Source organism: Myxine glutinosa, chromosome 12 (genome assembly GCF_964187855.1).
Source record: "Myxine glutinosa chromosome 12, kmMyxGlut1.1, whole genome shotgun sequence".
Classification (NCBI taxonomy): domain Eukaryota; kingdom Metazoa; phylum Chordata; class Myxini; order Myxiniformes; family Myxinidae; genus Myxine; species Myxine glutinosa.
The window spans coordinates 20,186,387-20,325,591 of record NC_136272.1 but is presented as its reverse complement, the minus strand read 5'-3'; the positions used below and the strand labels follow the sequence as shown (position 1 = coordinate 20,325,591).

The following is a 139,205-nucleotide window of genomic DNA, read 5'->3' as shown; positions in this document are numbered from 1 at the left end:
GACCCCTCAGCCAATGATGCTACACCTCAGCCAATGATGCTACACCTCAGCCAATGATGCTACACCTCAGCCAATGATGCTACACCTCAGCCAATGATGTCGCCCCTCAGCCAATGATGTCGCCCCTCAGCCAATGATGCTACCCCTCAGCCAATGATGCTACCCCTCAGCCAATGATGCTACGCCTCAGCCAATGATGCTACCCCTCAGCCAATGATGATGATGATGCTACCCCTAGACGACCCATGACCCGTTGGGTCAATGCCAGTTTGAATAGATATGAGAATAGAACTAAAGCGAAAGCTGGACATCATCAGGGAGATTATTTGGGCCAGCAAGCCATAAGGCTCACCTCTCCAGCGTTCTAAATCACTTACCTGTGACACGTGATTTCGGCCCTTATCTCCGATCACGTTGACGGAAATCACCACAGCATATCGTCAAGATCCCTCCAAAAGGCTCGTCTTTGTCACATACATCACGCAACGTGCGATCCACAGCCTCGAAACTCTCTCTCCTGATCATAGGACACTCATCCCACACGATGAGTTTTGTACTTCGAAAGAGGTCTGCGATAGTGGAATTTTTATCGATGTTGCATACGCCATCTTCCCTCGGTGTCAGAGGGATATGGAACCTTGAGTGCGCTGTTCTTCCACCAGGCATGAGGGTAGCAGCTATGCCAGATGAGGCCACCGCAGGGGGCAACTTCTCCACTCGCTCTCACTTTAGAGAGAATCAGGTTAATAAGAAACGTCTTCCCTGTGCCTCCAGGCGCGTCAATGAAAATCATTGATGACTGATTCGTGTGGATGTTGCTATTCTCGTCCATAGACGTGAGGTGTGATTCGTTGTCCGTGTCCGTAGCGCCGTCGGAGGGTTGATACGACATTCTTCCTGCAAATAGTATTGTGTTTGTGCTATCGTTTTGCCGATAATCAAATGACAAATAAATTACATTGTGAAAATTAAAGATTTCAAATAAACCTATTTAAAGTGTATGCACATATAAATAATAAAAAAAATCGAAGAAATATCTCTCGGTAATTTCCTGAACATATTTTACTTCCGGGTAATAATGTTGAATGAAGTGACGAAGATATATACTGTATGCCTGTTATTTTAGGCGGTGTATTTTCGTATATGAACGTGGCGCGATTTTTAAAATAAATCTGCAATTTCCCGTGTGTGCGTGAATGTTCTCAATTATTTCTTTTGCCGAGTCTAAAACCATCGATAAAAATGAAATCAGATGGCGACTTACATTGAAGATAAAGGCGTGAAACAGACTCGATGGCCTTGAAGATACAAGCCTTTCAGAATTCATTTCGTTCTATAAACGGAAACTTTCATCGGATTTTCTTCCCGTTTTTTTTCAACCGAGTCTAAAACGATGTTAGCGACTGTGAAAAATGAAATGATATATCGAATTTGTTTTGAAATAAAACTGAGAGAGAGAGCAAGACACCACGGGCCTACAAAACAGGCCTCAAAGCTATGCGAGTTAATAAAATGGTGGATATTACGACTCTCTCAAAGGGGTAAGCCACGCCCCCGGACCGATCGAATGTTACATACAAACACGCAAGATTTCAATTTTATAATTATACTAGACGACCCATGACCCGTTGGGTCAATGTTATTATATATAATTAAGGGGCTACCATGGTTACAGTGGGGGTCAAAGGTCAACCTATGGTGAAGATATATAATTTTCTCACACTTTCTAATAGAGAGGCAAAATGCCATATAAAACTAAATTTACTGGTTCTAATTGCTTTTATTTATCAATCCTCACATAGAAGAGCAGTTTTTAGTAATGAGCAGTGAGGAGAAGACCCCTCAGCCAATGATGCCACCCCTCAGCCAATGATGTGACCCCTCAGCCAATGATGCTACACCTCAGCCAATGATGCTACACCTCAGCCAATGATGCTACACCTCAGCCAATGATGCTACACCTCAGCCAATGATGTCGCCCCTCAGCCAATGATGCTACCCCTCAGCCAATGATGCTACCCCTCAGCCAATGATGCTACGCCTCAGCCAATGATGCTACCCCTCAGCCAATGATGATGATGATGCTACCCCTAGACGACCCATGACCCGTTGGGTCAATGCCAGTTTGAATAGATATGAGAATAGAACTAAAGCGAAAGCTGGACATCATCAGGGAGATTATTTGGGCCAGCAAGCCATAAGGCTCACCTCTCCAGCGTTCTAAATCACTTACCTGTGACACGTGATTTCGGCCCTTATCTCCGATCACGTTGACGGAAATCACCACAGCATATCGTCAAGATCCCTCCAAAAGGCTCGTCTTTGTCACATACATCACGCAACGTGCGATCCACAGCCTCGAAACTCTCTCTCCTGATCATAGGACACTCATCCCACACGATGAGTTTTGTACTTCGAAAGAGGTCTGCGATAGTGGAATTTTTATCGATGTTGCATACGCCATCTTCCCTCGGTGTCAGAGGGATATGGAACCTTGAGTGCGCTGTTCTTCCACCAGGCATGAGGGTAGCAGCTATGCCAGATGAGGCCACCGCAGGGGGCAACTTCTCCACTCGCTCTCACTTTAGAGAGAATCAGGTTAATAAGAAACGTCTTCCCTGTGCCTCCAGGCGCGTCAATGAAAATCATTGATGACTGATTCGTGTGGATGTTGCTATTCTCGTCCATAGACGTGAGGTGTGATTCGTTGTCCGTGTCCGTAGCGCCGTCGGAGGGTTGATACGACATTCTTCCTGCAAATAGTATTGTGTTTGTGCTATCGTTTTGCCGATAATCAAATGACAAATAAATTACATTGTGAAAATTAAAGATTTCAAATAAACCTATTTAAAGTGTATGCACATATAAATAATAAAAAAAATCGAAGAAATATCTCTCGGTAATTTCCTGAACATATTTTACTTCCGGGTAATAATGTTGAATGAAGTGACGAAGATATATACTGTATGCCTGTTATTTTAGGCGGTGTATTTTCGTATATGAACGTGGCGCGATTTTTAAAATAAATCTGCAATTTCCCGTGTGTGCGTGAATGTTCTCAATTATTTCTTTTGCCGAGTCTAAAACCATCGATAAAAATGAAATCAGATGGCGACTTACATTGAAGATAAAGGCGTGAAACAGACTCAATGGCCTTGAAGATACAAGCCTTTCAGAATTCATTTCGTTCTATAAACGGAAACTTTCATCGGATTTTCTTCCCGTTTTTTTTCAACCGAGTCTAAAACGATGTTAGCGACTGTGAAAAATGAAATGATATATCGAATTTGTTTTGAAATAAAACTGAGAGAGAGAGCAAGACACCACGGGCCTACAAAACAGGCCTCAAAGCTATGCGAGTTAATAAAATGGTGGATATTACGACTCTCTCAAAGGGGTAAGCCACGCCCCCGGACCGATCGAATGTTACATACAAACACGCAAGATTTCAATTTTATAATTATATAGATGTATATATATATATATATATATATATATATATATATATATATATACAATATATATATATATATATATATATATATATATATATATATATATATATATATATATATATATATTGTTGAGGTTTTGAGATTGTACATATAACATCATTAAAGGTTAAAGGTTTGCCCCCCATAGTTAGTCCACAAGCAACATGTAGGCCCATTAGAATTAGTTATGTCATAGTATGTGTAAGAGGAGGCCATTTCCCTTGTGACATCTGCGTTGTGTAAAGAATTGAGCTTAGGTCCTTTCACTTTGCGGCCACCCTTCATTTTCATCATGGGCAAACTCGATCCCGCGCCCCATTTGGCATCCGTCAAGTTTGTTACGCTTTGGCCGCCAGCAGCGTTCGCTGCCCTTGGTTTCGCTCGAAACTAGTCGTGTAACCACGAGGTAGGCCTAAGAAGAGGGAGGAGCGCGAGAGTCGAGGTGTGGCCGCGTCAAGCAGCACGTCAGAGGCGGTGACGGTAAGAGCAACAGCCAACCAGGGCTGAGAGGGCATCGCTTGATAGGGCGTGGTACAGAGCGTCTAGTAAGTTCCAGAGGGTTCGCTGGGCAAGGCTATATAAGCCAGCGCACAAAGCCCTTGAGAGGACTGGTACGAGGACTGAGCGAACTGGCTGATACGAGGACTTGATGAGGACTCGCATGCATACGGAGTTGAGAAGGGAGAGGCGCCTGTGAGAACTGTATTGAGAGGGCTGAAGCCAAGCACTCGTTGGAGCACTCACGAGGACGGCGTGCACACGACAGTTCCGAGAGCCCTTGATTGAGAAGTGCATATTGAACTATTCAAATATATATTGTTACAGACGCGGTTTTGGATGTTAGTTTACCGAGCGGTTTGGTATGACCGCGTCTGCACAGTTTACCCGATTCCACTCGAACGTTGGCCGAATCGCGCTATGCTAGATCAATGAAGGAAAGGACACAACGGCTGGGTTAAATGACACGACACCAGGGGTACAGTTCTCAAGACCTCCGGAGGAGGTTATAATATTTGTATGCAGAACGTTTAGATTACACGGACAAGAGGTACAGCATAGAAAGGTGGGCACTTAAATACGGTCTTATCTTAGCCCCGACAGACCACAGATAAACGGGACAAGACTGACTCACACAGGGATTGATGGCAGGGGAGGGCAGGCAGTCGATGGCTCAAGGTGCACCTTGGCTCAGGGACAGGATCCACACGGTCCGGTCCAGATATGCGGGGAGGTATCGTCGCGCTGGAGGTGGCGTCTGTTTCTCCTCAAGCTGGGGGCGCATCTCACGTCACCTCCGGTAAGTGGCTGCGTATATCCAGCGGGGAGTGACACGCCCTCGGCTCGTTAGCTCCGCCCCAGATGGAATCGGCCCGCCGCTTCTTATTGGGTGCGGGGGGTTACCGGGCTCCGCCCTTGACGAGGGGCTGACAGTCAGCCCCTGAGTGGTAACCCCGTCGGAGCACATGGGCAATGGCGGCTAACCAAGCCGGAGTGAGGACGCACACTCCCCGCGCCGCGCCGCGCCGCCCCCCTCTGTTGTTGTAGTTGTTGTTGTCGTTCCATGAGATGATGGGAGGATGCGGAGATGAGGTTGTGGGGAGGTATTGGGAGGTCCTAAACTCACTACTGGTGCCATACAATCACATTCTGGTGCAACGAAGAGTCAGAATTAATGGAAACGAGTCCTTAACTGACATAGACTAAGAATAACTAGCAAGATGTCCTATAGTTGTCTACGTGAGATGCGGTGAACCTGGGCACGACATTTAATGGGGGAAAAAGGGGAAGGTCGGTTCTACAGAGTGTTGTTTACAGACAATGGGACTAGGGAATGGGGGATTGGGGATAGTTGGGGAGTATTGGGGGAATAGGGGAATATTTACAAGCGGATATGGATGGAGGCCAAATCCCATATCCGCAACAATATATATATATATGTATATATATATATATATATATATATACACAAAGAATTAAGTTAAGCACCCCCCCCGTTTTTTTACAACCTCGCACATTACAAGTTTGTTGTCGTCAAAACAGTGTAATATACCCATGATATTGCTATATTTTCTGGAGAAGTGATATTATGGTCACATAAAAACATAACAATCATGCCGTTTTCAATATTTTATTCTGAATAATTTAAGGTGAAATTTTTTGGGAATTTTAGGCATATTTTCACCTAAATTTAAGTATGGAGCTATAGGTCCATCACGGACAGTGTGGATGACGTTTATGTTTTCTAACGTACAGTCATTGTTCTGAGAAGACCTCTAGCGATCTTTGCGTCAATAACGTGTGTAGGACCCACGTGATCGGATCACTGACTCAACCAATCACTTTTTTTCACTTTGATCACTCAATTTCATCAATGGATAATTGCTAATGTCATACCAATCATTATTTGATCTCACATACCTTAGAATATATGCCAATGTATACATATACACAAAGAATATATATTAGGGGGTGCTTACCTTAATTCGTTGTGTAGGGGTGCTTAACTTAATTCTTTGTGTATATATATATATATATATATGTATATATATATATATATATATATATATATATATATATATATATAGATAGATAGATAGATAGATAGATATATAGATGGATATATATATATAGATATATAGATGGATATATATATATAGATATATAGATGGATATATATATATAGATATATAGATGGATATATAGATATATAGATGGATATATATATATATATATATATATATATATATATATATATATATACATACATACATACATACATACATACATACACACACACACACACACACACACACACACACACACACACACACACACACACACACACACACACACACACACACACACACACACACACACACACACACACACACACATTTTACCGGAGCTTCAATTACATTGGTAGCTGTGAAACTTTCAATCCCAGCTTCAACAGTGTGCTTTCGCATCTGGCCACTGGCCACTGATAGTGTAATAACTTAATGATTCAATCTGTATATAATGGAGGGAATGTATGTATGTTGTATGTTGTGTTATCTACACCTCCGAGAGGATTTGACCAAGGAAACTGAAACTTTCAGGGATTAATGAGGGAACTCTGAAGTTGTTCAATTGAGGTTGAAGAGAATGAGTTGGCAAGTGTCGTTTGTTTCAATCAAGTTTTTGAAAAAAGAAAAATTTGGTCGTCTTGGCATTTTATTCCTTTGGGGGAGGGGAGAGGTCGCAAATTTTCGAAAAGTCTGATGAGGCCTAATTTGAAAAAATGTCATAAGAATAAAGTTGTAGGAAATGGTTGATTAAATGGGGGTAGAGATGTTCAGATGTTGAAAATATTTAATCGTTTGGCCGGAGTTCATGGGGGAAAATGGAGAAAATTTATTTTGGGGAAAATATTGGAGCAAAATATCAATTGCAGTTCAAACAGGTGCATTACAATGCCGATATAAAAATCCGAAAGCGGTAAAACAAGAAAAAGATTGGACTCCATTAGTCTGAATGCAAGACCAAGGCGTCGGCAAGTATCGGCCCAGAAGTGGTATCAAGATATTAACTCCAGAAAAAATATATGGGAATTAGAACTGCACTCCCACTGATATGCCAGATCCCACTGATATGCCAGATCCCACTGATATGCCAGATCCCACTGATAGGCCAGATCCCACTGATATGCCAGATCCCACTGATAGGCCAGATCCCACTGGTAGGCCAAGTCCCACTGATAGGCCATGTCCCACTGATAGGCCATGTCCCACTGATAGGCCATGTCCCACTGATAGGCCATGTCCCACTGATAGGCCATGTCCCACTGATAGGCCATGTCCCACTGATAGGCCAGATCCCACTGGTAGGCCAGATCCCACTGATAGGCAATGTCCCACTGATAGGCCAGATCCCACTGATAGGCCATGTCCCACTGATAGGCCAGATCTGGATCAAGACCTGAACCAAAGTATAATTGACTTGTTCTTGTCACTTAACCGACTCGTCCATCTAGTTTTGTCATAACTCGTCCACAACCTTTTCATATATTGTGTTAAAAATCGTTTTTGTTCCCATATTTCAATTGTGAGGAATCGCTTAAAAATTTCTCGGATCCAGATCTTCACCAAAATCGAAGCGATTCTTCCTTGTCACACACCTAACCTGTCCACCAAGTTTCGTACAAATTCATCCAAAGCTTTTTGAAATATCGGGCTCACAGACAAACAGAGACACGTGGGAAAACACAACCTCTGTCCACCTTCGTTGGTGGAGGTATCGATACTGAATATTATTGTGTTAATGTAATCTATCCAGAAATTCTGTAATTTAAGCATCGATCGAAATAAAATTTCATGTGCTTGGTGTGAAAACTCCATTTTGGATTTATGTGGAGTTAGGATCATTTGGTGGGTGAGTAACTTGGCTGAAGGCCCAGACGAAGCCTTCTGCAGGAACTCGGAAATATTCAAAGTCCACCAAAGACCAGTGCTGGCAGACAGGTCTTCTGGCTCAATATGCCTCCGATTGACGGCACACACATTGATGCGTCGCCTTGTATGTGAAGCACCAGGTTGGTGGTTTATAGCTGGGTCTAGTTTAGAACCAGGGCTAGATGGGTCAGAGGTGAGTGCGTGTGCCTCTAAGCATATTGTTCTAGCCTAGAAATATTTATTAATACGAAAGAGGATGAAATTGCTTTGGATGAATCCACTATAAACCACTGATGTTCAGTCCACAGTTTACTAAAAGCTGTATATTGTTTCTGCCGCAGGACTGGGAGATTTATTACGAGAAGGAAACATCCGTAGCTCCAAGAGCTGATGTTAATGCACCTGATCTCTACATTCCCTGTGAGTTCCGTGCTGTGAATACAGTGGCATGTTTCCTGCAATTCCAGTACTTTCTGCACTTTGTCTTGATTCGAGTTTGGCATTTTCTTTCTTTGAACCTCCAATTTCTCCGTTTGGGTAGGAGCTGTTAAACATTGGGTTACCTTCTCGGGTTGTTTATTTGAACCTTACATGGCAGATGGAGTGATACTAAAGGGAAATCGAATTCAACCAGAGGGAAATCGATGGAGCGCCATCGCAAATCCCCACGTTTCCCACCTGAAGCAAAGTTTAAAGATGGCAAAAGGTTCCACCAGGAATTACCCAGCATCAAATTTTGAGTTAAAAAAAGTTCTGTTTTGACCAAACAAGCTGAGCTTTCAAATTCTCACCTTGTTTAAAACAACCTGTGTGTGCTGCTTGGTGCTTTGTGGGTGCTCTGTATGCACCAGGATTCCTGGACCGACCCAAGCTAGCCTCCGTCCGTGTTTGCAGGCATGGCATTCATAACTTACATCCTGCTGAGTGGAGTCGCCCTTGGCATGCAAAACAGGTAACCACAACTTTTTATTATCAAATCAGTTTTGAAATACCTGCCCAGGATATTGTTTTCTGAATGTGTTCCATGGGGTTTTATTGATCTTAAAAGTCCCAATTGTGGCAAGAACTCCATCAAAACATGACGTGATGGTGGACACATAACATAATCTGCGTTGTCCCTTCCTTGGTCACATGTCAGGTTTTCTCCAGAGGTCTTGGGCATCCAGGCAACCTCTGCACTTATCTGGCTTTTCATTGAGACGCTGGCCGTTCTCTTCAGCCTTTACGTCGTCACCGTCCGTACGGACCTCACAACCATCGACCTGGTAGCCTATGCAGGATACAAGTATGTCGGGTGAGTTGTCACCGCATATTTGGGCACATTGTCGTTGTCATATTCCGTGCATTCCAGCTTGACGTGACTGTCCATGTTGTGCCGCAGCATGATATTGAGTATCACGACCGGGTTGCTGTTTGGCTCGAAGGCCTACTACGGTATGCTGGCTTGGTGTTCCTTCGCACTCATCTGGTTTCTGGTATGCTTGCCTAAATGTATTTCATATAATTCTTGAATTAAAGCAATGTAAAGATATTTTAAAATTTTCATCGTACCCTGAAATGTTGATGTGACCCAAAAATATTTGGACCAACATGTGACCGGAGTGGGAGGTGGGCGTTCTTGTGAGGGTTTCACATTTGCCGCACACTTGCAGCACAGGTGAGTAACAGCAACGAGAACTCCCTAACAATTCTGCATCACGTGACTGCATTTATTCCAAGAGTTCTGCATCACATGGAAACGATGGAATGTCTTCTTCTTTAAAGGCCACGATTATTCCCTCCTCCTTGTGGGTTTGGCCGGGAAAGGTTATTGGCACGGCTTTCACGAACTGGCTGGTCTGGCCTGATGTTCATCTAAGTAGGTTAGAAATATAGAATTGAATGATCGTTTTAAGGCCATTTTCCCCGCTGGAGCGGGGGTTAGCCTTGCGGGCCCCATGACAATCATGGTTCCCTGTTTGAGGCAATGTTTTTATGGCCGGATGCCCTTCCTGACGCCAACCCTTGGTCACGCTCTTACCACAGGGATACGGTGTACACACCGTGATCATTCATCCCAGCAAGCTGGTACTCAATTTGCCGACCTCAGAAGGATGACGGGCTGAGTCAACCCCCCTGGCGTTAATTCAGCGATCGACCGGGATTCGAACCCAGGATCCTAGGATCCCAAGCCGGCATGCTAACCGCTAAGCCAACACCAGGGCTAAGCCAACACCAGGTTAGAGCAGGAATTAATTTTGTTCAGGGTGCCGGTGATAGCTCGCCGAATCTTTAACGTCCTCTAAACTAATGCCAGCAGATGGGATGCTCAGTTTAACGTCTATCCGAGGGACAGTGCACGTATTGATGTCTCGCCATGCTTGTAAAACACCAGGATGGCATTTTAAAGCTGGGTCAAGATTCAAACCCGGGCTGGGCGGCTTCGAGGCGATTGATAACTTTCATGAGTGAGAATTAATCAGCGTTATCATCATCATGACCATCTTTTTCTTATGTATGCAGCAAATGGCTGAGGTTAGCATCATTTCCTGGGGGTGCAGCCCAGTCTAGACACGTCAGAGGCAAGTGTGCATACATCTCTGCTAACTGACCAACCCAAATATAGGAATGTAAATGGGGGAAAACAATGTCTCAAAGGAAAGTGCTGTGTTTTTCTGTAGATTATTTTTATTTTCATTAACTAGTACACCCACTCCCTACACCCTACAGCAAGGGTACACTACACCCTACACACTACACCCTACACCCTACACACTACACCCTACACACTACACACTACACACTACACACTACACCCTACACACTACATAGTACATAGTCCCTACACATTACACCCTACAGCAGGAAGGGTCATGTTATTATCCTCTCTGGTGTATATAGATTACAGTAGATCTATGCTTGCATCTGCTAGCCTGTGGTGGATGCGATAAGTATAGAATGCCTCAAGGATGCCGGGATCCCTCTAGATTTCTTTCAGTTCAGTGTTAAACAGCAGTAGCGACAGTTTGAAAAGGTAATCATACGTGTTTGTGGTTTATAATATTTTTTACTTCTGGTTAGGCTTGCCCCACGATACGCCATTTTTATACACATTGACACAGGATTTGTCCAAGGAGGAAAAATCCCTAGGGGAGAGGAGATATTATTAGTGTTCATATTGTTTTGAAATAACATTAGTATGATGCTATTTTTATTAGTGTTATTATTATTATTATTATTATTCTTCTTCTTAGCAGCCTTGGAAAAATGCCATGAAATGCTATTTTGCTATTTTGACACGGATATAGTCCTTAACATGGATTTCGTCCAAGATGGCAACCCACTGGGGAGGAGGGCAAATTAAATGGCTACAATCTCCATCGTGTGACCCTTGGTACTCCTGTCAAGTCTGATTGAGATTGGATTTGTAACGACCAACTAACCTGCTTTAATTAACAGCTATTGTTTACTCTTGTGGTTATTTTGCGAAATGGCCTTGCATATTGTGCGGTGACCTGTACATTACCATCTCACACAATATGTAAGACCTACTGTTCCTACTATTACCACAACTACTGCTATTACGTTTACAGGCCCAAATTGCTGTATTTCCTCCAATAAACACTGGACATTTATACTTTCAACCCCCAAATAGAAGGTGTGCTTATCGCAGAGAACATCCTGTATGTGGTCATTTATAATTTTTGCATCCTGAGCAAACTTCCATTTCTCTTCACACAATTAAGTTATTTATCGCATTCAATGAACTGAATGGAGTCATCACTATCATACGTTGACTCATCGGTCACATTGATTATTTCAATGGACTTTGCCTTCAGTGTAAGTACTCGCGGCACTTTCAACGGACGGAGAACACAACTCGGCTCAGCTCGCGGGGAGAGCATCTTGCCAGTGACTGCCTTGCTTTGGTTTTGTATGATAAGCCGTGCATATCTGTGGCTTCGCTGACTGGTTTGATCAAATGACATGTTGCACTTCACAAACATCTTCCATGTCTGTCTGTGGGTCTCAATGAGGATGTGCCAATGAAAAAAATTGATCTTTTATAACATATAGTTGTTGTTGTTTATTGTGCTCCTTCTTTGTCCATCATGCTTTACTCTAAAGGGTTCCTGCTGTTGTAGAGTAATAATGTTACCATTGGAATCATTACATAAAGTTCCAGATTCTTCTTCTTCTTCAAACCCATAAAAACAGGCATTTTATGATTAAATGTACACAAATTTTTGTTCCAAATAAATATATTATTAGCTCTCAAATGGTATCAATTTTTTTATTATTCAACAGCAGCAGTATCCCTGGAGAATAATTGTTTATGGACAAACACGTGGACAGATGGACACCGCTCCCTTTAGTAATGGATGCACATTTTACGAAGTATAACCTGTTTGGCAGTGATTTTTTGATTGATCCCAATTACTGCACCGGGCATCTATTGGGGGAGGGGTGGGGGGGTGAAAGGGGTGCGTTTATTTATGTTTTTTCGACACACTCGTTGTGGGGGGGGGGGGGGGGGGGGCTCATTGGAGGAAATATGGTGATTGAACGTTGTTAGGCCAGCTGCAGGATGTAGATGAGTCTAATTCTTCATGAAAGACACCATGGGATCCTTAACATGCACCCTATAATACTAGTAGACGGGACACCCAGAATAACGTCTACCCGAGGAACGGCATGCTTTCGGAACGGCATGCTTTAGGAACGGCATGCTTTAGGAACGGCATGCTTTAGGAACGGCATGCTTTAGGAACGGCATGCTTTAGGAACGGCATGCTTTAGGAACGGCATGCTTTAGGAACGGCATGCTTTAGGAACGGCATGCTTTAGGAACGGCATGCTTTAGGAACGGCATGCTTTAGGAACGGCATGCTTTAGGAACGGCATGCTTTAGGAACGGCATGCTTTCGGAACGGCATGCTTTAGGAACGGCATGCTTTCGGAACGGCATGCTTTCGGAACGGCATGCTTTAGGAACGGCATGCTTTAGGAACGGCATGCTTTAGGAACGGCATGCTTTAGGAACGGCATGCTTTAGGAACGGCATGCTTTAGGAACGGCATGCTTTCGGAACGGCATGCTTTCGGAACGGCATGCTTTCGGAACGGCATGCTTAAGGAACGGCATGCTTTAGGAACGGCATGCTTTAGGAACGGCATGCTTTAGGAACGGCATGCTTTAGGAACGGCATGCTTTAGGAACGGCATGCTTTAGGAACGGCATGCTTTAGGAACGGCATGCTTTAGGAACGGCATGCTTTAGGAACGGCATGCTTTAGGAACGGCATGCTTTAGGAACGGCATGCTTTAGGAACGGCATGCTTTAGGAACGGCATGCTTTAGGAACGGCATGCTTTAGGAACGGCATGCTTTAGGAACGGCATGCTTTAGGAACGGCATGCTTTCGGAACGGCATGCTTTCGGAACGGCATGCTTTCGGAACGGCATGCTTAAGGAACGGCATGCTTTAGGAACGGCATGCTTTAGGAACGGCATGCTTTAGGAACGGCATGCTTTAGGAACGGCATGCTTTAGGAACGGCATGCTTTAGGAACGGCATGCTTTAGGAACGGCATGCTTTAGGAACGGCATGCTTTAGGAACGGCATGCTTTAGGAACGGCATGCTTTAGGAACGGCATGCTTTCGGAACGGCATGCTTTCGGAACGGCATGCTTTCGGAACGGCATGCTTAAGGAACGGCATGCTTTAGGAACGGCATGCTTTAGGAACGGCATGCTTTAGGAACGGCATGCTTTAGGAACGGCATGCTTTAGGAACGGCATGCTTTAGGAACGGCATGCTTTAGGAACGGCATGCTTTATGATTCAACGCCCTGCTAGCGAAGCACCAATCTAACAGTTTCGAGTCGGGTTAAGAATGGAAACCAGACCCGACAGCTCGGTAGCCTTTGTAGCAACGTTATTTCATGACGTGTGTGTATTCCCCTAGATTCGCACGCTGCGTTTGAAGATCCTGGCAGATGTGGCTGCTGAAGGCTGCATGGTGCACAGCGGTAAAAACCAGCTGCGCATGTATTTGACGGCAGCCGTAGCCTGCATCCAACCGTTCTTCATGTATTGGCTTTCGTACCAACTCGTCCGATAGGCCTCTCACAATACTGGAACTCAAGCATAATCTCGTGCAATCACCTTCTCCTGAAAACCTGTTCCCTTCAAAACAAAAAAAACACACACACACGGTAGTGCTTTGTTAGGTCTTATTTACAAAGCAGAGATTGGTTGGCTGTTAAAAAAATTAATAAAATCGTTTGTCAGGCCTGGCCAGCTGTTTCGTTTGTCTAAGTGTTAAGCAATATATATATATAGATATTTTTTGCCAGGTATCTATTTCCACCACTCTTGCTTGGCCGGTCCAGCTGTTTGAGTAGAATATTATCTTTGAAAGACGAGCCAGACTGCCTGGCTTGCCATGAATAGTCTGACTTTGCATCGGAGGAATATCTACAGGGCCCACTGAGCTTTTGGGTGTGGAATTGAACGGCAGATGTCTTTGCTTATTCTTGCAATATTTTTGTTCGGCCTTGCTATGACTGCGAGTGCCGTTTTGTAATACACTATAATTTTTACAAGTATTTGTGATGAGATTTACTGAGAGTACATTCTGTGATAAGGAACGCCCCTTCCCCCACGAAAACCCGTCATTCCGAGACTGTTGTGGCAGATTTTGACGTTTTGTGGAATTATCCACAGGACAATGATTGGGAAACACATCCAATCGCAGTATTCTATATTCGGACTTTCACCGTGCCTGCACATGATCTCCGTTACGTCCGACTGAACTCTCATTGGTTTAAGTTGCCTGGATCATTCTCCATCTCACATCTGTGTATCAAACTCTCCCCGTTGCGTTCTAAAATGTTCATTTCCTTCAAGGGTGAAATTGAAGCGTCACCGTCGACCGTCTTGCCACGACGGTCTTGCCCCATTGCCGAGATTATCGTTTACTCGGCATCCCTTTAAGCGACCGCTTGCAGCTTACGGCAACTACCCTGCTGTTTGCTCCAGGTTTCTATTCACAGGTGAATGCGGTACTTTTTTTTCTTCTTCTTCTTTGATTAATAACCATGCTTCCTGTGTTAGCTTTGTACACATGCTGTGAACAATAATGAAACGATGCTTCGACTATTTAACTAGGAATGTTTTAAAGTACTGGAAGCACATTCGTACTTTATTTCCAAGTCGCGTTTTCCGCACGAATGGGAGTCGATCGAAGGGTGATTGTTTGACCTGTGCGGACATTGCCATTTCATTGCATCTCAAATGACACTGCGTTTTACATGCACGCTCTCACATGCTCGACAATGTTTTTTTCCCCCATGACTCGTACGCTTTTGTACAACTTACGCTGCTTGAAATAAACAACATGTATCTACAATCGCTGAGGTTGCAATAACACGATGAACGAGCTATTAATATGAGGATGTTTGGAAATTTGTTGTCATTTTCTGTGCGGGACGTGGCTGCTGGTTTGCGCCATTGCGAGGGGGACGTAGGTGGGCTGTCGTTGCAGTGCCCCATGTAAGTTTGAGCAGCAATTTGGAACTTGTTTACGGTGCTGGCGATAGCTCACATCCTCTTCGCGAAAGAGACCGAGGGATCTGTAAAATCCGTCAACCAATGTCAACAGATGGGACACCGAGCTTAACGTGCTTCCCATGGGTGGCATTGATGGCTCGCCCTGAATGTCTTTTGTAAGCAGCACATGGCTGTGAGTAGCATCATTTGCTGCGGTGAGGCAGTTGTGCTACTGATGCAGTGCCCTCAGTAGGTTTGAGCAGGAATTTGTAATTTGTTCAGGGTGCCGTCGAGAACTCGCTTTACTTTCGCAAAGGACACCGTGAGATCTCTAACGTCCGCCAGCTAAAGCTGGCAGGTGGGACACTCAGTTTCACGTCTATCCGAGGGCGAGCGTACACATCGATGGGTCACCCTGCCTGTAGTGCACCAGGATGACGGTTCATATCTTGGTCGACATTAAAACCGAGGTTAGACAGCTTAGAAGCGAGTGCACATACCTCTCGGCTCTTCCTCCACCATTTTGAGAATATTTTTTTTGTCGTGATTTCACCAATCACCATGCCAATTGGTGGGTGTTGGTACCTCTCTGTATCTCAAGAGTTTCCGTGACTCCATGGGCCTGATTTGATCTGTGAACTTTCTGCTAATGGCAAATCTTCCCTTCTGGACCTGCCAAAGACCAACTTTCCGGTTAATGTCTCCTGTCCTTCCTCTGCTGCAATCGGTTCGTCTGATCACATGCATGTCTTGAGTGAACATATCCTTTGCCACATACCCTGCCCATGGTAGACTGAATGTTGCAGAGGTAGTTGCCTTGAAACAACTTGCCTTCTCTTCCTGTCCACAACATTGTGTGTGTGTGTGTGTGTGTGTGTGTGTGTGTGTGTGTGTGTGTGTGTGTGTGTGTGTGAATAAAAGAGAGAGATAGAATTGTGAGGAACAGAAATGAAAAAACGAGATGTGTGTGTGTGTGTGTGTCCGTCCCCAGAAAACATCGGGTCAACCTTAAGATTGAACTTTCAAACTTGTATCTTTCCTCAACGACCTGATGGCACCTTGCCAAGTCTGTCTCTGTTATGTGCTCCCCCTAAACCCCTACCCAATGGCACCATAGCCAATTCCGCTCGTGAGAAGGCCTAATGCCTCAAATCTTGTTTCCAACCACTCGCGCCCGGTAGCCACCCGACCCTGTCACAACCAACTGTACCTGCACATGCACACTCTGTCTTTTCACCTGAGAAGGTGGAGAAGTTTCTGGCAAGCCTCCACTCCGATTTTGAAACTGGCACAGATGGCATCAGCACACGTATCCTAAAATCCTGCTCTGCTGGTCTTACACATCCTCTCTGCTCTGTTCACCCTGTCATTTGCCCAAGTCATCTTCCATCTGCTTGCAAGTCAGCAAACATCACCACAATTATATTAACGTGGTACAAGAAACAGATCCTCTTAAATACAGACCTATCAGCTTACTTCCAATAAATCAGCAATGTCATGGAATCCACATCGCAGTTGACATGAAATCCTTCTTTTTCTCCAACGGCCTGATCTCAGACGGTGAGTTTGGGTTCAGACCAGGTTGCTCTACCCTGGACAAGCTGTTTATGCTCTCCCAAGAATTATGGAAGCCTTGATGTCAGACATGAGATCAGTGCCATCTCTCTAGACATATCTCGAGCTTCTGATACAGTTTGGCATCCTGCCTTGCTCTCCAAGCTCTCTGCCTATGGCATCCAAAGCCAACACCACACTTGGCTCACTGACTTCCTCTACTCTTGTAGCCACCTTGTGGCTCTCATTTGGATGCTGTCTTCTCTTTGTCAGAGCTGTAGTGTCCCAATGCAATGTTTTGGACCCCTTCCTATTCCTAGTCTTCATGAATTGATCTTGGACTCTCTGGAAAATCATCATTATCTCTCTGCTTTATCCCCGTTGGCTGAAGACTCTACCCTCTGCCGTAACAACACTCAGCCTACAGGAAGGCAGCAGCCTCTTCCTTTTGTGCGGGCCTTGGTATAATCACAAACTGGTCCACCAATTTTAACATGTCCAATTCCGACAAATCTCACGCTCACCTTGTCTCTCGGGAAACGCTGGCGAACACTCCCATCTTCTTCCTTAATAATCCTCCTTAAGAAGTTCAGCCACTTAAACCCTTTGGCCTCACCATCTGCCATGATCTTTCTTGGTGAAACCACATATCTAAATCTTTCGTCGGAAAACCACATTTCCAAGCTGGCCTCCAAATCCAGTCACCAACTGGGCATCCTCCATGACGCAAAATCTTTCCTTGGCAAGGAGTCTCAAGTAATCTCAAGTTTTATTTACCTAACAGGTCTTCACCCACAGCTTGATGGAGTACTGCTCTCTCCTCTGGTCTGGTGTCCCTGCCTCACACCTAACTCAGCTTGACACCATGGAAACAAAGGCCTTCAGAAATTATTGGAATCTCCCGTGATGAAGCCGAGTCTCTGCTATCTGGCCCTATCCCTTTGAGATCGCAGACAGGTCGGTCTGTCTCTCTCGCTCTCGTCTTTTACGGCCTCCTTTCTAGTTTTGCACCATCTGCTCTCTCCCTCTCTCCTCCCAGGTTTCTGCAAGGCCACACATGATCTGCCAGTAACCCCCTTCTGGTGAAATTCCCCGCAGGACTTCAAAACAGATGCTCACCACCATGTCAGGTCATCCCCCATTTGCAACCATGATCTTTTCTATCCCCATGAACCCTCTTTCCTTCCGGGTTTGCATTTTCTCCTTTCATTTCTATGATCGAGAGTTTGTGGCTGTATCCATCTTGCTCACCCAGTTTCCTCCCCACATCCCATATCTCTATCTCTCCAAGTCTCCATCTATTTTGTCCCTCAATGTTGCTGTTGGTGTCCCCTATCTCCTCCTATCGCCCAACTCTCTTTCTACTGTTCTTTTCATTCTGTTATGTCCTTGTCCATTCTGTGTTCTATCTCCTCCACAAACCTCTGTATGCAAAAACTACTCAATTTAAATAGAATTCCCCTTCCCCCAATTAACACTGACAATTCCAAAGTTTTGAAAAGCATTACAGGTATATTTATTTATGTGTATATTTTCGACACTCTAGCAATACAGATACGCTACTTGCTGAAGTTTACTACAAGCAATCGTCATGAACGAGTTCTATTAAATGTTTGGAAATATGAAATTCGCTTAATCTTTTATAACGGTGAACAGTCAAGTTTCCAAACCAGAATTGCCATGTCGGCGCATCATCAACATTCTCATTGTACACCCTATTTTTGGGGAGAAAAAAGTTTAAAAAACAAAACAAGAAGGAATGCATCGTTTGGCAGTAAATGCAACCAAAATAAGTCTGCAATTTATATGGAGGCAGAGTAAGGCTTGTCCACGATTTACTGAAACGCACGTGACATCACGTGTTTTTTCAGCCAATCACAAAGCCACAAAAGCAAGATGAGGCTGCCTTCACAGAAATCGATGGATAAATTCACCGATGTTGCATTTGCTGCTCAATTTTTTATTATTATTTTTTTCTCATACAAAGCGCCCTTTGTAAACTTTGCGGCATCCAGATGTCATGGTTTTGATTTCGAAGTTGTATATGCTTGGCTTGGTGTTTCGATGGTGGTGGCCTTGGTCTTCGTTAGTACTCAGTACAGGTAAAGTCATAGTCCTGGTACCAAAATATAAAAGCAACAATTAAAGGAGAGTCGTAAATGCTTGGATCTTTCTACACAGAACAAGATCAGTAATCATTACCTAGTAATGTTAACAGTAAAGGTAGTTAAAATTTTAATGCCCTCTTGTAGATAATATGTCGTTCTGTGATTTTGTATTGATACTCGTACATCCGAAATTCAGTATTAACGAGAACAACACTCTTTGACGTCACGATGTCGACCGATATGCCTCCGCCCACATTATTACATCATTATACTTGTACCAAGTTTGCTTTAAATCCATTCAGCTTTTCACAAGTTCACATTTTTACCTGACATGACCTCTGACGTTTGACCTCTTCATCCCAAAATTTAATCAGTTCATGTTTACATCATTATACATACCTGTACCAAGTTTTAATTTACATCCCTTCAGCTGTTCACAAGTTATCACATTTTTACCTGACATGACCTCTGACCTTTGACCTCAGGACCCAAAAATCTAATCGGTTAATCTTTGCATCATCATACATATCTGTACCAAGTTTGAATTAGATCACTTTAGCCGTTCTCAAGTTATAGACCTATTACAGACTTTCACCTTTGACCCCAAAATGTAATCAGCTAATCTTTACATCATTATACATACTGATACCAAGTTTGAATTAGATCACTTCAGCCATTCTGAAGTTATTGACCTTTGACCTCAAATTTTAATCAGTTAATCTTTACATCATTATATATACCTGTACCAAGTGTGAATTGGATCACTTCCGCTTTGAAGTTCGACATATTACAGACTTTGACCTCTTGACCCCAAAATCTAATCTGTTCATCTTTACATCATTCTACATAACACTACCACACTTGGTCAGAATCCGATCACTGGTTCACAAGTTATTGCGGTAACAGGATTTTTACCTAACCTGACCTTTGACCTCGTGACCCCAAATTTTAATCAGTTAATCTTTACATCATTATACATACCTGCACCAAGTGTGAATTGGATCACTTCAGCTGTTGGGCAATTCCACGACGTTACGAGTGACACTTTGAGTCATTTTTGTGAACTTTGATTGCTCAAGCATCTATCTATAATTCCAGTAATCTCTGTGTGTGTGTGTGTATCTGTGTGTGTGTCTGTGTGTGTGTCTGTGTGTTTGTTTGTCTGTGACCGCTGTTTCTCGACAACCACGGGTCCGATATACTTGAAACTTGCCAGGTATATTGCTGGGGACCTGAGGATGTGCCTTTTCAAGGTTTCATATTAATCGGAGAAGTAGTTACCGAGCTATTAGTAAAAGTAACGCAAGCCGTTCGCTTTGGCTTTGCGAATGGACCAAACCATTTCATGTAAATAGAGGGGGGGGGGGGGGGGGGGGTTCTACCGTACTCGCAAGCCGTTCGCTTTGGCTTTGCGAATGGACCAAACCATTTCATGTAAATAGAGGGGGGGGGGTTCTGTGGTCGTTACTGCCACGTGGTTTCAAAGTTTTTTTTTTGTTGTTGTTTGCACGCATGTTTTTTTGCACCCACGTACGGGCACACCCTAGTAGTGATAAAGCCACTAGTACCTACTCTCTATATATCATATTGTAAAGGAAGAGTTGCACTTTACAGAGATATTAATGGAGTTCCTGTAAGTTGGACCATTGTCAAGTAATTAACATTCAAAAACGGTGTTACGGAGTGACACTGTCTTTTGTCATCTATCTATAATTCCAGTAATCTCTGTGTGTGTGTCTGTGTGTGTGTCTGTGTGTATGCGACCGCTGTTTCTCAACAACTACCGGTCCGATATACTTGAAACTTGCCAGGTATATTGCTGGGGACCCGAGGATGTGCCTTTTCAAGGTTTTAAATTAATCGGACAAGTAGTTACCGAGCTATGGCGATTTCTTTACCAAACTCCGCAAGCCGTTCGCTTTGGACCAAACCATTTCATGTAAATAGAGGGGGGGGATATAATTTTAGATATATATATAGTACGGGCATGCCCTAGTTTATTAAACAATAACAACATTTATTGAAAACTCTGCTCTCACAATAGTTATAAAATTGTAATGAAATAATGGGAAGATACACTAATAGTTGTGCCTTCAGTACAGGGGTTTCAAAATTCCAGACATGACCTAATTACTCTGAAATAATTACAATAGTCCCGTTACGGAGTGACGAAAAATCCCATTACGGAGTGACGAGTCAATTTTGAGATTTCTCCCAAAGCAACAAATCATTTCTATATAACGCCAGGCTTTCATTCTGAACCCAGCTGACTTGTGCTGGTGTTTCAACATCTAACACTTCAGATAAATAATAAAAATAAAAATCTGAACTGAGAAAATATACAATAAACATATAAAAAAGTCAAGAAATAGACTAAAGAAATTGAGAACAATTTATTTTACGAGTGGATGACCAGAAACAAAACAAAGTTTGGAATTAATCAGTTGGCCACATCACAAAACTTCACATGACTGCCCTGCAAAAGGTTCCCTTTCCCAAAGGACATTCAGCAAATACATAATGATTGCGATGGTCGAGGGATGGCTGAAGAAGGAATCTGACGACTTGGTTGGAATCAATCCAGGATTTATCTTCCACCTCTGGGAATGTATATGCCAAGTCAGATAGGCCCGCTTTTCGCAAAAATGATACTTCCAAACAACCATCATCTACTATCTGAGTCACCTGGCCAACAAACAACTTCTTAGATTTTTTTGTGACATACTGCACAGTCACAAAGTCACCAGGGTGCACTTGGGGTTGACTGTCTGACCTGGGGTGCTCAGCAGGTGCTGGACTAGCAGTATTTTGACATTCCAAGGATGATACATGGCACTCGGGGTGAAGACTCACCAATTCAAATTGTTCCGCTGTTGAGTACATAGAGGCGCTCACAACATATTTCCTCACAGGTTTCACAGTGTGTTTGGTGTGTTTTCGGAAGCGACGTCACTAACTGCCAGCGCTCGTCCAATTGCGACTGGAACTTCTCAATGTCTCCTGCTGCGATGAATAAAACTTCGATCTTTTTGCACTGTGCCGCTGCTACGCGGAAGAAGGATTCTGCATCAGATACAGGATCCCCAGCCAGATTTGCCAACCAAACTCTCCTCTTTACCTCACCTCCTATCCAATCAACAGCACCCTTACCGTGAGATGTGGCAAAGAAATTCCAGGATAATTGAATCGAACAATTCCTGAAGGAACTCACCTTTTTCAGGCTGAGTTATCAATTGTTTGACAGAATGAGTCACTCTGTAACGTTACGGAGTGACAAGTTTTCTTTTTAATTTATTTTCTGTAGATTAAAAAAAAAAAAAAATTATACTGTACAATGATTGGGTGGTATAAGTTCTTAATGACCCTGGATTTATTTGGTTTTTTATCCACCAGTTAAAGAGAAAAGTAACCAAATGTCAAATTTTCGTTATGGAGTGACACGTCACGGAGTGACATCTGACTCCTAATTTGAGTTTTAATTTTAAAGCATAGAAGGACAACTCATATTTTTTCAATTGGTTTTGAAATAATCTTCATACAGGTAGCTTCTGGTGGTAGCATTTGTTGACTTCATACCAATGAATTGAGAAAATGAATGAATTAATAGTTCTTTGCATTATCGAGGGCCAATTTTACTGCGCTTTTCAGTAGAATGACTTCATTAATTGCAATGAGTGATGTAAGCCAACAGAGCAAGCTAACTCAGTGATCTTGACATTATCTGAAAGTACATGTTTTCAGCTTTCATTTGGTACATAACATGAACTTTTTCAGTCAAATTAAAAATTTGACCTCTGCGGACCATTTCTCGTGGAATTGCCCTGTTCTCGTTAGACATATTAGACTGACCTTTGACCTCTTGACCCAAAAATCTAATCTGTTCATCTTTACATCATTCTGCATAACACCACCACATTTGGTCAGACTCACTGGTTCACAAGTTATCGCGGTAACAGGATTTTTACCTAACATGACCTCTGACCTCGTGACCCCAAAATCGTTTCAGTTCATCGTTACCTCATTATACATACCCACACCAAGTTTGACTAAGATCCCTTCAGCCGTTCTCAAGTTATCGCGATAACGAAAACCTATCACGGGCGGACGGACAGACGGACGTTAGTCATTTTGTGTTAGTCATTTAGAAGAAAAAAATGGCCGCCATGTTGAATTTCGAGTTCACAGATTGACTGGATTTAAAGAGTATCTATCAAAGAACATCACTGCTTAGTTTCATGCTTGTATCACAGTCGTTTTTTGTGTTGGTCACCTAGCGAGACAGACACACAGAAGTGATTGCAAAACTCGGTCTCGCTGTAAGCAGGACGAGATAATGATAACGGCACAATAATCTATCTATAATTCCAGTAATCTCTGTGTGTATGTATGTATGTATGTATGTATGTCTGTATGTCTGTGACCGCTGTTTCTCGACAACCACGGGTCCGATATACTTTAAACTTGCCAGGTATATTGCTGGGGACCCGAGGATGTGCCTTTTCAAGGTTTCATATTAATCGGAGAAGTAGTTACCGAGCTATGTCCAAAAAACGATTCAACCAATCAGAACAGCGAGCTATCACGTGTGCCGAACGTGCCGAACAGACTCTGCCTCGGACGGCACATTTGAGAGCGTATTCATTTATTTCACGTTGGCAAACTATGTTGGCGTTAAACTATGTTTTAAAACTAATTAAAACTAATTTGCGATTCTTTCGCTTTCCTGCGCGTTTGTGCACGCTATGGCGATTTCTTTACCAAACTCCGCAAGCCGTTCGCTTTGGACCAAACCATTTCATGTAAATAGAGGGGGGGGATTGTCACCGTACTCGCAAGCCGTTCGCTTTGGACCAAACCATTTCATGTAAATAGAGGGGGGGGATTGTCACCGTACTCGCAAGCCGTTCGCTTTGGACCAAACCATTTCATGTAAATAGAGGGGGGGGATATAATTTTAGATATATATATAGTACGGGCATGCCCTAGTATTAACAATGATAATAACGAACCCTCCGACCCCTCGGCTATTTGTAGTACAATAAATGCATTGAATGCTTGAAGATGACGTCACAGTAGAGCTTTAAACACCAACCAATCAAATGTTTCTCACCTCGGTGGGGTACTCGTACGTTGCGTTGTGGAAGTGATGAGTCACGTTCACAATCTTTTTCGGGAAGTAGCCGAGGTTGGGTGCATAGTCTGTCAGGTCAGGGTTGTACACCTGTGGGATGCCCACAAGAGGGTACGTGGGTGGGGAAACTGTCCATTTACACAGCAGGACAATGCAAAATGTCTGTGTGAGTTTGTATATGTGATCGATTCAACAGATTATGTCCATGCACGCACTCACGCTTCCGCTCCAGTATTCTTCCTTCCCGGGCTTGCCCTTGAGCATCAGGTAAATGTACACCACCTGTCCACGCTTGATGTTGAGGAAACGACAATCTTCAGCCACGTGTCCGTCAATAGTTTGTCCCATGAGGATCGGGTCTGGAACGAGATTTCCGGACCAGTGACCGCTCGTTGGTCTATCCCCGCAAGAACTGCACCAGTTTATTTGCCCAAATAATGCACTAGTTGTAGTTGGCCAACAACTGTGGAGAACCCATGCCTCACAAAACTCGTGCAAACCCTCGCTAGTCTGAGTCTCCATCTCGTCATGTTCGGTATTTGGATTGCAGCCGTCTGACCAACGGTGGCGCTTGCCTTTGGAACCACCGTTATGTCGCCATGGTAATTTGTCGCACCTATAGTATGGCTACCTGTGATTTGGATCCCAGCAGCTATATGTTCCTTGGCCGAGCTGACACATGCAGGGCCTCAGTGATGACTCTTCAACTCCCCTACGATGGTCCTATCCTCATTCCCAGACATAGACAAGTTTTTCACTGTCGATATCGACGGCAAGCCCGATAATGTCAGTAATGATCGTCTGAAAGTGGGCCATCTTGAAAAAGACTATGCTACGACTGCAAACAAGACGCCAAGTAGTCGTCCTACTATTCACACATCTCAAGCCTCTTATCCGACCAACTCACCTCCACAAAGAGCTAGATATGTGCAAGGAGAGATGTACATTGTTCAGGGAGACATGTACATTGGCCAGCTAGATATGTGCAAGTTGTATTAATGGGATGGAGGACTGGGATGTGTTCAGTTACCAAGCAGCTTGCTAGTGCAGCACTTGGAGATGGAATTGGGAAGGAGTGGTGTACAATAATTGTTTGATTAATTGCATAATTAAAATAATTAATCAATTAATTTCTTAATCAATTGGCTAATAGCATACTTAAGCAAAAACCACCACTGCTTCATCCAAATCTAACTTTTTGAAAACCAATTAATTAATTGGAAAAAATGAATAGTCCATTGATTAATCAATAAATCAAAAATACCCTTTGTAACCAAATCACTTGGTCACTGTCATATCTAAATATCAGCTTCTTAGCTCAAGAGGTGCCTGAGATATTGCCGAGATGAGAAAGAAAATAAATAAATGATTAATAATGAAAATAAATAAATAATAATCATAAATAAATTAAATAATTAATCAATTGCCTAATCCCTAATAGAACTCATAAACCACCACCATTTCATCCGAATCTGTAACTTAAAAAAAAAGAAAAATTTTAGTCATTAATTGAATAATTAATCGATTTATTGATTAATCAATAAATCAAAAATAGCCTTTACAGCCAAATCACTTGGTCATTGGCATGTCCAAATATCAGCTTTGTAACTCAAAAGGTGCCTGAGAAAATGCCCAGAAGAGAAAGGAAATGTATAAGTACTTAATTAATCGCTAATAATTACATAACTCATGAATTAATTGATTAATCAAAAAGCTAAAAATAGTTTTTGACAAAGGACTTGCTCACTATTGTGCCGAAATTTCAGCTTCCGAGCTCAAAGGATGGCTGAGATATCGCCCGGACAAACAAACAAACGATCGATTAATGACTTCTATTTTTTTTAAGTTACAGATTCGGATGAAATGGTGGTGGTTTATGTGTTCTATTAGGCAATTGATCGATTATTTAATTTTTTTAACGATTATTTATTTATTTATTTTCATTATTAATCATTTTATTATTTTCTTTCTCATCTGGGCAATATCTCAGGCACCTTTTGAGCTCGGAAGCTAATATTTGGACATGACAGTGACCAGGTGATGTGGCTATAAAGGATATTTTAGATTTATTGATTAATCATTTAATCGATTAATTATTTATTGATTAATAAATTTGGCCACAGGACTTTCATTTTTCCATTAATCACTTAATTTTCTAAAAGTTAGAGATTCAGATGAAGCAGTGGTAGTTTCGGTATGTTATTAGCCAATTGATTAGGAAATTAATTATTTAAGATTATTATTCCTTTAATTTTAATTGCACAATTAATCAATCAATTATTATTGATTCTCTCAATTTTCGTCATACCTGTTCTCCAACACCTGATGTCCTTTCTTGTTTTTGTCTGCCTGTGAACAGGCTATCTCAAAAAGTTGTGGATGGATTCGGACAAAATTTGGTTGGGTTGAGGTTAGGTTTGTGACAAGAACAAAATGATCATATTTCGGTAAAGATCCGGATCTGGGTCAAATTTTTTAAAAAGTGATTCTTCACCATTGATGGGGCAAAAAACGATATATAGCACAATATCTCAAAAAGTTAGGGACGGATTCGGACGAAACTTATTGGACAGGTTGGTTCAACTGTGTGTGACGAGGAATAATTGATCCAATTTGGTGAAGATTCGAATCTGGATCAGAGGATTTTAAAAAGTGATTATTCACCAGTGATCGATTGGGCAAAAACTGCTATATAGCACGATATCTCAAATTCTAGACGGATTTGGACAAAACTTTGTGCACAGGTTGTGTGTGTGACAAGGACGAAACTATTCGATTTTTGTGAAGATCTGAATACGGATCCCGATGCAAGAATTTTTCATTTTTTAAAGTGTTTCTGCACCATTCGGCAATAGGGACAAAAGCGATTATATCGGATGATATTTCAAAAACGTTGAAGACGGATTACGACAAAACTTGGTGGACGAGTCGGTTAGGCAAGAACAAGCCAATTTGATTTTGGTTCATGTTCGGATCCAGATCAGGCCTATCAGTGGATACAAAACGTAAACTATTCAGCCTCACGGAGGTATGCGCTCTACCCAGTGCCGCTCTAGTTTAACACGTTACATTAGTTTTTCGTGCCTGTTGTTTGTGTCCTTTATAACGTTCTTGAAAACAGTACGTTTCCTCTTTGGAATGATTTTCAATTTTGTTTTTACTGCCAGACAGAGAGTAAACATTTCTCACTCCCTTTCTGCGCATGTGCAATCGTGACAAATTCAGAGCTAAAGCGCTGCTAAATTACATGTTTGATTTCTGATTCATGTTCAAAATACAACATTCAATTGAAAAATGTATTTGTTCCTCGATCATAAACTGACATTTGTAGACAGACAGGCAGTGAACCAATTATTGCTTAACCCAGCTTTTCTCTTCACACGCGAAGGGTAAAAACCTGTTTCCACACCTGGTGTGTCCATTTGTCTCGTCTCCATAAGTACCTACCTATAACATACAGCGATCATTCCAAGCTGTACCACACTTCATCTTTTCCACTTTTTTCCGAATAGGATTTCTGTCTTTGCAAATTCCGGTTTTGATTAAACTCTCGGTGTCGTGGATAGAAGTCAGTGTCTCGGCGGTGTGGACAGAACATTTGGTATCAACTCACAGGAACATTCGGGATCTCCGCACAGCTTCTTGCTGGATATTCTCTCCAGCACCGGCCAGCCGCTGGACACGGACAACACGAGGAGGGATGCGGCGAGGGAGATCGATCCCAAGCGAGCCATAGCGGACGCTGGCTTTCCTATCGGAGTGAAAAGACCCCTCCGGATCCACCTACCACCCTCACTCCGTCCATCCGTGAACGTGTTGTCTTCAAGGCTGAGATGTTTTGATAAGACCTTCAGATCAACTTGCAGGCAAGCTCAAGATTCGGCGTCTGCTTTGGCTGGACTCCGAACCAGGGCAAGTTGTTGATTTAGTGGAGCTTCATATTTACCCGTGAATATGTGCCATATTACTCAGTTGGGGTGAAGGAATGCAAGGCGAGCGTAAAGATGTGTTCAGTCGTGATGGGGGCCACAGGTCGGGCTTGTCTTGCAAAGTACTAGACTTTGTCCCAATTGGAACAAATCTCACCGCAGCGCATGGCCAATGAAATCACCAATTTACATGGTCGACATTCCGAGAAGATCGAGAGCAGATTGCAAGGGAACAAACTGGAAACGGGGAAATACCAGCAGGGTCGAGGTGCGAGTGATATCAAGGGGAGGGGAAGTGGACACATGGGGGTGAACAAGCTGAAAGAAACAGCAAGAAGAGGAAGTGGGAAAGCAGGAATGGAACAGAAAAGGAAAAGAGGTGAGGGAGAGAGGGGAAAAAACTGACACGAACCTGAAAAAAGGGAGTGCTTGGGAATGGGGCCATTTGGGGTTGAAGACATGGGGGATAAACTTATCAGGTAGTGGTAAATAGCTGTCTTGAAGCCATGGAAGGAAGAATGGACCTAAACAAACTGGGGAACTCGGTTCCACAGGTGAGAAAAATCGAGGAACAAATGAGAGGAGGGGAGCAGTGTGCCTGGATTTTGGGAGTTTAACAAGAAGAGGATTGATTACTGGGTGACCATATTGTTACGTTTGTAGGGGGAAGACAATGATTACCTTAGTCCAGGTAGAATTGCATAGGGAGTGTGCTCTAACTGTGATAAGGTGATATAATATAACAAATATCATGAAACATTTACATTTTGTGGTTGGCTAACCCCCGCTCTAGCGGGGAAAATGGCCTTAAAACGATCATTCATTTTCATTCATTTACATTTTGTAGTCCATTGTATAATTTAAATAAGCATAACTGCAAATTTCGCATGTGGAAAAAGTAAGTACACCCTTGGCTCTAATAGGTGGCATTGCCCCCTTTGGCAGAAACAACCTCAAGTAGGCGTTTCTTCTAACTGTCTACCAGTCTCTGACATCAACTGGGAGAAATTTTTGCCCACTCCTCCATGCAGAATTCTTTCAGCTGTGTGATGTTTGAGGGGTTTCTTGCATGCACAGCTCGTTTCAAATCCCTCCACAACATCTCGATGGGATTTGGATCCGGGCTTTGACTTGGCCATTCCAGAACCCTCCGTTTCTTTCTTTTCAGCCATTCCTTGGTGGATTTACTGGTACTAGGGCGTGCCCGTACGTGGGTGCAAAAAAACATGCGTGCAAACAACAAAAAAAAACTTTGAAACCACGTGGCAGTAACGACCACAGAACCCCCCCCCTCTATTTACATGAAATGGTTTGGTCCATTCGCAAAACCAAAGCGAACGGCTTGCGAGTACGGTAGAACCCCCCCCTCTATTTACATGAAATGGTTTGGTCCATTCGCAAAGCCAAAGCGAACGGTTGGTAAATAAATCGCCATAGCTCGGTAACTACTTCTCCGATTAATATGAAACCTTGAAAAGGCACATCCTCAGGTCCCCAGCAATATACCTGGCAAGTTTCAAGTATATCGGACCCGTGGTTGTCGAGAAACAGCGGTCACAGACAAACAAACACACAGACACACACACACACACACACACACAGAGATTACTGGAATTATAGATAGATGTTTAGGGTCATTGTCATGTTGCAAGGTCCACCTTCGGTTGAGCTTCAACTTTCTGACAGATGGCCTCACATTATCCTCAAGCACCCTCTGGTACAATGAAGAATTCATAGTGGGTTCTATGATGGTGAGCTGCCCAGGCCCTGATGCAGCAAAGCTGCCCCAAACCATAATATTTCCACCACCATGCTTTACAGTTCGTATCAGGTTCTTGTGGTCAAATGCTGTCTTTGGTTTTCGTCAAACATGTCTTCTGGTACTGTGGCCAAATAGCTCTAACTTTGACTCATCTTTCCAGAGCACATTGTTCCAGAAGTGCTGGTCTTTGCCGAGGTGTTCATTGGCAAACTTTAGTCTTGCCCTGATGTTCTTTCTGGACAGCAAAGGTTTCCGCCTGGCACACCTCCCATGCAGATCAAATTTGGCAGCCTCTTTCTAATGGTAGACTCGTGCACTTTTACATCAACAGTGGCAAGAGCTACCTGTAGGTCCCGTGATGACATTCTGGGGTTCTTCGAGACTTCTTTCAGCATCTTGCGGTCTGCTCTCGGGCTGAACTTGCTGGGGCGGCCTGGCCTGAACAAGTTGGCAGTTGTTTGGAATCTTCTCCACTTGTAGATGATCCTCCGGACAGTCGAATGATCGATTTCAAATTGTTTGGAGATCTTTTTAAATCCCTTCCGACTATATCCTTCTTTCTGAAGGCCTGTTTTTCTTTTGATCTAGGCATGGTGACGCCGCACACTTCAACAACAAAGAGCAAACCAAACAATGTCTGAGGTTTACAAGACAGGTTCCTCCAAGATCGTCTCTAACGATGTTCTAATCATTTGCACCTGAGCTGGTGCACCTGATTCTAATTTTAGGTATTTGAAGTCGTGATAAATGTAGGGGTGTACTTACTTTTTCCACATGCGACATTTACATTCATGTTGATTTAAATTATACAATGGACTACAAAATGTAAATGTTTCATGACATTTGTTATATTATATCACCTTTATCTATATATATAAAACACAGTTTGTGTGTGTGTGTGTAATGTTACCGATAGACTCCTAAACGGAGAGGCTTTCGTGCTTGATATTTGGCATAGACATGGCCATTGAGCCTGGGACGAACATGGCCGAACAACAAAATATTTGACGATCCATATTTTTTATTCATATTTACCTCAGCGCATTTCAGCGCACGGAATCAGAGCAGGTGGGCGCTGATTCGCTCAGAGCGATCACGTGATGACGCTATGAACGCGATGACGCTATGAAAAAAAAAATCCCTATGATGCTATGAAATGCAATGACGCTATGAAAAAAAAAAAATCGCTCGCTTTCCCAAGGGGCTCGCTCTTCCCCCCGTTCCCCTCCCCTTCCCCCTCCCCCGCCCGGCAATGCCGGGTACTTCTGCTAGTCTATCAATATTGTTGAAATGAAGATCAAATAGTTATATGTTGAAAAAGTCAAAACTTTACATGGGGTGTACTTACTTTTTCACGTGACTAAGTAGGAAATTTGTTTAAACAGGATGTCGTGTGTATCTTCGTTCCCATCACGAGGGGTGAGGTTATGTTAATTAGTTAGGGATTATGGGTAATTAATGCCCTTTATGTAATGGCCTCTTATTTTTCCTCTTCCTTATGACACCAGCAGCACACACACAAAGCCAGGAAATCGCACATTTATAACACTAAATAAAACCAACCAGAACAAGGTGTTGAACAATACCGCTGGCACTGCCAGCCACGACATCACCACATCAAGCAGGCAGGGCCATAAGGCCACGCAGGAGAGCAGTGATTGGTCCGGGACCATGGAGTGATGGGATGGCGGCTGCTGATTGGGGAGTGCGAGAACGTCATGGAAGGAGGTGGAAGATCGGGGAATAAAAGACTTGAGTCCCGACATTTTGTCCTCTTGTGCGATTGGATTTCATGGAAAGCGACCACCGTTCGTGTTGTCTCTTCTTGGCTTTTCTCTCGGTTTCCGGATCTGGAGGTGGACGGTCGCCGATAAGCTTCTTGCGTGGGTACAGTTAGTACGAGCAGTCCCGACATTTGCTCTTCCTCTTCTCCCTGCTCATCTCTTGGCTGTGGACATTGATAGCAAAGTCACGATTGTCAACAGGGGTGTGCCGAGTTCCTGCAGACGGTCGCGGCTCGTGCATTCTTATTGGTCCAGGTGTCGTCTGGGTGCACTGAGACATGAGTGCTGGTGCAGCAGACGACGAAGACAAGCGTGGGCGAGGGGGCGCCGAGGCCTGTGCTGCGCCTGGATTGCGTGCTCGGGCCGAGACGATTCCCGACGGGGTTCAAGAGCCGCTCAGAGCTAAGTACGCACAAAATAACACATTTATTCAATTCTAACCCAAACAACTCGGCACAAAGTAATTAAATATTACTCGTATTGATCTAGTTATCTATAATAATAAAAGAGAAGGTGTCAGTACGTGTGCGCGCGTGTCTCCTCCATAACTCCAAAACCATGAAACCAAGCGGCCCCAAACTTTGCATGCGCAGGAAGGGAATTCCAAAGGAGTACATGAATATAAACCCCTCTTTTGAAGAGAAACAACGGCTTACCTTCATGAAAAGCTTTATTGCCGGTCAGCCCTACATCATGTAGCATGAATCTTAGCCGCCATTTTATTTCAGCCTATCCAAACGTGCCTTGCCTTTTTTTATGTAAACAGAATCGAGGCTCGTGTAAAAGCTAACATTAATCACAAAAAGACAAACTGGCACATAAAACATACGATAAAGGGAGCGGGAGACAAGATGGGGAGAGAGAGGGAAGCACACAGGCACAACAGTAGAAAACAGGGACATCGGGGGAGATCTGTGGGAGGGAGAGGGCTTGGGGCGGGGGGGGGGGGGGGGAGGAGGCACGGGAAGGTTGAGGTATAAAACACGGACATTGCTAGGACTTCCAAAAAAGTGGATCTGGGGTGAATTAACAGGGGCAGAAAAGATCAAGGTTTTGTATGGGGGAAGACAACAGATGGTGGTGAACAGCTGTTTTAAAGACCTGGAGGGAGGAGTGGGATTGAATAGAGTGAGGGAGTTTGTTCCAGAGGCGGGAGAAAAGAGGAATAAAAGAATGAAGGTGAGCAGAGAGTCTTGATTTTGGCAGTTTAACCACAAGATGATTGCAGGCAGCTCTTGTGCGACCTGCAGGAATATTTGGGGGACAGAGCACAGACAGAGCTGGGGGAGGAAGGCCAGAGAGGAGTCGGTAGAAGACAGCCTTGGAAACATGATCTACTCTAATGGACTAATTAAAGTATATAACTAAATTCTGTGTTCGGCTTTGAGGATCGAATCTCGAAGACTAATCTGAAAAAAAATCAGTGATTCTTATAACTGAGCGTATTTAATTATTTATGAAAGGATGTCATCCCTCCTTCTGCACTGTTGTCTTAATTCATACTTCCATGGAATAGGGTGTCACTCTACTGGGACCTGCGATACTTAATGGAAACCCAAAGATTTGAACCATCTGCTTTTTTAAAAATTCCCTCTATAAGATGGACCAAGATTAAGTATATTTCAAAGTACTAAAGAAGTGGAGTGTTGGAATAGCGTGTCGGATGTACTGAACGTTTTCGCCCATTTGAAACAGAAGCATTCCGACTCAGCAATGCGGTTCTGATATTTTTAAAAGAGAGCGGGCAATCCATATAGTATTATGCATTACGTAAAGGCTCCTTCGTTCACCTATGTCTGGGCACGTGGCATATATAGGCATAGGCCTCATCTTTACTGTCCTGCTTTCCCTCCCCCGTCTGTTAATATTCCCATCAGCGAAGCGACCCTGCGTTGCCTAGCAACGCCGGGTACCTTTGCTAGTTCTGAATAAACCCCCATTGGATGAAAGGTTGCAACATCACCAAATGGTATTTTGCACCTTGTGAAATAAATGCAAAGAGACGTAGGAGGAAGATTGGCAATGTTGGAGTTAGAAAATCCTGCATGTTTCCAGAGTGAAGACCTTAAAGAGCATGCTCGATAAAATACAAACCCTGAAGACCTTCAACAATCAATTTTTATTTAAACCAGTTGGTTTCACATTTGAAACACTCAAGCAAGTGCTCCAACGGAACACAGACAAATCTGACAAATCTCACACTCTTACGATGTCTCTCCGAAAAGACCGACTGGACAACCCTCCCATCTACTTTCTGAATAATCCTCTCCAAGAAGTTCTGTCACTCAAGCTTTTGGGTCTCACTATCTGCCATGATCTTTCCTGGGAAAACCACATTTCCAAGCTGGCCTCCAAACCCAGTCGCCGACTGGGCATCCTCCGTCGTGCGAAGTCCTTCCTTGGCACACCTGAGCTCCTCACCACATACAAGGCTTTCATCTGCAGCTCAATGGAGTACTGCTCTCCCCTCTGGGCTGGTGCTCCTGCCTCACACCGAGCTTGTCTTCATGCTGTTGAAACCAAAGCGTTCAGAATCATTGGAATCTCCCGCGATGACGCTATCTCCGAGGGCCTTTCACTTAATCACCGCAGGCAGGTTGGTGGTCTTTCCGTCTTCTACCGACTCCTCTCCGGCCTTGCTCCCCCAGCTCTCTCTGGGCTCTGCCCCCAAATATTCCTACAGGTCGCACAAGATCTGCCTGCAACCCTCTTATGGTTAAACTGCCAAAATCAAGACTCTCTGCTCACCTTCACTCCTTAATTCCTCTTTTCTCCCACCTCTGGAACAAACTCCCTCACTCTCTTCAATCCCACTCCTCCCTCCAGGTCTTTAAAACGGCTGTTCACCACCATCTCTTATCTTCCCCAATCCAAAACCTTGATCTTTTCTACCCTCGCTAATTTCACCCCAAATCTACTTTTTTGAGGTGCCGACTTCTTTCCTGGAAGTCCTTGGTGTCCTTACGTTTTATACCTATCCTGCCTCCCCCCAGGCCCTCTCCCTCCCACACATCTCCCGATGTCCCTGCTCTCAAATGTTGTGTTTGTGTGCTTCCTCCCCTTCTCTCCCCATCTTGTCGACCGCTCCCCTTTTTATACACTTTGTTTGCTTGTTTGTTTGTTTGATAAATGTTAGCTCTTTCACAAGCCTCGACTCTGCATACCAAAAAAAAAAAAAAAGCACGGTGCCGCTTAACAACATGGCGGTCTCCTTGGAAACAATGCCATTGTGGTACTCGAGCAAATAATGCCTGGGCCGTGATTTTCAGGTTTATTCGATCTTCGTCTTGTGACAACTTCTACAAACGAATTTATTGTTTACGATGAGGATGGAATGATAAATGGGGAGACAGGAGGAGGAGCCCCTTGTCAAGTGTGGACCCTACCATTGTGGATTTTGGGGGGGAGGGGGGTGGTAATGTATGTTTGTAGATCTTCAAGAATTATGATTAAAAGTAAAAATAACAATAAAAGTATGAAATGCACGTTTCAAAAACATTACATTACTACACATAACGGCCAGCCATTCCTTATAAACCGTTTCGATCGATTTGGGCGCTCTTCAAGCTGCTTGCCAATGGAACACATCCTTCTGACCATTTCATTGGTTGTAGTATCGTTTTGAATCTGAGATGTGGATTAAATATCAATTCCAAGTGTGATCACCAGTTTGGAGTTTGGATTAATCAAATGTGAAACCAATTTGTGCTCAACTTAGTTTTTCTGTCCCAGAGATGTTAATTATCCCCTCTCCAAAGATATGTCAATCTGCAAATGATCACTTTGTCTGTTGCTCTTCAATATCCCACCCCTGAAGCCCATTGTAGCGTACTTTGGCCAGTTGCGAACGTTTGAAAAGGCTAAGAATATCTGGTGGCAAGGGGAAGGGAGACCAACGCATTCTCCTGACCCCCAAGTCCCCACCCCTGAATCATGATCCAGAGGACAATTCCATTAAAAAATCGTTACATATTCCCAGCGTCCCCCAATATCGATTGCATACACACGGGTCTCATTTTAAAACGTTAAATATGCCCATAATTGCAATTTTCAACATATGACCTTTTGACCGCAACTTCCTGCAATGTGGTGATCATAACTACCAAGTTTGGTGGAATTCTGCACAAACTTGTAGGATGAGATAGCATGACGGACAGGTGCAGCAGATTACAATATCGTCCTGTTTCCCCTCCACACCCCTTGCACCTTCAAAAAAAGCATTGGGAATAAATAGACGTGATGCAGTATTGGTGTCCATTGTAGTAATTGGACATTTTGTCCATAAAAGCTGGAAAAAAGGGCATACCGACGACAGGTATATTTTCAGGTTAAAAGGTATTTTAACCAGCATGTCTTTCCAATAAGTTTACTCGGCAGCACAAACCACAGAGTATGCTGCATCTCATCGAATGAGGAACGTTCTTCTTTTTAACTTATCCATTTCTTACAAAGATTTTAACTTTAACATCTTAGCTCTTACACGAGCCTCGATTTGGTATGCAAAAAAAATAAAAATAAAATAAAACATCTTAAGGCATTAGCAAATGCAGAGAAAGCTTTCAAATTCTTTAACTCACCTGCAAACTTCACGCGAAGTCACACGAAGGTGCGACAAGATTCAGTTTGCAATAGCACATACAAAGCGGAATAACATGTCCCAACTCCTTCGCACTTGTGCTTCGGGCAGACAAAGGGCCCGTTGTGACGAACCGAGCTCACCGAGGCGTCGAGCCTGGGGTGAGGGTGGGATTAGGGGGGCCACAGTCACCGCCGTGTGGGGTGTGCATGGCTCTTTTGTGCTGAGCATCAAGCAAGGAAGCACCACGTACCATTTTCAGTATTCGGAATGACTTGGCCTGGGTTTTGAACCGCCGACCTCAGACTCTAACCATCACACCGCAGAGTGTGGTGCCACTCAGCTATTAAAGGACATCAATATATGAGGACAGAACAAGGGGGAAAAATTAAAATCGAGAATAATAAAATAGGGAAGCATGTGGAGAGAGAAAGGGGGAAAATAGGGCAGGGAGGTGATGAATGAAGGCAAGAAGAGGTATGGAGTGCGTGGAATCAAACTGTATAAACGTGATCTATATATTAAAGGAGCTGGATTTCTCCATCTATTATGCCCTTTCCCCTGGGAGTTCATTACATTTAGCACTCGGATCGGCCTCTACGGACGTGCCCGTCGTCCAGCAATGCATCCCGGCAGTTGACCACCATAACCCAGAGCCCTTTATACACAGAGTTTGGCCAACTCGGTTTCAGTTTTTAGCGATCACGTGACAACAGGCACCATGCTAAAGCCGTAAAGTGACTAAACAATGAATGAAACTCGGGAACATAAAAATAAACCCGTCTCTAATAGCAGAAAGTTGCATGCACGCATAGACTTAATATGTAAGTCGATGCATGCATGCTTGAACGCACGCGCGCGTGCACTTGACGTAGAGCTCCAACATGGCGCCTATTACCGAGTTGGCCAAACTCTGTGTATAAAGGGCTCTACCATAACCTGTATATATGACTGCCATGACAATTTGATTTCTGTCGGCAATGGGCTGAATGCCAGACGCTAGATGTCAGGATGACATATGTAGTAAGATGGCATTGTCTGGGCCATAATTATGGCGCTAGGTCAGGCCTTTACGGTGGTGTATTACTCACAACTCAACAAGAATGACACTTTGCAACTTGGAAAAATAAATAAACAAGTACAGACACATTCAAAGTACACCGCCCCCATGCCAAATAATTAAATATCCTACAGCGCGGCATTGCCGGGACGCCTCCGGCGCACGGCAATGCCGCAGTGCAGCTCATAGAGCTGGGGTGGGGAACCTCCGGCCTCCGGGCCGTATACGGCCCGCGAGACCGTTTGATCCGGCCCGCGAGGCAATTCATCTATCTATAATTCCAGTAATCTCTCCTTTTCAAGGTTTTAAATTAATCGGACAAAGGGTAACCAAGTTATGGCCAAACACGATTCAACCAATCAGAGAGGAGCGAGCTTTCACGTGTTGTAACAGTCAACGAATGCCGAACGTGGCGAGCAGACGCTGCCTCGGACGGCACATTTGAGAACTTATTCATTTATTTGACGTTGGCAAAATATGTTGGCGCAAACAGAATAATTGCCATCAAATTAAAACTAATTTGCGATTAATCGTAACTGCGATATGCGACCTTCCGGACAGTCAAGTGAGTTCCGGACAGTCGTAACTGCGATATGAGACCTTCCGGACAGTCAAGTGATCGCGTGATCTCATGTCATCATTTCATTCAGTATATGCAAACATGGCGACTAACAAGAAAAGAAAGGTAGATGCGGAATGTCACGCTTTCCAAGAGAAATGGGCAAACGATTATTTCTTTGTGGAAGTAAAAGGCAAGCCAGTATGCCTAGTTTGTCGGGAAGCACTCTCGGTGATGAAAAAGGCTAAACTAAACTAAACTAAACTAAAAAACATGCTAAACTGGACGAGTTGAAAGGACAAATGCGCTTGGGTAAAGTTAACGTTCTTCGGCGGAGTTTTGGTGCTCAACAAGCAGTCTTCATAAGACCACAATCTGACCGAGACAACACTACGCATGCTAGTTTTGTGGTGAGTGAGCTAATCGCTAAGAAGCTGATGCCGCATTCAGAAGGAGAATTTGTGAAGGAGTGCCTTGTTGCCGCTGCGGAGCTGCTCGCACCGGACAAAGTAAAATTGTTCCAAAGTGTCAGTTTGTCTCGAAGAACTGTCTCAGATCGGATTACTGACATGGCACAAGATATTGAGAAAACACTGAAGGACACCGCAAGAGATTTCCAGTTTTTCTCTCTGGCCTGCGATGAGACAACGGACATAACAAACACCGCCCAACTAGCCATTTTTGTGCAGGGGATTACAGCTGAGTTTGATACGAGGGAGGAGTTGCTGTCTTTGCAAGCCATGCATGGCACCACCAAAGGTGAGGATTTGTTTGAGCAAGTTGTTTTGGCTATGAACAAATTCGAAATGCAGTTTGACAAGTTAAGTGGCCTGGCCACGGATGGAGCCCCAGCCATGGTTGGCGCGCAAAAGTGATTGACTGCATTGTTCAAAAAAGAAACGAGTCGTCTCAGTCTCGATCCAAGTGAGTTAGTTGTATGCCACTGTATCATACACCAAGAGAATCTGTGTGCACAGTCCCTGAAGCTCAACAATGTGATGACAACTGTCGTTTCCACCATAAACGTCATCAAAAGCAGAGGGCTGAACAGCTGCCAGTTCAAGGAGCTACTGAGTGAACTAGAGTCAGAGTACGGAGATCTGGTTTACCACTGTGAGGTGCGGTGGCTGAGTCGCGGAAATATGCTCACACGGTTTTACTCACCGAGAGAAGAAGTGAAACAGTTCATGGAGATGAAGGGGAAACCTGTCATGGAACTCAGTGATAGCAAGTGGCTGTGTGATTTGGGCTTCATGGTGGACATTACCAAGTACCTGTCAGAGCTGAACGTCAAGCTCCAAGGTCCCAACCAGCTTCTCAGCTCTCTGCAATCACATGTGAAATCATTTGAAGCTAAACTAAAGCTGTGGCAAGTGCAACTGGAAAGGGGAAACACTATCCACTTTCCCACTCTGCAAGAACAAAAGCCTGCTGTGACATCTGAATATGCTGCTGAGTGTGTAAAACTCCTCCAGGCATTTGGAGAGAGGTTCCAGGACATGAAAAGTAAGCAAAGGGAACTGAACATATTTGCCACGCCGTTTAATGTGGAACCAGCTGATGTGCCTGACAACCTACAACACGAAATCATTGAGCTGCAAAGCAATGACGAGCTCAAAGCTAGGTACAACAACCTCCCTTTGCTCGAGTTCTACAAACTGTATGTACGTGCTGAGGATTTTCCCATTCTGAGGAGACATGCACTGAAGTTTGCATCACTGTTTGGGACGACCTACAGCTGTGAGCAGTTCTTTTCAAAACTGACTCTTGCAAAGACTCGGTTCCGCTCAAGACTGACTGACCCAAACCTGCAAAACCAGCTGTGAGTAGCATCATCATCACTACCACCTGACACCAAACGCCTCGCCAAAGAGAAACAGTTCCAACAGCATTAGGTGAGTCCGATATATGTATTCAATAATTTAGCATGGCCCTCGAAGGATGTTCTAAAAATCGAAATGGCCCTTGACAGGAAAAAGGTTCCCCACCCCTGTCATAGAGACTGCATTGGGAGGGAGATGTGTACAATAATTGATTGATTAATTGTATAATTAAAATCAATAAAAGATTATCACAAAATATTTTCTTAATCAATTGGCTAATAGCATAACTAAACCACGAGTGCTTCATCCGAAGATGTATCTTTTAAAAATGTAATTAAAGAAGTCATTAATAAAGAATTAAATAATTAATTGATTAAATGATTAGTCAATAAATCAAAAATATCCTTGATAGCCAGCCACATCACTTGGTCACTGTCATGGCCAAATATTAGCTTCCTAGCTCAAAAGGTGCCTGAGATATTGGCCAAATGAGAAAGAAAATAAATAAATGATTAATAATGAAAATAAATAAATAATAATCATTAAAAAATTAAATTATTAATCAATTCTGTCACAGAACACATAAACCACCACAATTTCATCAGACTCTGTAACTTAAGGAAAAAAATTTTTTTTGTCATTAATCGAATAATTAAATAATTCATCGATTAATTAATAAATCAAAAATAGCCCTTGCAGCCAAATCACCTGGTCATTGGCATGCCTCAGCTTCCGAACTCAAAAGGTGCCTGAGATAATGGCCAGAAGAGAAAGTAAATTTAATGAATTAAATAAGTACTTAATTAATCGCTAATAGTTAAATAACTCAATTAATTGATTAATCAGAAAACAAAGAAATACCGTTTTTGACAAAGGACTTGCTCACTATTGTGCCGAAATTGCAGCTTCCTAGCTCAAAGGATGGCTGAGATATCGCCCAGACAAACAAGGAAGAAAAGAAACAAGAAAGAAAGAAAACAAGTAAAGATATTCAAATTACACCACCCCAAGTCCCCCATGCCAAATAATTAAATATCCTACAGCGCGGCATTGCCGGGGCGTCCAAGGCGCCCGGCAATACCGCAGTGCGGCTCATAGAGGCTGCATTGGGAGGGAGAGGTGCACAATTGATTGATTAATTGCATAATTAAAATCAATAAAACATTATCATAAAATATTTTCTTAAGCAATTGGCTATACCTAAACCACTATAGTGGGGCGGCTTAGCCCAAATATTCAAAAGAATTGTGCATTTAGTGAAACAAGCACCAAATTTGGCACAAATGTACATTAATATGTTGCGAACATTTTCAGATATTGGGCCACTTGAAATTCCGTAATTTTTTTTTCAAATTTTTTCAAATTTCGTAATTTCAAATTTTTCGGGTGACACCGTCACAATTTCGGTCTTCGAGGCCGGCCGATAGGCAAAGTGTGACCGGAAGGGACGAGGTTCTCCTGACCACGTGGCCCTCGATCTGGGAAGCGAGAGGCGTTCCATTAGTGGACGCGCCCCTCACGCCCGACTTTTGGGCGGCCCCGGCAGGCCGTTTGTTTTGACGTTCCGTGACAGGCCCCGCACCCCCACCTCCGGGCCGACCGGAAGCTTGTGCTGAGTACATCATACCTGAACAACTCAGTGAGGCAGAACACAGCAGTGCACACCAGGGTGACCCCTTCAGTGCATAAACCAATTAACCTGTCCACTGCAGGGCATATAGAAATGAAGTTATTTTCTGCATATAATAATAATATAAGTTCAGTTCTATATAACAATTTCTGTTATCACCACTACCACTACTACAAGCTTTGTCTGGAATTTTGTGGACTAACAGACAAACAGACAAGCTGGGATCAAAACATTACCTCCTTCCACCATTGAGTGTAGAGGTAAACATCATGGAAATTATATCATGCCCTAGATTTAATTCATGCTTACCCGTGTATTTGCTTCACTGGTTCACAAGGTCTTTTGCATACATGTAATTCAGACTCTCGTCTTCATTGCTGACCACACAATGTTCGCAACATATTAATGTACATTTGTGCCAAATTTGGTGCTTGCATCACAAAATGCACAATTCTTTTGAATATTTGGGCTAAGCCGCCCCACTATATCGGCCGGCCTCGAAGACCGAAATTGTGACGGTGTCACCCGAAAAATTTGAAATTACGAAATTTGAAAAAAATTGAAAAAAAAAATTACGGAATTTCAAGTGGCCCAATATCTGAAAATGTTCGCAACATATTAATGTACATTTGTGCCAAATTTGGTGCTTGTATCACAAAATGCACAACAGGTTTGCTATGCTGCTACACTACTAGTGCTTCATCCGAAGATGTATCTTTTAAAAATTTAATTAAATAAGTCATTAATAAAAAATCAAATAATTAATTGTTTAATCAATAAATAATTAATCGATTAAATGATTAATCAATAAATCAAAAATATCCTTGATAGCCACATCACTTGGTCACTGTCATATCCAAATGTCAGCTTCCTAACTCAAAAGGTGCCTGAGTTAATGGTCAGAAGAGAAAGGAAATTTGATTAATTAAATAAGTACTTAATTAATCACTAATAATAAAATAACTCCTCAATTAATTGATTCATCAAAAAACAAAAAATACCGTTTTTGACAAAGGACCTGCTCACTATTGTGCCGAAATTTCAGCTTCCTAGCTCAAAGGATGGCTGAGATATCGCCCGGAAAAAAAAAAAACCAAGAAAACAAACAACCAGAGTGAAAACTGAGTACTCCCTTTCAGCGTGCGTCATTGCCGAGCCCCCTTCGGTGCCCGGCAACGACGTTATGCAGCGCCTGGAGATGGCATAGGAAAGGAGCGGTGTACAATAAGACGTCTGAATAAGTGTGCAGATTACGAAAAGTAACGCTGCATTGTCAGCAGTAAACAAACAATGTATGGAAAAAATAAATAATTGGAAATATCAACCGTCAATAAACGGTTCTCCTTCCTCCTGGAAGACCCTCTCGTATTCAGGCCGTTGGTGATCCTGTAGTTGGCAGCGAGTGCCCTGGAAGCATTGACGGAGAGACAACAACAACAACATGCATTTTAAGGCCATTTTCACTGCTAGAGCGGGGGTTAGCCTTGCGGTCCCCATGACAATCTTCTCCATCTTGCCCTATTTTCTGCATCTCTCCTTGTTAACCCCCTTGCCCGCATTTCTTCTTCCACCATCTTTAGCCAAGTCTTTCTCGGTCTTCCCCGTCCTCCACTTCCTTCTACATTAATTTCCATCACTCTTCTCAACCAGTCACTTTCATCCTTCCTCAACACATGACCAAACCATCTCAACCTGTTCCTCTTCACAGCATCAATCACAGGCTCTATTCCCATCATTTTTCGCAATTCATCATTTGTCTTCCTCTCTCTCAACGATACTCCGCACATCCATCGAACCATTCGCATTTCCACCCTTCGTTGCTGCTCTACGTTCATTACCCATGTCTCGCTCCCATAAATCACAACACTTCTCACACATGCAGCATACACCTTTCCCTTCAGCTTCAACGACACTCCCGTCCTCATCAGCACGACACTCAGTTCGCGAAACTTCTTCCATGCACATCTCACTCTAGCAACCGTTGCCGAGTCTGATCCACCTTCTCCATTCAGCATGTCTCCGAGGCAGCAAAATGTTTTCACACCTTCCAGCTTCACGCAGTCTCCAAGATCCAACTCAACATTTCCTCCATCTGCAGCTCCCTCTGTGCATACCTTACATTTGAAGGTAGTAGCTGCCACACTGGTTAATAATGACCCTCTTAGACCACTACATTTTTGATGAACCCACTCAGCGCACATTGTACATTGAATGGAGTTCACTCCGACACCCTTCCTGCACACAGCATAGGGACAAAAACCACCTTTAGAGGCCATGTTGGCCTTTTTCGGGAACCATGGTTGTTGTTGTTTTTTGGTCCCCTTTTTGAAGCAATGTTTTACGGCCGGATGCCCTTCCTGACGCCAACCCTTTTTGCCGCCTTTAACGACAAACAGGGAATTACCAGTGAACTGGTACTCAATTAGCCGACCTCGGAAGGATGACAGGCTGAGTCAACCCCCCTGGCGTTAATTCAGCGATCGACCGGGATTCGAACCCAGGATCCTAGGATCCTAAGCCGGCACCCTAGCCGCTAACCCAACACCAACACAGCATAGGGACACTTCCCAGTTATTTCCACCTCACCACATGCTTTACCATTTGCCATCACCTTCGTCTTTCCGATATTCACCTTCAGACCTTTTGTCTCCATACATTCCTTCCACTTGTTCATCTTTTCCTTCAGTCCATCCATACTTCCGCAATCAACACCAGATCATCTGCATACAACAACTCCCACGGTAAACCCTCCTTTACGTTCTGAACCAGCACCTTCATCACAGCTACAAATAGTAGTGGACTTAGTACCGACCCCTGATGCACTCCCACCTTCACCTCAAACTCACCACTGTTCCCGTCCTTCGTCCTTACAGCTGTGCGCGCTTTTGTACATTGCCATCACTACCCTGATCAACCATTCCTCCACTCCTAACTTCCTCATTGCCCATGTCAATACTTTGCGTGGAACCCTATCGAATGCTTTCTCCAGATCAACAAACCCAAGAAACAACTTCTTCCTCTTCTCCATGTACTTCTGCAACTGCCTAACAATAAAAAGCACGTCTGTCGTTCCTCTTCCTGGCATAAATCCAAACTGCATTTCGTCGATCTTCACTTTCTTCCTTATCCTCCTCTCCAACACCCTTTCCAATACCTTCATTCCATGCTCCAATAACTTTATCGCTCGGTACGAGCCACACTCTGGAGGGTCACCTTTCCCCTTGTATAGAGGGACGAGGGTACTCAGTTCCCAATCCACTGGAATGCGGCCTTCTTTCACCGCCAGATTACAGATGTCTGTCATTCTCTTCACACCCCAACTTCCTGCTGCCTTCAACATATCTCCCACAACTCCCGTCGACCCTCCCGCTTTTCTACTCTTCATTGCTTTTATCGCTTCCTCAACTTCCTTCTCAGTTATCTTCTCTGCCCATCCTAAAACTGGGTTACTCTCTATGTTGCCATCCCATTCATTCTGTGTATTCAACAGCATTTCCATATATCTTTTCCATCTTCCTTTAATTCCATCTGGATCCACAACGATTTGTCCCACTTCATCCTTCAAGCAACTCACCCCCATCACACCTCTCTCACTATCTGCTTTGCAATCCTGAATACTGCTCTCTGACCCTCTTCCGAATCCAAGCGTTCTCCGAACATTTTCCTACATGCCTCCTGCGCCTTTGCTACCTCTTTCTTTGCAGCCTTCTTGGCTGCCTTATAACTTTCATGCTCTGCTGTTTCTGCTCCCGTACCCTTCGCCTTCTGCCACTCCTTGAACTTCCTCTTCTCGTCAATCCTCTTTCCAACTTCATCATCCCACCACCATGTTTCCGAGTGCCTCGGTGGTCCTTTTGTCCATCCACATGCCTCACCAACGGCTCCCAACAGACTAGCTTTCATTGACATCCAGCCACTTTCAAGCTCAACCACATCATCTTCTACCCTACTCAGCCTCTCTTTTCATGCCTTCCTTATTGTCACCTCTTTCAACCTCCACACCTTCATTCTCGGTTGGTACTTCACCCGCCGAGCTCTCCTCGCAACTTTCACCCTTATGTCGCAGACAACCAAGTGGTGCTGTGAAACAGCCTCCTCCCCCGGGATCACCTTTGTGTCCCGGAGGTGCCCCCTATCTCGCCTACGCACCATCAGGTAGTCAACGGTTGTCGTCGACCCACCTGATGTGTATGTAACAAGCTTATTATCCTCTTTCTGGAACTGAGTATTACAAATCAACAAATCAGCTCCATCAGCAAACTGCAAAATCCTTTCACCTTCTCCATTTCTCACACCATATCCGTAACCCCCATGAACTCCCTCAAAACCATCCATACTCCTTCCCACATGTCCATTCAGGTCTCCTCCCACCACAACAACTTCCTCATCTTTCACGTTTTCCATCAGCTTCTCTATCGCACACCAGAACTTGTCCTTCTCTTCATTGCTTCGACCAACCTGCGGAGCATATCCCGAGATGACGTTCACCAAGAGCTTTCCAATCATTTTGACCATCATCAACCCATCACTCACTCTAGTCACACTCACCACACTGTCTACAAACTCCTCAGAAAACAGGACACCAACACCATTCCCACCCTCCAGGCACCCTTGCCACACAAACTTGTATTTCTGTCCCTGCCTACCCTTCACCATTCTCACACCACTTCCCTTCGATCTCGTCTCTTGCACACAACATATGTCCACTCTTCTTCTGACCAATACTTCCACCACTTCTCCTGATCTCCCTGTCATTGTCCCTGCATTCCATGTCCCAAACCTCAGAAACCGATCTCCACTTCGGGCTGTACCCTACCCATATGTAGTTGTAATCGTCATGGCTCTCTTTTTGAGGCAATGTTTTTATGGCCGGATGCCCTTCCTGACGCCAACCCTCTTAGTCGTCTCTTACGACACGCAGGGATACGGTGTACCTATTCTAATCCAGGGTACACACTGGGAAACGTTTAAAACATGGAAATTCTGGGGGGGCAGGGGGGGAGGTGCGGGGGCATCACGGCTGCGGGGGCCCCTCAGCACCACGCCACGTTTGCCCTGTCAGCACCACGGCGGCCCGGTCAGCACCACACCCTTGGAAAGGACTTCGATGCACGTCGGCCCGGTCGGCCCAGAGCCTGGCGCGAAGTCCAAGGACATCAGCACGTCATCCGAAAACAGCTCCGGTTGGTGCGAACCACTCGGTCAATGGCGCGAACCAGGTCCCGACAGGCCCTTGCTCGCTTGGCCCCGATGAAGGCCTCGCTGGGTGTTGTCCAAACAGGGACAAAATCGCCCAAGCCGCGCTGGATTTCGGCAGTGGAAGCCTTGCTCGCTCGGCCCCGATGAAGGCCTCGCTGGGTGTTCTCCAAACAGGGGCAGAATCGCCCAAGCCACGCTGGATGTCGGCGGCGGAAAGCAGCCACGAAGCGATGATATTCGGTCGGGCTGTAATGCGAACACCACGGCGGCCCGGTCAGCAGCACACCCTTGGAAAGGACTTCGATGCTGTGGAGAGATCGAAGCAAGCCTCCTTGCTCGAGCGGACCGGAAGCGGAAGTCCATATATATAAGCACATATATATATAATGTGCACATATATACAAGGATATAATATATTGTGGGCTTTCACTAAAAAAAAAAATACTAGCAAATAATAACGGCAGGGTAGCAGAAAAGGAAAGAGAGTGGCAATCATATGTGTGGAAAAATTACATGCTTGGTCAGGATCGCCCAGATAGCTCAGATGGCAGAGCACTGGTACGGTTCGCCAGAGGACCTGGGTTCGATTCCTGGTCTGGGCATGTACTTTTCCCATATGTCAATTAATTACGAAATTAATTTCTACAAATCAAGTATTCAAGCTGGAGTCACATTCTGAGATGCTACATACATTCAAATCAAGTAAACCTTTCTGCAGAGGTATAGAATGCATAATATAATTGGAGGGGTAGGGGGCAGGGGTGTAAAAAAAAAGAAGAAAAATAAATAAATAATAATATATTGTTACTGATCGCGGATTAAGATGTTATTTACCGAGCGGTGGTATTGCCGCGACCGTTACAGGATCCCTTACTCACCCGATTCACCCAGAACTTTGGCCGGATCGCACCGCAGCTGCTCAATGAGGGGAAAAGACTAAAACGACGCATGCAAAGAGGAAAAGGAATAAAACGAATAGACGGACAGAAGAGTAATTGGATTTATTATTTACACAAGCAAAAAGGAGCAATCAAGGTTTATTTACAACACATAAGACGCAGGTGACACAGTGCAAATACTAGCTTATCTACAGACTTAACTTATTCCCAGGACAGAACAAACAGAACAAACTCACGTCCACAAGAAGGGTGGAAAGGCAGGAGGTGGATGGCTGGAGGGAGAGGAAGGTCCAAGGGGGTCATGCAGCACGATCGGCACGTTTAGCAGCCGCCGTTCCTTTTCGGCCCTGCTCCAAACCGCCGCCCAGGCCCCAAGCGGCTGCCGGGTGTCGCCGCTGCTGCGGCCTCCGCTTGCCTTGCCAGGCCTTGTCCGACTCGTCTGGTCCAACCCTCAACTCTTTCTTGGTCCCTCACTCCCCACCACCGACTCCTCACCGCAACCAACGCAACCACTGACCGCCACCACCGACTCCTCTGACTGACTCCTCACGACTCTCCCCTGGCAACCGACTCAGACCAACTCAGACCTCTCTCACCAAGACCAACTCTTTGTGACCAACTCTTCACGGACCCTCTACTGGCAACCGACTCACTCCTCACTTCCTGCGTGCGCGCCTTTATAACGCCTCCGGCGATTAAGCCGCCGGCCTTCAGGACACGCCCATCGGGGTGCTCACCTCGGCCCTGGTTGGTCATGCGACCCTTTGGCTCCGCCCTTGATGACGACGGGCGGGTACGCCCCTCCTCCCCTCTATGACGAGGTGGAGACACGCCTTTCTTCTCCGACCCTGCCTCGGGGTCAATGGCGGTTATTGGAGGGGAGGTGATTGGGAATCGAGGGCTCAGCAATGACGAAAGGGGATGTGCTAGGAAATGGAGGTTTTGGGGATGGGAATGAAAGGGGATCTATTCTCTTTCACTGGTGCGATGGAGTACTTCAATTAATGGGAGACACAGCCTTACCCTAGAACACAGAATAAGAGATAACTATCAACAGGGGTATTCTATTACTTGGCTGACGTGTATGCTTGTGGACTAATTATGGGATGCCCTTTCACCTTTACACAGCTCCGGAGGTAGGGGGGCGCAGAATAAACAATAATAATAATAATACAGCACACAATCAAAAAATATACAGTCCTCATCTCCGCAACACTGCACCCTCCTCCTCTTAGGCACGTCCCGGGCCTACAACTTTTACTTTTAGTGTGACACGTCGGTGTAGTTCCCTCTACTTTTAACCTGACCCTGAGTGCGAGTTTTAAAACATAAATAAATGTGTCCCGCTGCTCCATTGCACCCTGCCTAACAGACTTACGCCCACAGTTAACCGAATTGCGGAATGGTCTTCAAACTACACACTGACGGTGGGAAGCATTATTTACACTTGACGCTACTTTTATTTACAAGACTAACCCAGGACCTGTAATTGTTCTTTCTGGGGGGGAGACAGTCTGCTCTGCATCGACGCACCATGAACGCACCCAAAAACGCACCAATACAAGCACCCAAGCACCAATCGGTGCAGTCACCACTGTTCATCAATAAAATAAAACCAACAAACCCAAACCCTGCAGGTGTCTCTTGCTCTTCGGCTCCCTCTGCTGGTGATTATTATTTGTTCTTCCAGATGTTGTCATTCTTTTGCTTTGTTTACTGGCGGCCTATTTGTATTAAAACTTGCACCCAATGTGTCCTTTTTATTTATTTTATTTATGGCCCACAGGGCCGACTAGTGTGGTTCACCTGTGGGGCATCGGTGCCCTGTGGCCAAGGTCCGCCAGCAAGATTTCGGGCCCTCATGGCCGGTTCCAGCAGAGGGGCCATGCCCCAACCCATGGGGTCCATAAGTGGTGCTCGGCCACAGGCATGTGGTCCATAATGTGGTGCATCGATGCAGACAGCTGGTTCTGGGAATTTCGGGCGCACAATGGCCGACCCACGCACGCTCCCCTCGGCACCCAATGGCGCACAGGTCATGTGGGAGACAAAAGGGGAAAGACAATTGAGCGAGGGGTAAGGTCACAAGGGTACACATCAATAAGGCAATGCAAGGCGAAATGCGTACGGAGGGCGAAGTGAGAAAGCTCGTCCCTACCGTACGTCACCCCCCTGTCACCTACCCTACCCTTGCCCTTACCCCATATGTACAAAAATCTACACATTTACAAATTCGTCACTACTGTCACGTCTTCCCCATACTTCCCCTATACCAAATTCGTCTCCACAATCCCTCTACTTCAAAATTTGCCATCACCAAATTCATCATCAATCCTCATAAGGAGGCAGAGATTGAACATCAAAGCACAATGTCACACCCACGTCATGATGCGTCTCACATCCAAACATTTGCACAGTAAAAAATAATCAAAACATGGCATGGTGTGGAGTACCTGTCACCTCAGGTGAGTGGATGCAGATGGTGCGAGGAGACTTCATCCTAACTACTTTCTAAATGACATTAACACACTTTACACTACCCGGGGTCTCTCCCTGCCAATCAATTGGCCAACTTACACTATGGGTTCTAAAAACCAATTCCCATTGACCAAACTGTGGTGCTTCTCAATTTGGGGTCTCACTCCCCCGATTCATCTCCCGGTGCCTCACACAATTTCTGGGCTGCGACGTGTAGCTCTCCCAGCAGGTCTACCCACCTGCACACCTCCACCACTGCAGTTGCCACCCGAGCTTACCTAGCTCCTCACCCTAACCTAACTAACTGGGGAAGGCCCTCTCCTGGCTCTGTCACCCCTTGGTGCCCTCTGGCACTGGGCTACCCGGGTCCGTCCTCCGGATCCTCGGGCCCCATCCACAACTACCGGCTCCCAGAGCCCACCTGCGGCCTCACCTGGCCGACATCCTCACAGTGGTGGAGTGCCCAAACCAACTACACACACTAACAGGCTACACGCCCAGCCATTTCCACAACACTAATGCACCCATCTCAAGACCATTCTTTCACCCGCACCACAGATGCCAATATCCAACCACAATTTACCTGTACCCTCTACCTAACACTTACCCTACCCGCCCCGGGTATCCGTGATGGGGGTCCACTCTTCCCCCATTCACACCTTCGCACCATCCACTCCACTCCACAATTTCCACCATACTCACTCCACGACCATCCATTCCAATACTCCATACCATTTATTCCATACACCTGTCCTCCATTCACCTGTCGTTGCACACCTGTGCAATCATACCTGGTGCCACCTGCACCCTCTTCCTCTTCCTGGACCATTTGGTCAACACAACACGCAATCACCACTACTCCCTCATACACTGCTCCATACACCTGTTCAGTTGCACACCTGCGCAATCACACCTGTTCAATCCTCACACACACGGCATCATCTCAGCTAACTACTCCCCTCTGAAACTTGCGCTTCCCAGTCGTCCCTTTAAACTATTGCGCTCCCACGTCATCATCCACACTAAACTACCTGCGTCCCCACTACAGGTATCAGTCACTAACTAACCTTAACGTTACCTACTGTCATCTTCGCTAGATCCCTATCAATATAACCAAGCCCTCCCTGGCTCGGTTGTCATAGCCACCCCATAAACTATTGCGCATTTGCCCCACTTTCGTGAGGGATGGTGGATTTGCCATCCCACCACATCGGGGGTCTCTCCCTATCATTTTCGCTCGTCCAAAATCCAACCAATCAAAAATTCTGCCAATCACCGTACCAATCATCAAATTTCGCCTTTTTCTAATTTTGGGGCCAAAACACTATCCTCATCACCCGTCTACTTATTACATCCTCTCGGTGCGCCAATTCACGTCTACAGCCCGGCTTCGTACAGCCGAGCAATGAACGCGGGTTTTTTGGTGCCGGCGGCTGGATGCGTCCGGCACTCGGTGCAGGGACGGGGGCTTACCCGTGCCGAGATCCCACGCACCACCTCGGCGTGGAGCCATCCAATGTCCTGATCTCGACCTGCCGGCACGTCTCAATAGAAAGTGGTCGCCATGACGACCCTTCCTATCGGGCTGCCCGCTCCGCCTAGTGGAGCCCGGACGCGGCCGTTCAAAGCGAGGCCCAGCGTGGATCGCGTACGGCGGTTCTTTCGAAACCGCTGTGGTTCGGATCCCCGCTGGTCCTCGCGGCACGCGAAGCTGCCCGACGCGCACCGAGGGCCCGACTCGGCTATAAGTCGTTCTAACCTCTAACCCGGTTACCGTCGATGCCTTACCTGGATGCTGACACGCATACGCTACCCCTTTCTTGCTCATACATGCAGCCGTTTCCATGCTCCTCGTCGTACCTTTTCTTACACACCTCGGTACACTCATTCCGCTCACCGACTTGGTCACACACCTGACCACCGAACACCTTGGCACACATTCGTCGCTCGCACACCTCACCAACACACCTCTTCGCGCCCCCTCCTCGGTCACCTCCTCTGTGACAATCACAGGTGTGCTCTCACTCGCACACCCAACCACGTGCCTCACTACCAATTCCAGCGTGCATTCCCACTCACGCTCTACCATTCCAGGTGTGCATCCTTCCATTCCAGGTGTACATCCTCGCTCACCTGTCACAACCAACTCACGCTCCTTGTCACTATCACTACTCTCACCACCACTCTTGACAACGCACTCACCCTTACTCCCGACAGCGCACTCTTTCCTCATGCACCTGTCCGTTACACACCTTTCTCGCGCACACTCTTGCGCACATTCTCCCGTTACACCCTCTGTAACACTCACCACAGGCGTACACTTTCTCGTTACATCCTCTGTAACACTCACCACACCGCGCTTCCATGTACCCCCTCGCACACGCGCTTCGACCAACTCACTCTTGACGGCACACTCACTCCTTGGCGTGCACTTTTTCCTCACACACCCCATGGTCGGACATTCTCGCACACCTCTTTTTTCGCACACCTGACCTGTCGCACACTTCACCAACGGCCTTTCACGAACACCCGGATCCAAACCAATCCCCAAGCCGACTGAAGCTTTCCTTACATCATGTACATTGCCACTCACCTCCGTACCTCGTCTCCGCACCTCCTTTGCCACCTGCAAACTTTTTATTTGGTTAGTGAGCATCACATTATGAGTTGAGCACCGACCTTGCACATATTCCATCACCTCCTCCTGGATTTCTCTTTTAGTTTCTGTCCGTCTCTTCTTAATTTCACTCACCTCTTCTTCCACTTCCTCTAATTTTTGTTTAACCTCTTTTATTTCTCGGTGCGTCTCCTCAAGTTCGTCCTCTAAGGCTACCGTGACCGTCTCTATGTGCATCCTCACCTGCCGGTCCTTTGTCTCCATTATCTCTGTCACCTCGTCCACCCTCATTGTCAGTTCCTCCCGTACCATCTGACATTGCCTCTGCGTCGCTATTAATTCGTTTTTAATTTCTTTTTGTGTCGCCTTTAACCCTCCTAGTACCGCAGTGTTCTTTTGAACCTGCTCCACTAACTCCGTCTGTCCCTCTGTCAGCTGTTCCACCTCCTCCGTCAGATCTTCTATTCCCCCTTGTAACTTCGCCGTATTATTTCTCACCTCTTTCTCCATACGCTTCTCACCTCGCTTTACCTCCTCACCCACACCTCGTCGTATCTCCTCCTTCATCTCCCCCATCTCTTTTGTAGATGCCACCCTCATCTGTCCCAATTCATCCCTCTGAGCGTCCAGTTTACTTTCTAACCCGATTTGCACTTCCTCTATCTGGTTTCCCATTCGTTTGATTTCCCTGGCAGATTGTTCCCCTATTTCCCGCAATTTGTCCTCCATCCTATTTTCTAACCCCATTAACCCATTTTTCACCTCTTTTATCCCATTGTCTAACCCCTCAAAATTATTGTCTAACTTCTCACCGGTACCCCTCGCTTCGTCCCTCATTACCCCCATTTGGTTTCCCATTACCCCCATTTGGTTTCCCATTACCCCCATTTGGCCCTCCAATCGCTCACCCTGCAGGTTGAGGGACGCCTGCATTTGTACCATAAATTGCTCCATGAGGGCCTGCATTTGGGTCATCCCTCCCACTTGTGCAGCGGGTGCGGCCGCCGCAGCCATGTGCGAGGCGCCATTTTGCGCGTCTGATACACCCTCAACCACCTCCTCATTGCTCCCCTCCATTTGATCCTGGGTTACTCCTAACCCTTCTATCTCTCCCACCGGCATCCCGTCGCCTTGACCAGCCATGGCGCGATTTCAAAATTCGGGTTTTTCTTTAAAAAAAACAAATTTCGGCAGCTCGTAATTTTGACCAAATTTTTTTTTCTCCATTCGTTTTAAAAATTTGGTTCGGGCCTCGAATCCCACTCCCAGACACCAATTGTTACTGATCGCGGATTAAGATGTTATTTACCGAGCGATGGTATTGCCGCGACCGTTACAGGATCCCTGACTCACCCGATTCACCCAGAACTTTGGCCGGATCGCACCGCAGCTGCTCAATGAGGGGAAAAGACTAAAACGACGCATGCAAAGAGGAAAAGGAATAAAACGAATAGACGGACAGAAGAGTAATTGGATTTATTATTTACACAAGCAAAAAGGAGCAATCAAGGTTTATTTACAACACATAAGACGCAGGTGACACAGTGCAAATACTAGCTTATCTACAGACTTAACTTATTCCCAGGACAGAACAAACAGAACAAACTCACGTCCACAAGAAGGGTGGAAAGGCAGGAGGTGGATGGCTGGAGGGAGAGGAAGGTCCAAGGGGGTCATGCAGCACGATCGGCGCATTTAGCAGCCGCCGTTCCTTTTCGGCCCTGCTCCAAACCGCCGCCCAGGCCCCAAGCGGCTGCCGGGTGTCGCCGCTGCTGCGGCCTCCGCTTGCCTTGCCAGGCCTTGTCCGACTCGTCTGGTCCAACCCTCAACTCTTTCTTGGTCCCTCACTCCCCACCACCGACACCTCACCGCAACCAACGCAACCACTGACCGCCACCACCGACTCCTCTGACTGACTCCTCACGACTCTCCCCTGGCAACCGACTCAGACCAACTCAGACCTCTCTCACCAAGACCAACTCTTTGTGACCAACTCTTCACGGACCCTCTACTGGCAACCGACTCACTCCTCACTTCCTGCGTGCGCGCCTTTACAACGCCTCCGGCGATTAAGCCGCCGGCCTTCAGGACACGCCCATCGGGGTGCTCACCTCGGCCCTGGTTGGTCATGCGACCCTTTGGCTCCGCCCTTGATGACGACGGGCGGGTACGCCCCTCCTCCCCTCTATGACGAGGTGGAGACACGCCTTTCTTCTCCGACCCTGCCTCGGGGTCAATGGCGGTTATTGGAGGGGAGGTGATTGGGAATCGAGGGCTCAGCAATGACGAAAGGGGATGTGCTAGGAAATGGAGGTTTTGGGGATGGGAATGAAAGGGGATCTATTCTCTTTCACTGGTGCAATGGAGTACTTCAATTAATGGGAGACACAGCCTTACCCTAGAACACAGAATAAGAGATAACTATCAACAGGGGTATTCTATTACTTGGCTGACGACGTGTATGCTTGTGGACTAATTATGGGATGCCCTTTCACCTTTACACAGCTCCGGAGGTAGGGGGGCGCAGAATAAACAATAATAATAATAATACAGCACACAATCAAAAAATATACAGTCCTCATCTCCGCAACAATATATATGTATATAATTAAATTACAAGGCAGAATCTAATTGTGGTGAAAAAACCCCTTATTGTACGACAAGGTGGTGTACCTCATGAGACATCTTGAAGTGTCGGCAGCCCAATATAACAAACCAATCCTCGTCCACATGTCATCGGCAATGTCCCACCAAAGGCAAATGATGAAGCAGGATACAGGTACTAAAACCGAGAATAATTTGCATTGCGAAGTGAAAAGGAAGAAACAAAAGGCAGAAGAAGGTCAGGGCTTGGTAATTTTTTTAATATTCTTTATCAATTTACAAAAAAAATAAACAAAACAAAACAAAAATACCCCAGCAAATGGATACAGACAGGAACGCATATACCAGTGTGGCAAAACAGGTGTTATTTACAAAACATTTTAAAACAGGTTATGGGTATAAACGTGTGAAGAATTTAATTTACAACTGTGAAAACCATATCTCAACTCGCGGCTACGTTGGAACTACTCGGATGCGTTTGAGAGACGAGCCGAGCCGTGACAAGATGAGTAGTTCAGTATTACACGAGTTTATGGGTCTGGAAATACGAGCAAGTTAACCATTCCTAACCTAGACACCTAGGTGGGGCCACGACCCCACGATGCACTGGGCCCTTCCCTCTCACAAACCTCTCTCCCTCCTTGCCACTGCTTCCCCAATTTGCAATCCCATACTTACCGTGCTCCAGGCCAAATGCCGGCCCAAGACCAATGTCGCTGGTGGAGATTCAATCGGAAATAAGGAATTATTTGATGTTTAAAATCCACACCAAATTGAACACTCCCTCACTCATTGCTAGCAAAGAAACCTTAATGTATTGTATGGGGGTCTACTCCTCCATTTCTTGCTCGGTCACCAATTCACAAGGTTCGGTGTCTATTTCAATTGTAACGTCAGTGACAGGAGGCACAATGGCCTCTGGATCATTTTCATGCGAAACCTCACTCTCTCGCTTTCCCTCGGGCTCAGACGAGTCCACAAGTTGGTGTACCTGCTTGGTCTCCTCCTCTTCCTCTTTTGGACCCTTTACCGCCCGTTTCTCGGCCACGCCCCCCTTTGCGGATGCATGTTGCCGCTCGCGTTCACGACCGCCCGCCCTGCTACCATGACGCCCTTCCACGCGGCGATCGTGCCGTCTCTCGGAGCTACGTGGACGTCGGCGCCGGCCACCCCGTTCACCGCTATGGTGCCGCCCACTATGTTCACCTTCTTGGCGAGTGTTCCTCGTGCTATTAAGTGACCGGCCTTTGGGCTCGCGCACCTGTTCACCTCTGACAGGCCTCCGCCGTTCCTCACGCTCTCTCCGATCCCTGCTACGTCCCCAAGACCCTTCCACACGTCGCCGTCCACGCTCCCTGTATTGTTCGAATCTACCCGGACCCCTCGTCTTACCTTTTTCTGGTGCCAGTCTCCGCTCTCTCCCCTCACCCTTTTTATCCTGCACAAGCCCACCTTCGGAAATCTCATCCACGGCTCCTGCATTTTCATCCCTTTTCCGATTTATTTTGCCAAACTCCCCACCCTTTCGCTCAGCATCCACTGCACTCCCAGCCCGTACTTCATCCACAGCGACTCCGTCAACCGCTCCCAGCTTACCCTCCTCTGGCCCCACCTCCGGCCCGTTCTGCTCGGCCCCGTCTGGCTCAAACTGGCCTTTCTCACTCTCACGACGAGGCCCACGCCGCGGACGCAGCTCCATGTGGTCGAGATCTTCAGCAAAAGCCCTTTGGCGAGCCTGAAACAACTCTGCGGAAGCAAGGCCACATTTGAACAGTGACAAATCATAAAGGGATAAAGGAAATTTGATCAACATTACAATATCCAGCAGAGAGTCGGAATTACCAGTGAGACTTTTCTGCGATTCCTCCAACAGTTTCTGGGTTGCTTCGTTCATCTTTCCTGGGATGTAGAAAATCTGCGGTTTCGTTTTGGTGTGTATGTATGGCATCAGCTTGATATTGTGCACATCCCATTCTTCTTGCTAGAGTTGTGGATTGGTTTAAGAAGGAAGACAAAACAAGATATGCCAATGGGGGTGGGGACAGGGATTTAGATTCAAACCACTTTGCTCAGAAATTAAATTATCAGACAGACATTACAACTCTGAAGGTGGTGCCTGCACAATGCTGACGACAACACAAAAAAGCCTTGTAAGGTGGCAGGCGTACAATGGGGGGTGCGAGGACGTTTAGATGAGAAAATATATAAACAGCAGGACACGCAGTGGCAAACACACACACAACTGCTGCTGACATGGTGCTCACCAGGTGAGCGAGTTCCACTTTGAGCTCAAGCAAGCGTAGCTGTGATTGTTTGTTTCGACGCTCCTCAAAGAGCTCTCGCCTCTCGCTTGCCAGATTTTTGCGCTCTTGCTCCGCCTGTTCCTCAAGCTTGTGCTCTATCTCCAGCCTCCGTTTTGTCTGCACACGAGAATGCAACCTCAATCCTGCAAGAGTCTGAGATGTGTCTGCATCAAAAGTGCGACCTTCAAAAGATTATTTTTGTGGTGATGAACAATATAGAACACACACGCACTTTTCAGATAAAAGTCCCAGTTTCTATGTACCGTACAGGAAAATAAGAGTTTCTGGGTTTTACCCACACCCCAAGAAATGAACTCAAACTCAGGACTGGAAATGTAGAGAACTCAACAAGTAGTGTTTTGCCAATTATATGGAGAGCCATTTTAGAACCACCTTTAGAGGCCATTTTTCCCCACAGAGCAGGGGTTGGCCTTTTTCGGGCACCGTGGTCCCCTTTTTGAAGCAATTTTTTTTATGGCCGGATGCCCTTCCTCCCGCCAACCCTTAGTCGCCTCTTGTGACACACAGGGAATTACCAGTGAACTGGTACTCAATTTGCCGATCTCAGAAGGATGACAGGCTGAGTCAACCCCCCTGGCGTTAATTCAGTGATCGACCGGCATTCAAACCCAGGATCCTAGGATCCCAAGCCGGCACCCTAACCGCTAAGCCAACACCAGGCTATGAGAGAGCCATTTTAGAAGGTGTTTCATTCAGCATAATAGAAGACTTCTACCTTGTATGAAACACAATATGATGAACGACATGGCATGTCAAATGTACCGAACAACTCTTACCGAGCCACATCGATCAGATTAGTACAGCATCTCTCAAGTCTTTAGCTTACGGTAATTCCCAAGCAGTCAATTGGGCTGCAATGCACAGATTCTTTAGATACGCAAATACATACATACGTATGGTATACTCAATGTTGCATAAGATATCCCACAATGCACTGCATTTTAAAGATGGCGGCACCCAGTAACGAAGGTCGGTTTTGTGTTGTTGCGATAAATGTGGAGAAATCGAGCTTTCACTTTAGTTCTCATTAATAACAACCCAAATTGTGATAAGATATTTCTGGGGGGGAAAGGTGCAGTTTATATATATATAAACAGGAGTGTCTGTCTGTCTGTCCCCAAACGACCCCCTCAGTTTTGTGGCTAGCCCCGCCAAACCTCCGGTGGAACGTTTTGGGGTCCAAACGGATGTTGTAAGGTAGGTAGGAGGTTTCAAAAATTCCTCAATAAAAATATGATTTTGAAATTAACTCGATACGAACCTGCCGCGAATCTGGAAGTGGACAGATGACGGCAATGAGCTGGTTTGATAATATCCCAATACAACCGTCATTTATAAAAGTATCAATTTATGATTAGAATGACGTTTGGCATTGAGTGAATACAATTGCGATTTTGAATTCGTAATTGTATTCACCCAACTGAACGGAACTACTTAACATCCAGATTTAAATATTTGTTTATGTCATGAATGTTGGTAAAAGTTAATATTTTACATTAATACTATTTAATTTGTGATTGGAGTTATGCTGTTTGGAATGAAGAGATATTGGAGTTCAAGTGAATGACGAAATGCCGTGACGGTTTCTACTTTCTAAGCGTGAAATTCGCGGATCGCCATATGCAGATTCGCCATTGACTGGATATAGAATCATTCAAACAGGTACGTTTGTCGTTGAAGTCCTTCACAAACCTGCTGCCCATGCTTGATGTTCGACTACAGGTGGCAAAGGAATGTGGAATTTATTGGTTCCATGGTTTCCCATTCATCGTTTTGTTTTTTTTTTAACCTCAGGCTTTCACGAACCTGCTGTCCATGTCTAACGTGCGACGGAAGGTGCTACAGGAATGTGGAATTTATTGGTTTCATGCTTTAGCATTCACCGTTTCTGCATTGTCTGTTTGCTTATGGCCTCCCACCCGTGTGTAGCATGGGTACCTCGCTAATTATATATATATATATATAGTTGCGGTTTTGAGAACCCACACAGATAACATCATTAAAGGTTAAAGGTTGCACCCCATAGATAGGCCACAAGCAACACGTAGGTCACCAAAGGACGTCAGTTATTCCTTAGTATGTGTTAGATAAGGCCATCCCCAATAGTTGAATCTGCGTTGTGTCAATCAAATAAGAGTAGGCCCTTCCGTTCATTTTGGCAGCCTCCCTTCCAAGCGACGCCATTAAGCGCTAGCCAGTCTGTACTCGCCCTTTAGTTTGTCAGCAGCGTTCGCAACCTCGCTGTGCTTCAGCTCAAACCAGCCCAGAAACCCACGAGGTAAGGCCCGAAAAGGGGGCGGAGCGCCAGGATGAAGGTGCAGCCATGTCAACCAGCCATCAAGGCGGGACCAGTAAGCCATAACCAGCCAACCAGGGCTGGAGCGAGATCGCCTGACAGGCATGGCTTTGGACTTCGAGAGCGTTCACTGGCTTGGCTTATAAAAGCCAGCGCACAAAGCCCTTGAAGAGGACTGCAAGGAATCGCACTTGGTAAAAGGACTGATGCAACTGCACCCGTGGAAGGAGGCTGACCTTCAGGTCTGAGCGGGGAGAGAGAGGCGCTTGGACCTGGGACGTGCGCTTTACGAGAGAACTGAAGCCAGAGATTGGCATTGAAAGGAATTGCGCTTTACGAGAGGGCTGACCGGGCGAGCGCGCGGCACGCATTGCTAAGAACTGCAGCGTGCAGGACATTGGGGGGGGGGGGGGGGGCGCTTGGGGCGAGTAAGACGGGTAGCGCCAGTACAAAGGAGCCGGTACGCAAATTACGTACGCCGATAGCCCAAATTGACCTTCCCCCGTCATTATAATTGTCCGCTCGCATTACACTACGTGGAGAGCTGCCTGCCGGGTTTCGTCTGCTGGACCGGAGCCGGACTGGAGCCTGGACACCATCGCCAGACCTTTCACCCTACCATCTGCATCCCTGTGTGAGTCTGGAGTCTGAGACCGAATCTGAGAGCGAGCGGGCCCGAGTCCAGGGAATAAGTTAAGACTGTAGTTAAGACTGCCCTGTGTACTTTTCCTTCCTCTTTCTTTCTTGTACATTCTTTCGTTTCCTCTTCTTCTTTGTACATTTGTAATAAATTGCCCTGTTCTTTCTGGTTTCTCCTTAATCCGATCGTCGTAGTCTTTTCTCCATTGGGTAAACGCGGCACGATTCGGAACCGCTTAGAATTGGGTTAGCCATTGTGAACAGCTCGGGTCGCGGATTGCTATCCGCTCGGCATATTCAACCAATATCCGTGATTCGAGCGGGAGTTATCTCCTCGTTTCCGGTCAGCGTTAGTACTTAGGTAGTAGTGAATCCCTAGGCCTAAAAAACCCTACCTAACGCTGCCCGGGAAGGACGTTATAACTTCCAGGATCGCGTCGGCCAGATAGAGTACAAAGGGATTAACCCCCCCTTGATAAGGGGAGAGCCAACGTTTCTGAGATCCGTAACAATATATATAAGCAGCGTATGTTGAGGGTGGTTGGTTCTGTTTTTTTTTTTGCATGAGTGTGTGTGTTTTTGCATGCGTTTTACTGTTGATTGATGAAGGTTATAAGGGTGGGTGGTTGGTTGGGTGCTCCACCATGTTTTTTTTTTCTTTAGGTGCTGTGGATTTTGAGAGTGGAAGCTGTTGTTTCAGTTTGTGTTCTCGCTGACTGGGGGTGGGAGTACATGCACATCCAGGTGTAGTTGCTGCATGTGGAGGCATATGTACCTTGTACCCCTGCTGGGCCACCTGAGTTGACCATATCGACGTTGAAGATCACAGGCCACCCTCTCCCTGATGCTGGAAGTGACCTTTTGTGTTTTGACTATATATATCTATGTATGTATGTACAGTCACGTGAAAAAGTAAGTACACCCCATGTAAAGTTTTGACTTTTTCAACATATTTCAACATACAGCTATTTGATCTTCATTTCAACAATATTGATAGATAAAGGTGATACAATATAACAAATATCATGAAACATTTACATTTTGAAGTCCATTGTATAATTTAAATATACATAAATGCAAATTTCGCATGTGGAAAAAGTAAGTACACCCTTGGCTCTAATAGGTGGTATTGCCCCCTTTGGCAGAAACACCGTCAAGTAGGCATTTCTTATAACTGTCTACCAGTCTCTGGCATCGACTGGGAGAAATTTTTGCCCACTCCTCCATGCCAAATTCTTTCAGCTGTGCGATGTTTGAGGGGTTTATTGCATGCACAGCTCATTTCAAATCCCCCCACAACATCTCGATGGGATTTAGATCCAGGCTTTGACTTGGCCATTCCAGAACCCTCCATTACTTTCTTTTCAGCCATTCCTTGGTGGATTTACCGGTATGTTTAGAGTCATTGTCATGTTGCAAGGTCCACCTTCGGTTGAGCTTCAACTTTCCGACAGATGGCCTCACATTATCCTCAAGCATCCTCTGGTACAATGAAGAATTCATAGTGGATTCTATGATGGTGAGCTGCCCAGGCCCTGATGCAGCAAAGCTGCCCCAAACGATATTTCCACCACCATGCTTTTCAGTTGGTATCAGGTTCTTGTGGTCAAATGCTGTCTTTGGTTTTCGCCAAACATGTCTTCTGGTACTGTGGCCAAATAGCTCTACCTTTGACTCATCTGTCCAGAGCACATCGTTCCAGAAGTGCTGGTCTTTGCCTAGGTGTTCATTGGCACACTTTAGTCTTGCTCTGATGTTCTTTCTGGACAGCAATGGTTTCCTCCTGGCACACGTCCCATGTAGATCAAATTTGTGCAGCCTCTTTCTAATGGTAGACTCGTGCACTTTGACATCAACAGTGGCAAGAGCTACCTGTCGGTCCCGTGATGACATTCTGGGGTTCTTAGAGACTTCTTTCAGCATCTTGCGGTCTGCTCTCGGGCTGAACTTGCTGGGGCGGCCTGGCCTGACCAAGTTGGCAGTTGTGTGGAATCTTCTCCACTTGTTGATGATCTTCTGGACAGTCGAATGATTGATTTCAAATTGTTTGGAGATCTTTATAAATCCCTTCCCAAACTCGTAGGCATCTATAACCTTCTTTCTGAAGGCCTCAGAGAGCTCTTTTGATCTAGGCATGGTGATGCCGCACACTTCAACAACAAAGAGCAAACCAAACGAAATGTCTGTGGTTTAAATAAGACAGGTTCCTCCAAGATCCCCTCTAACGATGTTCTAATCATTTGCACCTGAGCTGGTGCACCTGATTCTAATTTTAGGTATTTGAAGTGGTGATAAATGTAGGGGTGTACTTACTTTTTCCACATGTGAAATTTGCATTTATGTTTATTTACATTATACAATGGACTACAAAATGTAAATGTTTCATGACATTTGTTATATTGTATCACCTTTATCTATCAATATTGTTGAAATGAAGATCAAATAGCTGTATGTTGAAATATGTTGAAAAAGTCAAAACTTTACATGGGGTGTACTTACTTTTTCACGTGACTGTATGTATGTATGTATGTATGTATATATATATAGTTGCGGTTTTGAGAACCCACACAGGTAACATCATTAAAGGTTAAAGGTTGCACCCCATATTTAGGCCACAAGCAACACGTAGGTCACCTTAGGACGTTAGTTATTTCATCGTATGTGTTTAGGATAAGGCCATTCCCAATAGTTGCATCTGCGTTGTGTAAAACAAATAAGAGCAGGCCCCCGTCCATTTTGCAGCCACCCTCCGAATCGACTTCGTTGGGCAGCATCCATCCCGTGCCCTGATTCGGCTAATCCACCTCCTTTGCCAGTAGCGTTCGCTGCTGGCAAGGGTGCTCGCTCAAACCAGCCCAAAGGCCACGAGGTAAGGCCCGAAAAGGGGGCGGAGCGCAAGGGTGGGGGTGTGGCCACGTCAAGCAGCCATCAAGGCGGAGCTGGTAAGCCCTCACCAGCCAATCAGGGCTGAGACGACATCACCTGACAGGGTGTGGCTGGACATTCAAGAGGGTTCGCTGGGCGTGGCAATATAACCCTTCGCGCGAGGCCCCCACCTCAGTTATGAGGAGAGAGAGGGCTTGAACAGTTGAGTTATGAGGACGGACGCAACGGCATTGATTTTGAACGAGTTATGAGGAGGGCAGTGACAAGTTACGAGCCTTGAACGGAGTTATGAGCCGGGGTCCTCTGTTGCACAGTTGAGCAGGGAGAGGCAGGCGCTCGAGAGAGAGAGTTTGAGTTGAGGCTTGGTTCATGTGCAGAGTTACGAGAGGGAGAGATGCGCGGTGACAAGCCTTGATTGATTGATTGCGCTTTACAAAGGGCTGGCGCGCGGCACGCATTGCAGAGGACTGCAGCGTGCAGAAGGACGTTGGTAAAAGGCGCTGGGTAACACCATCGGGGAAGTGGCACAACGCTCATAGCAATACCGGGAGCGTGGATAAAGGCGCCGGTACAAGTATTACATCCGCCATATAATCGCCAACCGACATTTCCCCGATATATAATTGTCCGCTTCGCCCCTACGCCACGCGGAGAGCTGCCTGCAGTCTTCCACCATCTGCACGGTACGAGTCGGGGACCGGACGAGCTGTGGACCCTTGGACCCTCAACCCGACCATCTACAACCCCGTGTGAGTGAGTCTGAGAGTTAGTGAGTGTGAACGGGCCCGTGTCCAGGGAATAAGTAAGACTGTATAAGGCTGCCCTGTGTATCTGCTTCTTCCTCTTCCCTGCACATTCTCTTCTTCTTTTCCTCTTCTAATTGTACAAAGTGTGAATAAATTGCCTGTTCTTCCTGGTTTTCCTCTTAATCCGATCGTCCTAGTGATTTCTCAATTGGGTAAGCGTGGCACGATTACAACCGCTTCGAATCGGGTTTAGTACCTGCTAACGGCCCAAATCGCGGCTCGCTTCGCTCGGCGTGTCCACTAATGCCGTGGTTCGGGTGGGGTTATTTCCTTGCTTCGCGGTCGGTGTTAGTACTTAGGTAATAGGACGAATTCGACCAACAACCCTATTTAACACCGAACGGAAGGAACGTGATAACCACGGGATCGGGTCGGCCAGTAAAAGGACAAGGGGATTAACCCCCCCTTGATAAGGGGAAGGCCGACGTTTGGAGATCCGCAACAATATATATATATATATATATATATATATATATATATATATATATAATGTAATTCTAAAATAAAGCTTAATTTTTTTCTACTACTATGGGCTCACAGAACCAGTACAGTATATTACAAGGTAACTATGGTCATGTGCTGTTAATCAATTCCATCAAAGGCTCTGCTCAACGTCACGCAATAGTTATAGGGGGGGGGGGGGGGGCAATAGTTATGGAGGGGGGAAGATGCACATGTGGTGGCTAAGATATAAAATAACAACAAAAAAGTGAAATGATAATCAGTAAATAAAATACTTTTTCATTTTCTTCAGAGGCTTCAACTTTAAACTTTTGTAATGTTCCCATCAACAATCCAAACATGCGCCGATTCCTGCAACGAAAAAAAATAAATAAGAAGAAGACTTTTCAGCCAAGGGAAACAAAAGATTTTGCGTTTGATGGAGAAATGATCACTGCGAGAGGAGGGGCACAGATGCTGACGTTTCGTACCTCTGCTTTCCCTTCTCGTCGGGATTTTGATCCTGAATGAGGTCTCGGCGCGTGCGCTCCTTGGCAGTTATCACTACAGATGATTGTAGTGATGGCTGTGAAAATAATACACAACAAATGAAAACAATCAACCAATACAATGTTTATGATGTCAAGGCAGTTGGCATTTCAGCAGGCTAACCCCCCCCCCCCCCCCACCCAAAAAAGCAATTACAGATACATTCAAAGTACAGCAGTGTTCATTTGCTATATACCGTGTACGCCCCCTCCCTCCTTCCACAGATCTACGGACGTCCCTGTTCTCTTCTGTTGTTGTGCTTGTGCGCCTCCCTCTCTCCTCCTCTTGACTCTCGCTCCCTTCATTGCATGTTTTATGTGTCTGTGCATGTTTTCATGTTCAATGTGTTGGAACTTACACGAGCCTCGATTCTGTATACAAGAAACAAGACCGAAAGTCTACAGCGGCCTAGCCAGGCTTGTTTGATACTTTAGTTGAAGAGGATAGTATGACCTGGGTGGAGATACCAGTTAGCAGTTAGGAAATAATGTAAGTATTAAATTATTTTGAAGTACTCTTAAGTTTCCAAACTGTCTGTCACCATGTAAGTGAAGAGATTACATTGAGACACTGGTTTATCCTATATGTTGTTCAGTTAGTCAACACTATCAAAGTGACCTCAGCACCATCCCGATACACCACTGTGTGTGTTACGGATTGAGGTGTTTCACGGCAGCCGGAGTGCAAATCCTGCCAACAACCTCCTTGAGAGAGGATCCAGTGAGTTGGTACTCATTTTGCCGACCTCGGAAGGATGACAGGCTGAATCAACCTCACCTGGTGTTAATTCACCAACTGACCAGGATTCAAACTCAGGACCCTATGATCCCAAGCCCTCCACCCTAACCGTCAAGACAACACCAGGGTTAGGGTGGTTGGAGGCAGTCATAAGAAATGCTTCAAAGTTTGAACAGCCATTAATCAAAGTTTTAATTATATATGATCTGGGGGGCATGCACCCAGATCAGGTGTGATAATTTGCCACAACCAAGTATATGACGTAATATATGAACTTTCCCTAAAGGGTGTTGAAAGAAACATAACTGGCAAAGCCAAATGGCGCATTACATTCGGCCTTTCAGAAGAGCAATTGTGGTTATAAAACTCACCCAATATGTAGGATAAACATGTGAGGGACATACATACAGACGGAGAGACAAACGCTGTAAACACAGGAACCAAACAGCTACGCCGTAAAAATCGTTTTTTTTAATCACGAATTTGCCAGTTCCAAAACTAAAAGCCTCATTGCGAGTTTGAGGAAGAGGAAGAAGCACTAATGTATGGTTTATTCACACAGCAGTTTGAACGGAAACATTTATTATTCTACGACAGTAGAAACTCTTTCGAAGGACGCCGAAAGAGCATACAAAATTATATATACAGCAGTGATATTTTGCGAAGCAATAGAAAAATATATAAAACTACACAGAAGTAACCCACAAACAACAACAACCACAGCCACGAAAACAATCGAGTGTTATAAATGATCCTTATTTTCACGTGTTTTACTTCATGTGTTTCACGTGTTTGCATTTTGCATTTCATTGCAAATTTTCACTGAATGATAAACATTTCACACTGAATGATAAACGTAAAGGTCGAGCATGCAGTTTGTGATGCATGACGGGTTCAACGACAGGTCCGGCCTGAACGGCATAGGAATAAAAATGGCAGTGTGTGGAGTCAGCCGTAATGACATCACATCACCCCTGTCATGTGACCAGATCCTCAGCTCCGATTGGTGTACATTTGAGGGGACACATACATACATATACATACGGACAGACAAACTGTACGAGACGGCTTTGCCCTATGGGCTACGCTGTATAAATAAATAAATAAATAAATAAAAATGGGATGGGATGGGATAAAAGGAGTAAATGCATTTATTTGCTAGTTTTATGCTCTATCAATTTCCTGGGAACTCAAGAAATACATTTACACGACATCTTTAAAACCCGAACAAGTTAAAATAAGTAACTAAAAGTCGAAATCTTCTTATTCACCATTAACCATAATGTCACCCTCAGAAGTTGACTGCCAAATACGTACTGAGGGTTGCAATGTACGATTTATCTCAAACGGCGAATAATTTTCGATTTTCCATAAATATGCCTAGTCAATACGTCCTTGGTGGTTGTAGTAATACAAAGCGAGACGATTTCATGCTTCACCAATGGCCAAAAGACCCTAAGTTTGCCAGAAAAAAGTACCCGAGTGTGGATCGGGCCTATACAAGGTGTTCTAAAAAGACCTGGACAAATTTGGTTGTTAATATATTTGGAACCACAAATGATAAAACGATAGATACCCTTTTGTTTGTACGATACAGAAACTCGATGTTTTGTGCACACCATCAATACACTTCAATATGAGCTCTATTTGTCACGTTCAGGACATCAAGGTGATACACGAGTTATTGCCTTGTTCGGCTCAGCATGTTTGCGTCCACCAGGGCGCATGCAGCTGTGATCCGAGAACTAAGATCCTGCAGGTTTGCCATCTTGGGTTGCAGACAACATCTTTGACAAATCCCCACAGAAATAAATCAAGGGGGGATGATGTCTGGTGATTGTGGGGGCCAGGTGGTTGGTCCGTCTCGGCCAATCCGGCCACCTGGAAAATTTTCATTCAGGACGACTTGAACGACGAAAGCCCAATAAGAGGAATCGCCATCCTGTTGAAAAATGATATCAGGTTGCAGGTCTTCAATCTGTGGGAAAGTGTGGAACATGTCTTTCAATCCTGACAAATCTCACACTCTTACGATGTCTCTCCGAAAAGACCGACTGGACAACCCTCCCATCCACTTTCTGAATAATCCTCTCCAAGAAGTTCTGTCACTCAAGCTTTTGGGTCTCACTATCTGCCATGATCTTTCCTGGGAAAACCACATTTCAAATCTGGCCTCCAAAGCCAGTCGCCGACTGGGCATCCTCCGTCGTGCGAAGTCCTTCCTTGGCACACCTGAGCTCCTCACCACATACAAGGCTTTCATCCGCAGCTCAATGGAATACTGCTCTCCCCTCTGGGCTGGTGCTCCTGCCTCACACCTAGCTCGTCTTCACGCTGTTGAAACCAAAGCATTCAGAATCATTGGAATCTCCCGCGATGAAGCTAACTCCAAGGGCCTCTCACTCACTCACCGCAGGCAGGTTTGTGGTCTTTCCGTCTTCTACCGACTCCTCTCTGGCCTTGCCCCCCCAGCTCTCTCTGGGCTCTGTCCCGCAAATATTCCTACAGGTCGCACAAGATCTGCCTGCAACCCTCTTATGGTCAAACTGCCAAAATCAAGACTCTCTGCTCACCTTCACTCCTTCATTCCTCTTTTCTCCCACCTCTGGAACAAACTCCCTCACTCTCTTCAATCCAACTCCACCCTCCAGGTCTTTAAAACAGCTGTTCACCACCATCTCTTATCTTCCCCCATCCAAAACCTTGATCTTTTCTACCCCCGCTAATTTCACCCCAGTTCCACTTTTTTGAAATACCAACTTCTGTCCTGGAAGTCCTTGGTGTCCTTGCGTTTTATACTTCTCCCTCCCCCCCCCCCTTCCCACGCCTCCTCCCCCCAAGCCCTCTCCCTTCCACACATCTCCCTGCTCTCAAATGTTGTGTTTGTGTGCTTCCCCTTCTCTCCCCATCTTGTTTTCCGCTCCCTCTTTTTATATATTTTGTTTGTCTGGTTGATTTGTTTGTGAAGTAAACGTTAGCTCTTTCACGAGCCTCGATTCAGTATACAAAAAAAAAAGAAAAAAAAAGTGAATCCTTCCATCATGTTCATGTAAATTGTTGAGGTCACTGTGTCCTTCGCAAAGTAAAATGGACCCACCAAGTAGTCATGAAGACCACCCCACACATTGACCTTTGGACTGTCGTATATGTGTTTAATGACCATGTGGGCGTTTTCAGAGCCCCAGATCCACACATTGTGTTGTTTGACCTTCCCCGATACATGAAAACAAGCTTCGTCTGTGAACATGTGAATGCGACTGAGCATTTCCAAGGCAAACACCTTGTGTTTGGGACCGTCACTTTGTTTTAGTTCTTGCAGAATCTGCACCTTATAGACATAAATCTTTAGTCTTTCATACAAAATCCTGTGCACAGTGGTGGTTGGTAGTCCCAGTTCTCTGGATGCACGTCAGATTGATTTTCTGGGACTTTGTTGAAATTATTCACGCACTCGTTCAATGTTTGCTGCACTTGTGCTTCGTCTACCGGTACTTTTCTGTTTCTGACAACTTCCAGTCTCCTTAAACCTGTTGTACTCCATTTGATACTAGTCCACGATGGTGGATTCCTTCCATATTTTGTAAGGAAATTACGCTGAACCTGTGTGTCGGATCTCGTCTCGATGTCCCTTTTGACGCACTTAGCTTTCTCTTGTGGAGTTGCCATTTTCTTTTACATGAATCCACCAGACCTGAAAATAAAGAAAACCTTATGAGTTTCTGTATCATACAAACCAAAGGGTATCGTATAATTTGTGGTACTAAATATATAAACAAACAAAGTTGTCCAGGTCTTTTTGAAACACCCTGCACTACAAAATGTTCAAAAACGACTAAATGTGGAAGAAACAGTTGTTGCTCAAAACTGTTAGACCACCTCTACCCAGCTACCAACACATGTACACGGGTGATTTGAGTGGTGAATCAAACACCTGTGTTGGGCTGCCGGTGACTGATCTCACCTAGCCACTGTGTCCCACCCCCCATTGGGTCGGGACATCGACACGGCACGGTGACAGACACAAATGGCATCCCAGGTAATTATAAAACTTTAACATAAGGACACCATTCAGCCCGAGACGGTGGGACAGAGCAGTCCTCGCCCATTTTGTCAGCAGTGCCCGAGTGTACCTGGGAGGTGTCTGTGTCCTATTTCTTTTGGAGTAATCAATGAATACAAAAATCCCTTTTAAAACGTCAATTGAACGGAAAAATGAAACCTACCAATCTGTAGTGAACATGCGACCGGTGTTTTCATATTCAACATCTCCATTGTCGCCATGTTTATCTGAATCGCTCGCATAAGGCTCAAAGGATAAGGCTCCATAATTCCCCTGAAAGCATTTCCATTACAGTACTAATTATGTCTCCAATAGTTTTTTCAAAATCCCACTGACCAGTTTCAACATACTGAGAACCTTCAGTTGCTAATGACGATGGATTCGGTATCGAAATCCGAGCGTGACATGTACCGTTTTTCTATGTAAACCGCTATTTGGATCAAGGTTGAGTCACCAGTGAAAATCGACACTTTAAGGCTTGGCAAAAAACAAAAACAAAACAAACAACTTCTTCCCTCAAACTACATTGTGATCAATGATTTTCAATTGTTTTCCGAATTTTTTTTTGCATTGCGGTTCACCTTTAAATATAATTTAATAATTCCCAGTAGGGTCTGGCGATATACTGGTTATATCAGTTTATTTTTTTCATATGAATAGACTGGTATTGGAAATTTGAATATACTGCTATACCCGAAAAAATCGTTATTCAAAAATAATTTGGTATATCCACAAAATTATCGGTATATTAAGTCAACAAATTACCGATACGAATTACTGATAGGTTTACTGGGACAGAGATCCACGGTAACAATACAGGCTTGTACCGATTACCGGTACGGCGTTCTGCGATAGTTATACCGGCCTGTACCGATTACCAGTACGGCGATGCACGATTCAAAATACTGATCTCGCTTTCAAACAAAATTGTTTTTAATACAAGTTGAAGTTGGAAGTAAAATAACCGTTCTCATCATGGGGAAGAAAAGCCCCGTGTGGGAATATTTTTAGTCGAACGATCCATCTTTCAATCACTCCATCTATCAATCCATCTTACGACCATTTAACTACAGCTACCAATCCATCGCTGGACCCTCGCCCTTTAGTTTCCAAACAGTAACTCCTCAGTTCTCATGATCTGCCCTTTTGCCCTTTTTGCCTTTCATACACTAACTCCTATGGGAAACGTCCCTCACATTAATCCACCCGTTCCTTCCTCCATCTCAAACCCCTCCCTCCGTCCTTTTGCCTTCCAACCCCTATCAACGTCATAAAGTGAGAAACAACATCTGTTCGCTAAAGGGGTGTGTGGTTGGGGTGGGGGGGAGAGGGTATGTGGGTAGGGAGGGGGAGGGGGGGAGAGGGGTCTGTTCCAATATCGTTCCTGTACATGACATCATTGCTGTGCAAGTGTTGGGCAACAAGCTCGGTTTTTACCGAGCTAGCCGAGCACTCGCCTACTACCTACAATTCATGATTAGTGATCTTTGACTGTTGTCTTTGGAACTTATTCTACAAGAATAAAGTAAACAAAGGACGAAACTGAACCCCTTTTTACTCTCTTTATCACCAAATTCTCTATCACACAAACTGCCAGAACCTCCCTCATGCCAGGATATGCAAATGTTAACTGCTTCACTGAAAACGATTGCTCAGCTTTTATTGCACCGCAAGTAATCAGCTAGGCCAACCCGATCAAATGTCTGAGAGTGGCGAGAAAATAACTTAAAACGCACGTCCGTGCTTCCTTTCGTGTTGATTGGGTGGAGTGAGCTCTTGATCAACTTCAGCCTATACATTTAACAGACTTGCTTCAAATAATATTTTAAAATAAGATCCACTTTAATATCCAATTCCATCCTCCTGCAGTTTTAATTTGTTCTCCACCGGCACACTGCCGCCCTCATCCCCCCCGCACCAACCCCTAAAAGCACACCTTTTGGGCATCGTCTTCCTCTTCAACATCGCTCTCCTGGCGTGACTCTCGCCTGCCACGGCCTTCTGGCCCCAGCCTGAGGTTTGACATTCAGGAAGGATGGGGAGAGGAGGGAGGATAGGAGCATGCATTATTATAAAGGAAAATGTAAACATCATGTAGAATGACAATGTCCCACCCATATGCACACTAAAAGGGGAAAGTCGGAGGGGGACAGGATTGGCGGACAGGACACATCTTCATGTCCATTTGAGGGACGACACGTACTGATGTATCGCCTTACGCGAGATAATGCGGAACACCAGGGTGGCAATTTATAGCTCGGCCAAGACATGACCCCCAGGCTAGACAGCTTAGGTGTGAGTGCACATACCTTATCCTGCCAGGTTACCTTTACATGAACTAAAGAATTTCATTGCAGAAGGCAAAAATTAAAATACTATGTGAGGTCATGAACCTGGGATTGCAGAAATCGAAGCTTTGGGTTTCAGGAGAAAAATAATGTCACAGCAATGTTTCAGGGGGGAGGGGGGGGGGGGCGGGGGAGGAGGGAAATGGAAAATGGTGACTTCCCTAAATGGACACAAATAGTAGAATGTGCAGTTGGGAAAAAAAGCAAAAAAAAAACAAAACAATTTTGGCAAACTTGGACTCACCTGCCGATACCTCCATCCAAGTCATGCTTTTTGGCTGGTGGCCCTCCAAACCCTCCGACGATGCCAGCGTCCGAGAGTCCACGCCTGAAGGCACACCAAACACAAACTTGGGTCAAAAGGTATAAACCACATCGATCTGAGAATGAACGATTGATGTTAAACCACAAACATACCTTTTGGGAATGGGGTAAACACAACACTTCCACATTATTAATGGCTTACCTGAGCAATGAAAACCCACGACCCCTGCCAATTCCCGGAGCTCCCACAGACAATCGTCGATTGGGACCCTGCCTGGAATGGAAAATTAATTAAAATACATAGAAATTCCAAAAAATTATCTGACAACTTGTAGTTTTAACTGGTCTACAGCAATAATTAACCCAACACGCACGCGCGCACACACACACACACACACGTGCACACAAACACGTACACACACACACGTGCACACACACACGTACAAACACGTACACACACGTGCACACAAACACGTACACAAACACGTGCACACAAACACGTACACACAAACACGTACACGTACACACACACACGTGCACACACACACGTGCACACACACGTACAAACACGTACACGTACACACACACAATGTGAATAAAAATGCTCAAACAGATCATTTTCATCACAATTCAATTTTATCAGTAAAACAAAAGGAATCCAACGATGAATTATGAAGACAACTAACTTAACATACAACTACAAGTACAAGTACAAGTTTGAAAAAATCAGCCGTTATCAAGACAAGAGGAAACGCCATTAATGTTTTGCTTTTAAAAGATAAAGTTATTAAAACACTATAATAAGCGGAATATGAGGCTTTAATGTGACAATCAGATGTGAAGGAGACGACATACCAAATACAGTACTCGTACCACAGCGACATACTGTACTCATACACTGTACACAGTTTGCGGCCTAGCACAAGGCAACTGTAATTAGCACGAAATACGAACAAACGCCTCCGTAACGTCCACCAGTAGCCAGTACACACCTCAGATCATTGGGGTCGCGACCTGTGAGCTTTTTAATAGTCTCATCAACACTGTGAAGACTTTCCTTCGCCTTTTCCAGCTCTTGCTGAAGAGCACTCACCACAACCGCCATATTCGCTACCGCGAAGCTTTCAACCAATCAATCGCAAGGTCAAAGGTGTATTGTGAAACGATGGCCTTTCAGCCAATGAAACGCCCGAGCCGGGTTTCAACCAATCGAATACCGCAATGTTATGGACACCCATGCCTTTGGCACGCGCACTACGCTTTTAACCAATCAGCTATCCCGAAGGATCATAAACCAATCGGTGCCGTCGATGTTGCGTGCTCATGTGGACGACGAACAGGAAATGCATTTTTTAAAACCTGAATATTGTCCTGTACATAGATTTATACTGTGTGACGTTTTTCATACCATCATTTAATATATACCAATACACCAGTTCACTTCAGGAGTGGTAGCAAGGGTCATGTTATTCTTTTCTCTCGGATATATATAGATTTACGTAGATCTCGAAACACCACGATAAGCTATTTATACACGTTAACACGGCGTTTGTCGAAGGAGACAAAACAGGAGGGAACGACAACGATATTCAGTAGAGATCATACCTCCACCTGGTGGGCCATACTAGAGTCCCTGTATAAAGAGAGTTGCGCCATGCGCTGACCCGAGATTTCTGGTCACGTGATTTCGTGGCGCCATTTTGTGTCTAACTTCACCGTGCGTGAACGTCAGCTTGGTACGGGAATGTTGTTTATTGCCAAACAAAATGACTGGTTGTTCTGCTTTTGGTTGTTCAAACCAATCTGGGAAATATAAGATGTATAGATTTCCAAGTGATAAAGTCAGAAGACAAATTTGGGAAGCGAAAGTCAGACGAAAGAGCTGGAAAGCGATCGACTCCTCGAGACTCTGCCAGGTAGGCCCACGCCGCTTGATGATCGATGTTCAAAAGCAATTCTATCTGCTCGGTTTTTTTTTGGTTGTCTGTCCGTTGAAAACCCTTTTAAAGGGAAGTGATTTGTGTTTGTTTATAATCTTCAAGGAGCTGACCAAAAATGCATTTCCGTGGGAAGAACCCTGCTCAATTTTTTTCGGGTAGTCCTAGCGGACCGCATATTGTCATTGATTGATGAAATGTCCCGGTACAGTGGCATTGCCTGGTCTGCGGTTGGGTAGTCTGCGGGCAATGTCACTGTACTTTTTCAGAGGGAATTAATTTTGATTTTATAGGGGTGGGAAACCCATGGTCCGTTTTGTTTTCAGTTGTCTGTCCGTCCATTCAAAACTTATTCCGAGGCAAGTTATTTTTTTGGTTTAAAATCTTTAGCCTAATCGGCAATCATAAAAGCAATTTTAGGGGGGGACCTGCTCAATTTTTTTGCGGGTTGTGCAGTCATCCATACGTCCAAAATTTGACGAGTTATTGTTTGCTTTGTACAGTGCTCATGCGTCTTGTGGCATATTTGCTCAAATATTTCCCACCCCGGGATTTATGGCCAAATTGTAGTGATGGAAGATTTTGCACATTGGACAATCCCTATATATTTAACCTGGTGACAGCTATCGTTCCCAAAACATACAATATTTCTAGGTGATTAATGCAGTAAAACAGGTGTATTTGTGTACCCACATTTAAAACTGGCTCAACTTTCAAAAGCTGTTATCCCTGTTTGATATCAATATACATGTGGTCGATAGAGCTAGCGATTTGTCTGGCCATCTTCCGGAAGATTGTCCATGTGATTTTCTGTTGTGGAAGTACTAGGACATGACAGCTCATTAAAATTAAACTGTGTTGTGTTAGAATAAAAATTTCAATAAATAAATACATCAAGGACACTCATTGTATGATTGCAGGAACATTTCGATGTGAATCAGTTTGAGAGGGGGCGAGCTGATGACAAAAAGAGGTTGAAGTGCTCTGCAGTTCCAACAATATTTAGCTACCGGAAACCCGTGAAGCTGCGCAACTCCCCCAAGAAGCGTGGACCGTCCAGAACTGAGAGACTACACCTACCAAACTTGTCTGACCACACCTACTCCACTCATGAACGTATTGACTCCTCAAATGAATCTCAATGTAAGAATTGTTTTATTTATTACAAAATCATGGCAGGACATGTTCAATCAATGACATATTTTAAACGATTACAAAATGACAGGCATGTGCTTGTCTATATTTGTATAGCTCTTTGAACTATAATTGTACGTTCAGATTATGATGACTATCTTCCTGTTGCCATTTTCTTTTTACATTATTCTAAATATTTTGCAAAATTAAATTGTAAAAAAATTGTGTTATATTTAACGTTAAGTATAAAATTATCTTTCCCGATTACAACATTTATCTACAGAATACTGAGCAATTGTACATACCAATTTTCCAGTTGGCCATTAATTGTATATGTGCTCTTTTGTAGCTGAGAGTGAACCTATGGACACTGATACACAAGAGGGCCAAGATACTAGTGATTCTATTGAAGAACGGCTGCTGAGATTGGAGGAGAAAAATAAAAAACTGAACGATCAATTGAGGAAGACAAAAAGAACAGCAAGATCAATATGCAAAGCAAAGTTGAAACAGGAAGCTCGAATATCAATATGTACTGAATGTATGAACCAAGTTTTGTACTGAATGTTTACTGTGTTGGCCTCATCGTGTTCCTGGTGAAATTAAACAAGTTATGGTGAATACGACGTCTTATCTGTGCTTTTCCATATCTGTTCGACTAGACGAACCGTGCACACTGCAGGTATTTTTTAAAGTTTTTTCTCTGTTTAATTACGGCTTGGCGCAGTCGAAAATTAAGTGTTAATTAAGTCGCCAGCTATGAAACATATTAATCGATCAGGCAATATCCATCAGAGTTCTGGGCAAGGGTGTAGTAATAAATGAACGTTTCAATCTTACTAGATGCCGATGACGTTTTCCTTATGTCAGAGACAGAAGCTGACTTGCAGCTTGTTAAATCATTACAATGGAAATTGAATATAAATGTCGATAAAACTAAAGTTGTACACTATAGAAATATGGCAATACCACGTACAGAATTTGTTTTAAGTGTGTTAGACTATATGTCGGCTGGAAGTCCTACACCGGAATTGCTCTCGGCACCCTTTAGAAAATATTGGATATGCCCACACTCCTTTCTAAAAGTTATTAAAATTCAGAGAACGACAGCATTGGTTTGTCTTACTTATAATGTTAGCTCTTATATGCAGTGTTGGCTTGTAATATGCATTGCCATACCACTTTTAATATCACCACACAGCTCTTTTTCACGGCAATAGCTGAGTTTTTGACAAAACAAATATCACCTGTATGTAATAATAAGACAAAATATGTGTAGTAAATTTTTTTTTAGCAGGTTTAGAATATATCACCCCATATCGCGAATGTACATGTATATCTAATCCGACACACTTAGACACAAAATGGCGTCCAAATTTGAGTTGACACAACTCTATATACAGGGACTCTAGGCCATACCACTCAATGGTGAAGAATCACTGAAAAAATTCTACTAGCTGGATCCGGATCTTCACCAAAATTGAATCAATTCCTCCTCGTCACACACACAACTTATTCAACAAGTTTCGTCCAAATCCATCCATAACGTTTTGAGATATCCTGCTATGTATAATTTTTGGCACTATCTCCCAATGGTGAAGAATCACTTAAAAAATTAAATAATTATCATGTCCGAATCCATATGCAGATCTTCACCAAAATCGAATCGAACCGTCCTTGTCAGACACCCAACCTGTCCACCAAGATTCATCCAAAGCCGTCCACAACCTTTTGAGATATCCTGCTATGTATCATTTTTGGCCCTAGTCTCCCAATGGTGAAGAATGAATGATCGTTTTAAGGCCATTTTCCCCGCTAGAGCGGGGGTTAGCCTTGCGGGCCCCATGACAATCATGGTTCCCTGTTTGAGGCAATGTTTTTATGGCCGGATGCCCTTCCTGACGCCAACCCTTGGTCGCCTCTTACGATGCCAACCCTTAGTCGCCTCTTACGATGCGCAGGGATACGTTGTACCTATTCTAACCGGGGTACACACCGGGATCATTCATCCCAGCAAGCTGATACTCAATTTGCCGACCTCAGAAGGATGACAGGCTGAGTCAACCCCCTGGTGTTAAATTAGCGATCGACTGGGATTCGAACCCAGGATCCTAGGATCCCAAGCCAGCACCCTAACCGCTAAGCGAACACCAGGCTGACATTGGTGAAGAATCACTTAAACATTTTTTATCCAGATCCGAATCCGGGTCTTCACCAAAATCTATTAATTTCGTCCTTGTCACATTCGCTACATCTCTGCCAAATTTCGTGCGAATCCGTCCACAACTTTTTGAGATATTTTGTTCACAGACAAACGGACAGACTGGGGTGAAAACATAACCTCCATCCACCTTTGGTGGCGGAGGTAAAAACCCCTTGGGGAGAATGGATATTATTAATATTTTTGTAATAACATTGATATTGTTGTGAATATGAGAATGTGTTTTTTTTTATTTTGTGGTGGTGGTAAAATGTTGTAAAAGGTTGTTGTAAAAGGTTGTTGTAAAATATCACCCCTCCTCCCTCCGTTGTGGTTGTATAAAGGTCAAAGGGCGTTCCCGTAGTTAGTCCATAGAAAAACATACATGTAGGTCACGATATATCTTTTCTTTTGATAGTTATCTCTTATTCTGTGTTTTAGGATAAGGCTGTGTCTCCCATTAATTAAAAGTACTCCATTGCACCAGTGAAAGAGAATAGACCCCCTTTCCTTCCCATCCCCAAAAGCCTCGATTGCCCATATTACCTCCCCTCCGATCCAATTGCCGCCATTGGCCACGAGGCAGGGTTGGGGAAGAAAGGCGTGTCTCCACCTCGTCATAGAGGGGGAGGAGTGAACCAGCCCCGCTCGACCAACCATGAGCCAGGGGTTTGGCTACAGAGGGTGGAGGAAGAGCGGTGGGGGAGGTTCGCAAAGGTTGAGGGGCGGGGGCCTATATAACCCAAGGCAGGGGTGTGGCAACGAGAGATGAGTTGGTCTGAGTCGGTTGCCAGAGGAGGGTCAGTGGTTGCGGTGGTGAGGAGTGAGAGAAAAGAAGAAAGAGTGAGGGTTTGGACCAGACAGGCAGACGGGAGATGAGCCTTTACCGAGAGACGAGAGGGAGTCCAAGGAGTTGAGTCCAACCAAGAAGTCCAGAGTTGAACTGCAGCTCGAGCCACCGCAACTGCATTTGCTGCAGCTGGAGCCACCGAAACAGCAGCCACAGCAGCGTGAGGCCTGGACGGCAGTTTGGAGCACGGCCGCGGAGGAGCGGCGGCTGCCCAACGAGTCAATCGTGCTGAAGGACCAGTGGACCTCCCTATCCCGCCAGCCATCCATCTCCCGCCAGTCCTATCATCAATTCCCCGCGTGAGTCAGTGTTCTGTTTGTGCTGTCCTGGGTTAGTTAAGTCTGTAGATAAGCTAAATTTGCACTGTGTCATCTGCGTCTTGTACTTGTAAATAAACTGAATTGCTTTTTGTTGCTTGTGTGTAAATAGTAAATAAATTCAGTAGTAATATTTCAAACCTTTTGTCTTTCGTCTTGGCCTTCTTTTTCCTCTTTGCATTCGTCGCCTTTGTCTTTTCCCCATTGGGCAGCTACGGTGCGATACGGCCAAAGTCTGGGTGAATCGGGTGAGTTTGTTAGGTCGCGGTCTTACACCACCGCTCGGTCTATAACATCTAACCGCGATCTATAACAATATTATGCTATTAAATAATTATCATTGTTGTTGTTAGAAGCGGCCTTGGAAAAAACGCCACGATTAGCTACCTATACACGGATCAACACCTTGACAGAGATTTAGGCCAAAATGGTAAACCCCCTTCGGGATGGGGGCAAATTTCAATACAACCTCCATCGTGTGACCCTTACTCCTCCTGTCTGAAAAGAATGAAGGTCACCTGGAAAAAAATTGGAACATGGGCCCAGGAGCGGTAAAAGTTCATAAGAAGCTCCATATGACAGGTGGCATGATTGGATAATAAGAAGTTTTCTTAATTTTACTGCAAAATACCAGGATGGCAGTTTACAGTCAGGTGGGCCAAAAAATCCAGACCCCTTATGGAGGATATACATCACTGAAATTTATGTCCTTGTCCTTACTTTCCTTTTTAATCCATGCACTTGGCTGTGATTTTTAGAAATCTTGTTCCAATTACAATCCTACACCTTTAGCATCAACAGCTTTCAGATGATACTGAACCCTCATGTTAATACACGACTTGGATTGAACTTTCCATACCTTAACCCTCTGCTACTAAAAGGGTAGCAGCACCAGTGACAACCATTGAACGCAGAGTCCGTTCAAGCGGACAACCTCAACGCAAAGTGGTATAGCGAGACCGACAATTTTAACGACCCCAATGTTTCCCACCTTGGGATCTGGCGGGGAAAGTTTGTCCAAAATCATTCATGAACCACCTGGTATTCACCTACAGCGATTTGTAATTATATCGGGGTGTCAGTATACCACGCCCACGAACTAATGATGCCAGATGGAACAGCCGGCTTAATGTCCATCCTAGGATCGAGACATCATGATGCGATGCACCGATTCACCAGGTTATAGATGGGTCGACAATTGAACCCAGGCTTGATAGTTTCACCTCTGCACCGTCGGATAGAACAGCCAAGACATGCAGTAACAAGCCATTGCAAAGTTCCCTCACCGGATTCAAATCAGCACGAGTAACCAACGGCATACGACAACAATTATTTCCTGATAGCTGACTTGACATTTACTAGTCAGGGGACTAGAAGGGACTAGAACTAGAAGGGGACTCGGGAGAGCGCATACCTCCGCCAGGCTGAACAGTTTACATTTTGTATCCCACTGATAGGCCGGATCTACATTCGGATATAAAGCAAAATCTAATCGCCTTGGTCTCATCGCCAAACCAGCACATCCACTTAGTTTTGTCATAACTCGTCCATAACTTTTTGAGATATCATATTGTAGCGGTTACCTGAAGCATGACACAATTACCGTGCACCGGCCGATGACGCAACCGGCGAGCGGTCACGTGTCCAGACTCGCCCGGGCGTGTCCAGACTTGCCCTCTCGGGCGAACACTTGCCTTGCATACCACGCCCCAACGAGAGCCGTGACTTACCTATTTTGCATACCACGCCCCGCCTGAGAGGCGTGGCTTTTGTGTGTTCAGTTTGCGTTATAAATTGCCGCCCGTTCGAGGGACGGATTCAGTGTGCTTTTGAGTTCTTTGGTTTTGAGCTAAATAAATAGCTCGGTGAAACTTCGTTCTTGTGTCGTCCATTTTGTCTGGCTTTATCGTGCGAGCACAGCTCCCACAATTGGTGACCCCTTTCTAAGAACACGGCGATGGAGTCAGCTGTAGCTTTGAAGCTCCCGGGCTTCTGGGAGTCTCACGCGGCCGTTTGGTTTGCTCAAGCGGATTCTCAATTCGCCCTGCGGAACATTACGGAGGACACGACGCGCTACCACCACGTGGTCTCCGCGCTCAACGCCTCCGCCGCGGCCCGGGTCCTGAGCTTCCTACAGCACCCGCCGGACGCCGACAAATACGGCGCGCTCAAAGGCCTACTCCTCGGTGCGTTTGGACTCACGGACACCGAACGCGCACGACAACTACTACACCTCCCCGAGCTGGGCGAGGCCCGTCCGTCCGAAAGCATGGACCACATGCTTGCTCTTCTCCGTGACCACAGCCCGGACTTCCTCTTCCGCGAGCTGTTCCTCCATCGGCGACCCGGGCAGGTACGCTTAGCTTTGGCTAATTCGCCCATCACGGACCCCGGCGCCGTGGCCAAGGAAGCCGATAAATTTTTCTCGGCCAGGCGACATATCGGAGCAGCCGCCTGGCACCCTGGGCCGACCGAGGCAACGCCCGCGCCACGACCGGCGCCTCCACCGGCCGAGTCCGCGCCACTGACGGCTGCGGCCGCCGCGACGCCCCGTCGACCGAACCCGACGCGACCGCCGGAGCCTCCACCAGAGCGGACCATGTGCTATTACCACGCCAGGTTCGGGCAGAAGGCCAGAACGTGCCGCCCACCGTGCACTTTCGGCGGGTCGGGAAACGACCAGGCCGGCGCTCGTTGCCTGCCATGAGCGTCGGCCATTCAGGCAGCCTTCTGTTTATCACGGACATGGAGTCCGGCGGCGTTTTTTGTGTGACACCGGCGCTCAGCTGAGCGTGATACCCACCTCGGTGGAGGACAAACAGGCCGCGCTTTGCGGCCCCGCTTGGTCGCCGCAAACGGTTCCTCCATCCGCACCTTCGGTTCGCGCAGCGTCGCATTCTGCGTCGGGGGCCAACGCTTCAGGTGGGACTTCATCACGGCGAACGTGCCCATGGCCTTGCTGGATGCAGATTTTCTTTGTGCACATGGGCATTTGGTCGACGTCAAACGGCGTCGGCTCATCAACGCGGAGACCTTCAGCTCGCTCGCTTGCTCATTGAGCGGCTCCGCTCCGACCAAACTAGACTGCGCGCTCCCGGCCGTGGACGATTTCACCCGCCTACTCGCCGAGTTTCCCGCCCTCACGCAGCCGACGTTTTCGGCCGTCACCGTCAAGCACGGCGTCGAACACCACATCCCGACCACAGGTCCACCGGTCTACGCCAGGGCTCGCCGCCTCGAACCGGCCAAACTCGCCGTGGCGAAGGCGGAATTCGACTCGCTGGAGCGGTTGGGCATTGTGCGGCGCTTGAACAGCGCGTGGGCCTCGCCCCTGCACATCGTGCCCAAACCGGGTGGCGGATGGCGACCATGCGGCGATTACCGCCGCCTCAACAACGCCACCACCCCCGACCAGTACCCGATACCACACATACAGGACTTTTCCGCCCGTTTGGCGGGGCGGGTGATCTTCTCCAAGGTCGACCTTATTCGGGGCTACCACCAGGTACCTGTCCGGCCGGCCGACGTTCCGAAGACGGCTGTAATTACACCTTTTGGCCTCTTCGAGTTCCTCCGAATGCCGTTCGGCCTTAAGAACGCGGCCCAGGCCTTCCAGCAGCTGATGGACAGTGTGCTGCATGATCTCATCTTTCTGTTCGTCTACCTGGATGACATTCTCATCGCCAGCACTTCCCGTGCGGAGCACCTCGTCCACCTGCGCACGCTTTTCGAGCGCCTCGGCCAGCACGGCCTCATCATCAACCCGGCGAAATGCCAGTTTGGCGTAACGGCCATCGACTTCCTGGGGCACCGCATCACAAAGCGCGGGGCCGTCCGGCTGCCTACCAAGGTGGAGACAGTCACAAGTTTCCCGCGCCCCCGCTCCATCAAGGCGCTACAGGAATTTTTGGGGATGGTAAATTTTTACCACCGGTTTGTGCCTCGCGCCGCCCAACTCATGCGCCCCCTGTACGAAGCCCTCCGGGGCAAGCCGGCCAAGCACGACGTCGCCTGGACCACAGAGATGGACGCGGCGTTCACGGGTGCTAAGCTGGCCCTCGCCAACACGACCATGCTGGCACACCCGGCGCTCGACGCACCCATCGCCCTCACCACGGACGCTTCCGACTACGCGGTGGGCGCCGTGCATGAACAGTGGGTGAACGGAGCTTGGCAACCGCTGGCCTTCTTCAGTCGGCAGCTTCGACCTAACGAGCGCAAGTATAGCGCTTTCGACCGCGAGCTCCTTGGCCTTTACCTGGTCGTTCGCCACTTCCGCCATCTTTTGGAGGGCCGCCCGTTCATGGCGTTTGTGGACCACAAACCCCTGGTCTTCGCCATGGCCAAGGTTACGGAGCCGTGGTCGGCCGCCAGCAGCGCCACCTCTCTGCCGTGTCAGAATTTACGACTGACATCCGGCACGTTGCGGGCAAGGACAACGCTGTGGCCGATTGCCTCTACCGGTCCGGCGCGAACGCCGTCCACCAGGATGTGGACTTCGCCCGCATGGTGGCCGACCAGACCGCCGACCCCATGGTGCAAGCCCTCTGGACAGCGGACACAGGCCTGCGGTTGGCCGACGTCCCCTTCGAGGACACAGGCACGGTTCTCCTGTGCGACGTTTCCCTGGGCCAACCTCGCCCCATCGTGCCCACCGGATGGCAGCGGCACATTTTTGACGCCATCCACGGCCTTTCCCACCCAGGCCGGAAAGCATCACAGAAGCTCGTGGCAGCAAAGTTCGTCTGGCACGGGCTCCGTAAGGACGTCCGCGACTGGGTCAATGCCTGTGTCGCCTGCCAGCACGTGAAGGTCCACCGGCACACCCAGGCCCCGTTGGCACCATTCAACGTGCCCGCGCGGCGCTTCGACCACGTCAATGTGGACCTGGTGGGACCCCTTCCCTCCTCGCGGGGCTTCACCCACCTCCTCACGATGGTGGACAGGACCACCAGGTGGCCAGAGGCCGTCCCGCTGGCATCAACAACATCCGCCGACGTGGCGCAGGCCTTCATTGGCACTTAGATTGCCTGTTTCGGCACGCCCTCGGACATCTCCTCCGACATAGGCCCGCAATTCGCCTACGAGCTTTGGGGCGCGGTCACCCAGGCCTTGGGGGTCAAGCTTCACCGCACCACGGCCTACCACCCCCAAGCCAACGGCTTGTGCGAGCGGTTCCACCGCTCGATGAAGGCCGCTCTCAGAGCCAGCCTCCAGGACGACGGTTGGGCCGACAGGCTCCCGTGGGTCCCATTTGGCCTCCGAACGGCCCCTAAAGAGGACCTCCAGGCTTCCACCGCCGAGCTGGTCTACGGCCAGCCACTGCCCGTGCCGGGCGAATTCATCCCTGACGCCACCGGCCCCTGGTCCGCCAACGCTCGGACCTCCAGGAGGCCGCCAGGAGATTTGCCCCCGTGCCCACATCCCACCACGGCTGCCCCCAACCCCACGTCCCCCCAGCACTTCGCACTGCGGAGTACGTTTTTATCCGGCACGACGCACACCGGGGGACCGCTCCGGCCGCCGTACGATGGGCCTTTCCGGGTCCTGCAGAGTGACGACAAGTCATTCATCGTCGACATCGGCGGCAAGCCGGACCGCATCTCCGGGGGCCGCCTCAAGCCGGCCCATTTGGACCTCGACCAACCTCCACGGTTGGACCTTCCTCCACGACGGGGCCGTCCCCCGTCAACCAAGCCCCCCGCCCGACCATCCACCGCCACTCCGCCTACCACCCCCACGCGAATCGCCAGGGGTCGTTTCGGCCGGGTCATCAGGACCCCCCTCAAACTGACTCTCCCGGTGCAGGTTAATTCTGGGGGGGCGCATGTAGCGGTTAACGGAAGCATGACACAATTACCATGCACCCGCCGATGACGCAACCGGCGAGCGGTCACGTGTCCAGACTCGCCCGGGCGTGTCCAGACTTGCCCTCTCGGGCGAACACTTGCCTTGCATACCACGCCCCGTCGAGAGGCGTGACTTACCTATTTTGCATACCACGCCCCGCCTGAGAAGCGTGGCTTTTGTGTGTTCAGTTTGCGTTATAAATTGCCGCCCGTTCGAGGGGCGGATTCAGTGTGCTTTTGAGTTCTTTGGTTTTGAGCTAAATAAATAGCTCGGTGAAACTTCGTTCCTGTGTCGTACATTTTGTCTGGCTTTATCATGCGAGCACAGCTCCCACACTATATGGTTTTTGACCTATCTCTCAATGATGAAGGATCCCAAAAATTCTCGTATCCGGATCTTCACCAAAATTGAATCCGTTCTTCCTTGTCATCCACACAACATGTCCACCAAATTTCAGCTGAATCCAGACAACTTTTTGAGATATCCTACTCACAAACAAACTGGTGTGAAAACATAAACCTCCGTCCAACGGTAATCAATCATCAGACGACATTTACATGGGAAGGCTAACATTATATTTTCAATACACTGGGATAAGACATCCGGTTCCTCTTTGAGACAAAGAAAGGGTTAATGGTATAGGTTAAACACATTCTCAACTGCAACAGATCTCCCTGCACTCACATCATTAATTTTAATCAAGCACAGTCTTGGCCAAAGATATTGGCACCCTTGAACTTTTTTCAAAGAACTCACAATTTTCTCAAAAAATAAGTTGAAATTGACAAAAGTATTTGGTATCCACAATTCTTTATTTCACTGTTAATATTACAGAAACTTTGTTTTTGATTCAGAACTTAATATCTCCTTTTAAATCAGAAACAAAAAAAAAATGGCATTGACAAAATTACATTGACACCCTGGACTTAATATTTGGGAGCACAGACTTGGGACAAAATAACTGCAGTGAAACGCTTCCTGTAGACATGAATGAGCTTCCTACACCTCTCTACTGGCAGTTTGTCCCACTCTTCTTGTGCAAAGTGCTCCAGTTCTCCCAGACCTGAAGGGTGCCCCAACTGCTGTTTTTAGATCTCCCCACAGGTGTTCAATGGGATTTAGATCTGGAATCATTGCTGGCCACTTCAGAACAGTCCAGCGTTTTGTCTTGAGCCATTCCTGGGTGCTTTTTGAAGTGCGTTTGGGGTCATTGTCCTGCTACAAGACCCATGACCTTCGACGGAGACCCAGCTTTCTGACACCAAGTTGAACATTGTGCTCCAAAATGCCTTGGTAATCTCCTGATTTCATGATGCCATGCACACATTCAAAGCACCCAGTGTCAGAGGCAGCACAGCAACCTCCAAAATATCACTGAACCTCATCCATCTTTGACTGTGGTGAATGTGTTCTTTTCCTTACAGGCTTTATTTTGTTTTCTGTAAACATAGAGATGATGTGCTTTCCAAAAAACCCTAATTTGGTCTCATCTGTCCACAGGACATTCTCACAGAAGGATTTTGGCTTGTTCAGGTGTCTTTTGGAAAACTCCAGTCGGGCTTTCTATGTCTCTCTCTCATCAGTAGTGGGGTCCTCCTGAGTCCCCTAGCATAGAACCCCCTTTCAATGAGTTGGCGACGGATAGTGCGAGTAACTGTCGTACCTTGTGTCTGAAGGTCAGCTTGAATCTGTTTGGCAGTTGATTGAGGTGCTTTCTCCACCATTCAAGCAATCCTTCACTGCAATCTTCGATCAAGTTTTATTGTGCAGCCACGTCCAGGGAGATTGGCTACAGTGCCATGGGCCTTAAACTTCCTGATAACATTGCGTATGGTGGACACAGGAACATCAAGGTCTGTGGAGATGGACTTGTAGCCTTGAGATTGTCCACGCTTGGCTACTATCTTGTGTCTGACCTCCTCAGACAATTCTCTGGTTTTTCTTTCTTTTCTCCATGCTCATTGCGGTACACAGTGACACAAAACAGCAGAATGACTCCTTTTCTCTATTCAAACTGGTTGAATGAGTGATTTTTATATTGCAGGCACCTGCAACTCGCCACGGGTGAGTTAATTTCCAAAGTAAAGGAGAATCACCCGCTTGAAATCTAATGATTTCTAACAACTTCTAAAAGGTGCCAATAATATTGTCCAGGCCATTTTAGGATTTCTGTATGGAATAAGCTAAGATTTAGTAATTTTTTGAGCTTTTTTTTGTTTGTTTTGTTCCACTGAAAACCAAAGAAATACATTTGTGAATACCAAACTATTTTTTTATTTTACAATTTTCTGAAAAATATGAATGAATGAATGAATGATCGTTTTAAGGCCATTTTTCCCCGCTAGAGCAGGGGTTAGCCCTGAAAGAAATGGTGCATTATTTGAAAAAAGTGCAAAGGTGCCAATATTTTTGCCACGATACGACTTTATTTTTCAAATTAACAAAATCCAACCTGTGCTTTCAATATACAGCGCACGAGCATTATATTAGTGCTCCCATTCAAAGTTCACAATCATGAATGAGAAGGCTCAAATAGTAAAGAGAGCGTTTTCATGACTGGGTTGGTTACAATTTTCAGGTCAGGTTAAGAAGCGCTCAGAGAAAAGACAAGAGGCTTTGGGCCAGGCTGCATGAAAGGCCAGTGCCATCTGGCTCCACGTGTAGGCCCTTGACAACACCATCCTCCAAAATCATGGCGTATCTGTAAACACACGAAGAATCCATTCTACCTCTACCAACACATTTTAGGCCATGAGGTGCTGCTTTAAATGGGGTGCTTTGCAGGTAAGGTCTTAAAGCAACCAAACTATGGGGTCACATAGTGCCCTTTAAGAAGCACAACATACAATGAACTCGAACAAAACAATCTACAGACACAAAAACAAACACCGGCCGCTAAACATACCGTTGAGATCTTTTTCCACCCAAAGCTTCAATAATGTCCTTTTTATCCAGTTCCAAATCCACAGCCTGCAGTGAGAGGGTTGAAGAGCTGATCCAAATACTCCATCATGGGTTGTTTTGGTATATACACGTTACACGAGTACATGCTTTGTATGAATTTTAAATAAACGACAATGGATTGCCATTAAAAACTCAGTCGACTCACAAATGGCATCCAAAGCAGGGGGTGATCTACCTGTTCGACATGCAATGCAGTCCATACTTTGCGTTCAAATGGAATGGGTAAGAAAAGGACTGCCAAAAATGCAATGCCACCGATTGAAAGTCCCCCAAAGTTGGAAGGGGAGGGGTTGCGACAATGGGAATGGTGGGGGAGTGGGGATGAGGGGTTGCAACAACGGTGTGGAATAGGGGGAGGGGTCACGATGACAGTGGGGAAAGAGGGAGGGATCACAACAATGGCCGGGATTGGGGTGATGGGTCGCGATGATGATGAGGAAGGGGAGGAGGGGTCGCAACAATGGGACAGGAGATGGGTGAGGGGTCATGACGATGGTGGGGAATGGGGGAAGGGATCGCAATGATGGGGGATCGGGTAGGGATCGTTATGATGGGGGGTGGAGGAGGGGTTGCTATGACGGGGGATGGGGGAGGGTTTGCTATGACGGGGGATGGGGGAGGGTTTGCTATGACGGGGGTTGGGGGAGGGTTTGCGATGACAGTGGGTGAGGGATGGTGGGGTGGGGGGAAGAGGGGTCGTGACTACGGAAAGGGGGATGGGGAGTGAGGGGTGGGGTTGCGTCGATGGGACGAAGGATGGGGGAGGGGACGCGACAGCTGATGGGTCGCGGCAACGTGGCAGGAGATGGGGGGGAGGGGTCGCGACAATGGGTCAGGGGATGGGGGCAGGGTTTGAAACGATGGGACGGGTGGGAGGGGTCCCAACTATGGGCCAAGGGCTGGGGGGGGGGGGGGGGGGGGTCGCAACGTCAGGACAGGGGATGAGGTGAGGGATCGCGGAATCAGGACAGGAGATGGGGAAAGGGTTCGAGACAATGGGTGGGGGAGGAGTTGTGATGACGTGACATGGGATGGGTAATCAGTCAGCAACGGGACAGGGAATGGGAGAGGGGCCGCGACAAGACAGGGAATGGCTCACAACTACGGGACGGTGGATGGGTCACGATGACAGGACTGTGGATGGGTGAGGGGGTGTGAAGCCGGGATTGTCGATGGGGGAGGGTCATGACAACAAGATGGGGAATGAGGGAGGGGCCTTGAAGATTGGCTGCAACGGGGGTCGGGGGAGAAATGAGGGAGGGACTAAGATGACGGGACGGGGGATGGGCAGGGGCTGCGACGATGTGACGGTGGAAGGGGCCGCATCTACGGGACAGTGGATGCGGGAGGGGTCACGACGACGATACGGGGGATGAGCCGTGATGGCAGGACGTGGGGATGGAGGAGGGGCCACCATTATGGGAACGGGCATGGGGGACAACCGCAATGACGGATCGCGGTGAATCAGTGGGAGGGGATGCGACGACAGGATGGGGAATGGGGTGGAATGACAATGGGATGGAGCAGTGGAATTGATGATGGGATGACTAACCACCAAAGGTTTAAGGTTGTCTGCACCCCTCCCGAGACAACGTACCTTGGTGAAGGTTCCAGTCGGATCAGCTAACATCCGGATTTTTCCTTCAACTCCGTGAGCCTTTCCCCATTCCCCCATCACAAATGCATCATTGACAGCAACACAAGCGATCACATCATAGCCTTTGCTTTTAAGGATGTCTGCATTTTGTACAAAACTTGGTAGATGTTCCTGGAGAAAGAGAAAGAAAGAGATCAGTCTTAAATGGTTACACAAGAGACAATGTAGATACAGTATAACAAACCTGTGAACATTCAACTTACCCAAGCCCCTTTTCCTTTAACACCCCACCCCTCAAAAAAGCAAATTAGAACGGTATATTGTGAACACAGCCGATTAGTAAATAAAAATATGCATATGAAACATTTACACTACTGTGGTAGGCCAAATTTCTAGTCACATTGTCATTGACAAAGTTAACCCCTCTCCCACCCTCATCACAAATGCAAATTAAATAAATCGATGAATAAAAACACGACACACTAAAGAGTTCATAGAACACGATGCCCTGCGTTGTGTTCAAGTGTATACTTCAATTTTATTAAATAATGATTAAAAAAATTATTAAGAAAAATCCAGAAGTTCAGTGCTGTTGAAGCAGTCTTATACGCCAACCATTCTTATACTCACCCTATAGAACATGCCCAAGTACTGCAGAACTGGAGGCTCTGGGAAGTATTATGATGGCGATTTGTGTTCTAGTGTTCAATTATATTGTTGTGGATATGAGAAGTGTTTTTTTATTGTGTAATAAATTGTAAAATATCACCCTCCTTCCTCCAGTTGTGTATAAAGGTCAAAGGGCGTCCCTTAGTTAGGTCATATACCATCACGTAGCCAAATCATGGATTTCCTCCTTGTTGGTAGTTATTTCCTTATTCTGTGTATTAGGTTAAGGCTCTGTTTCCAACTAGTTAACACTGCATTGCATCGAATTCAAACAAGGTAGTATCCCCTTTCAATTTCCCCAGAACCTCCATGGGATTCCCCTTTTGTCAGCCGCATTAACAAATTCCTCTGCGCGGTTTGCTGCAGTCCGCTGTTTCTTTGGGCTTGCGGTTTTCGCCGCAGCTGCTTGGCGGTTTTCACCGCGACTCCATTAGCCACGAGGTGGGCTCGGAGAAGAAGGGGGAGGAGCCGCCGAATCCAGGGCGTTGGCCGCCCCTCGTCATCAAGGGCGGAGTCAAAAGAGGCCGTGCGAGCCAACCGGCACGGCAGTAAGCGACCCGGTAGGCGTGCCCAGAGAGCTCGCGGAGAGAGGTTGAGGCGCGCTATAAAACGCATGCGCATGCGTCAAGTAGGAGAGTTGAGTGAGAGGGTTCAAGAGTGGCTGAAGAAGGAGAGTTGTGCTGGAGAGTTGCTGAGTTGCGTAAGGGAAGGACGTTGAGTGTGGCGTGAAGTGGCGCTGAAGTGGAGCTGAGGAGCCCGGAGTCCAGCACAAAGCGCCCATCCGCTCGCGGTGAACCATACGCGCCGCTGGACACCAAGGTTTTCCCGCCAAGAACGCGAGTCGACTCCTGGAGCCGGACCTCGATGCCTAAAGTGGCCTGGGCCTTCCCATTCCTCCTTCCAGCCAATCCACTCTGCAATTCCCCGTGTGAGTCTGTCTTTGTTTGTGCTGTCCCTGGGTTAATTAAGACTGTAATAGATAAGCTAGCATTTTCACTGTGGTCCGCTTCTTCTTCTTCTGTTTTTATTTTATTATCTTTTCCTTCTCCTTGGTTGCTTTCAATTGTGTAAATAGTAAATAAATCATATTTGTATTTCTTACCCTTTGCCTTTCTTTCCTCTACATCCGTCGTTGTTGTCTTTTCCCTCATTGAAAACCTGTGGCGTGATTTTGGCCAACGTTTGAGAATCGGGTCTAGTTTCTGTTAACGGTTCGTGCCGCGGCTGCCATCTGCTCGGCAAATTAACATCTTATCCGCGGTCGCGAACGAAGCTGCTCACCTGCCTCTGGAGGGAGCTTGTGCAGCTTCAGGACTCACGTCGGTCAGTCACAAACAAGGGGATTAATCCCCCCTCGAGAAGGGATCCGAGGCCGACGTTGGGATCCGTAACAATATCATTACATTTAAATAAAGGTTTGAAGGCATATAGAACCACCTTTAGAGGCCATTTTCCCCCACAGAGCAGGGGTTGGCCTTTTTCGGGCACATTGGTCCCCTTTTTGAAGCAATGTTTTATGGCCGGATGCCCTTCCTGCCGCCAACCCTGTTGGTCGCCTCTTGCGACACACAGGGAATTACCAGTGAACTGGTACTCAATTTGCCGACCTCGGAAGGATGACAGGCTGAGTCAACCCCCCTGGTGTTAATTCAGCGATTGACCAGGATTCGAACCCAGGATCCTAGGATCCCAAGCCAGCACCTTAACCGCTAAGCCAACACCAGGCTAAAAGGCATAGAAATTAATTAATTCCGGGTTTTACTGCCATTTTACCCGGTGTCTATTACATCACCCTATCTCCCTAGAATGACACTGGGTGTAGAGCATACCTCCGCCAGACTCAACAGTTTATGTTCTGTATCCCATCGATAGGCCGGATCTGGATCCGGAACTGAACCGTCCACATATGAAGAGTTCCACTTTGTTCAACTTGGTAGAAGAAGCATTCTTTTTGGTTGAAGGGGCAAATGTGGGAGTGTAATCTTCCTGGTTGAAGGTAGTTGACTGTCCGATACTGTTGAGCATGTTAATGATGGACGTCCTTTCCTTTTCGTCAGTAGAGCAGGATCACATTGGGAGATTGCCTTGGTGCAAGGTAACTTTGCCTCGTTAATGGTCGTTTTCTTTGTTGCATCTGCGTAACAACGCTGGTGTTGGGCTAGCGGCTAGGGTGCCGGCTTAGGATCCTAGGATCCTGGGTTCAAATCCCGGTCGATCGCCGAATTAACGCCAGGGGGGTTGACTCAGCCTGTCATCCTTCCGAGGTCGGCTAATTGAGTACCAGTTCACTGGCAATTCCCTGTTTGTCGTTAACGGCGGCAAAAAGGGTTGGCGTCAGGAAGGGCATCCGGCCGTAAAACATCGCTTCAAAAAGGCGACCAAAAAAACAACAACAACCACGGTTCCCGAAAAAGGCCAACCCCCGCAAAAATGGCCTCTAAAGGTGGTTATTTGTTTTTTTTTCTTCTGCGTAACACTTCCAGTGCCATGAAGCCTGTTTTTCTCCAAGATTTTCATGGGTCAGTCCATGAAGGTGTTCAAGAATAGAAACGAACTCTGGCTCGTCAAATACGGCTCACTAACAGATACATGCGAGAAAATGTTCTTGTGAAGTATCCTTTGGTTGTTTTATCACCAAGTGTCCACCAAAGGTTTGGCACCTGAGGTACAACTCGAAGTTTCTCTCCATTTTTTTTCCCTTTCCCAGGAAGGCTTTCAACATTAGATGCCACAGTCTGAAAGTAGAGACAAATTAATTCATCTTTAGAGTTTGTATTTTATAAAGGATATCTATCACACATTACAACAAGAAACAGCAATCAGAGACTGCAGACCCTAACCCTAACAACCCAGAATGTGTTATTGGTTTCTAGGACTTTTGTATTAAAACAAATATGGTAGCTGAACCACGTGACCAATGACGTCATCATTCATTTTTCTTCTCCACCAATTTATCTTTAGACGACGTTCAATAAATTTAATCTTGATTGGATGCACTTGTCGAATTATGACGTCATAATGGAGGCACTTATGACATCATCATTAACATATGTTATTCCCCATGGAGAGTGCTTTTTACAATGAGCCATGTCTCAATTTTTTTTTCTACGCAGCGCTTTCGGAGATAGAGGTGCAATTTTCTTTGTTTTTTTTCCAAGATGGTGCCCGTACCACGTGATCTACGACGTCATAATTATCATAAAATCTACAGGAGGATCTCACCTATGGGTGAAAATTTCCTGTCAATAGGACCAACGGTTGCAGAGAAAATAATATTTGTTATGCGCGGGCAAACAGACAAACAAAGAGACAGACAGACAAACTGACTCAAATGCAATACCCTCTCCTTTGGCGAGTGTAATAAGACTATATAATTTCCACTGAACATATACAATTACATTTAGGTACTCGGACATCCAGAACGAAATTGAAAGACTAAAAATGAACAGAAATAGCAAAATTCCTATCGTTGAATGCTAAACTTCAAGATGTCCACCAATGATCCGAGTTGGCTTCCAAAAAACGCCAAACATTATTTCTGTAAAATTCAGCCAAAAAGCATTTTCAAACGTTTTATATGAAATTCCCACGATATGACATAACAACATTGACTTTATCATGCTAGATATCGATTTTGGCCCCAAAAAGGTGTTGGTGTTGGGCTAGTGTTGGGTGTTGGGCTAGCGGCTAGGGTGCCGGCTTAGGATCCCAGGATCCTGGGTTCGAATCCCGGTCGATCGCTGAATTAACGCCAGGGGGGTTGACTCAGCCTGTCATCCTTCCGAGGTCGGCAAATTGAGTACCAGTTCACTGGCAATTCCCTGTTTGTCGTTAACGGCGGCAAAAAGGGTTGGCGTCAGGAAGGGCATCCGGCCGTAAAACATCGCTTCAAAAAGGCGACCAAAAAAACAACAACAACCACGGTTCCCGAAAAAGGCCAACTCCCGCTTGCGGGGAAAAAGGGCCTCTAAAGGTGGTTTATATCGATTTTGGCCCCATATCTCTCCATGGCGAAGTCGAATCACTTAAAAAATTCCAGAACCGGATCTTCACCAACATTAGGGTGCATCAAATGCCCCGTTTTTGAAAAATATTCTCATTGATCTAATCATACTTTTTTTGGTTAAACTAGCCCCACATAGCATTTCTGTAAAATATTTCTGTTTCTTTAACTTCGTTTATGTTGTGACTAAAGTTTATTCACGGCAGACAACAATGGAATTTGTCGGACCAAACCGGCAGACAACAATAAAGTTGAATTTGTTGCGACTTTCGGACCCCCCCAAAATAGGAATTTGCTTTTTCCTCTGAAACTACACACACCATTCTGATGAAACTTGACAACAACCTTCACCACCCATGATGTACCAAAGTTTGTTCATGACAACAACATCGAGTCCTGAGGGGGTCTACTGGGGGAGTTGCCCCCAAAATAGGTATTTGATTTCTTCTCAGGAACGACACATACAATTCCGATGAAACTAAACCACAACATTGCGCTCATCACCCATGATGTACCAACGCTTGTTCCCGGCATTAAAAGAACAACAAGAACAAGAACAACTTGAAAAAAAATTGGGGTCTAAGATGTTCAATGGGGAGTGGGGTTGCCCCCCAAAATAGGTACTTGGTATTTGCTTTCTTCTCAGAAACTACACACACTATTCCGATGAAACTTGACCATAACCTTCACCACCCGTGATGTACCAAAGCTTATTCACAGCATGAAAAAAAAAAAGAAAAAAAGCGGGCCCTATAGGGTTCTGGGCGGGGGTTGATGAGGGCGCCGAGTGGAAATCGCAGTGGCCGTCTGAGTGGCAGTTGCATCACTTTCATCGTTGCTGCCGGCTGCAGCCTCATTGTTGTCTGCCAATGAAATGATGGAACTAGCAGCACCAATTTCCTGTGCCTTCTGCTTGTGCTGTTCTTTCTCGGCCTTCTCACAAACCTGGCGACAGTGCAACTTCTGCGTCAGGACCTGGTCAGAGGTACCCAAAGATGATATGCGGTCAGTCGTCATCGACTACAGGAATAGGCGATCCTCCAGGTTCGTGACCAGCTGCTCAACGTTGGCCGGCCACGACCATGGGTCACATCCAGTCGTTGTTCAATGGCCTACAGGTTGGCGCACATGGCCAGGGTTGATATCTCCCTCGTCTTGCTGTTGGCGTCCAGAAGCTGAATGAGCAAGATGCTCACCTGGTTGTTAGAGACGGTGGGTATGTTGGCCTTCTTGTAAAAGTCTGCGTTTGATGCACCCCAACCAACATCTAATAATTTCGTCGTGGTCACACACTCAACCTGTCCACCAAATTCTGTCCAAATCCTTCCACAACGTTTTGAGATATCCTGCAGACAGACAGAGAGAGAGGGAGAGGGAGACAGACAGAGACAGACAGACAGACAGAGAGAGACAGACAGACAGAGAGAGACAGACAGAGAGAGACAGAGAGAGACAGACAGAGAGAGACAGACAGTGAGAGACAGAGAGAGACAGAGAGACAAACAGACACAGAGAGACAGACACAGAGAGACGGACAGACACAGAGAGACGGACAGACACAGAGAGACGGACAGACACAGAGAGACGGACAGACACAGAGAGACGGACAGACACAGAGACACGGACAGACACAGAGACACGGACAGAGACAGAGACACGGACAGACACAGAGAGACGGACAGACACAGAGAGACGGACAGACACAGAGAGACGGACAGACACAGAGAGACAGACATTGATAGACAGACAGACAGAGAGAGAGACAGAGAGACAGAGACAGAGAGAGACACAGAGACAGAGACAGAGAGAGAGAGAGAGCGAGACAGAGAGAGACAGAGAGACAGAGACGGACAGACAGAGACGGACAGACAGAGACGGACAGACAGAGACGGACAGACAGAGACGGACAGACAGAGACGGACAGAGACGGACAGAGACGGACAGATAGAGACGGACAGACAGAGAGGTGTGAAAACATAACCTCCATCTCTCTTCAGTGCACAGGTAATCATCATCATCGTCTAATAAAAGGTTACCTTCGAGCATCCCGGTGTAAAAGCTCCAGGCACTGCAAACAGGACACCTTTCTTTCCAGCAAACAGGTGCGCCACGTTTACCTTGTTAGCAGGACTATTCTCATGCAGTTCGATCGAAGGTAGTCTCTCTCCAACCTACATGAAATCAACATCTCAACATAAATCGCAACCAGAGCAATTCATGATGACATCACCTGCCTTATACTATAATATAGTATTAACCATAATAAACAGTCTCACACTTACCTTGATGGGCATGCCGAAGACCGTGCTCGTGTGAACCGGGCCGACCAGGTAAACACACGTGCTGCCACCTCAATGGGTCAATGATATAGTCACTATTAATTAATTACTTTTACCTTTTAAATTGTATTTATTTATTTATTTCTTATTCCGAGCATCTCTCCCCTGGCAGATCTTTAGTGTACAGATTTCTATGGGATGTCCCAAATTCATTCAATGCGATGCACACAACTTATAAACCTATTATTATATTTACCTTTATGTGAATCATAGATCATTGCCGAATTAGAGAAGACCGAGGTTGTTATTAATGCGAAATAAAACACATAGCGAACCACCGCTGTGCCTGTCATCAACTACACCGCCATGACACCTTCGGTGTTGCAGTTGTGCGATATCTATTTATTATGTACACAATTCCGATCTCCCTTTTCTCCCAATTATTTCCTCATAGGGTTTAAATTAGGGGAAGATTTTCGGTCCACGTCTTTCACGAACCGGATGGTGAGGCCTGATGTTCGACTGAAGGTCATATATTGACGGGAATATGGAACATGTTCAGGGTGTTCGTCCGGACCCAGTGCTGACAGATGGAGATCCTTCGCTTTAACGTCCTGCAGATTTATAGCCTGCGAAATACCATGACGCTGGTTTGTAGGTTGGTCGACTTTTGAACCCAGGCTAAGCTCGCCATGTTCGGCGGAATAACGTGCAGTCGTGCATGCTTGCACAAACTACTGCTTGATGAAATTGGGTTGGATACAAACTACTGCTTGATGAAATTGGGTTGGATACAAACTACTGCTTGATGAAATTGGGTTGGATACAAACTACTGATTGGTGAAGTGCCAGCAAGCAAGGATAGCTCCTCCCCTCTCTGCCAGCAGCAAGCAAGGATAGCTCCTCCCCTCTCTGCTCTCTGCCTTCAGCAAGCAAGGATAGCTCCTCCCCTCTCTGCCAGCAGCAAGCAAGGATAGCTCCTCCCCTCTCTGCCAGCAGCAAGCAAGGATAGCTCCTCCCCTCCCTGTCAGCCTGGGTGTGCCGGTGGACCTTCGCGCGTTGGCAGGCGACACATGCGTTGGCCCAGTCGCGGACGTCCTTACGGAGCCCGTGCCAGACGAACTTTGCTGCCACGAGCTTCTGTGATGGTGATGCTTTCCGGCCCGGGTGGGAAAGGCCGTGGAGGGCGTCAAAAATGTGCCACTGCCATCCGGTGGGCACGATGGGGCGAGGTTGGCCCAGGGAAACGTCGCACAGGAGAACCGTGCCTGTGTCCTCGAAGGGGACGTCAGCCAACCGCAGGGCTGTGTCCGCTGTCCGGAGGGCTTGTACCGTGGGGTCGCTGGTCTGGTCGGCCGCCATGCAGGCGACGTCCACATCCAGGTGGACGGCGTTCACGCCAGACCGGGAGAGGCAATCGGCCACAGCGTTGTCCTTGCCCGCGACGTGCCGGATGTCCGTCGTAAATTCGGACACGGCGGAGAGGTGGCGCTGCTGGCGGGCCGACCACGGCTCTGTGACCTTGTCCATGGCAAAGACCAGGGGTTCGTGGTCCACAAACGCCGTGAACGGGCGGCCCTCCAAAAGATGGCGGAAGTGGCGAACAGCCAGGTAAAGGCCGAGGAGCTCGCGGTCGAAAGTGCTATACTTGCGCTCGTTAGGGCGAAGCTGCCGGCTGAAGAAGGCCAGCGGTTGCCAAGCCCCGTTCACCCACTGTTCATGCACGGTGCCCACCGCGTAGTCGGAAGCGTCCGTGGTGAGGGCGATGGGTGCGTTGAGCGCTGGGTGCGCCAGCATGGTCGCGTTGGCGCGGCCAGCTTAGCGCCCCTGAACGCCGCGTCCATCTCTGTGGTCAGGCGACGTCGTGCTTGGCCGGCTTGCCCCGGAGGGCTTAGTACAGGGGGCGCATGAGTTGGGCGGCGCGAGGCACGAACCGGTCGTAGAAATTTACCATCCCCAAAAATTGCTGTAGGGCCTTGATGGAGCGGGGGCGCGGGAAACTTGTGACTGCCTCCACCTTGGTAGGCAGCGGGACGGCCCCACGCTTCGTGATGCGGTGCCCCAGGAAGTCGACGGCCGTTACGCCAAACTGGCATTTCGCCGGGTTGATGATGAGGCCGTGCTGGCCGAGGCGCTCAAAAAGCGTGGGCATGTGGGTGAGGTGCTCCGCCCGGGAAGTGCTGGCGACGAAAATGTCGTCCAGGTAAACGAAAAGGAAGGTGAGGTCGCTCTGCACGCTGTGCATCAGCCGCTGGAAGGCCTGGGCCACGTTCTTAAGGCCGAACGGCATGCGAAGGAACTCGAAGAGGCCAAAAGGTGTAATCACCGCCGTCTTCGGCACGTCGGCAGGCCGGACGGGTACCTGGTGGTAACCCCGAATGAGGTCGACCTTGGAAAAGATCACCCGCCCCGCCAAACGGGCAGAAAAGTCCTGTATGTGTGGTATCGGGTACCGGTCGGGGGTGGTGGCGTCGTTGAGGTGGCGGTAATCGCCGCATTGTCGCCATCCGCCACCCGGTTTGGGCACGATGTGCAGGGGCATGGCCCACGCGCTATTCGAGCGCCGCACAATGCCCAATCGCTCCAGCGCGTCGAATTCCACCTTCGCCACGGCGAGTTTGGCCGGGTCGAGGCGGCGAGCCCTGGCGTAGACCGGTGGACCTGTGGTCGGGATGTGGTGTTCGACGCCGTGCTTGACGGCGACGGCTGAAAACGTTGGCTGCGTGAGGGCGGGAAACTCGGCGAGTAGGCGGGTGAAATCGTCCACGGCCGGGAGCGCGCAGGCTAGCTTGGTTGGTGCGGAGCCGCTCAATGAGGAAGCGAGCGAGCCAAAGATCTCCGCCTTGATGGGCCGACGCCGTTTGACGTCGACCAAAAGCCCATGTGCACAAAGGAAATCTGCACCCAGCAAGGCCATGGGCACATTCGCCGTGATGAAGTCCCACCTGAAGCGCTGGCCCCCGAAGCAGAATGCGACGCTGCGCGAACCGAAGGTGCGGATGGAGGAACCGTTTGCGGCGACCAAGGCGGGGCTGCACAGCGCGGCCTGTTGTCCTGCACCGAGGCGGGTATCACACTCAGCTGAGCACCGGTGTCGCACAAAAAACGCCGCCCGGATGCTGTGTCCGTGATAAACAGAAGGCTGCCTGAATGGCCGACGCTCATGGCAGGCAGCGAGCGCTGGCCTGGTCGTTTCCAGACCTGCCGAAAGTGCACGGTGGACGGCACGTTCTGGCCTTCTGCCCGAACCTGGCGTGGTAATAGCACATGGTCTGCTCTGGTGGAGGCTCCGGCGGTCGCGTCGGGTTCAGTCGACGGGGCGTCGCGGCGGCCGCTGCCGCCAGTGGCGCTGACTCGGCCGGTGGTGGCGCCGGTCGTGGCGCGGGCATTGCCTCGGTCGGCCCAGGGTTCCAGGCGGCCGCTCCGACGTGTCGCCTGGCCGAGAAAAATTTATCGGCCTCCTTGGCCAGGGCGCGAGGGTCCGTGATGGGCGAGTTAGCCAAAGCTAACCGTACCTGCCCGGGTAGCTGCCGGAGGAACAGCTCGCGGAAGAGGAAATCCGGGCTGTGGTCGCCGAGTAGAGCCAGCATGTGGTCCATGCGCTCGGATGGACGGGCCTCACTCAGCTCCGGGAGGTCGAGTAGTTGTCGCGCGCGTTCGGTCTCCGTGAGTCCAAACGCACCGAGGAGTAGGCCTTTGAACGCGCCGTATTTGTCGGCGTTCGGCGTGTTCTGTAGGAAGCTCAGGACCCGGGCCGCGGTGGAGGCGTTGAGCGCGGAGACCACATGGTGGTAGCGCGTTGTGTCCTCTGTAATGTTCCGCAGGGCGAATTGAGAATCCGCTTGGGCGAACCAGACGGCCGCGTGCGATTCCCAAAAGTCTGGGAGCTTCAAAGCTACAGATGACTCCATCGCCGTGTTCTTGAAAAGGGGTCACCAATTGTGGGAGCTATGCTCGCACGATAAAACCAGACAAAATGGACGACGCCAGGAGTTAAGTTTCACTGAGCTATTTATTTCCAGCTCACTCGAAAGAACTCAAAAGCACTGAATCAGTCCATCAAACGGGCGGCAATTTATAAGTAAAGCCCAACACACAAAAGCCACGCCTCTCAGGCGGGGCGTGGTATGCAAATAGGTAAGCCAAGTGTTCGCCCGGGAAAGGCAAGTCTGGACACGCCCGGGCGAGTCCGGACAAGTGACCGCTCGCCGGTTGCGTCATCGGCCGGTGCAAGGTAATTGTGTCATGCTTCCAGTAACCGCTACAAGCGTTTAATTTGAATAGGCTAATGGTAATTTAGAGTACTAGGGCATGCCCGTACTATATCTATATCTAAAATTATATCCCCCCCCCTCTATTTACATGAAATGGTTTGGTCCAAAGCGAACGGCTTGCGAGTGGTGACAATCCCCCCCCTCTATTTACATGCAATGGTTTGGTCCAAAGCGAACGGCTTCCGGAGTTTGGTAAAGAAATCGCCATCGCGTGCACAAACGCGCAGGAAAGCGAATGAATCGCAAATTCGTTTTTATTAGTTGTAAAACATAGTTTAACGCCAACATAGTTTGCAAACGTGAAATAAATGAATACGCTCTCAAATGTGCCATCCGAGGCAGAGTGTGCCCGCCACGTTCGGCACACGCGATCGTTCGCTGCTCTCTGATTGGTTGAATCGTTTTTTGGACATAGCTCGGTAAGTAATTGTCCGATTAATATGAAACCTTGAAAAGGCACATCCTCGGGTCCCCAGCAATATACCTGGCAAGTTAAAAGTATATCGGACCCGTGGTTGTCGAGAAACAGCGGTCACAGACAAACAAACAAACGTACAGACGTACAGACAGACAGACAGAGATTACTGGAATTATAGATAGATGCCAAGCCTTGCCCGGCCGAAGCAGTAGCAGTTGACAGGTTGCACTTACCTGTGATAAAATGGATCGAGCACACATAGGTGTGCTGAGAGTGACCAGCGACCAGAGCTGGCCGAGTTGGACCCTTCCAGAAGTGGTAAAACGGCTCGACTGATGGCAGAAAGCCATTTCTGGCGTCTCACCGGGTCCTGAGGTATAACATAAAACTGCCGCTCTGGATTCTTCAGCTCGTTGGCCGCGCAGCCGACAATACAGCAGCTTTTCGGCATTTTGCGGTTTCAAACTGTGACAAACACGTGCGAATGGCGCTCAATGTTTTCCCCAATTCCAAGATGGCGGCGGCTCCGCGGTGCCTAGCTGTGACGTCACGCCGACTTCCAGAATTGCTGTTGGGTGTTTGTATATCTGGCAATCCCTTCCGAACTCAAAGCTTAATGTGCTGTGACTGCAGATTGAAATCACAGGTACAGTGAGTACTGTGTTGATTTATGGATCGTCTCGTTCATCCTTATCCGACATGTTATGCGTGTATCAGCTGATCCAAGAACCTTGGACATTGTCAAAACAAACAAACAAACAAACAAACAAAAACACAATCCATACATGATATTCTAATCTTTAGAAAGGCCTTTCAACTTCCCATACTTTGTCTATATTTCATATTGTGTGCTGAATATCATTTTATCAGGTGGATTTGCTGATATACCTGTACCCAAAGTGCCTGATGTGTCGGAGTTCAACGTTCGAATTTTACCCACTTCTCCGATCTTCTTCTTCTTCTCTTTTGAATGCAGCACAAGGTTGCGGTGTACCATCATTGGCTGAGGTCACAATGCCCTCTGCTGGTCAGGGTAGGAATTTTGTAATTTGTTTCAGGGTGCCAGAGATAGCTCGCCTACTCTTCATGAGCGACGCAGTGGGATCTTCAACGTCCACGGGATCTTCAACGTCCACGGTCCACCAACTAATGCTGGAAGATAGGACGCCCGGCTTAACATCCACCCGTTTGATGACAGTTAATAGCTGGGTTGGGATTCAAACCCTGGCTATAGACAGGTTAGATCAGGTGAGTGGGGTAACCCATACCTTCATCCTCCCCCCCAGCCCCCATCCCCCATAAGGGTTGCATCACTCCACTCTTACATGATCCAGGTTACAAACACTTATATGAATGAAAACAAAGTTTTTCAAAAGGTATACCTTCTCCTTCTGTACCTTCCTATGCAGTCCATTTCCCAAACGATATGCCCGGCACGTAAACGTCTTGCCAGTGGCGTGAAATGCAATGCCATTCCAGAAACATGGTGACACAATCACCATCAATCCATGGAATACTCTCCCGTCTGCTTGTCAGATGAGATCCCGGGAAATTAGGTCCTGGGCGAGGATGAAGGGAAGGCTCGTGTGTCCGTGCGGATAGGTAAGGTATCGTGGAAGCCGAAGGTGTGCGATTATTTGCCCGGGGGTCCATTGTGCAAAAGATACCTTTATAAGTGTCAATCCAGGAAAATGGATCATCAAGGTGAGGGCTCTATTGTCTTCCTGGCCTGTTAAACGATTTACTCTGGTGTCCTCCATATTAAACCGCAAGATTACATCACTTAGACACTGGAAATTTTGTTTATTCTCAGATTGTCAAATTCAATGTTGAAATGAGTACTGAAGGTGATTTGGGCAGGATTTGGAGTTTGTTCAAGGTGCCAGTCTTCTTCTTCTTCTCTCATATGCAGCACAAGGCTTCGGGGTAGCATCATTGGCTGAGATTCCCTCTGCTGGTTGGGGCAGGAATTTCGAACTTGTTCATTGTGCCGGCGATAGCTCGCCTACTCTTCGCGAAGGACACTGAGATCTTTAACATCCACCAACTATTGCTGGAGGACGGAACACCTGGTTTAACGGCCATGCGAGGGATGGCACACACCTTGATGAATCACCCTGCCTGTGACACACCAGGATGGTTCCCTCCCACAGATCTCTCGATGTCCCTGTTCTCTGCTGTTGTACTTGGGTGCTTCCCTCTCCCTCCCACAGATCTCCCGATGTCCCTGTTCTCTGCTGTTGTACTTGCGTGCTTCCCTCTCCCTCCCACAGATCTCCCGATGTCCCTGTTCTCTGCTGTTGTACTTGCGTGCTTCCCTCTCCCTCCCACAGATCTCCCAATGTCCATGTTCTCTGCTATTGTACTTGTGTGCTTCCCTCTCTCTCCCCATCTTGTCTCCCACTCCCTTTTTGTATGCTTTGTGTGTCAGTTTGTCTTTTTGTGATTTATGTTAGCTCTTACACGATCCTGGATCTTGTAATTGTATACAAAAAAAAAAAAATGATGAAGCAGAAAGTGGGGATTTAACAGAAAAGGAACAAACCAACCAAAAACTAACAAACAAAAAGAGGTGAGGGAGAGGGGGAAAACCCACAATAATCTGGAAAAAGGAAGTTCTTGGGAGTGTTGTCATTTGGGGGTAGAAGAGGTCTCGAGTACAGATGGAGGATGACCCGAGGTCGTGGTGAACAGCTGTCTTGAAGCCCTGGAGGGAGGAACAGAGGCAACAGAGGGCAGAGGGTGCAAGACAAAAAAGGAGGTGGTAGTTCGAACACAGGGAATTGCGTTAAGATGTTATAAAAATCCAAGTCCTCAACAGAACAATGAGGCACGTGAAGATATGAATCTGTGGGAACTTTAAACAGGTATCAATATATTCCGTATCGAGAATGAAAATTATTTCTAACTCCACATCTTAAATATTATCATCCTGTCCTAATAACAAAGAATAAAAGGTTTAGGAGAAGAACTCACTTTAATACAAATAAATAATAATTTGTATTGTGCAGGTGTACCGCACTTACCTGCGTTCTGTGGACTAGCACGAGTTGGGTGACGTTTAATGATGAGTGAGGTTCTCGGTACTCATACTCACCTCTAAGATGTCTATCTACCCTGGGTTCGAATCCCGACTCACCTATAAATTGTCATCCTGGTGTTTCACAGTCAAGGTGATTCATCAAGGTGTGTGCCATCCCTCAGATGGATGTTATACTGGGTGTCCAGCAGTAGTTGGTGCACATGAAAGATCCCACGGTGTCCTACGCAAAGAGTAGACGAGCTATTCCCAGCACCATGAAAAATGATAAATTCCTGCCATATCCAGCAGAGGGCAGACACCTTTCCATGTTGTTCCCTCCCATTCTGATCTTGCTCTTCCACGATCAGTCTCGATCATGTACAGCACACAACATAAATGAATAATAACTGCACAACAGATGTCCAGGCATTCCTAATCCCATTGGGGCCTCCTTCACCCAGCCTCTGGGAACTGCAAAGCAAAAAAGAAAAACAATTTGAGAAGTTTTTGATGTTAATGGAAAAGTTTTTCGTGCATTGCATCCAAGATCAACACACATAGGAATGTGATTGAGGATATGAGAAACTTTTTACTCTTTCACTTTGTCACGTGGCTCCCAGGACGGAAAATTAATGAATAAGATGCCATTTGTCCCTTTTGTAGAGAAAGACACTGAAAGTCTCTTCATTGACGGAGCAAATGTTATTTTCCTGAAATACCTATATGGACCAAAAACATAACATCTGGCAGTTTAGTTTCGGAGTTTGCACACTCACTGCTGAGTTGTCTCTAGCTTAGGTTCGAATCTTGACTCCGCTAACAACTGTCACCCTGGGGTTTCGCATCGAGGCGATAATCAATGGGTGCACCATCGTCCATCCGAAGGACCACAAGCCAGCTGGAGGACCACAAGCCAGCTGGAGGACCACAAGCCAGCTGGAGGACCACAAGCCAGCCGGAGGACCACAAACCAGCCGGAAGACCACACGCCAGCCGGAGGACCACAAGCCAGCCGGAGGACCACAAGCCAGCCGGAGGACCACAAGCCAGCCAGAGGAACTACAAGCCAGCCGGAGGACCACAAGCCAGCCGGAGGACCACAAGCCAGCCGGAGGACCACAAGCCAGCCGGAAGACCACACGCCAGCCGGAGGACCACAGGCCAGCCGGAGGACCACAAGCCAACCGGAGGACCACAAGCCAGCCGGAGGACCACAAGCCAGCCGGAGGACCACAAGCCAGCCGGAGGACCACAAGCCAGCCTGAGGACCACAAGCCAGCCGGAGGACCACAAGCCAGCCGGGGGACCACAAGCCAGCCGGAGGACCACAAGCCAGCCGGAGGACCACAAGCCAGCCGGAGGATCACAAGCCAGCCGGGGGACCACAAGCCAGCCGGGGGACCACAAGCCGGCCGAGGGAACACAAGCCGGCCGGAGGGCCACAAGCCGGCCGGAGGGCCACAAGCCGGCCGGAGGACCACATGCCGGCCGGAGGCCCACAAGCCGGCCGGAGGGCCACAAGCCAGCCGGAGGACCACAAGCCAGCCGGAGGACCACAAGCCAGCCGGAGGACCACAAGCCCGCCGGAGGACCACAAGCCGGCCGGAGGACCACAAGCCGGCCGGAGGACCACAAGCCGGCCGGAGGACCACAAACCAGCCGGAGGACCACAAGCCGGCCGGAGGCCCACAAGCCGGCCGGAGGGCCACAAGCCAGCCGGAGGACCACAAGCCAGCCGGAGGACCACAAGCCAGCCGGAGGACCACAAGCCCGCCGGAGGACCACAAGCCGGCCGGAGGACCACAAGCCGGCCGGAGGACCACAAACCAGCCGGAGGACCACAAGCCAGCCGGAAGACCCTCTGTCTTTCACGAAGAGTCGGCGAGTCGTCACCGTCACTCTAAACATGACATTGCAAATTGCTGCCACTTTCCCTCGAACATCAGGACTCTCCATCCGGCTCGTGAAATTACTTGCGCCGAAAAAGACGTCCCCCCCAGCCGACCATACAAGGAACAATTGGTCCGCTAATAATAATAATAAGAAGAGACCGAGTATTTGCTTCAGTGATATTTACAAGTTCGGTGAGTAATGGGCTTTCAGGGAGTTTGTGAAATGTTTGTTTTCTGGAGTTTCATTCCCCTGACCATTTGCTTTCCTGGAAAAGGCAGAAAGATTTTGGGTCATGGGAGGGAACTCAAAGTTCATTGGAAAATAATGAATGTTCATTGCCTCCTCTCCACCAAACGGCACCGACTTGGTACAACACGTGAATCCCACAAATATCCTTTTCACTTCGTCTGTTCTCTGAAGAAAATGCAAATACTGTATGTGTTGTGTGTGTATGTGCGCGTGTGTGTGTGTGTGTGTGTGTGTGCAGTGTGTGTGTGTGTGTGTGCAGTGTGTGTGTGTGCAGTGTGTGTGTGTGCAGTGTGTGTGTGTATGTGTGTGCAGTGTGTGTGTGTGTGTGTGTGTGTATGTGTGTGTGCAGTGTGTGTGTATGTGTGTGTGCAGTGTGTGTGTGCAGTGTGTGTGTATGTGTGTGTGTGTGTGTGTGTGTGTGTGTGTGTGTGTGTGTATGTGTGTGTGTGTGTGTATGTGTGTGTGCAGTGTGTATGTGCAGTGTGTGCAGTGTGTGTGTGCAGTGTGTATGTATGTGTGTGTGCAGTGTGAGTGTGCAGTGTGTGTATGTGTGTGTGCAGTGTGTGTATGTGTGTGTGTATGTGTGTGTGTGTGTGTGTGTGTGTGTGTGTGTGTGTGTCTGTGTGTGTGCAGTGTGTGTATGTGTGCATCTGTGTGTACAGTGTGTGTGTATGTGTGTGTGTGTGTGTGTATGTGCGTGTGTGTGTGTGTGTGTGCAGTGTGTATGTATGTGTGTGTGTGCAGTGTGTGTACGTGCGTGTGTGCAGTGTATGTACGTGCGTGTGTGCAGTGTGCGTATGTGTGTGTGTGCAGTGTGTGTATGTGTGTGTGTGCAGTGTGTGTATGTGTGTGTGCAGTGTGTGTATGTGTGTGTTTGCAGTATGTGTGTGTGTGTAGTGTGTGTGTGTAGTGTATGTGTGTGTGTGTGTGTGTGTGTGTGTGTGTGTGTGTGTGTGTGTGTGTGTGCAGTGTGTGAATGTATGTGTGTGTGCACGTCTGTGTGTGTGTACAGTGTGTGTATGTGTGCGTCTGTTTGTGTGCAGTGTGTGTGTATGTGTGTATGTGTGTGCGCAGTGTGTGTGTGTATGTGTGTGTGTGTGTATGTGTGTGTATGTGTATGTGTGTGTGCAGTGTGTGTGTATGTGTGTATGTGTGTGTGCAGTGTATGTGTGTATGTGTGTGCAATGTGTGTGTATGTGTGTGTATGTGTGTGTGTGTGCAATGTGTGTGTGTGTGTGTGCAGTTTGTGTGTATGTGTGTGCAATGTGTGTGTATGTGTGTGTGTGTGCAGTGTGTGTGCGTGTGTGTGTGCAGTGTGTGTGTGTGTGTGTATGTGTGTATGTGTGTGCAGTGTGTGTGTATGTGTGTATGTGTGTGCAGTGTGTGTGTATGTGTGTATGTGTGTATGTGTGCAGTGTATGTGTGTATGTGTGTCTGCAGTGTGTGTGTATGTGTATGTGTGATTCCCACTGGGACCCATTGGAAATTTAGAGAAAGGAAACGTATCTCGTCGAAATCCCTCACAAATCCCCCAGCCCAAGGACAAAATATCGAATGACTCCGAGTTGTTGAGACACCAGATATTCATCCACCTACAAGTACAAGTTTCAGTCTGTGGGATGAATGTGCGGAAAGATTCAGAAGGAAAGTGAGGTGCGAAGAGGTCTTCGCTTGGATGGTCCCTTGAGGTGCTGCGCAGTCGTCACGTCATCGTCCGACCCTGGCAGGTTTGGGGTCAAAGAGCATCGTGTCCTCCTGAGAAAGACGGCCATGTTTCGGTGTCACGCTAAATTTAACTCTCGCTGATTGAAACCAGGCGTTTCCCTGAAAAAATATTAAAGGTTGTGGAATTCCATAGCAAGCAATTTGTAGGTCTCCTCAGATTAGGCAAAATCCGTCACAACATCAAGCATGTTTAATTAAATTGACAGTTATAAAACATATCCTCAGGACAAGTATTATGAACTGCACAGCATAGTCTTAATCTGATGTACCATGCTCTGTTACACTGTGTCGGCGCTGCCGAAGCAGTTTCTTGGCAAGGGTGACACTGGGTGGGTTGCCATTGTCTTCTCAGCAGTAGTTATGGCAGGAATTTGTAACTTGGCCAGGGTGAGGCGATAGCTCGGCTACTCTTTGTGAATAACACCGTAGGGATCTTTAACGTCCACCAAGTAATGCCGACGGACAGGACGCCCAGTTTCACGTCCATCTGAGGGATAGCAACACATTGATGAATCACCCCGGCTGTGAAACACCATGGTGACAGTTTATAGCTGGGTCTGGATTAAAACCCATCTGGACGGCTTCGAGGCGAGTGTGCGTACCCTCCAGGCCATGCTGCCAGCATGTGTGTGCAGTGTGTGTGTGTGTGTGCAGTGTGTGTGTGTATAGGAGGGCCAGTCAATAAGTAACCTTAAAATGGCGATATAATTCCAGAATGTAATCTGTTCCAGAATATTTCCAGAATAATTCCAGAATGTAATCTGTGTAGTTGTAGACGACATATGTTATATATATATGGGTAAGAGTCATGTTTTGCCTGTTTTATATCTGGCAACATTGAGCGTATGACGTCAGTAGAGCAGTTCCAAGATGGCGGCTTCCTAACAAGCATGCATCAGGGAGGAGCAACGTTCTGCCATCCGTTTCTTGGGAAATGAGGGTGTGAATCCCAGTGAAATCCATTGCAGAATGAAGATGCAATATGGTGACGCATGTTTATCTCTGAAGCAGGTGTACGACTGGGACAGGAAGTTTAAAAGTGGAGTGTCCAGTGTGGCAGACGCTGCTCGCTCCGGTCGGCCTCACACAGCTGACACACCCGAAATGCTTGCAGGAGTTGAGCGCGTGCTCAGGGAAAACCATCGCATTACCCTGGATTAAGTGGTCTCCGAATTGAACATTAGCCATGGTTCAGCACACCATATCATTCACAATATGCTGGGGTTTCACAAAGTGTCTGCAAGGTGGGTACCGAGACAACTCACACCCAAACTTGAAAGAACGGCGAGTGGACGCATGTGAAGAACTTCTGCGACGTTACGAAACAGAAGGCAACGCTTTCTTACAGTGCGTAGTGACAGGGGATGAAAGTTGGGTCCACTACTTTCAGCCAGAAACGAAGAGGGCAAGCAAAGAGTGGCGCCATTCAACTTCACCGAAGCCCAAACAATTCCGCACACAGCCGTCCGCTGGAAAAGTGATGCTGACGCTCTTCTGGGATATCCGAGGCCCACTTGCAGAGCATTACTTGCCCAGAGGGATCACAGTCACCAGTGCATCATACTGTGACCTCCTTAAAAATTATCTGAAACCAGAAATCAGATCAAAACGTCGTGGACTACTCACTACTGTTGTTTTTCTGTAGCATGACAATGCTCAGCCCCATACTGCCCATGCTACAGATGCATCAATTGAGGACCTGCATTTTGAGTGTCTTCCTCATCCACCCTACTCGCCAGACGTCGCCCCTTCGGATTACCACATCTTTGGCCACTTAAAGAGGCGCTTGGTGGAACCACTTTCCGATCCGATGAAGAGGTCCAAGAAGCGGTGCACGAATGGCTACACACGCAGCCAAAATATTTTTTTCTCGAGGAATCCAGGCCTAAGTAAAACGCTGGAAAATGCATTGCACACAATGGTGATTAAAAATACACGTTTCAAAAATCATCAAAACACAAAATCATCATAGCACATATTTCACCCCCTGCATGACCATGGCATAGATGTCATTACACATGTGTGTGCGTTTCTACTAGGTAGCGGGGAGGCACTATACAAGTAAGATGGTGGGGGCGCTTCAGGCTGTGGTGCCCTCAGTTAAAAAAACCAAGTCGTCCGACTTACGACTTCTTCATCCCCCCCTTAATTCTTGGCCCCCTTACAGCCAAACAGCTCCTTATGCTGTCGTCCCGCCGGGGAGGTCTCCACACCAGTCTCTGTTGCCTCAGACTTCCACACAGCCTCACGGGTCGCCGAGGTTCTCTCCATACCGAAGGGCACCCAAACAGACCCCCCCCCCACCCCACCGATGGGCTCCCAATTCCAGACACCACTGGCTACCAGGGACAATTACCGCAGAGGGGGCCGCAGTCACCGCTCCTCCAGGGCCTGATCCGTACCTGCGGACACACACAACTTCCCCACCCACAAAATCCACAAAACATTTCCTCCTCTGCTGCCATTCAATTCCCAACCACATTTCCAATCAAAATATGTCATAAAAAGGTACTGCCATGGCCTGCTTACATGTGAAATTCCCATTCGCATTTTAAAGTTCCAAACACATTTCAATCATAACTCCATCACAATTCATTTCCATTCTCCCGATCACACAAAAACACAAAACCTCCACATATAAACAAACGCCACCCACAAGACACTTTGTGGCACACATTCCAATCCCCTCACCGACCATGCCATCACTCTGACCCGCACCCTATTCCAAATTACTAATGTCCCAAATTTAAATAAGCAAGTACCGAAGCCTGGGACAGTACACCTCAAAGTACTTACCTCACCTTGATGTGCAGGTAGTTGCAGATTGGTCGGGTCGAAGAGTGCAATCCACCCTACCAAATTCCAAAATTTATCCCTTTGGGCCTATCAAATTTCACCAAATTTCCCTTTTTATCCCACTGTGCTGGCAAGTATGTGAATCCGCCTCCTCTTGTGACCTTTACTACACTACAACATTTGGCTATGACAGCCCTGCCCCTCTACCGTGCAAGGCCCACTGGGACAAGCTGAGCAGCCGAAACGCCAACATGGCCCATGAGTGTCCATAAGGATGCGACCCACCATCCATCCTTCGGCCCCTCTGCAAGGAACACGGTGCCACTAGCCCCAGCTGGCCAATGTGGTGAGCACCTGCTGCCATCTCTACCATTCCTAGGGCCTTGGACCTGGGGGGCACGGTCGCAGTGCGTGGCATCCTCATAACGTCCTCTGCACCTCTCACATCCCCCAATCTACTCATATGCAGCCCCCAGTGCCCACCCACACTTGACCACGCCCAAGGTCTAGTTGACAGCCTGCTCCCCCAGGAGACTCATTCCAGAAGACATGGTCCACACACCTCGGACACCCATTGCACCACGTTGACCCCCAGACTACCCAACTACATCACCACACCCCAACATCCCAAATATTGGCGCCATCACCCTCGTAGCCAGTTGAAAGCTGTGTCCTGCTCGTCTATCAATTTTATCCCAGCTTCCAACACTTTGGTCCAACATACTTGAATCAATAATGGTGTCACTGTGCAGTGTCTACCATGGCCTCATAAAATTGACCCTTAAATTTTGCATCTAACCATTAGATTACTTGTGCCAATTATTTTTCACGATTTACTAATCTCACCAAAGAAGTGTGCTTCTCCATACACATGCCAGCCGAGCATAGCCCCATTTGCTCAGCTCGTTACAAATTCCCGATTCATCAATTCCATGGCTCTCTTCTCAAGCCGAGAGTCCACAAATCACAACAGACCATCTGTTGAAGATTATTCTCACACCATCACCTTCCACAGATGCCCTAATAGTTGTCCGGTGGGCTATAACATTCCTGTCCATGCGGATCGACACGCGTCCATAGACCAGCACAGCATGGCAGGTCATCACATGCTTGTGGTTCCAGAGTCTCAGGGAGAGGCTGCCAGGCCACATGCCCAGGCGGTCACCACATCAGGCCCGTGTTGCCGCCACCAAAGCACGGCCCACAACACCTCCCCTAGTGGTCCTTATAATACACCATCCCAGGTACCTGTGAGAAACCACCTCGGACCCCTGCCCCCTCTCCCCCCCGGAGGTCTTAACCCTCACCAGGGTCCTGTGACCCTGCCGGCCCGAGACACACGCTCAGGCAGCGCTCCGATGCACAAGGGACACCACACTCCACCAGATCCCCCGTGGGGACCAGGCCGTGCCATGACACCCATGGTCAGACCCCACGTCCAAATCCTGCCAGCACAGCCCCCCCAAAACAAACAAAAAAACAAACAAAAAAAAAACATTGCCTCAAACAGGGAACCATGATTGTCATGGGGCCCGCAAGGCTAACCCCCGCTCTAGCGGGGAAAATGGCCTTAAAACGATCATTCATTCATTCATATACAGCCCCCCATCTGGCTGGCATAACCCAATTGCCAAGTGGGGCAATTTCCCATGAGGCCATCCCAGATGACCCCTCCTGGTACAAATTCCGCAGCCCGAGGACCAATTACCTCCAAGGCTGAGCCAAATTAAATTCCCATGTAAATGTAATTTTTTTTTATTTTTTAAGTTTTGGCCTCGCGTGTCCCACCGCAGCTGCAGGTAACAACCCCCTCCTCGGGTTGTTCTGCCCCTCCCTGCAGCTGTCCAAAATTCTCTATGGGGACCAGCTTTTCCGAGGCTCTATCTCCCGACTCTTCCATGTCCGAGTCCAGCTTGCAGCCAAAACACCCCTCAACGGGGTATGCCATTTCGGAGCCTCTTGTACCCAATTGTGGTTTATGGTGAGGGTCCCCTCGGTCACTTCAACCTCCTCCTGGGGATATGGGACGGACCGACTCACCTCATCTTCTAGGCTCTGTTGGACCTGAGCAACCTCTTCCTCGATGGTACTGTCCGAGGTGCTCGGCCGCTCTGGTACAAATTCATTCTTATAATCATCCAATTGCGGCTCCGACAGGTCTTTATCTACACACACCCGGTCCGGTTCCGTTACACGGACCTCCAATATTGTTACCCGCGGTTGCTCCGCACACCGCCCTGGTGCTGCAAAAGTTTAAATTCCTCCCCCAACTGGTGCATTGTGGCATCTACACAAATCTGATAACCTTCCAGGTCTTCTTCAGCCAAACATTCCCCATTTAAATTTGAGTTTCCCCCATTTACCTCCGAACATTCCGTCTCCTACGCTCCAAGCGCATCAGCTTGGGTCTCACACTCTTCCATTCCCACTGTCAACTCACCCCATGTTGATTCAAATTCTGCCACCCATGGCTTCTCCTGTCCCCCAAATTTATTCTCTAATTTGACCTCAAATTCACCCAGTCTGTCCGTAATTTGACAATCCATTTTCCCCTCTATTTTATCAATTCGTTCCCCCAGTTGTTGAGTTATTTCCTCAATTCTCCCTTCTAATTGTTCATTCATCTCCCTTATTTCATTCCCCCTGTTCACTCATTTGTTTGTTCATTCCCTCTATCTTTCCCTCCAATCCATCAATTCTATTTTTTATTCCCTTAATTTGTCCCTTCAATTCTCTCTTTAACCCATCAATTTTGTCATTCTGGGCATTAATTTGCTCACTCATTCCCTTCATATCTCCCTTTAATTAATTCCTTTGGGTATCCATTTTGTTTTCCAATCGCTCACCCATTTCCTTCATTTGTTCCCTTTGTTCATCCATTCCCCTTATTAATTTTTCCAACATGGCCTGGCAACCCATCGGGTCCGTTCCCATTGTCCCTAACTCCCTAATAGGAGAGGAGGGTGAACCAATGCTCGGGACAGGGAAAGCTCCAACCCTATCCTCAAACCCCTCTATCTCCGGCTCACTTCCATAACCTCGGGGCTCCCCAACCCACTTGGCCATCTCACTCACTTCTGCCCGCGTATTTTCTGCCCGCGGTGAGAAAGCAGTTCTCCTGCCCGCGTATTTTTACCTCAGAAAAAAAAAAATCTATTAAACATTTTCGAATACGTGATGCTGCACCTTGTACACCAATAACTATAGAATTTGGACGCCCCAGTACTATGAAAACTTTTGAATCCGAATGCTGGGCGCAATTTGCACCCAGCGTGTGTCGAACTCGCAACCTTCAAACACCGAGTGTCCACGAGGTTCGAATCCCTTACTCCTGACACCAGTTGTCATGTGACTACCCTGTGTGGTGAACACCATAGGGTAGCCCGGATGACCAAATGAGCTTTAACACTCTGAGGCGTTCAGTTCAAAATTACAGCGAAGAATACGCGTGGGGAAGCAAGTGGGGGTTAGGGGAGGGAAGCCGGAGCACTTACCTTTACGGATCCCCCCAGCAGCCCTCAAACCTGTAATAAATAAACTCACATGAAACGGAATTAAAATGTACAAAAATATGCAGGTTTATTTAATAAAATCTGTCCTCTGCACAGAGAAACGCAGTTCCCGGGCCGCGGCTCTTCCTCTGCACAACCACCAGTGAGATCCCGGAACATGGCCGCCCACGATAAAGCCTCCACAATGAGAGAAGGCAAGAGCGAGCAAGAGGGAAGGAAGAGAATACGCTGGCACACAACCGTTCACTGCCAGACTAAAACCGAGGAGACGAGATGCACAAACGTTTACTATGACATCCAGAATGAGAAGGGAAAATGTCTGCCGCTCCAACTATCTTGTACATCGTGGCTCTGACGGCATCCATGCCTGCTTCACCAATCAGCGTGTGCCACCTCTTTGTAGTCCATCTCTGCTCCTATCAGCAAGTCCCATCTTACCCGGGCTTGTGCCAACCAACTCCCCCCTCCCAATCACCGCTCCTTGGGGCGTGGCTCTCAGCCTTGCCTGCTTTGATGTTGTTATCCAAGTTGGGGTCGTCAGTGGTAGGGCTTGATGCATGATTTCCATTGGTTTTATTAATTTGTGGTGTTTAAATGTGCGATTTTGGCTGGTGTCGAGTGCAGTGTCATGAGGAACAAAGGTATGGCTTACAGAGGTATTTACAAACAGGGAATTAATTTACCCATAATCCCTAAGCTAATTAACAAGCCCCACTCCTCTGATGGGGACGAATATACAAACTGAACCCGACAGTCCGGTCTAATACAAAGTCCCCACTTATTACATGGGTGGTTCTTCTTCTTCTTCACAACAATCAGAGCACACTAATCTATATATTCTACCTGGTTCTAAGGTAATCATTGTCTACCCCCTGCAAACGTAACAATATATATATATATATATTATATATATATATATATATATATATACACATATATAAATAAATATAAATATACAGTGGCGTAGTGATGCGGGGTGGGGGGCCCGAGGGGGCGACCGCAGCAGGAGCGAAGTGGATGTGGGAGCCAAATGACACCCTCATAAAAACGTTTCCATGCTCCATTTGTTTGTATTGTATATAAATTATAATACAACAAACTCGTGAGATCACGATAAGCAACTTTCAGAACCACGTTTTACAGTTTAAACTCAGTGCTACATGTCAATGTGTCAGGTCGATGTTTACAAACTCCTTTCCATCCGGATTCACTTTTTTCCTCATTCCTATCTCTATCACCTCGCACAGTAAATAAATCCGTGTTATGGTGTTAGTAATTATCGGGCTGCCTGCTGCGTAGATGTCTTCTCTTGTATAATGAGGTTTGATATGCACTCGGTAACATGGAGATCGCCCATTGGCCCAATGGATGGAGGGGTGTAACTGTTGGACGTTTGTTATGTAATTACGTCAATCAAATCTAGATATCTCACAGTGTTATGTCCCAATGAGCGAGGCCAGGATCACGAGTCAAGTGAGTTCTTTAACTTCCTTTCCTTCCTCTGCTGCTCTGTCTCATCAGCTCCAGTCTCTAGGCCATATAAACACCACACCTTGCTGCATGCATGTTTGATGTCGTTTTTGTTAACAGCCTTGTACCATACCTGCCTGCTCTACTGCTTCAGCACTAGTTTACCTTTCACCAAGCCCAGGTCTGCTTGGACCAGGGGCGGGGATTATACGTTCGTTTTATTATTGCCAAATGGTACGAATATTATTATTGTTGTTAATATTATTAGTATTAAAAAATGCCTTGTTATAATGTTATCATTGTTTTTGTTATTACCCCCGCCAGAGGAGAGGGTATTGCATTTGAGTCCGTTTGTTTATCTGTTTGTCTGTTTGTTTGCCCGCACAGAATAAATATGATTTTCTCGGCAACCGTTGGTCCGATTGACAGGATATTTTCACCATCGGTGCAAACCCACCTGTATAATTTTTTAATGATAATTATGACGTCATAGGTCATGTGGTTCGGCCGCCATCTTGGAAAATCGAAAAACTTTGCATCTCTATATCTCTGAAAGCGCTGAATAGAAAAAATTGAGACGTAGCTCATTGTAAAGAACTCTCCATGGGGAATGAAATATGTTAATGATGATGTCATAGGTGCCTCCATTATGACGTCATAATTCGACAAGTACAAAACTTCATCCGATCAAGATGAAATTTCTTGAGCATAATCTAGGAATAAATTAGTTTAGAAAGAAAATAATGATTACGTCATCGGTCACGTGGTTCGGTCGCCATATTTGTTTTAACACAAAAGCCGTAAAAATCACTGAAAATACATCCTGGCGAGGGTTTGCAATCTCTGATTGCTCTTTTTCTTGTTTATTTTGTAATAGGAATACCATGCCATGGAAGGACCTATTAAACTGCTCTATACACCTTAACATGGCGGTGTTTAGAAACATTGGAATTCTTCTGGATTCTTTGTAGTAATAAGCCTAATCATCTCAGGAGATCATATCTAAATCTATTCTCATTTTGAACAGGTTCCAGGGCTCTGCTGCTGAACCCGCTGGGGAAGCTTGGAACTCTTTCATATGGCCCCCCAATAGGAATTTCTGACTATGGCAGTGCCTGCAGGGGGGTTATTTTTGACCTTTGCCTCGAGCGCCACAAACCATCACAATGCCACTGTCTACATATATATATATATATATATATATATATATATATATATATATATATATATATATATATATATATTGTTGCGAATATGGAATTTGGCCTCCATATCCGCTTGTAAATATTCCCCTATTTTCTCCAATACTCCCCAACTTTCCCCGATCCCCCATTCCCTAGTCCCATTGCATGTAAATAACAATCAGTAGAGCCGACCTTCCCCTTATTCCCCCATTAAATGTCGTGCCCAGGTCCACCGCACCACACGTAGACAACTTTCGGACATCTTCCTAGTTATTCTTATTCTATGTCAGTTAAGGCCTCGTCTCCATTAATTATGACTCTTCGTTGCACCAGAATGTGATTATATGGCATCAGTAGTGAGTTTAGGACCTTTCCCATACCTCCTTCCATCTTCTTCCCCAACAATTACAACAACAACAGAGGAGATGGCGGCGGAGCGGGGGAGGATGCGTCCTCACACCGGCTCGATTAGCGCCATAGACCATGCGCTCCACGGGGTTACCACGAAGGGGCTCCTTGTCAGCTCCTCGTCAAGGGCGGAGCCTGGTACACCCCCCGCACGCACCCAATGAGAAGCAACGTGCCGATTCCACGAGGCGGAGCTAACGAGCCGAGGGCGTGTCACTCCCCGCCGGATATGCGCGGCCCCGCGCCGGATGTGACGTCAGATGCGCACCCAGCTTGGAGAAGGAAAGCCACCTGCGAGCGCTGAGTCAGATGCGCCCCCAGCTTGAGCAGACAAGACGCCATCCGAGCGCTGCGACCTCCCCGCATCTCTGGACCGGACCGAGTCGATTCTGCCTTGAGCCAAGAGTGCACCTTGAGCCATCGACTGCCTGCCTTTCCTTGCCATCAATCCCCGTGTGAGTCAGCATTTTGTCCCGTTTATCTGTCGTCTGTCCGGGGTTAATATAAGATTGTGTCTAAGTGCTTGTCTTTCTATGCTGTCCCTCTTGTAGTTGTAATCTAACCTTCCGCCTTAATATAACCTCCTCCGGAGGTCTTGAGAACTGAACCCCTGGTGTCGTATTGTGTTATTGTAATCCAGCCGGGTGTCTTCTTTTTCTTATTGAGCCAGCATCGCGCGACTTCGTCAACGTCGAGTATAGTCGGGTAATTTGTGCGGACACGACGGCCATTCCGCTCGGCCCACTTTAACATCAAAGTCGTGTCTGTAACAATTGGTGTCGAGGAGTGGAATTCGAACCCGGGACTAAATTAGTTAGGCCCAAATTTTGGGAGGGAAAATCGAGCCGGAGCGCGTACGGCGCTCGACCAAATCGATCCGGAGCGCGGTCCCGCGGTTACTGCGCTCGACGAAATTATAACGGCGAAATTTCGAATTTGTGTTACGAAACTCGAATTTTGAAAGTCGCGCCATGGCGGATCAAGACGGCTGGGGTCCGGTAGGGGAGAGTGAAGCAGGGTCGGTCCAGGACCAAATTGAGGGACATGAGGGACATGAGGAGAGCGAAACAGCGAGGGTAGCAGGCACGCAAAATGGCGCCTCGCAAGAGCGCGCGGTAGCCGAGCCCGCTGTATCAACGGGCTTTAACATGCAGCCGATTGACATACAGGCCCTCATTGCGCAGCTACAGGCAGCTGTACAGATGAGTATGGGGAGCCAAATTGAGCGATTGGGTGAGCGGTTGGGGAACCGGATGGATGCTCAGAGTGAGCAAATGGGGGTAATGAGGGACGAAGCGAGGGGTACCAGTGAGAAGTTAGACAATAATTTTGAGGGGTTAGACAACGGGATAAAAGAAGTGAAAAATGGGTTAACGGGGGTAGAAAACAGAATGGCCGCTCAAGAGAATCAAATGGAAGGGATGCAAAAGGGGTTAGAGGGGGTAGAAAACAGAATGGCCGCTCAAGAGAATCAAATGGAAGGGATGCAAAAGGGGTTAGAGGGGGTAGAAAATAGAATGGCTGCCCAGGAGAATCAGATAGAGGGAGTGAAAAATGGGTTAGAGGGGTTAGAAAACAGTATGGAAGGCAAATTGAGGGACATGAGGGACCAAGCGGAAAGGGAAGTTAAACAAATGGAGCAGCAGATAGAGGGGGTCAGAATGGGGGTAGAAACCAAACTGGATGCTCACAGGGAGGAAATGGAGCAGATGAGGGTGGCATCTGGGCAGGAGATGCAAGTGATGGGAGAGCAGATCAGAAGAGGAGTGAGTGAGGAGGTCGGAGGAGTGCGCGAGGAGGTGAGGCACTGTAAGGAGCACATGGAGAAGGAGGTGAGAAAGGGGACTGTAAAGTTACAAGGGGGCATAGAGGTCCTGACGCAGGAGGTGGAACAGCTGACGGAGGGACAAAAAGAAGTAAAGGAGCAGGTTCAAAGGAACACTGCGGTATTAGGAGGATTAAAAGCGACACAAAACGACATAAAAAACGACTTGATAGCGACAAAGAGGGAATGTCAGATGGTACGTGAGGGACTGACAACGAGGCTGGACGAGGTGATAGAGGTTATGGAGACGACGGACCGGCAGGTGAGGACGCACATGGAAACGGTCAAGGTAGCCTTAGAGGATGAGCTTGAGGAGACGTACCGGGACATAAAAGAGGTGAAGCAGAAATTAGAAGAAGTGGAAGAAGGGGTGAGCGAAATTAAGAAGCGACGGAGAGAGGATAACAAAGAGATAAAGGAGGAAGTAAAAGAATTGGTCCAAAGTCTGTGTTTGGATCGTGATGATGTGCTCATTAACCGGATGAGGGATTCGCAGGTGATGGAGGAGAAGCGAAGAGGAAGAGGACCCGGTGTAAGTGGTGACCAATATGGTCGTGCGTATGATGCGCCAGGGGATTTAAGAAGCTTGGGGATTGGGTTGGATCCGGGTGTTCGTGAAAGGCCGTTGGTGAGGTGTGTGACAGGTCTGGTGTGCGAAAGAGGAGGTGTGCGAGAAAGTCCGACTCTGGGGTGTGTGAGGAAAAAGTGTGTGCCAAGGAGTGAGGGTGTTGGCGAGAATGAGTCGGTCGTAGCGTGTGTGCGAGGGAGCACATGGAAGCGCGGTGTGGTGAGTGTTACAGAGGGTGTGACGGGAGAGTGTGCGCAGGAGTGTGCGCGAGAAAGGTGTGTGACGGACAGGTGCATGAGGAAAGAGTGCGCTGTCAGAAGTAAGGAAGAGTGTCCACCTGTGGTGAGTGTTACAGAGGGTGTAACGGGAGAGTGTGCGCGAGAAAGGTGTGTGACCGACAGGTGCATGAGGAAAGAGTGCGCTGTCAGAAGTAAGGAAGAGTGTCCACCTGTGGTGAGTGTTACAGAGGGTGTAACGGGAGAGTGTGCGCGAGAAAGGTGTGTGACGGACAGGTGCATGAGGAAAGAGTGCGCTGTCAAGAGTAAGGGTGAGTGCGCTGTCAGGAATGGAGGTGAAAGTAGTGAGAGTGACATGGAGCGTGAGTTAGTTGTGACAGGTGAGCGAGGATGTACACCTGGGATGGAAGGATGCGCACCTGGAATGGTAGAGCGTGAGTGGGAATGCACGCTGGAGTTGGTGGTGAGGCACGTGGTTGGGTGTGCGAATGAGGGCACACCTGTGATTGTCACAGAGGAGGTGACCGAGGAGGGGGCGCGAAGCGGTGTATTGGTGAGGTGTGCGACCAACGAATGTGTGCCAAAATGTTCGGTGGTCAGGTGTGTGACCAAGGCTGTGAGTGGAATGAGAGTACCGAGGTGTGTAAGGAAAGGTACGACGAGGAGCATGGAGACGGCTGGATGTGTGAGCAAGGAACGGGCTGCGGGGTGTAAGCATGCAGGTGAAGCATCGACGTTAGACGGGGTAGAGTTTAGAACGACTTATAGCCGAATCGGGCCCTCGGTGCGTGCTGGGCCTCGCTTTGAACGGCCGCGTCCGTGCTCCACTAGGCGGAGCGGGCAGCCCGATAGGAAGGGTCGTTATGGCGACCACGTTTTGTTGAGACGTGCCGGCAGGTCGAGATCGGGACATTGGATGGCTCCACGCCGAGGTGATGCGTGGGATCTCGGCACGGGTAAACCCCCGTCCCTGCACCGAGTGCCGGACGCATTCAGCCGCTGGCACAAAACAACCAGCATCCATTGCTTGGCTTTACGAAGCCGGGCTTTGGACAGGGATTGGCGCACCGAGAGGTATTAGTGAGTCGACTGGGTGATGAGGTTAGTGTATTGGACCCAAAATTAGAGAAAAACAAAATTTGATGATTGGCAAGGGATTGGCAGTAGTGATTGGCAGATGATGGGCAGTGATTGGCAAATTTTTAATTTGTTGAAATTTGATGTGCAAAATTGGTAGTGAGAGACCCCCGATGTGGTGGGATGGCAAATCCACCATCCCTCACAGGTGGGGGGCAAAGGAGCAATAGCTTATGGGGTGTATGGCAGTGAAAACTAGCCCGGGTAGGTTAGGATATTGTGTGTAGGGATCTAGAGAAGATGACCTTAGGTAACGTTAAGGTTAGTTAGTGACTGATACCTGTAGTGGGGACGCAGGTAGATTAGTGTGGATTATAATGACGAGGGAGCGCAATAGTTAAAGGGACGACTGGGAAGCGCAAGTTTCAGAAGGGAGTAGTTAGCTGAGATGATGCTGTGTGTGTGAGGATTGAACAGGTGTGATTGCACAGGTGTGCAACTGGACAGGTGTGTGGAGTAGTGTATGAGTAGTGAGTGTTGTGGATCAGCGCGAATGCGCTTGGGGAGAGAAGGGTGCCGGTGGCACCAGGTGTGAGAGCACAAGTGTGCAGGTACAGGTGTGTGGAGAGAGTTGGAGTAAGTGGTACGGAGTGGTGTGCATGGTGCGAAGGTGTGGATGGGGGAAGAGTGGACCCCCATCACGGATACCCGGGGCGGGTAGTGTAAGTGTTAGGTAGAGGGTGCAGGTAAATTGTGGTTGGATATTGGCATCTGTGGTGCGGTTGCAGAATGGTGTTGTGAATGGGTGCATTAGTGTTGTGGAAATGGCTGGGCGTGTAGCCTGTTAGTGTGTGTAGTTGGTTGAGCACTCCACCACTGTGAGGATGTCGGCCAGGTGAGGCCGCAGGTGGGCTCTGGGAGCCGGTAGAGTTGTGGATGGGGCCCGAGGATCCGGAGGACGGACCCGGGTAGCCCAGTGCCAGAGAGGGCACCGAGTGGGGAGAGTGCCAGAGGGCCTTCCCCAGGTAGTTAGGTTAGGGTAAGGAGCAGGTAAGCTCGGAGGCAACTGCAGTGGTGGAGGTGTGCAGGTGGGTAGACCCACTGGGAGAGGTACACGTCGCAGCCCAGAAATTGTGCGAGGGCACCGGGAGATGAATCGGGGGAGTGAGCCCCCAAATTGAAGAGCACCACAGTTTGGCCAATGGGAATTGGTTTTTAGAACCCATAGAGTAAGAGGGCCAATGGTTTGGCCGGAGAAAGACCCCGGGTAGTGTAAAGTTGTTAAAGTCATTTAGGAAATAGTTAGGATTGAAGAACCTGTCGCACCATACGCAGCCACTTACCTGTGGTGATGATGATGACTCCACACCTGTGTTTTCTTTGTTTTGTTGCAGGAGATGAATTGCTGTGTGGATTTGTGAGACGCATCACGACGTGGATGAGACATTGGGGTGATTCCATCTCTCCCTCCTTAGGAGGGACTGATGATGAATTGGTGATGGCAAATTATGATGTTGAGTTGGAGATGGCAAATTTTGATGAGAGTTGAAAATGGCAAATTTGATTGGTTAGGAGGGAGAGAAGACGAATTTGGTATATGGGAGGAACGGGGAAGACAGTAGGGATGTTTGTTGATTTGTAAAGTAGATGTTTATGGGTAGTGTTGTGTTTTGTGGATACAGTAAGGGGTAAGGGAGGGGCCATGTAGGTTACCTGGTGGGGGGGGGGGGCGTACGATAGGAACGTACCTGTCTCACCTGGTTCCCATGTGCCCCCAGTGTGCATCACCTTACATTGCGTGCACTTTTGCGCCCTTACCACCTTACTCACTTGTCTGCTTCTTTTGTCTCCCACCTCCGAGGATCTGGCTTTGGGGTAGAGAGAGAGGAGAGAGAGGTGCTGGCTGCGCAGTTGTGGGCCTGCACTTTCGCTGTTTGCTGCCGGGATCGATACACCATATGGACCGCAATGTTTGTGGCCACCCACAATGGACCGCAGTTCGTTTGCGGCCAAGCACCACCCGGGGATGGACCTATGGGTCAACGTGGCACCTATGCCATACAGGTGAACCACTAATAGTTAACACCGCCAAGTGCACCACAAGAAGAGCAAGAGACACCTGCAGGGTTAGGGGTTGTCGAATTTATTTTTATTCCAATGAACAATGGTGACTGCACCGATTGGTGGTGGGGTGGTGCTGTTGATGCTCGGGAAGGGTGCTCTGCACGTTATTAAAGGCCGTCGGCCACAGAGCACTCGTGGGTTGGTGTATCGATGCTGGCAAGCGCGCTCTCTCTATGCATAACATCTGCATGTGTTCCTCCAAAGACAGGTCCTGGATCGTAGTGTAAATAGCAGCGTAGTCTTGTAAATAATGCTCCCTACCGGCTGTATGTTTAGTTTGAGAATTCTTTCCGGATTCGGTTATCCTGTGGGTGTGTTTCTGTGAGGAGAAGGGTGCAACGTCGCAGGGGGACATATTTACTCATTTGTGAATATCTGTAAAACTGTCGCACTCAGGGTAGAGTTAATAGTAGAGGGAACTACATTGCGTGCCACACTAAAGTAGGTAAAAAATTTATCGGGTCGGGACGCCCCGGTAGAGAAGGGTGCAATGTTGCGAATATGGAATTTGGCCTCCATATCCGCTTGTAAATATTCCCCTATTTTCTCCAATACTCCCCAACTTTCCCCGATCCCCCATTCCCTAGTCCCATTGCATGTAAATAACAATCAGTAGAGCCGACCTTCCCCTTATCCCCCATTAAATGTCGTGCCCAGGTCCACCGCACCACACGTAGACAACTTTCGGACATCTTCCTAGTTATTCTTATTCTATGTCAGTTAAGGCCTCGTCTCCATTAATTATGACTCTTCGTTGCACCAGAATGTGATTATATGGCATCAGTAGTGAGTTTAGGACCTTTCCCATACCTCCTTCCATCTTCTTCCCCAACAATTACAACAACAACAGAGGAGATGGCGGCGGAGCGGGGGAGGATGCGTCCTCACACCGGCTCGATTAGCGCCATAGACCATGCGCTCCACGGGGTTACCACGAAGGGGCTCCTTGTCAGCTCCTCGTCAAGGGCGGAGCCTGGTACACACCCCCCGCACGCACCCAATGAGAAGCAACGTGCCGATTCCACGAGGCGGAGCTAACGAGCCGAGGGCGTGTCACTCCCCGCCGGATATGCGCGGCCCCGCGCCGGATGTGACGTCAGATGCGCACCCAGCTTGGAGAAGGAAAGCCACCTGTGAGCGCTGAGTCAGATGCGCCCCCAGCTTGAGCAGACAAGACGCCATCCGAGCGCTGCGACCTCCCCGCATCTCTGGACCGGACCGAGTCGATTCTGCCTTGAGCCAAGAGTGCACCTTGAGCCATCGACTGCCTGCCTTTCCTTGCCATCAATCCCCGTGTGAGTCAGCATTTTTGTCCCGTTTATCTGTCGTCTGTCCGGGGTTAATATAAGATTGTGTCTAAGTGCTTGTCTTTCTATGCTGTCCCTCTTGTAGTTGTAATCTAACCTTCCGCCTTAATATAACCTCCTCCGGAGGTCTTGAGAACTGAACCCCTGGTGTCGTATTGTGTTATTGTAATCCAGCCGGGTGTCTTCTTTTTCTTATTGAGCCAGCATCGCGCGACTTCGTCAACGTCGAGTATAGTCGGGTAATTTGTGCGGACACGACGGCCATTCCGCTCGGCCCACTTTAACATCAAAGTCGTGTCTGTAACAATATATATATACAATATATATATATATATATATATATATATATATATATATATATATATATATATATATATATATATATATATATATGTGTGTGTGTGTGTGTGAATGTAACCATCTTGTGGAGTAAACAGGCATTTATGGCTCTAAAAAGATATTTTACAGTCTAGAAGAGTGCTAATGCATAACGTGTGTGAGTTGAGAAAGTTTCCAACAAATTGTTCCATAATTGTCTGAGGTACCCAGTAACGCATCTCCCTCGGGCTTTCTCAGTTTAAAATAATTTCTTCGGTTTAGTTTCTCGCCTGTACTTGATGAGTGAGTCCAGGAGGTCAGGATTATTTATACACACATTAATTTTTTCTCCCTCTTTGTCAAACATTGAGCTGCAAACAAGATAATACGTTACATCCGTGGAATACATTTAGCGACGGCTCTTCCAATTATACGACATGGTGTGATGGTGGATTGCTTGCATGTGTAACCTCTATAGAGGGGGTGGGGAGAGGGAGGAGGGGTGGGGGAGGGGGGTGGTTGTGTTAGGGTTGAGGTTAGGGTCAGGGTTAGGGAAGAAAAACACATAACCCCCCAAGCTGTCTTCCTTTGTATCTTGTTGTAGGAGCTTAGTCCAGATATTTTGCTTTATTTAGTTTGGACATATTGTGTTCACCTGTTTAGAATTTGCACATTTTGTGTTTCACTCCTATTGATTTCGATGTGTTTGTTCAGAATGACCTTCCTCTTCAAAGGGCATTCATTCGCGATTTCATGACTGAATGACATTGACAGGCTTACACGTAAAATTTCTTCAGGTAAAACTAGAGGCAAAATTCTTACAGGTAAAACTATAGGTAAAATTCTTACAGGTAAAACAATGGGTAAATTTCTTACAGGTTAAACTATAGGTAAAAATTTTACAGGTAAAAAACTATCGGTAAAATTCTTACAGGTAAAAAACTATAGGTAAAATTATTACAGGTAAAATTATAGATAAAATTCTTAGAGGTAAAACTATAGGTAAAAATTTTACAGGTAAAAAACTATAGGTAAAATTATTACAGGTAAAATTAATTATAGATAAAATTATTACAGGTAAAACTATAGGTAAAATTCTTACAGGTAAAACTAAAGGTAAATTTCTTACAGGTAAAACTATAGGTAAAATTCTTACAGGTAAAACTGAAGATGAAATTCTTACATGTAAAATTATTACAGGTAAAATTTTACGATTGCAGCTTTTACCAATTAATATAACCTTACTTTTAATATAATTGATTTTATGAATGAAAATATAATAATTTCATGATGTTGTAGTCATAATTTTACCAATAATTTATTATATATATATTAGAGGTAAAATTACAATATTACAGTGTAGGTAAACATGTAAATTTTAGAGGTAAGATTATAATGCGTCACTAGTTAACAGTTAAATATCAGTGGAGGCTGATGAACTGATGATGGTTCATACAAACATGTCATGAGCACGAGTATAAACATGAGCAAAAACTCAAAATACCTCCTCTTGGCCCCACAGGTAGAGATTGAAACTTTTACACCCATTTCAGGAATTATTTGTGGATACGCAGAACGTGTTTGTTTTGCAGCTTTTACGGGCATCAATAGTACGTTGTTTCCATTGAAAAGTGAGCGAAGCGGGGAAATAAACAAATTATTTTCCAGTAGTTTGGGGATCATTATTCACCTTGTGGGACTTTGAGAGTTTTACCTTCATTTGTTTCCCATTTCTCTAGAGAAAAAACCCCCCAAATAAATGACTTGAGCAAACATCGAAAAGATAGTTGCTTATCTCCGTTGGAGTTTTTTCATCACGAGGTGGCGCCAATGGCTGGCTTTCTGCGAAACTAAGCATTATAATTAATAAGAGAAAAGGAGTCTGGGAATCTTTTGCAGTCTGGGATCAATACCTGCTCAGAAACGCGCAAATTCGTCTGAAAGCTATAAAAGAGAATGTAAAGGTCACAGAAAATGCGGATACATCAGGTCTAGCACTTTATCCTAATATTGCGTATAAATAAATAAATAAATAAATAAATATATATGTATATATGTGTGTGTAATAAAACGCAATCACGTCTCTCACCTGTAATTCGAGAAATTAACCAATCAGCCCACAAAAATATCAATTATCCCAAGTGGCAAGGATTATATAAAAGAACTCCCCCCATGCTCTTCTTGCCGAAGAAAGCGAGGTATAATATATTTATATATATATATGGTATAATATTTCTGCAAGCCAGATACAATAGCCCATGACACCTAAATAGTAGAACAAAGCGTATATGCAGATTGAAAATATAAAATATTACTCTTTTTTTTTTTGTATACAAGATCGAGGCTCGTGTAAGAGCTAACATTGATCACATAAAGACAAACTGACACATAAAACATAACATAAAGGGAGCGGGGGACAGGATGGGGAGTGAGAGGGAAGCACACAAGTACAACATTTGAGAGCAGGGACATCGGGAGATCTGTGGGAGGGAGAGGGCTTGTGGGGAGGAGGCATGGGAAAGGGGTTAGAGGTAAAAAAAACAAAAAAACATATGGACATTGCAAGGACTTCCAGGAAAGAAGTTGGTATTTCAAAAAAATTGATCTGGGGTGAATTAACGGGGGTAGAAAAGATCAAGGATTTGGATGGGGGATGATAAGAGATGGTGGTGAACAGCTGTTTTAAAGACCTGGAGAGTGGAGTGGGATTGAAGAGAGTGAGGGAGTTTGTTCCAGAGGTGGGAGAAAAGAGGAATGAAAGAGTGAAGGTGAGCAGAGAGTCTTGATTTTGGCAGTTTAACCATAAGAGGGTTGCTGGCAGATCTTGTGCGACCTGTAGGAATATTTGGGGGACAGAGCCCAGAGAGAGCTGGGGGAGCAAGGCCGGAGAGGAGTCGGTAGAAGACAGAAAGACCACCAACCTGCCTGCGGTGAGTGAGTGAAAGGCCCTCGGAGTTAGCTTCATCGCGGGAGATTCCAATGATTCTGAAATCCAATGATATCCACTCTCCCCTGGTCTTAATAACCAGGGTATAGATAATTTTCAAAATAAGGGCAATACCCCTGGGCCTCACCTCATGGAATAAAGCAGTAGAATAAACACCGACGAAAGGTATTTTAAATAGTGTCACGGTATTTTAAACCAATTTCAATGGTCGCTAGGCGACAGGGCAACGTGTAGAATCATACTAACGTAATTATAAGACTTTAAACAAACAAAGAAAAAGTACATATTTTGGGGGGAAACTCGCTCCTCCTCCCTGTAAACCCCATAGACCCCGATTTTTCTAATGCCGTGAACACACATTGGTACATCATTTGTGATGAAGGTTGTGATGAAGTTTCATCAACTTTGTGTGTGTGGTTTTGGAGAAGAGAGCAAGTACCTATTTTATGGGGCTCAACCCCTCGTAGACCTTTATAGACCTCGATTTTTTCTAATGCAATGAACAAACTTTGGTACATCACGGGTGATGAAGGTTGTGGTCAGTTTAATTAAAATAGAGCGTGTTGTTTTGGAGGAAAAAGAAAATTCCTATTTTGGGGGGTCAAACCTGGATCCACTTTGACCCCCGTTAGACCCCGATTTTTAAAAATGTCGTGAACAAACTTGAGTTGCCCCTTACCAAATATAATTTGTGCCATGTTTGGTCACAATCCCATCAGCAGTTTTGGAGAAGAAGTTGCACGTGTTTGCAGACCACTCTTCTCTGTCTTTCTCCCAACACTCTCGGTCTCTCCCCCACAAATCTGTCTCTCCCCACCATTCTCTATCTCTCGCGTCTCTCCTTCACTTCTATCTGTCTCCTCATTCCTCTCTCTCCTCTCCCCTCCACCTTCCTCTCTCTTTCCCTCACTTCCACTTGCCTCGTCGGAACACCCTTTGCACCCGGAGTGTACGGTATAGAGACAGGTGAGGCTTCGCTCTTCCCCCTACTTTCTCCCTCCCCTGTCTCTCCCCTATTTACCTCCCACCCTCAATCCCTCACACTTCTCTGTCTCTCCCCCACCTCTCGCTGCCCCTTCTTTCCCCCACCCTTCTCTGTTTCTCCCTGAGAGAAGAGAGGGGTAGGGTAGAGACCAACAAACTACTCTCTCTCCCCTCTCCCTCCTCATCCTGGCCACTCCTCCCCCCTTCCCTCTCTCTTTCCCTCGCTCCCACTCCCCTCCTAGGACACCCCACTCCCAGAGTTTACAGTACTAGGGCATGCCCGTACTATATATAAGCTAGGACGTGCCCATACGTGGGTGCCCGTTCCTTGCCAAAAAAAAAAAAAAAAAAATTTGTGTAGGGGTGTGTGTGTGTAAACATCCTAGGGCGTGCCCGTACGTGGGTGCAAAAAAACATGCGTGCAAACAACAACAACAAAAAAAAACTTTGAAACCACGTTTGAAACCACGGCAGTAACGACCACAGAACCCCCCCCCTCTATTTACATGAATGGTTTGGTCCATTCGCAACGACCACAGAACCCCCCCCTCTATTTACATGAAATGGTTTGGTCCAAAGCGAACGGCTTGCGGTGTTTGGTAAAGAAATCGCCATAGCTCGGTAAGTACTTGTCCGATTAATATGAAACCTTGAAAAGGCACATCCTCGGGTCCCCAGCAATATACCTGGCAAGTTTAAAGTATATCGGACCCGTGGTTGTCGAGAAACAGCGGTCACAGACAAACATACAAACACACATACACACATACACACATACACACATATACACATACACACAGAGATTAATGGAATTATAGATAGACTAGGGCATGCCCGTACTATATCTATATCTAAAATTATATCCCCCCCTCTATTTACATGAAATGGTTTGGTCCATGAAATGTTTTGGTCCATTCGCAACGCCAAAGCGAACGGCGAACGCTTTACATGAAATGGTTTGGTGCATGAAATGTTTTGGTCCATTCGCAACGCCAAAGCGAACGGCGAACGGCTTGCGAGTACAGTGACAATCCCCCCGGGGTTTTAATTAGTTTTAAAACGGAGCTTGGCAACCGCTGGCGTTCTTTAGCCGGCAGCTTCGCCCGCCCGAACGCCGTTACAGTACCTTCGACCGCGAGTTGCTCGGACTTCACTTGGCGGTCAGGCACTTCCGCCATCTGCTCGTGCGAGTACAGTGACAATCCCCCCCCCCTCTATTTACATGAAATGGTTTTTATTAGTTTTAAAACATAGTTTAACGCCAACATAGCGCCAACATAGTTTGCAAACGTGAAATAAATGAATACGCTCTCAAATGTGCCATCCGAGGCAGAGTGTGTCCGCCACGTTCGGCACACGCGATAGCTCGCTGCTCTCTGATTGGTTGAATCGTTTTTTGGACATAGCTCGGTAAGTAATTGTCCGATTAATATGAAACCTTGAAAAGGCACATCCTCGGGTCCCCAGCAATATACCTGGCAAGTTTAAAGTATATCGGACCCGTGGTTGTCGAGAAACAGCGGTCACAGACAAACAAACGTACAAACGTACAAACGTACAAACGTACAAACGTACAAACAAACACACAGAGATTACTGGAATTATAGATAGATAGTGACATGTGGTGAGGCTTCGCTCTCCCCTCCTCATTTCTCCCTCCCCTCTCTCTCCACCCCTGCCCTCTCCCCCATCCCCTCCCCTCTCCTCTCACTCCCCCTACACTCTCCCCCCCTCTCTTAATATTCCTGACACGAAGCGACTCTGCGTTGCCTGGCAATGCCGGGTACTTTTGCTAGTATAGAATAAAGATAGATATATGTCCCAGGTTACCTTGTTTGAAAGATGAATTTCGGTTTAGCTTGAATTTTGTCTCATTCATTGTTGGCATTTTACGCAACGTTAATCAATCTATTTGGCTGAGCTAATTATCTATTTTTTGTCCCATATTCCCAGTGCTCACGGTTAATTATGGATTACCTCTTTGACTATTGCAAGCCTTAATTGCCACCGTATAATTGCAGCACTGGCGTAAAACAAATAGTAATAGAAAAGATATCATTCCCTAAAAACCCCTGGCCTGTATCCCAGCATCGTTGCTGGGGAATGCTCGATTTAATTGCTAATCATTTACGTTTTGCACTTGACATCAGTGAAAATTGCAAAGCTCAGAACGGTGAAGCTTGTAGTTCAAACCGGCTTCCATCAGTGTGGCAATTAGCGCTTTGGAACCATTTAGTGTGACCTACTTGGAATAGTCGACCACCCTTACCCCCCACCGTGGTTCCAAAGGCGGACCGTCACATCCATCTAAAGTCAATGTCATTTTTCATTGCCCCAACGCATAATAGTTTAGGGACTTATTTTCACATTGTTACCCTCTGACCTGTCCCCCGGGTGTAGAATTTACCGCCGACTACAAAGAGCTATTCTCAAGCGGAATCGAATGGTCTTTGTCTTTTACAAGGCTGGCTAATGGAGGAGCAGAACTGGAGATAGCAGGATATTACCGGCTGAAGGTTTGTAAGGCAAATGTATCAAACTTCCTCGTGAGCACGATGAATGTTCCTGTAAAATGGGAATAAGAGCGAGCGAGATGCCTCGTACGATGAAGTACGTATTGAAAATAATGTACAATAGTGTCCTATTAACCATGTAGAAATGCAGAATGTCTAACCGTTGGTATTTGGAGATATTATTGTTGCCATGACTTACTGTTGAATGGTCGCAAATGCTCGGATTTTCATGTAGTTTCTCAACAACCATTCATGGTCTTTTCTTCGTTTTTATTTTCTTCTCTTTGATTGGAGGGTCGTTGGACAGAACTATGTTTGTGCACCCACGTTCAGAGAGGCTCCGCAGGTCAATTAAAGGGTCGTAACTCGATAGTCCTTCTTCATTTTTATTTTCTTCTCTCTGATTGGAGGACTGTTGGACAGAACCAAGTTTGTGCATCCACATTCAGAGAGGCTCTGCAGGTCAATTGAAGGGTCAAAACTTAATGGTTGTTCTTCTTTTCTCCATTCCTCTCCCTGATTGGAGGGCTGTTGGACAGAACCAAGTTTGTGGACCCATGTTCAGAGAGGTTCTGCTGGTCAAATAAAAGGTCGTAACTCGATAGTCCTTCAATATTTTAATTTTCTTCTCTGATTGGAGGTCAGATCCCGGTGTGTACCCCGGTTTAGAATAGGTACACCGTATCCCTGCGCATCGTAAGAGGCGACTAAGGGTTGGCGTCAGGAAGGGCATCCGGCCATAAAAAAAAACATTGCCTCAAACAGGGAATCCATGATTGTCATGGGGCCCGCAAGGCTAACCCCTGCTCCAGCGGGGAAAATGGCCTTAAAACGATCATTCATTTTATTCATTCTCTGATTGGAGGACCGTTGGACAGAACCAAGTTTGTGGACCCTTGTTCAGAGAGGCTCTGCTGGTCTATTGAAGGGTCGAAACTCGATAGTCGTTCTTTTTTTCTAGTTTCTTCTTTCTGATTGGATTACGGTACCCTTGGACACAACTAAGTTTGTGGACCCATGTTCAGAGAGGCTATTAACAACTGTTAGTGCATCTATAAATTACGTACGATTACAATATAAGCACGGCTATAAAGAATGTATATTAAGAAGCTTGAGTGCATCTATAAAGTATGTACTATTAGAACTGTATACACCCAGAAAGTATGGAATGTGATTACGTCTATGAATTACATACACTACATCTATAAAATACATACATGAATCGATACTATAAAACTGAAAAGGTCTGTTTCTCGACTGTATGAACATAACCATACGTCATCCATACATCGGCTACCCACCACACAAACACACCAGCACACAAACACCACACAAAACAAGTCCTGGTGATTGTCAGCAATCTCAAATTGCTCTTTCTTGTTACTTCCGCCACCAAAGGTTTCACCCCTGTCTGTTTGTCTGTCCGTCCGTTTGTCTGTTTGTTTGTGAACAAGATAACCCAAAAAGTTGGAGACGGATTCGGACGAAATTAGGCAGAGATGTAGCGTATGCGACAAGGACAAAACGATGAGATTTTGGTGAAGATCTGGATCCGGATCCGGCTACTAGAATTTTAAAAGTGATTCTTCACCATTGGGAGATAGGGCCAAAAACGATACAAAGCAGGATATCTCAAAAAGTTATGGACGAATTTGGACGAACGTTTGTGGACAGGTTGTGTGTGTGACAAGGAAGAATCGATTCGATTTTGATGAAGATCTTAATATGGATTTGGATATGAGAATTATTTAATTTTTTAAGTGATTCTTCACCATTGGGAGATAGGGCCAAAAACGATACATAGCAGGATATCTCAAAAAGTTGTGGACGGATGATTTTGATTAAATGTGATTCTGTATTGTGATTTTCTGGTCTACTCTGGTATACAAAACGTAAAGTGTTCAGCTGGCAGAAGTATGCTCTCTACTGAGCGCCGTGCTAGTTCTGTATGTAATCTGTAAATTACCATTATTTGGATATGTAAAAGTTGTAAATACAAATTGATAAAATAAGAATAGGTGCAATGGATTGAGGGGCGACGAGGGAACGAAAGAGACTGCCATTATTGCGTACATAATATGTAGATACCATTCAAAACAGGTTCCGATCCCATACAAACCGATGGGAGACCACTTGCATGGCACGTCAAGTAAAACTTATTATCGGTTCCATGTTGTTTTCAAATCAATCAGCGACGTATTTGATTTTTAAAAGTTATTTTGAGTCGATGAACTTCATTTCTGTGTTCAATTACCCTGCGCAAAACAATCCTGAAAATTGTTCACCGGTATCTGAAGAGACAAAGCTGGAATGATCCTGAGCAGTAATTCGATATTATTGATGGTCCTTGTCAAATGATCAACTAGAAACGTCGATAACTTTGGGCAGATGCATTTCGGTGGAGTACAGCTTGTGCATGTCTGAATTTTTATATTAACAATCTCTTTGTTCATTTTGTTATCCCACCAAATAGGCCGACGTGGTACATTTTATGGCACTGTTGTTAAATAAATGGCATATAAGTAATAAAAAAAACTTGCGGAACTTTTTGGAGACCCCATCTAGTTATTACGTATGCAAATTTGATGGAAATTTTACAGCTTACCATACTAACTGCTGTTCTCGAGGCAATTCAATAGAAAAATACTGGATATGAAAGTACATGGAAGGACAACAACAACAGCAACAACAACACCATTATTTTTTTGTGTTCCACTTCATTTTATATTCTCATTGAGACTCCCACATATGGCAGGATAGCCTAGCCCTAGATGGACCTAGAGGTATGCACACCTGCCTCTAATCTGTCTACCCAGGGCTCGAATCCCGATCCAGATATAAAATCTCTTTTTTTTGGTTTAACATAGTCGAGGTTCATGGAAGAGCTAGTACTGGTACACTGAATGGATGAGGATGCAACAGGACAAAAGGAAGAGCAGAGAGAGGGGGGAAACACCAACAGCAGAGTTGACAGCCAGGATAGAGGGAGGCGACAAGCAATGGGTGTGGGGAGGAATGGGGGGCAGGAGAGGATGCATGGGGTGGACAACATGAATAAGAAGGAAACTTTCAGAAGGGGAAACTGGAAATTTGGAAGTAGGGCTGGAGTGGTGTGGGGTGGGGTGGAAGGTGTTAGCAAGGGTAGAGGGGTCATGGTTTTGGATGGGGGTGAACCATCTGAGATGGTGGTGAATAACTGTTAGGGAAGAATGAGATTGAAGAGGATGTTGAAGTTGATGCCACAGGCAGCAAAAAAGAGGAACAAATGAGTACAGGTGAGCAGTGATCATGGATTTCAGTAGTTTCACCACAAGGGGGTTGATGGTGGACCATGTATGTCCTGCAGAAACCTGGAGGGGACAAAGCAAGGAAAGAGCAGAGGATGCAAGACCAGAATGGAAGAGGTAGAAGACAGGGAGACCCAACAACCTGTCTGCAATGATGAAATGATAGGCCCATTGACATAGCTTCATCGCAAGAAATTCCAATGATGTTGAATGCCTTGGTTTTCACGGTGTCAAGCTGAGTAAGTTGTGAGGCAGGAGCGCCAGCCCAGAGGGGAGAGCTGTACTCCATCAAACTGAGTAAGATGTGAGGCAGGCGCACCAGCCCAGAGGGGAGAGTAATCTCCATCAAACTTAGTAAGATGTGAGGCAGGAGCTCCAGCCCAGAGGGGAGAGCAGGACACCATCAAACTGAGTAAGATATGAGGCAGGAGCACCAGCCCAGAGGGGAGAGCAGTACTCCATCAAGCTGAGCAAGATGTGAGGCAGGAGCTCCAGTCCAGAGGGGAGAGCAGTACTCCATCAAACTGAGTAAGATGTGAGGCAGGAGCACCAGCCCAGAGGGGAGAGCAGTACTCCATCAAGCTGAGCAAGATGTGAGGCAGGCGCACCAGCCCAGAGGGGAGAGCAGTACTCCATCAAGCTGAGCAAGATGTGAGGCAGGCGCACCAGCCCAGAGGGGAGAGCAGTACTCCATCAAGCTGAGCAAGATGTGAGGCAGGCGCACCAGCCCAGAGGGGAGAGTAATCTCCATCAAACTTAGTAAGATGTGAGGCAGGAGCTCCAGCCCAGAGGGGAGAGCAGGACACCATCAAACTGAGTAAGATATGAGGCAGGACTCCATCAAGCTGAGTAATATATGAGGCAGGAGCCCCATCCCAGAGGGGAGAGCAGTACTCCATCAAGCTGAGCAAGATGTGAGGCAGGAGCACCAGCCGAGAGGGGAGAGTAATCTCCATCAAACTTAGTAAGATGTGAGGCAGGAGCGCAAGCCCAGAGGGGAGAGCAGGACACCATCAAACTGAGTAAGATATGAGGCAGGACTCCATCAAGCTGAGTAATATGTGAGGCAGGAGCCCCATCCCAGAGGGGAGAGCAGTACTCCATCAAGCTGAGCAAGATGTGAGGCAGGAGCACCAGCCCAGAGGGGAGAGTAATCTCCATCAAACTTAGTAAGATGTGAGGCAGGAGCTCCAGCCCAGAGGGGAGAGCAGAACACCATCAAACTGAGTAAGATATGAGGCAGGACTCCATCAAGCTGAGTAATATGTGAGGCAGGAGCCCCATCCCAGAGGGGAGAGTAATCTCCATCAAACTTAGTAAGATGTGAGGCAGGAGTGCAAGCCCAGAGGGGAGAGCAGTACTCCATCAAGCTGAGAAAGATGTGAGGCAGGAGCGCCAGCCCAGAGGGGAGAGCAGTATTCCATCAAGCTGAGCAAGATGTGAGGCAGGAGCACCAGCCCAGAGGGGAGAGCAGTACTCCATCAAACTGAGTAAGATGTGAGGCAGGAGCTCCAGCCCAGAGGGGAGCGCAGGACTCCATCAAACTGAGTAAGATATGAGGCAGGACTCCATCAAGCTGAGTAATATGTGAGGCAGGAGCCCCAGCCCAGAGGGGAGAGGAGTACTCCATCAAGCTGAGCAAGATGTGAGGCAGGAGCACCAGCCCAGAGGGGAGAGCAGGACTCCATCATGCTGCAGATGAAGGTCTTGTATATGGATAGGAGTTCACGTTTGCCAAGGAAGGACTTTGTGCGACGGAGGATGCCCAGTCGGCAGCTGGCTTACAGTCACGTGAAAAAGTAAGTACACCCCATGTAAAGTTTTGACTTTTTCAACATATTTCAACATACAGCTATTTGATCTTTATTTCAACAATATTGAAAGATAAAGGTGATATAATATAACAAATATCATGAAACATTAACATTTTGTAGTCCATTGTATAATTTAAATAAACAGAAATGTAAATTCCGCATGTGGAAAAAGTAAGTACACCCTTGGCTCTAATAGGTGGTATTGCCCCCTTTGGCAGAAACAACGTCAAGTAGGCGTTTCTTATAACTGTCTACCAGTCTCTGGCATCGACTGGGAGAAATTTTTGCCCACTCCTCTATACCGAATTCTTTCAGCTGTGCGATGTTTGAGGGGTTTATTGCATGCACAGCTCATTTCAAATCCCCCCACAACATCTCAATTGGATTTAGATCCGGGCTTTGACTTGGCCATTCCAGAACCCTCCATTACTTTCTTTTCAGCCATTCCTTGGTGGATTTACCGGTATGTTTAGGGTCATTGTCATGTTGCAAGATCGACCTTCGGTTGAGCTTCAACTTTCCGACAGATGGCCTCACATTATCCTCAAGCACCCTCTGGTACAATGAAGAATTCATAGTGGATTCTATGATGGTGAGCTGCCCAGGCCCTGATGCAGCAAAGCTGCCCCAAACCATAATATTTCCGCCACCATGCTTTACAGTTGGTATCAGGTTCTTGTGGTCAAATGCTGTCTTTGGTTTTCGCCAAACATGTTTTCTGGTACTGTGGCCAAATAGCTCTACCTTTGACTCATCTGTCCAGAGCACATTGTTCCAGAAGTGCTGGTCTTTGCCTAGGTGTTCATTGGCAAACTTTAGTCTTGCGCTGATGTTCTTTCTGGACAGCAAAGGTTTCCTCCTGGCACACCTCCCATGTAGATCAAATTTGTGCAGCCTCTTTCTAATGGTAGACTCGTGCACTTTGACATCAACAGTGGCAAGAGCTACCTATAGGTCCCGTGATGACATTCTGGAGTTCTTAGAGACTTCTTTCAGCATCTTGCGGTCTGCTCTCGGGCTGAACTTGCTCGGGCGGCCTGGCCTGAACAAGTTGGCAGTTGTGTGGCATCTTCTTCACTTGTAAATGATCTTCTGGACAGTCGAATGATTGATTTCAAATTGTTTGGAGATCTTTTTAAATCCCTTCCCAAACTCGTAGGCAGCTATAACCTTCTTTCTGAAGGCCTCAGAGAGCTCTTTTGATCTAGGCATGGTGACGCCACACCCTTCAACAACAAAGAGCAAACCAAACGAAATGTCTGAGGTTTAAATAAGACAGGTCCCTCCAAGATCCTCTCTAACGATGTTCTAATCATTTTCACCTGAGCTGGTGCACCTGATTCTAATTTTAGGTATTTGAAGTAGTGATAAATGTAGGGGTGTACTTACTTTTTCCACATGTGAAATTTGCATTTATGTTTATTTAAATTATACAATGGACTACAAAATGTAAATGTTTCATGATATTTGTTATATTATATCACCTTTATCTCTCAATGTTGTTGAAATGAAGATCAAACAGCTGTATGTTGAAATATGTTGAAAAAGTCAAAACTTTACATGGGGTGTACTTACTTTTTCAGGTGACTGTACGTGGTCAATTTTGAAATGTGGTTTGCCCAAAAAAGATAATGGCTGATGGTGAGACCCAGGAGTTTGAATAACTGAACTTCCTGAAGAGGATTGTTTAAAAAGTAGATAGGAAGGTTTGCGAGACGGTCCTTTCGGAGAGATATAATGAGAGTGTGACATTTGTCAGGATTGAAAGGCACATTCCAAGTGTTTTACCATCTTGTGATTTTGTCAAGGTCTGAAGAGAAGGAAGATGCTGCAGCCTGCTTGTCTGAAGGATGAGGGATGTCAGGGCAGAGAGTGTTTCACAGTCAGAGTGTTTAATCAATGTGTGTGACGTCCCTCGGATCGCTGTTGAACTGAATGTCCCATTTGCTGGCGCTAGTTGGTGCACTGTGTCCCTCACGAGGAGTAGGCAAGCCGTCACTCTGAACAAATTACAAATTCTGCCCTAACCTTCGTCGAACGTCAAACCAAGATCCCCCCAGACAACCCCACTAGAATGTGGGAATAATTGCGGCCATTAATGAAGAAGAAGATTGAGACCCCCAGAGGGATATGCAATATCTTTGTGAAGTCAGGAATCTTCTTCTCCTCCTCTTCCCTTTATAAGGGGTGAGGTTATCCACTGGTACCAAGATGTCAGCAATGTCGTCTTTAAAATACATCCTGACTTAAAAGGTAAGTGCAATTTTTTGGGGGATAAAAAACTCACAAACACTACTTTATTGCACAGCCCAGGTTCTTTCTTCACCGAAGCAGTTTCCAGGGGGGCCAGGTATTTGCTAGCATCATGAAAATACTCAAAAATATACTTTAAATGTCAAAGCATGTATTTTTCTGCCCATAATCCCCAGAGGTCCACATTACCCTCAAATAGCCTCTCCTAAAACACAGGCTGAACTCTTCCTTGAATAATATTTGTTTAGACTCAGGTGCTTTGGCATCTCAGTGTATGGCCTAGCATCTGATTGGCTAAGCAAGTAAAGTGTGTATGGGTGCAGATTCTTAAGTGTTGTTTTGGATGCTCCCATCGAAGGTGAGCGATGAGTATTCCATCAGCCTTTTGACCTGGGCATTGTAGATGCTGGAGAGGTCTTAAGGGATTAGCAGGTGAGCCACTTGTCGCAGTGTGCCCAGAATCTGCCCTGCTCTTGTAGCCTAGGTGTTGCTGTTTGCTCGGCCTGTCGAGGTTCCCATCAATGTTGACCCCCCAGGATGTTAACACTGGAAGACTCTGGGATAGTGGTACCATTGAAAGCTGGGTAATCCAGCTTGGATATCTGGGTTTTTGAGATCGTATTTATCTGGCATTTTCTGTAGAACTTTATATATGGTTGTAACTCTTGTGCTTTTTTTTTT

The 139,205-nt window shown here is 46.6% G+C and overlaps 3 protein-coding genes, 1 long non-coding RNA gene and 1 pseudogene across 10 annotated transcripts in view; 3 read left to right on the top strand and 2 right to left on the bottom strand.

Moving 5' to 3' along the window:
* Nucleotides 1-15,316, top strand: part of LOC137438145 (protein YIF1B) — a 54,612-nt gene extending 39,296 nt beyond the window's left edge. Inside the window, exons 4-8 of the mRNA XM_068133127.2 lie at nucleotides 8,266-8,344; nucleotides 8,819-8,876; nucleotides 9,063-9,218; nucleotides 9,306-9,399; nucleotides 13,871-15,316. Of these exons, the coding sequence (XP_067989228.2) occupies nucleotides 8,266-8,344; nucleotides 8,819-8,876; nucleotides 9,063-9,218; nucleotides 9,306-9,399; nucleotides 13,871-14,026 (543 nt within the window). The 3' untranslated portion in view covers nucleotides 14,027-15,316. The remainder of the gene's footprint in view (nucleotides 1-8,265; nucleotides 8,345-8,818; nucleotides 8,877-9,062; nucleotides 9,219-9,305; nucleotides 9,400-13,870) is intronic.
* A 3,183-nt stretch (nucleotides 15,317-18,499) lies between these two features.
* On the bottom strand, nucleotides 18,500-73,669 carry LOC137438143 (pinin). Of its 6 annotated transcripts, XR_013621051.1 has the most exons (14): nucleotides 73,513-73,669; nucleotides 72,723-72,794; nucleotides 72,501-72,584; nucleotides 71,845-71,920; nucleotides 65,053-65,147; nucleotides 64,858-64,933; nucleotides 57,434-57,589; nucleotides 57,012-57,150; nucleotides 56,766-56,915; nucleotides 55,239-55,347; nucleotides 36,302-36,456; nucleotides 24,469-24,608; nucleotides 24,229-24,339; nucleotides 18,500-19,126 (listed from the first exon to the last, which is right to left on the bottom strand). XR_013621051.1 is itself a non-coding variant. In XM_068133119.2 (12 exons), exons 1-12 carry the CDS (start codon nucleotides 73,623-73,625, stop codon nucleotides 19,097-19,099), a joined length of 1,242 nt encoding a protein of 413 aa, XP_067989220.2. In that variant the 5' UTR covers nucleotides 73,626-73,668; the 3' UTR covers nucleotides 18,500-19,096. The 6 variants fall into 6 exon arrangements, 5 of the variants coding, with proteins under 5 accessions (XP_067989220.2, XP_067989223.1, XP_078622666.1 ...); XM_068133119.2 differs by lacking the exons at nucleotides 36,302-36,456; nucleotides 55,239-55,347 and having other exon boundaries at nucleotides 73,513-73,668; XM_068133122.2 differs by lacking the exons at nucleotides 18,500-19,126; nucleotides 24,229-24,339; nucleotides 24,469-24,608 and adding an exon at nucleotides 32,686-32,968.
* On the top strand, nucleotides 38,683-58,678 carry LOC144888497 (general transcription factor II-I repeat domain-containing protein 2B pseudogene; annotated as a pseudogene). Its single transcript, XR_013621052.1, has 2 exons — nucleotides 38,683-39,814; nucleotides 58,628-58,678. The product of XR_013621052.1 is annotated as a general transcription factor II-I repeat domain-containing protein 2B pseudogene (transcript).
* A 50-nt stretch (nucleotides 73,670-73,719) lies between the features above and the next one.
* On the top strand, nucleotides 73,720-76,700 carry LOC137438146 (uncharacterized). The gene is made up of 3 exons (XR_010986661.2): nucleotides 73,720-74,436; nucleotides 75,378-75,600; nucleotides 75,941-76,700. It is a non-coding gene; the product is annotated as an uncharacterized LOC137438146 (long non-coding RNA).
* An 8,660-nt stretch (nucleotides 76,701-85,360) lies between these two features.
* On the bottom strand, nucleotides 85,361-96,540 carry LOC137438141 (peroxiredoxin-5, mitochondrial). The gene is made up of 5 exons (XM_068133115.2): nucleotides 96,324-96,540; nucleotides 96,078-96,212; nucleotides 89,370-89,540; nucleotides 87,714-87,778; nucleotides 85,361-87,509 (listed from the first exon to the last, which is right to left on the bottom strand). Exons 1-5 carry the CDS (start codon nucleotides 96,333-96,335, stop codon nucleotides 87,404-87,406), a joined length of 489 nt encoding a protein of 162 aa, XP_067989216.2. The 5' UTR covers nucleotides 96,336-96,540; the 3' UTR covers nucleotides 85,361-87,403.
* Between the last annotated feature and the right edge of the window lie 42,665 nt (nucleotides 96,541-139,205).

Bases quoted from the DNA above. Each gene is read 5' to 3' on its own strand.
- LOC137438143 (XM_068133117.1), bottom strand. From the start codon at position 73,625: ATGGCGGTTGTGGTGAGTGCTCTTCAGCAAGAGCTGGAAAAGGCGAAG. The intron at 64,934-65,052 runs GTACGAAACGTC...TTTTCGTTGCAG, and splicing joins GACGAGAAGGGAAAGCAGAG to GAATCGGCGCATGTTTGGAT. The intron at 56,916-57,011 runs GTAATTCCGACT...TTGCTTCCGCAG, and splicing joins ATCGCAGAAAAGTCTCACTG to AGTTGTTTCAGGCTCGCCAA.
- LOC137438141 (XM_068133115.2), bottom strand. The intron at 89,541-96,077 runs GTAACCTTTTAT...CTCTTTCTCCAG, and splicing joins TTACACCGGGATGCTCGAAG to GAACATCTACCAAGTTTTGT. The intron at 87,510-87,713 runs GTATGTTTAGCG...GTGTGTTTACAG, and splicing joins GGTGGAAAAAGATCTCAACG to ATACGCCATGATTTTGGAGG.